This window comes from Toxotes jaculatrix, chromosome 22 (genome assembly GCF_017976425.1).
Source record: "Toxotes jaculatrix isolate fToxJac2 chromosome 22, fToxJac2.pri, whole genome shotgun sequence".
In the NCBI taxonomy this organism is placed as follows: Eukaryota; Metazoa; Chordata; class Actinopteri; family Toxotidae; genus Toxotes; species Toxotes jaculatrix.
This window is the reverse complement of record NC_054415.1, coordinates 15,371,474-15,515,652: the sequence shown is the minus strand read 5'-3', so window position 1 is coordinate 15,515,652 and position 144,179 is coordinate 15,371,474. Positions and strand designations below refer to the sequence as shown.

The 144,179-nt window shown below is 43.8% G+C and overlaps 3 protein-coding genes across 4 annotated transcripts; 1 reads left to right on the top strand and 2 right to left on the bottom strand.

Moving 5' to 3' along the window:
* Positions 1-49,513: 49,513 nt before the first annotated feature.
* Positions 49,514-62,589, bottom strand: braf (B-Raf proto-oncogene, serine/threonine kinase). Of its 2 annotated transcripts, XM_041030539.1 has the most exons (20): positions 62,434-62,589; positions 58,037-58,138; positions 57,628-57,915; positions 56,907-57,010; positions 56,307-56,409; positions 56,037-56,185; positions 55,787-55,906; positions 55,536-55,695; positions 55,090-55,129; positions 54,259-54,378; positions 52,931-53,067; positions 52,739-52,856; positions 52,480-52,564; positions 52,166-52,342; positions 52,012-52,058; positions 51,742-51,860; positions 51,530-51,661; positions 50,860-50,994; positions 50,394-50,547; positions 49,514-50,274 (listed from the first exon to the last, which is right to left on the bottom strand). In XM_041030539.1, exons 1-20 carry the CDS (start codon positions 62,587-62,589, stop codon positions 50,252-50,254), a joined length of 2,469 nt encoding a protein of 822 aa, XP_040886473.1. In that variant the 3' UTR covers positions 49,514-50,251. The 2 variants fall into 2 exon arrangements, with proteins under 2 accessions (XP_040886473.1, XP_040886474.1); XM_041030540.1 differs by lacking the exon at positions 54,259-54,378.
* tmem178b (transmembrane protein 178B) lies at positions 58,153-139,636 on the top strand. The gene is given in 9 exon segments (XM_041030553.1): positions 58,153-58,245; positions 58,332-58,465; positions 67,246-67,398; positions 68,267-68,452; positions 68,730-69,458; positions 105,262-105,375; positions 134,437-134,574; positions 136,731-136,801; positions 136,803-139,636. Coding segments are annotated over 5 exon segments (885 nt in total). The 5' UTR covers positions 58,153-58,245; positions 58,332-58,465; positions 67,246-67,398; positions 68,267-68,452; positions 68,730-69,076; the 3' UTR covers positions 136,983-139,636.
* mrps33 (mitochondrial ribosomal protein S33) lies at positions 63,572-65,793 on the bottom strand. Its single transcript, XM_041030557.1, has 3 exons — positions 65,657-65,793; positions 64,665-64,906; positions 63,572-64,412 (listed from the first exon to the last, which is right to left on the bottom strand). The coding sequence occupies exons 2-3, from the start codon at positions 64,877-64,879 to the stop codon at positions 64,307-64,309; spliced, it is 321 nt and encodes a 106-aa protein (XP_040886491.1). The 5' UTR covers positions 64,880-64,906; positions 65,657-65,793; the 3' UTR covers positions 63,572-64,306.
* Positions 139,637-144,179: the final 4,543 nt, after the last annotated feature.

Below are 144,179 nucleotides of genomic sequence, written 5' to 3'. Positions count from 1 at the left end.
CATGGGGGAGGTGTCTGAATCAGCTTTCGCTTTCATTTACTCGTCTTAATGTGCACTTGTTTATTTCTAGTATTTATCCGCAGGCTGTTCTGAAATATCTTGGTTGGAGGGGAAAATATCTTTGAGGAAAGTCAGACATGTTTGCAGTGCACCGACTGTAACTCAACATGTAAGTTGGGGATATATTTACCATTAATTTGTTTAGGCAGCACTATATTAACTGTCCGCACTATACTGACAAGGGAATGAACTGTGATTGGTCAGTGTCTGAAATTGAGGACGTAGTTGAAAACTGTAAATAAACACTTTCAATGGAAAGTAGCTAAAGCTTGAAAAGTTGCTAAATGTCGCTTGATGATGAAATATACAAATTAGCATATTCATGATGTCATTGCATTGTATTTGCATCCTGCTCAGTCTCAGCTGGTTTCAGCCCTTTATCGGTTTGCTTCTCTCCTCCTCTCTGATCTCACCTACACAATCATTTAATGCAGCTGAATTCCCTATGAAACATCCTTCTGTTTCTGTTGTCAGATACAGAGCAAGTAAGAAACAGTGACTGAAACGTGGCCCATTAAGATGTTGACACCCCCCCCCCCCCCCCCCCCCCCCCCCCACTGCCCCCCACCACCACCACCCCGATGATGTAATAGAGAGTATTTGCACCAATTCATTTTTAAAGAACAACAGCCGACGGGGAAACTTGGCCGGCCCGAACGGTGGTTCAGTCAGTCACCAGCTCAGTGTCGTTGACCTCACAGTGATTAATGTGTTGCCAGAAGTGGAGTCTCAGTGCTGTGTGGTAGACAGTGCGGCAGCAACACTGCTAATAAAAGAGCTCAAGCGCCTTTCTATGGTTTTCCATTTAAATTCTTGTTATTTAGCGCCAGTAACAAACAAAGAAACCAGTTTAGCTGCATTTAGCTTAGCTTAGCCCCACTGACCTATCAGTTGGGGTCCTATCCTGCATTAGTGTTGTCATGAGTGTAATCATGGTTAAACATTAAGAACAATTCCCCTGTGCACCAACGATCCTCTCTCTCTCTCTCTCTCTCTCTCTCTCTCTCTCTCTCTCTCTCTCTCATCCGTTTCTTCGGAGACAGGGATGGACAGTTCACTTTGATCCACAGCAGCCCCGAGGCACCGAAGTTCCTGTTTCAATTAAAAAGTAATTGCTATTTGTTTGTGTATGATGTGCACCATTAATTCCGAGCTGCACCGAGAGCTGTCTAACCAGAGTCATGTGATCTGACAGAATTGAGCAACTTGATGAAATGGTTTTGGACAGTCGGCCAAAGAGAAAAAAAAAGAAAGGAAAGAAAGAGACAGGATCACAGGAATAATAACAACTCCATTGATGTAATCTTTCCTCATCGTTTATTGTAGAGTAACTCATATTAATAGTGTATCCAACTGGGTTTGTAATATTGTTTTTGAAGTCAGAATTGTTTAAATGCCTGTTACAAATTTCTGTTAATTGTGTGATTTCCAGTGCTGGACTGTTCAACCCATCGTACCAACTGTATAAATTTTAGCTTTAGCTCGTGAGCAGCATATGCATCGTTGGGTTCATTTCGGGTGCCTGTGCATGGTGTGTTTGAGTGACAGCTCAGACTTATCTCCAGGGTTTTCTCGTTTGGTTTTTAGCCTCTTTTTTTAAAAAATTTGGGTCTAGTTTTATTGTTGCTCTGAAAGTTCCTGCAGCTGCACCGCCTCTAAAAGAAGAAAATAGTAACATGAAGAGGAAACAGATATGAATAGAACTTTGTGGAACCACATAGTGTGGTCGGGCTAGTGGATGGACCGAAGTGCTTTCTCAGCAAAACGTTCAAAGGTGCCTCATTTGCATGTAAAACTCCAAACGGTCACAGTCTCTTTAAAAACCCTGGGACCTTTTATTTGAGCTAATTATCTCATTAAAGGTTTCAGCACTAGGTTTTAGTCATGAATAGCTTAATCATTTCTGACGGGTAGATGTTGTTGTAACTGAAGTCAGTTAAAACATCTTTTTCTTCACGGTGTCCCATCAGTCCCCCTGAGGGGCACCACAGGGACCCTCTCTCAAACACAGGCAGCTTTAAATTAACAACGTTCCAGTATAGAAAATGGAAAATGTGCCCATTGTGCTTCTGGGATAAACATACTGCATATTCATTATGAGGATGGAAAGTGTAAAAGAGGAGAATGCAGTTACCATGGACACCTCACTTGAATAAAGTCAGCAACTTAAGCATCGAGGAGCAAGTAGACGGAGTGAACTTTTCTGCTGACTCATGCTAAAGGTGCTCCGGAGGCTGTGTTCAAATATCATTACAGAAATCACGGTCGTGCGGAGGCTTAGCATGAGTCCCCCAAGGCCTTGACAGCCAAACAGATGTACTTTAATTTATACTGCGTGTCCCTGAAGTTTCAGCTGCATGACTTACATTTACATTCAGCTGTTTAGCTGACTCCCACCGTGTTCTGGCGCTGGAACTAAATGAGCAACCAAACAGTTTTTCTGCTGGTGTTTCTGCGGATTTGATACTAGTCGAGTTTACGCCGGTACCTGCTGCCTCCAGGAAAAAGTCGTATCCAAATCCGATGCTATGTTACCAAACTAACTGTCATCCAGGTGCTACAAACCCGTAGACTCAGCTTGACTCTGCTGATGCTGATACCAGATCTCGCACGTACCGGCTGCCCTTGTTTCCCATATATGCCAAACTGCAACCAGTATCCTCAGTCAGACAATAGACTTGTTAGCCTGTAGATATTACTCCTGATTCCTGCAGACTTGATGCTGCTGTTTGGTTAAATTACCATAGCTGTGCTCTATCTAACCTTAGGTCCATTGCAAAATGGAGTTATCATTCAAACCACTGAGGGTGAGATTATGGCTAATTGTGCAAGCACTTTTTTTTTTTTTTTTTTTTTTTTTTTTTTTGCTGTCTCTCTACAGAACTGCAGCAGCACACCGTTTTCCTTTAGCACTGACCCAGTCCCCACCCATTAGGGAAATGGCAAAAAGGTTACACACCATTAGCCAGTTCTCTTTAACACTGGGCCACCAAGGTATCATCGTCAGAGAGCAGAATACATTATCATAATCTGAACAAGGTGATAATGGGGGGGCTGTCCTCGCATGAGTTAAAACACAGCATGCGATAGTGCAGTTTACTTTATTCACCTCAGGGAGCTGAAGACAGGGAGAATGATATATTGAACAGTTTAATGGAAAACCTTTTACTTACCCTTTCACAGAATAGGGCTGGAATTTCTCAGTGTTATTTGGTTCCCTTACATTCACACAAGTCCTCTTTATCCTGTTTCCTCAAGTTAACTTTACTTGAATTAACCAATGATGTTAACCAGAGACAGCTTGTGGCAATACTAACCCACTCACATGGGTTCCCTCTGGGTACCTCGGCTTCCTTCTGCAGTCCAGAGACATGTAGATTAGGTTCACTGGTGACTCTAGCTTGTCCATAGGTGTGAATCTGAGTGTGGATGGTTGTCTGTATGTCAGCCCTGTGGTAGACTGGATACCTGGGTGGGATAGGCGGTATAGAAAATGGATGGATTTGTTGTTTTAGAAAGATGAGGGCAGATTAGTTATAGGCAGACAGTGTCACCATCTTTGTTTAACAGAACCATCTGAGCTGCTCCAACCTTTGATTGTCTGCCTGAGGAATAATCCTCAGTCAGCAGTGCAGTTATGGAAGAATAATGGACTATGCAGAGTCTAATTACCCCCGCTAATTAGACACCTAATTGTCTTCCTAATGCAGGTCTGCCAACACCACTGTCCACTGCTGAACTTTTCATGGTCATCAGTCACCAGCAGCCAATTATATGTGCACGCCTCCTTGTTCAGGTACATGATTCAGCAGAGCAGGAGCTTCCTCATACCACACTCAACTGGTCAGAGTAGCTCATGGTAGGTTTGCACTATTAGGTCCGTATGTCTTCATTTATGAGTTGCTTTTTTTTTTTTTTTCCTTTTTGCAAGTTGTACGATTCTCATCAGTGTGTGAAATTGGGATGGATTCAAACATGGATGGGTTATTGAACAGGCCTACCTGGCACAGGACCAAGGCCTCAAGGAATCCCAGAGCCCAAACCTTGGAATGAAGTGTCTATTACTGGCAGTAGGGGGGGGGGGGGGCGCAACGGGCTAAGCAGCGCAAAGGGAGTGATGTGATGACCGTCATGAGAACAGCATGAGGCAATTACAGAGCTGCAATGTCTGTATTTTTTATAGCAATCTATGGAACATGTATAACATGTAGAGCTGAGGTGGAAAGGAGGGAAATCATTTATTAATAGTGGTGTTAAAGGTGTGAAGAAGGAGTGAAGAAGTGGTCATGTGATGCAGCAGAGGTTAGTTGTGTCACATTGCCAGGCACCAGCAGCAGCAGCAGTAGGGTGAACAGAGGTGGTGTACAGGCACCTCATCACACCGATGTCATTGATGTGTAGCGGACTTGAACCGGTGATGTTGGGCTCCTCAGACTTCTGTCCTCTATAAACTTGCTCATTGGTTTTTAATTTGCAGGAAAGTGCTCTGTGCTGCAGAGTTTGAAATATGATTCAGCATCACATCTGAAGTCTTATGTCCCTGTGGGATTTTTCTTTTTTTTTTCCTTTTTTTCTTTTCAAGCTCTGTGTGATGCCAATATTACTGTTGACCAGAATCACAAACAGCTGAATCAGACTTATTACTCTGAGGCCAGGGAGAGGGCTGTGGTATGGAAAATACTGCAAATGGGCTGCCATGATGAGTTTTTATCCTCACAGACATCAACACCGTAATTATACTATACGCTTTATTAACTCATTTTTACTGACAACAGTAATTTAAATATTCTCTACAGAGTATCTCTGTAGAGATGGTGATGTCTTTTAAGGAGACCTGTGTCAAGACTGGACAATCTGTAGACTGAGAACCAACAATAGAAGAAGAAATAAAGGTGGATTCTATGATAGTGTAACAGCATGTGATTTCTCATTCATTCATTATTATTATACTACACTTTAAAGTTGCACTTGTTTGAAAATTGGGGCACCGTCTAATACTGACAGCAAATAGAAATGAATTAGTTTCATAATCAGGAGCAGTAAACTGGATATTTATTATACCTGTATATGCGTATGAGTAACTGAATAAATGAGGCATTAATACTGAACACATAATCAATAAAAGATCGATAAAACCGATGTTTGAATGACAAAATGAACTGATTCCCTTAGTTTGGCGATGATGAAATGAGTGTGCGGTTCAGAGCTTTAGTCGCAGACCAGCAGATCATTACGTGTTTAATTAGCGATGACCTTCCTTTGTAAAAATATATTTCAGTTTGCTGAATAAAACATTAGCCTCTGTTCTCTTTATCTTCTCTGTTCTTTTTCCCTGAGAGTCACAACCGAGATGCCCCCGAAAGGTCGGAAAGAGAGCTCACGTCTCTGCTGTTAATTTCATTATCGTGGCTAAAACCTTGACCTCTCTCTGTGCTGGAGAAAGGCTGTTACAGTAGCCTGATCTATGTTTATCATGCACATGTGGCCTTATTAACAGAAAGACACCAAACAGTCTCAGAAACAGCTCTGAGCTTCTGTCAGCGGGTGCTCGGCGCCTGACAGACACGGAGCTCCATCGACCTGCGTAGACACTCAATCTACATTCGATTATATTCGTCGTTATTCCTAGCACGTAGCACAAGTCACATAATGTGTGATGATTATTAAATCTCCTTTCCAATTACGAACGCATTTGTGCAATTAGCCGCTTGACCCCTGCTCAATTTCCTATCTTAACTCCACATTTGTTTTATCTGGTTGTCGGGGAAATAGTGTGAGAATCCTGCCGACGAACCATGGACGGCTGCTAATGCAGCGAACGACAAAGTTTCCATCTCACCAGTCACTCTTTTTTTTTTTTTTTTTTTTTTACCCATGGTACTCACATTTGGCAGTGCAAATATTACACAAAGTCTTACTTCAGCTAAAGTGTTATCACCACAAATTCATACCATAATACCTAAATACTAATACTGGATAGATCCAGATCCACCCGACCAGGCTACGTTCTTAGCTGACAGGACTGGAACCTGACGTGGTTTTTGCTGTTGTTGTCTAGCAGGAGTCTAAAAGCTTGGACGTCAGTTGTACAGAGTGGTTATCTGAGTTAGCGTGTAGCTGGTAGTCTGACCTCTGACCTCTGTCATCCATCCAATTGTGTTTCCGTCCTCAGAGCTGCTGCTTCACCGGATGGTTTTTTTTGTTTTTGCCTCCATTCTGAGCTGGGGGGGAACTCAGCTGCTGCTCTTCAGTTCAACATGAGAGAGCTGACACTATACTTTTCTTCTGCTGCTGATTTGTTACAGCTGACAGCAGGCAATTTTTCATCTAAATATTGAAACCGTATCCGAGCGTAACCCGGAATGTACACACAACGAGACGCACTGGTATTGTTTTCCAGCAGGAAATAAAATTAAAAAAGGAAAAAAGAAAAAAGATAAGCGCCAGGTGCATTTGGGTAATAGTATGTGTTCATCATGTATACTATTATAAAGAAATATATATATATTACGTATATTTATATACAGCATTTATGACAGTGGGTATAACTATGTGTGTTTGCTCAGTTTTTTCAGATCTTTCTTAGCGAAATACAGTGACACTGATTAATTAAAGGTGGTTCCAGCTATAGGACGGAAAAATGGTTTTAATATTTTATTATCACAGAAGCAATAAGTTTGGTTTAGAAGTTCTGCTAAGTACAAAGTTGTCATTATTTTTATGCAATCATTCATGTTGATTGTATGTCTTCAGTATATTGTGCAAGCATGAACATTTGCATGCACCTCTTTAATACTTGTGTGCACTAATATGCATACTTTAAAACCACATATACATACCCTCCTGAAACAACACAGTATTTATCTATATATATCGTCTGTGCCCGCAGCTCGTTACGACCCATAGTTTTATTTTGACAGGAGGAAACAAGGAAGTGAAGTTATACTGTATGAAGAGAGATAAAATCCCATTAGGAGAAGGAGGAGGAGGAGGTTGGGGATTCTCACACAGGAGACCCTTGCTCCTTCCCCTGTGTGAATCTAATAGTCAGTGTTGTTGCTTTTATCCTTGACCATACTCATCTGTGTCAGGAAGTTCAGGAAGCTCAGCTGGGAAATAGTAAATCTTTGATTGATTCAACTAGTTTGTTGACTTAAAACTACTGAGCCTTGAGGGTTTTGTGGTTAGATTGACTCTTTCTACCAGACCCTGAACTTTCTGTCTGAGCTTTGTGGTCAGTTCTTTGTTTTAGGTTGGGGGTTAACTGGAGATGTGTAATAAATCCAACAGGCACTTTTTTTGAATGCTCTTTATTAGCTTCATGCTCGACACAATGCATAGTAGCCACTACCAGACTTCCTTTTTTTTTTTTTAATGGAGCCTGTGTTTAAGACCATATACACTATACTGAGCTGAGGTGTGTGTCTTTAGCTGTAGCCTCTGAAGCTCTGTGTGACTGCGCGTGGATGGAAAACTCAAAACGATATGTATGAGAAGAGATCAAACATCTGTCTGATGTAGAAGCAGCAGACAAACACGCCCTGTTTTTTTTTTTTTTCCTTCTCAGTTCGTGCATCACTGCGACATCGCTGCTCTGCTACCATCAAAGCCCTGAAGTCTGAGAGTCATGTTTTCAAAAGCTGATGGAAAAATGCTGTGTAAACAGCAGTCTGACAAATGGATAAGATACTACCCAACCCATTCAATAACAGTGTTTTTTTTTTTTTTTTTTTTTTTTTACGTCTAACGCACAGATCTAAAGACAGAGATGTTGCTGAGTATGTTCCTCTGTCCAACGCTCTGATCCAGACCAATATATCCAGGCAACTGCTGGTCATTTTGTTGTAGATAATTCATTTTAATTCATTTTGATGACCAGTAGCACGACTGCAAGGTCAGAACTTCAGAAGCAAGAAACATCTTTCATGATCTTCAGAGGACGACTCCTTATATTTTTTTTTCTTTGACTCCCAGACTCGTTTCTCTTGCACCACCACGCCACATCACCCAGTGGCGCATGTTTTCCCGACACCTCTAGCAGTCACTGAACGCATCATGAAGGCAGAAGTAGCAGTGGAGGCAGAGTAGCCGAAGTGTTGATCGTGGGAGCGAATGCGATAAAAGTTTTGTGGTTTACACATACAGTGGGTTTACAAGTACACCAAAATCCATCTGCTTTAAAAACATAGAGTCCAGCACTTGTATCAGGTGCTGGTGTCTGTCCAAAGATACTTTTTTATTATGTTTGTATTTGAGAATGGCAACGAGTCAGCAGCTGTGACATTGTGATGAGTACATTCACACTCCCCAGAGGATGAACCCTTTTTAAAAAACCCTGTAGAGTCAGAGATGATTTGCAGTGAAGAGTGGTAAATATTCAGAGGAGCATAATAGAAATACATGTGTAATCTCCTCCTTGAACACTGCCCCTGGTTACTGTTTACATCAATGCTGAGCTGTCAATCATCAGCTATCAGCGAAACCTGCGTGAGGGCCAGTCGTCGCCATCAGCCCACACACACACACACACACACACACACACCCTGCCCTTTCCTTTCAGTCGCTGCAGCTCACCACAGTGACGTGGATGACAGAACACAGGGAGCTCGCTGAAGTGACAAACAGCTCCATAATAGATTCACCAGATTGTGCCGAGGACGGCAGCGAGCTCGACGTGATAAATACAGAGGGGCTAACAGAACGCGGCAGTATACACTTCAACTCCACTCAGCCAAAACCGAATACCCAGAAACAACACACACACTGTGTACATCTAATGGAATGGCTACTAAAATCAGGGCACACACCACAGACACTGAGGATATGTGAAAATATGAAATATCAGTGCCTACTTAGTACTAACTAAGCACTTTCAGAATAATAATAATAATAATAATAATAAATATCTTTCAAAGGAAGAAGCTGAGTACAGAGAAACGAATGCAGACGTTTCCACACAGGTGCACCACATGGTACAGTTGAGCAATGAAGAAGTGAAGAACAGGGGAAGGCAGAGTTGAAACTTTTCCGGTAAACGCTGGCGGGGTGATAGCTTCATCGATCTGTATCATTACTGTGCTAATGACATTTAAAGAGATTAGCTCACATAATTCTGTAGTCAGACTATCAGGTAATCTCTTATCTTTAATCCCAAACACTGAAGCGCAGCATGTGTGATTGGCTGACTCTTTTTTTTTTTTTTTTTTTTTTTTAACAGTGGTAGACCTGTGATGATAAACTGCTAAACTAAACTGAGCAGTTTATTCATTCTGCGGTTGGCTCTTCTTTCATTGGTCAATATATATATGTATCACATTGCAGTTTAATCAATAATTTATAGATTAGCAATAAGCAATGTGTAAATGCGACCAGACCAGATGGATTATTAGTACTTAATTATAGTACTAACATTTGTGACTCAGACCGACTCCTATATAAAATACATATTTATCTCCCGTGATTTATTTCATTGATTTTACTTTTTATATGTAACGATCAGAAAATAAATAAATCTAAAAATGTAAAAAGGAAGAAAACTTAAAAAAGACATGATCTATTATGATTTATGTTGTCGATGAGAGGAACTGACCTGTGTGGTTGCTCAAGCCGGAGGACTTTTTTGTACGTTACACACGACGTAGCCGCGGCGCCACACCTCCTACAGTTGTGGCCCTCTTCGCTCCTCTGTTGCAGTTTTGAACTATGCTGAGAGAAGCTTCCGAATTTTCTGAATTTCAGGACGTAATTACCCTTGGATCTTGGAAACAGCAGCTTATAGAACGAGCTCAACTCATGGTCCAATTAATCATTCGCTGAATGAACTTTCAAGGTCAGGTTTAAAATCCTGGTCCTGCTCAGAAACATGGAAAATTTGCACCTTTACAGTTTGATTATGACAAAGCAAACTACATCTGCTGCTCGTGTTGGACCTTGACTCTCTGTTTCCGAGGTCAGACTGAGCTCAGACTGAATGAGCAGAGGTCTTGGTCTTGAGTCATACTTTGTCTTAATCTTCATGGACTTGGATTTGTCTCAGACTTGACTAAAGAGGTGCCCTGAAATGAAGACATTATTATTATTATTATTATTATTAGTTGTAGTGATATTACCCTCACTTCATCCATCATTATTCTCACCTCTTGCTTACTATTAGCCACCAGACACAGAGATTATGTGGGTACCAGTCTCTCTTAAACCTGGTCTATGCACATACTGGACTATTATTAGAACAACATGATAACAAACACAGTGCTACTTTTCTGTGTGAACATGATGGAGTGTGTGTGTGTGTGTGTGTCTCTGTGTGTGTGTGTGTGCGTGGACACTCAGAATGGAGTGATCCTGAGCAGCAGTAGTCTCTGTGACCCAGTCTGTGTCCCATGGTAACGCACAAGAATGAAAAGCTTTCTTCCCCAGCCTCCCCTTGCTTCTGACAACCAGGAAGCATCCAATCCCCACACAGGCCCTCCCATCCCCAGCCTCTCTGCCGGCTGACGGCAAAACCTGGCGTCAGTGTGTGGTTCAGTGAGTGGACCGGGAGACATAAGGGAGGTGGGCTGGGATGTTTCCCGCCCCACAGTGATTCACCAACAGAAGCTCAGTCAGAGGTGAGGTCTGTTGGTGAGGTCCCATTCCTTTCTATGGACACCAAAAGCTGGCCACAGGAAGTATGGAATGTATGTAGGAAGTATGTAATGCGCATGTTATAATCAAGCTCAGCTGGAGAAGGATGCTTTATGGATCCAAGCACATTACATACTTCCTGTGGCCAGGCCAGCTGACTTCCTGTTGGCTCCTTACACGCATGAAGGCATGGCTGAATTTTATTGATCATGTTCTGATACTAAAAAAAAAAACATTTTAGAGGCCAGTGTGCGTCATGTGATCCTGTAGTACAATATGTTTAAACTGCTGTCCAAAACTGTCTGGAGTCAAAACCCACTCACACAGATTCCTCAAAAAAAAATGGATTGTTGTTGGACTTCAGCATTTTCCCCTTCAATCATCAGAAGGGTCCTTGAAGGGAAATTCTTGCCGAGCGAAACACAAGTGGAATTTGTTTTATAGGCTCTGGATGAAATCACAGTGTTATCTGTGAACAGAGGAGTGCAGTCGCTCCTCTGCTGCCGCTGCTGCTCAGGCTCTGACGGAAAGGCAGATAGCCGAGTGCTGAAGCTCCATTCATCAAGCAGATCAGGTCATCCATCTGCACCTGACACTGCTCCGCTTTAGTATGGACGAGGTGCTTCCCTCCTCTTTGAGACCCGTCCCTCGCTGTGATAAACACAACCTGGGTTACGTTTGTTGTTCGAAGTCATTCTGTTAAATGTTGATCTCCCTGAATTTCATTTCGAAATTTCACGAACGTCTTTATGTAGCTCAGCTGCAGAGGCAGTACCAGTTAGCCTTTATGTCTAATGTCCCCTTTCTTTATAAGTATATATTATCATAAGTTAGTGAGATGCTTATCTTTCAGATTGCATCTACTTTGCAGTTTTTTTTTTCTCCTTTGCTGTTAAGCTGCTGTAAAACTCAACACTTCCTGCACACGTACTACACATTAAAAGCTCGCTGGCGGCTCCAAAAGCATAATCCCTATCCTTCCTGAAGCCTCTTGAATATTAAACATCTGCAGGAAAAAATGTTTGAGTTTCATCACCAGTCACTTACAGAAGATTTAAAGTCTACAGCCGAGCTAGCAGCTCCCTGATGCTGTATTTAAGCACAGCGGTGCTTTTCTCCGGTGATGCTCTCTTGAGACTTTTTGACTTTCATTCACTAACTGTTTAACTCCATACTGTACATTAGGTTTCTAAGGTTACAACAACACACTCCCAATTCTTGTTTCATTAGAGCATCATTTGGTTTTTTTTTGCTGACCCAAACTCACTGTAGACGTTGTGGGCCAGCCATCAATTACAGTAAAGGTCAACAGGAACTTTGCCAGACCCATGGGTCCGTGTCCTCGCTTAATATTCAACCCTACCGTTCCTGCTCGATGATAGATGACGACCGTTGCGAGGTACAGTAGCTAGACACACTCAGCACCGACTGTTTGACAAAACCACCCCCTGCCCCTCCCCACTTCTGCTCTCTCTCTCCTGGTCTCCCTCAGGCATTGGCTTTTTGCTGCAGCCAATGGACAGTAATGACCGGAGACCTCCTGACTGGTAATGGAGGTCAGCCACCTCAAGGAATCACTGAAGCAACCCTTCCACTGTTAGCAATCTGGCTAGACACATTTAATTAATGACCCCCCCCCCCCCCCCCCCGCCCCTCCATGAGTTGCATGGACCAGATTTAGTACCAAAAACAGAAAGGAAAGAGGGGAGGAGGTGTTTGTGAATCAGTCCAGACAGCTGGCAATGTTGTTAGGGGAGATGGACACGTCCGTCCACACAGAGAGGAGATAAGAGGAAATGAATGTATAACTTTACAACAGTGCTGGAATAAGAATTCAGATCCTTTACTGAAGGATAACACAAGGACAGTGTGGAGTAAAACTACTCTGTGACAAGTAAAAGTCCTGCATTCACAATGTTACTTATGTGAAATGGTAACGCTGATAAATTACTGTGAGCACTATATTTAGGATGGATGGATGGATGGATGGATGGATAGTACCATATATATATATATATATATAAACACATGGAAATGTGCCTGCCTTGCCTAAAGATTCAGCTCACCTTTGCTGCAAGCTGTGGAATACAGTTAAATATGAAGCTGGTTGTATGATCCCAGGAGTAAACAACACGTAGCATTCAATTTTCTGTTTCAAACAGGAGAGTGAATAAGCTGCTTTGATTTAAACACTGCTTTTCCTTGATTGTTTTTTTTTCTCCCTTCTTTTTTAATTCAGTGAGTTACCAGCTGTAATCTACAGAGTGGGGAGGTGGGGAGGGGTGGGGTGGAGGGACCGGGCCGCGGAGCCCTGAGTGTGTCTCCTTAATGACCATATTTTGCGTTCACTACCAGCTCGCTGCTCATTTGCTCCCCTGTCAATTATCAAGGAGTGCAGCGAAGACAAAGATAATTAAACGGAGGCTGGTGTTCAGTTGCCCTGCTTGTGTTTGGTCAGAGCCTGTGGGGGTGGGGTGGAGGGGGGCAGGCGCGTTATCGGAGGGGGAATGCGAAACAGACAGTGGAGGCTCTGCCGAGTGGATTTCGAGCGGGAAGAATTAAGAACTGGCCAAAAAGCAGCAGAGCAGGCAGGCTGAAAACTCCCAGTGACAGACACAGTCACAGCACAGTCCAGCAGGGGCTCAACTGAGCTGGTTGGCAAAGGCCATGAAAAGGCCTCAGTATGCTTCAGGGGCCATTTTGAGCCTTTACTTTGATTTAGTTTTAGTTTTTTGACACGTGTAAATTAGTTTCAGTCTAATTTCAGTCAACAAAATGAAACTTTAGTCTCATTCTTGTCATGTATTTTTGATTCTTACGTCGTCTAAGAATTCTAAAGCTACAGCTGCTGCCATCTTTGATGTTTACAGTTACCATGGTTTCCAGGTGTTACTTATATCGAATAACTGTTAATGTTAATGAAATGTCATAGAGCTTCCACAGATGCACAGAGGCTGTTTAGTTTTTATTAATAAATAATTTCCTCATGGTTTTTGTTGATGAAAGTGGCTCGAACTAAGCGATCGTCAGATTGTCTGACAACAACTGAGGCCGGTCCACTTCACGGCCGGAGGCAAATGTGTGTCTCATCCCATTTCACGCTGACATGGTGACAGCACCATAATTCTGTCATTCAAGCATGGCTTACTGTTGTGGTGCTGAGGGGTGTGTGTGCGTGTGTGTGATGGTTGTATGCTCTTCTGAGTGTATAACCGCATTCTAATCACGGGCAACAGGAAAGAGAACCCAAAATACAACCAAGCAGGAAGGTGATGATAAACCCAGGCAGGCGCAGGGAGCAGGTGGAACTGGCTGGAATACATTCTGGAGTGGATAATGGGAAAACTGGGAACAGGTGTGCGAGTGGGCAGGAAAGATCAGGGATTACCGTGGGGGCAGGTGGACGTGGAAGTCAGGAAACAGGGGGACCAGTGAGGCAGAGTGAACTGTGTCATCGATACCACATGTTTAAATGTAGGTAGTCCAGTTCTGTCTGGCTAATACCTTTGTGGATCTCACCCTGTGGACAGAACCTACCTGTGGGCAGGTTTCAAACTCCTCCTTTTACCTTCTCACTTTCTTTCATTTGAAGGATTTTTTTTTTTTAAATCTCAAAGAGGTCAAATTATTCAGCGTTTCAGCCCCTCAGGGCTTTGACCCGCTTTTGGAAACACTCATCTAAACCACTTTATTCTGAGGTAAAACTGAGTGCACCTGAAATGTTGCTAATAATTCCTCCTTGCACAACTAGGGCAAGTACAGTAGGTCAAAGCTTACAGCAGGATGTGGGTCTGTAACCTGCGACACATGTCTGGGTAATCATTTTTACTGTTCGCCTTTTCTCTTCCGCATATGTTTAATTAAGCTAAACTGTAAGAAGGAAAGGTCGTCTGTAAGAAGGAAAGGAAGCAGCGATGGTGAGTGGGAGTACGTGGGAGGGAACACTCCTCATGTACAACCTGAGGCCTGCTCCCTACAATTGACCCAGCACTACCTGTCACATCCTATAATGTCTGATCAATTATCTCCTGCCGCAGTCCCTGACGGGAAGGTGGCGGCGGGTGAGAGCGAAACCTAGCGTGTACACTTACGTGTATATTTATAAGCAGCGCGGGGCCACATCTGGCTGCCTGTGTCCCCCCTGGGTGCTGTCCCGTTGTTGCACACGAGGCTAGCGACCAGAATAGATTCCTCTCTCTCCACCCACCCAGCAACCCCCCGCCTCCCCCCCTTTCCAAGTCCTCCACCCCTTGTTTATTCTGCATTGACTGCCAGGGCGGCCGCTCCCCAAACCCAATCATAAAGTGTGTTATTGAAGCAGAGCAGTCCCTGCAGGAGCAATTACATGGCCAGTCCTGTTTAATTTCATACAGTCGGGGCTGCTTCTGCCGCTACATTGTGTGACTGGAACCCAGCAGCCAGTGGGGCTTCCTGCTGGGAGCGCCGCATGCTGCCAGAACCAGGGAAAACAGGAAAAACAGGAAAAGAATCAGAGTCTCATAAACTTTGACTCACTACTCACTGTGTTTATTTTCAGACTCCTGTACGTTCTTCTTTTTTTTATTGCCTTTATAGAGCTTTATACAGCATAGGGGAGGGGGGGGGGACTAGCCGGAGTACCATCAGAACCTGCACTGACTGATAAAGAAAGTTGAAACTGCCGTTGACCTGCCTCTGACAGCGTCACATTAGGATGTGTTCTAATCCTGTCAGAAGAAGCCGTGGTGCAGACTCCAGCGGAGAGGGAGTCACAGCTGTCTCTCGCAAGTACTGACAGGTATTTAAGTCCCCCTGTCCAGCTGGGTGTCATCTCCAAAGATGATGGGGAATCACCGCTCTCTACAGTAAAGTGGGCTTTTTTTTTTTTTTTTTTCTTACCAGAGACAATGGCATGAAAAGTACTAATTAAAAATAATCAAAATCTGAATAATTACTCCTAATTATTCCTTTTCTGGGACAGTGAGGACACAGTGATGGGGCCCAACCTTGTCTCTGAAACCCCTAACAGTAGCTTACTGTCAAGTGTGGCTCATCATTGTAACTCACTTTAATTTTACAAGTCTAACTATGATGGTTTTGATGTTCCAATGGGGTCTAGAGGTTAAAAAAAACGAGCAGTAAATTGGCGCTAACTTCTCGGCTATCCTGGTGCACATACTGAGCATGTGCGAGGAAAGTATGGAAAACAAGCGGTGGACGCTCCTGATTCAGTTTAATGCCTGCAGTGCCTTTTAAAATAGCTTGATTACACAGGTTCCGTTCAGCTCTGAGTGCTGGCGTCCTGAAGCGGAGCGATTACACAACATCTTTTCCTGTTATTCTTTTATTTGATTTACATCGGCAGTGACACACAAATGACCAGCAGACCTGTATCGTAATTCCGCTGCTGGATTTGAAACCCTGCACAGCCCTTGTGTATTGAATTTCCTATCACCTGCGTTACTATTTTCTATTTCACACCTGACTGTCTGCTCGTATGGGAGATTCTCAGCTCGTGAAGATATTTGGGCTTATAAAACAAGACCAAAAATAATCATGGAGATATTAGGCTTACCTGATACCTGCAGACAAAAAAAAACAACAAAAAAAAAAACAAGCATATTCAGGTACATATTCAGGGGGCCTCTGGAGAATTTGCAAGTTGACCCTTTTATCTTCAGTCTTCTGCGCCTCAGACTCCACAGAAATGGAAATGCAAAATGCAAATGGGGTCAAAAGAGGACACGGAGACAGTGCAGGTGAGGTTGACTGAGATAAAAGAGAAGAAGGGGAAATTTTTCCTCCCTTTCAGAGCTCCAGGGGATGTTGGGTCATTTGCTGTAAGATGATGAGATGGAGTTAATAGGGGAAGTGACACAGCATAACAACAGGCTTTCTTCATACCAGACGCTGGTTAGTTTGATCCTCTTCTATGTCGTTTCACCGCAGTGAGAGGGGGCTGCGTTTTAAGTGTTATCCATACAGGCCCGTCATGTTTGAATGTGATAAGGTACAAAAAAATAAGGCCCACATTGTAATAACTCAAAATTACTCTTTAAGGCTGAAAGGCAGCGCTTCACTGAAAACTACACTCGATGAGCTCTTTATTAGGAACACCATTCTGTTACTGTGTAGTTCTCCCCCTTTGCTCTCATTGATTCCACCAGATGTTGTGAACTTCCTCTGAGCTTCTGCTGATTCATCACATCATTCAATCATGGTCTACTGGATCCAGGTCTGGAGACTGAGGGGGGAGGCCATGGCTTTAGCTTTGTGACATGGTGCATTATCCTGCAGGAAGTAGCCATTAGAAGATGGAGAACTGTGGCCATGAAGGGATGAACATGGTCAGCAACAATACTCAGATAAGACTGAGGCATTCAGACCATGATTCAAACTAAGAAAACACCACCAGCCTGGACTGTTGACACAAGGAAGGTCGGGTCCATGGATACATGACCCTACCATCTGCAGCCTCAACAGAAATCCAGATCCAGATCAGAGCAAGGCTACGTTTTTCCAGTGTTCATCTATCCAGTTTTGGTGAGCCTGATCTTACTGAATGGAGTGTTGGTCCTCATACCTCACAGCGGCTCTTTGGCTTTTACCTTATAATGACTCATTTGTGATGGATCATGAGCTGAGGCTCTCTAAACGAACGGTCTGACTTTGAGAGGTGCACAAAGGACAAATCTAATTTCCCCAAATCCACTCTGTTTGTCATGAAAGAACACTTCAGTGCATACCCCCGGTCCCACAGCTCAACATGTGGACCCTGATGCCCTTTTTTTTTTTTTTTGAGCCCGCATATCCAATGACATAGTTATGCTTGCACATTACTCCGCAGCCTAAAGTCAGGGGACGTAGTCCAGCGTGTGCCTCACCTTACCTGTCACATCTCGCCTGAAGTGGTATCCGCTTTCATGCAAAAGAGAGTGTTAAATCTAGTTTCACAGTGGAAAGTGCTTGCAAAGGGGAGCTACAGTTTTAAAGCGGTAACAGTGTCACCTTTGGGTATTTAAATGAGGAACTATCAATAGAGAGCGCATAAGAGCACTTATTGAAGCTGACAGCAGAGGAGATAGCTCAGTCAGTTGTTTAATGGTGTTGGGTGGCAGCTCCGCTGAGATCATATCACAGTGAAATGGGTCAATAACCCAGCATCGCTTTATGAGAACTTTCTAGCTTATGTGCCTGTGCAGGTGGTTTGTTTCCTCATACAGCCGAACACACCGTGCGCAGGTCAAGGTTGATGAAGGTCAAGGGTATATGTCCCACAATACATAGATTTTTATTTTGGGACATTTTATGCTTTTATTGTGGACGGCCAGAGACAGAAATGAGGAGAATGATTATCTTGACAAGCTAGCCCACTTGCTGCAGACTTGGAGTCCATTTTTCACAAGCTTATGCTGAAGTGTCATCATCACGAGTCCTGTTGGGATGTCATGTTGGCACAGAGGGTCTGAGATGCTGACCATGTACTCACAATGGTTCAGTTCTAGTAGGGGACTTCTTGTTGCTTATCACATCCTCCATCGTCTCTTATTTCCTGTCATATTTTTGCTGTTTCCTATGTAATTAAAAAAACCCTAAAATGTATAAAAACATAATAGTCAAGCTGAAAAAATGGCAGCAGTTTGATACACATCGTTTGATGCAGCACAAACAGAAAAGGTCCACGCTGCCTATTTAGCAAATTATATCCAGTAAATGCTGTGAACTAAATGTGGAGCATTGCACTGGATTCGGGAGTCTTTTTTTTTTTCCTCCTGATTCCTCACCTGTAACTCCAGTAGCAACTGGCCAGAAAATGGCTCTTTAATGTTATCTGTAAAATGCAGGGGGCTGTTGTGACTGAAGAGGTGTAATTATACCTGAACTTCTGCTCATCCGGTGTGACAGCTACAAGAAGCAGTGGAGAACAGAGGTGAAGCCAGGATGTGCCAAATGAAGGAATGGGACTGAAGCACAGACATGCTATTTTTTTGGGCTGCTGATGCATTTAAAAAAAAAAAAAAAAAAATAGGACAGCAGCTTCCAGTGCTGTGTGTGAGTGTAACAGGAATGGCTGCTTGGTGCATGACGGTGTGAGCCAAGGATGTTTTTAGAATCAGTGCGAAGTGCATCAAACATGATCTACAGGGGGAAGACATGGGTGATTTTTGGAGTATGTTTCCTTTTCTCTGTCATTCGTTCAAGAAAAAAAACAAGGCATCGGTGAAACATGTGAAACACAGCACAGTTTGATGTGAAAAATAAAAAATATCTGGGATAAGGTGGGCAGCAAGAGGCTGGGGGCGGATGGAGTTTTGGATGGAGAAAAAAAAAGTTTTACGGGTGCCTACATACGGCTTATATTTAGGTTTGTCTGTCGGGAGCGAAGGCGGTAAAGGCGTCATGTTACAGTGCAGTGTAAAACACACAGGGAGGGAGATCAAGTGTGGATGGATGTGTGTGTGGGGGTTTTTTTAGCTGCTTTCAGCACACTGTTTTGGTTTTACAGTCCTCAGACTCTGCTCCCATATATCTACATACACTCACCGGTACACCTCGCTAGCACCAGTGTTGGACCTGCTTTTGCCTTCAGCTGCTGCCTTAATTAAATAAAACGTTCCTCAGAGATTTTGGAGCATATTGACATGACAGCATCATGCAGAGGATGCAGCTTCTTCTGCAGTATATATATATATATAGTATTTCAGTCTGGACCAAAGTGGTGCACTGACTGTCCCTGCCGTTCCTAGAGCCGTGTAGTTAGCACGCCTAAAAATGAGGACTTGTAAGTTGACCCAGAGCTGCTGAATCCCCTGATATAGAAAATAAAGTTAGAGAATAACATCTTATCATAACTGATTGAAACACTGACAATGTATTTTAGTTTATTGCTCTGATGCCATTTCTGTCTTACCATCCTTCAATTTGTTCACTCTCTCATTACCACTCATCAGCATGCACTCATTCAGATGTGACTGCATTACTGTGTCAGAGTACTCCTGTCACATCGCTCACGCAAACAATCACGCAACTCCCACTGTTACACACACACACACACACACATTATCTTCATTAAAATGAATGGAGGGGGACGCAGTGTACCGGGTCCTCTTATAGCGCTTTTGATTAAAATGCTGTTAGAGCTTGAGTTCAGTGCTGCAGGGGGACTGCACTGTAAACTGAATGCATAAGGGTTTTGGGGTGGGGTGGGGTGGGGTGGGGGGATCAGGGTAGTCCTCATCAACACCAATGTCAGCGGCTCTTGAAATGAGATCTGAAGAGCTCCTCGAGTCAGAACCAGGGGGGGGGGATGAAACAATGCCCGTCAAAGCAGGAGTTGAAGGGGTTCAGTGAGAATCATTTATTTATGTCTGACATTTTGGAAATTCTTTTGTTGGGAAATTTCACCCAGTGGTGATGAAATCATCAAACGCTTGGTGTTAATCTCAGGCTAAAATCTTTCTTACTCGTCCTGTGAAGGCTGGAACAAATGAATCCACTTTGTGGCGTTTAAGTGCGGCGGCGGTGGCGCCGCCTCACACGGCTGCTGGCGTAGACCTGGCCCAGACCTTTTCCCGCCTTTCCCTCGTTACATCGACATCACATAGGTGCAGCTGAGTTATAGAATAAATCATGATTCACTACAGTTTCAAAGTTAATCCTGGTTGGTCCAACTCATCCTCAACCCTGAGTAACAGGCTTTGCAACAGGAAAGGGGTTTACATGGCTTTGAAAATCAACACTGGAGTCGCACAATAGCACAGCGTGCATAATTCTGATCACCGATTTAAACCGCCGCAACGCAAGAGGGATCAATAATAGACATGACATGTTAAATTATGATTATAAACCTCCACATCTGCGCCGTCGGTAGTTTGCATCACTCAGATTTGCATTGCACGGTGAGACTGACGGTGACTCGGTTGGGTCCTGCTCTGCTGTGCTGATTCACCGAGGAGTGGGATGTCATTTTTTTTTTTTGTCTAAGGCAGAGCAGCTGGCAAAGCCTCTCCCTCCGCTCGCCAAGAACACAAAGCAGGACACATCACTCTCCTCCAACACGTCTCACTTCAAACCTTCATTACGAATGCGAGTCCAACAGCCAGCCAATGGGAGCCCTGGTGTCAGGTGCCAAAGCAGCAGAGATGAAACCAGGGCTCCTTATATCTGGATGTTTGCCTGCCTGTGTGGGTGTTCCTATTGTTCATGTGCTTGCATAGCGTGCATAGCTTTATGTTCCCCTCCTGCCTGCACATTTGTGTAGTTTCATGAGCGAGCGCGCACCTGCACGAACAGTCCAGAGATTTGAGAACGTCATGATTTTGTTAAAGGGTATTTGACCTGAGCTGAAGAGGGAGAGGATCTTAAAATCAGCTCGGTCTGGTTTATCTCTCCGCACTGAACCTCTTCCCGACTCTCTGAGTCCTCTGAGCTTCCTCACATAAAAGCAGTGATTGTGTGAATTGGTGATGGAGTCAGACAGTGAGTGTGTAAGAGCTCCTCGGGGCCTCCTGAGAATGAATTCATCATGTATTGTTTAAAATGTTTTCAGACAGGGAGGAAAAGTTCTGGTTTACTACAGTAGATGTTGGTGTTGAACTCAGGGTAATAAGGAAGTGGAGTAGGAAGTTAAACCTACGCTACGGTTGTATGAGATGATTTCATGAAGAAGAACCTCTCATGTTTTCATGGTAAATATGAAAAGCCAGCAGCTGGTTAGCTTAGCTTAGTATAGCTATTTCCACAGGTAACAGGTAACGCCTTTAACGCTCATGTTGTATCTCAGTTGTTTTTTTTATTCCTTGAAGTCTAACAGATGTACTGAGTGGGTGATTTTAGTATGTATTTTCTTCTTCTCTGGTTCTTTTTCTTTGTGCTTTACTGCCTCCTTTTGATTGGTGTGTAACCGTAGCCCGATATGTGTTGCATCACCTGCACCTATGTGTGCATGCGTGCCCTCATCTGCGTACACAGGATAAATAAAGTGGGGAAACCAGCTCACAATTAAAAAAAAAAAAAACAGATCCAATGCTTTAGTAGAGGTTAAAAACTCCACAGGGAACCTTTACTTTGTACAGGAACTGCAGAGTAAAACAACACATTGTGGTTACACAGGGATTAATGTGCCAGACTATTTCACACACTAACTGGCTGGAGTCTCCTCTGGCTGCCTGGCAGCCTCACAGCGATGGTGTTTGGGTGCCACATTTTCGAAGAAGATCACGTGTAAAATCTAAATCTGCAAAGCAACTTTTCATATAAATGTGCTGGAAACAAAAAACACAACATTTCCCTCTCCAATGTAGTGCAGGAGAAGAAGAAAATAACAGAAATGGAAATACTGTTACCACAGTACTTGAAAGTAAATTTATTTTTCCACAACTGGCTTTCTCACAGAGCCCAAACCACAGGATGGAGCAGCTTGCTCTGCTTGTTGATTGAGCTTCAGATGGTCTGAGCGGAGCGGATCGATAACCTAACGCTAACGTTACGTCAGAGCAAAGCTCTCCTTCTGCAGATTTATCTTCTGACTGGGATCAGAGCCATTATTGTAACCTCTCTGATTAAGTTTAATAACGTGCTTTCGTGTGTTAAATACATACATTTTATTTTTATTTTTTTTCCCCTTTTGCTTCATTCACCTTGGACTCACTAATCACCTCCATTCATCACCAGCAGCATGTACATGCACACAATACCACACAAACACACATATACATGCACGGCCCATTTATTTTAATTGTCATCACATAGCTTGTATTACACGATATCAACAGCCTCGTTGTACTCCATTAACTGCATGTGACCTGAATGCACATACATTAAAAACCCAACAAAAAAGACTAATACAAATAATCCTAATTCCACCTTTACTACTATTATTACCCCTAATGATTAGTATTATGTTAATAATAGTCAGTGTAAAACCTAAAAAGTGAATTTATCTTTCATGAATTGATTTCAATGACAAACAGCAGGGTAAAATGATATGATAATTCCTCCTCTGCATTTATTACAAACTCTGAATCCCCATCCAATGCTGCTGTCAGTACTGCAGTAATTAATACAAGTGAGCGCTGGCCGTGTGTTCCAATCCTCGTGCATTGACAGCAGCTCCGCCTGATATTTTTGCGTCCGTCTGTGTTCAAGGACTCCTCTAAAGAAAAGAGATGCATTCAGCAATGACCGCCTCCCACGCAGAGCTGGCAGGAATCAAATGATGGCCTGCCAGCTCCGCGTTTGCTTTGGCGGCGAATTAATTGTCCTTTTTGCAGTGAAAAATCACATGCTGAGGAGACGATTGTTCTTTCTAATGCGGGGAATTTGTTTATGGGCGTAGTTTGAAATACAAGTCCTCACCTTTGTCAAGAGGAAAAAAAAAAAAAAAAAAAAGAGCTCTGCTGGAATTAAATTTCAATAAGCCCAGTGCTGAAAATACTATAGGTAACAGTATTTTGTTAGAGCGACTCGTTTCCGTGGAAAGCCTCCCAGCATGCACTTTGGTAACAGACTTATAGACATGAGTGTCATTTTATGGATGCACTGTTACATGTAAGTTAATGTTACTTTGTGCTTTAAGTTTTCCCTGTTCCCCTTGTTTTGTTGAATAAAGGTAGAATAGACTTTTGGCGCTTAGGCCCCTGGCAGGAAGTAGATCCCCGTGGTGAAGCGAGAGGAGACTTTGGAGAGGACAGTTCGATTGGAGATGAGGTGGTGGAGGCGGGTTGTTGAGCATAAGCATTGCTGAATGACAGCAGAGAAGGAGAGCACATTTAAAGTTTGACAGTTAACAAGTGTCGGTTTGTGATTGGATGAAGGCAGGAGAGAGGTGGTGGAGCAGGATGTAGTCTTCCTGACTGAACTTTCTCTAAGCTGCACATTAAAAGTGAACAGGCTTTTGTTGCCTGAACCTAACCAAACTTTACAAACCCAGGTGGCAGGTCACGGAAACACTCACATGAATCACTTTTTTTTTTTTTTATTAAACTGACAGATGCATTTTGGCAGACACTGACAAATGATGTACCTGCCAACAGGGGCACCGGAGCAGAAAATACTCACGTTGCTTGTTTTGGAAGAAATGGCCTTGTAACAAGCAAGAGTGAGGAGAGATCCTGAGCTATTTAAAATTCAAAGCTAACACTTAAAGATTGTAAGAAAATGTTTAGTGTATGGTTGGTATGGGAGCTGATGGACGTTGCATGCATCAGCACCACTTCTTGTCTTTGCACCGGAGCAAACACCTCAGGGAAGCTACTGTATGGTGCTGGTGGTGTTTTAACTTTCATGTCTGCACAGATTGTTGTTTTTGGAAAAGTTTTAGTTCAGCTCCTATTAAAACTAACCGTTCTGTTCTGTGAGAAATCAATACTCATCACCAATCCTAACATCTGACTGCTTTACTGTTACTGCCGTTACTTTCTTCTTCTTTAGCCTGAGTGTTTTTGATATAAAGTTTCACAGTCGTTGTATCGGCTTGAATGTACATCCATGTGTGAAGTAAAAAGCGCAAGGGAGGACGTTAGAATAAGATTAGGAGAGAGGCGAGGCTGGAGGATACTCTCCCTCGGTTTCTATCTTCTCTGCTCCGACATGATTTATTATGCGTTGTTACTGAATCGGGAGCTGTGCAGTCTTAATGGTGGCTTGAACACAACACGGCCACCAGACTGATTCTATTCATGCCCCGGTGCATTGTGGTGTATCATTTATAGACCTGTGGGTGAGCCTGTGCCCTGTTGTCATAACACACACACACACACACAGTCATCATTCTAAAAATAAAAAGAAAAATTGACCATGATTCAATGAGTTATTGATTCTGCAGCCCTGTTTCTGATTGAATGAGAGAGAGTCCTTTGCTCTCTGTGGCAAAACACATTGAGCGGCTTCTAATAGGCAAGTCTCAGAAAGCTTTTTTTTTTTTTTTTTTTTTACAAAGTAAAATGCTGATGGTGAGGGCTGGGGCTGCAGATGAAATGACCTCTCAGGTCTGACAGCTGGAAAGGTATGTTGATAACATGCCATAACAAAACCAAAAGTTAAGTTCTGAACAAGAAAACAACACTACATGTATATATATAAATATAGATGCCTACACCTGAGACAGGGTTGATATAGAAGAAAGGCAGAAATGAAGTCATTAGAACTGATGGATGCACAAGAAATCAGTGGTTGAAAGACGCATGTGATACATCCCATAGAAAAGTTAGGATTTATGAACTATTAGCAACAGAACTGTCATAATAATAACTATGATAGTCCAACCCTGTATTTTACATTATCATTATTATTATTATTATTATTATTATTATTATTATTATTATTATTATTATTATTATCATATCTCTCTCACTCGTCAATTCATCTCTATTCACACTGTGCACACCACACTTTCACTGTTACACAATTGCTCCTATTTATCATGACTCTGACACATCATCCATCCATTCATACCGTCTTTGTATACCTGTATTTTAGAGCATGAGTTAGCATTTGGAGAGATCAGGCTAATTTATTTTTAGTTTTATTTCAGTAAAAACCAGGCTCAAAAAGCAGAACACAGTGATTTAGCACTGTAAATCAGATAATCTCTCCGGGTCGAAGTGAACCTAGAAAAGGGCGTTTGTTTTGCGCACCTACGTGAGGATCACCACTAGAATTATGCAGTGTTAAAAGCAGATGGTGAGCTCATTGTTATTCTCCATCCCCACGGATGTCAAGAGGATATGCTCTCATGATTGGCTTGTGATTTAGAGCCTTGTTCAGCAAGGTCTCAAGTAATAAATCAGCCTCCCCACCTTCAAATGAAGTGTGTCTGTGTGGAATAAGTTCATAAATACTGAAGCTCACAGTTCATCGTCTGACCATTAGTCTGTAAATAAGTCTTTGCTGAGCCTGGAGGAAAAAAAAAAAAAAAAGACAATACTGATAATATGTTCAAAGTCTATACGACGGCGGATGTGCTCCTCTGAATGCAGAATATAGCTGCTATAGCTTACCGTGCTCTGGGTGGACTGCATGCGCACTCATTTCCTGGCTATTATGTAGGATGAGACGGGCAGATGGTGTTTTCACTGCTTTCTGCCTTCAAGGTGCGTTTTGCGGCCCAGAGCTGCAGAAGAAGCAGATGCATTTCCTGTTTCAGTCAATACATCATCCGCTCTCCCCTGACCCATGTCTGCGTTCACCTTATTCACTGAGGCAGCTGCACCCCCCCCCCCCAACCCCAACCCAAGCCAACAAACCCCCCCCCCCCCCACACACACACACAGACACTTATACCTGCTACTTTCACATGCTTCTCATTTGTTTGATGTATTTTCGTGCATTTATAGGTAACAGCCTCCCCCTAATTTGTACTAATCCTTTCCATCAGCCTGCCATCTGGTCTCAGCCTCACTTACACAGGCTGCGTTTCCCTCTTGTGTTGGCCTGTACTCACAACTGGCTGAGTGCTGAAGCTACGCATGAACGTGGCTGAAACTGTCAGCAAACCGTCTCCGACAAAAGTGTCCACTGAGTGGATTCACACTAACAAGGCGGTATTTGTGAAACGTCTCATTGTGGACGTACTTTGTTTTGAAGGACTGTGCCTGCTGTGAGTTTTCATAGGTGCCTTCCACAAAGGAATCACATCCTTGAGTTGAGTTTGTTTTGCAGAGTTCTGTACAAATCATACTCATAGAGACTGTGACTGTGTGCCTGAAAGTATTGTTAGACTTGTGTTTATATTGTTGTCAAAAGCCTGTACGTAAGTTGATTGACACCAAATTTGTTTATTAAATGTCGATAAAGTGTCACGTGGTGCATATTCCGGCATAAAGTTGTGCTTCAATCTCCACAAACAAACTGACACACACCATGTTGGCCAGTTATATTCCAGCATATGGGTGTCAGTGGGTTTGTGCGCGTTGTAGTGAGTTATAGTGACTATAGGTACAACTTTGAATGGTTTTGCTCAGACTGTTACAGGTCTTGGTTGAGGTCAGGGAAAGATCCTGGTCTGGTTTAATAGAGAAGAAGTTCACAGTGACTTCGGTCTTCTGACCGATTCCATTGCCACCACATCATAACTGGGTAAACAGTTTAGTAGTTTAATTAGTAATTAGCTTAATTAGAAGTTACATACAAAGATGACCAAAGTGTCACAGTGCACATGCAAATGTTGACACTTTATAGTTCACTAGCTTTAAAAAAAAAAAAAAAAAAAAACTCCTGAAAAGCATTCAGCCGTCAGTACTGTAAGATTCACAAACACATCACCACAACAAACACAAGGGAGCAAGGGAGCAAAACCAATTTGCCTTCTTATTAAACCCAAAACAGCAAGTATTGGAGGACGACCCTCATCTTGAAGCGGGTAACACTGATCAGAGTGAAACTGAAACTAATTAGGTTATTACGCGGCGATTAAGGGGATTACACAACAGCGGCCAGAGGCCAGTCAGTGACATTTGCACAAAACATGCATTGGCATGCAAAACAGAATAGTAATTCACACTAATGAAATGCATAATATCGTATGCGACTCAGGAAAAAAAAAAAAATGCATCGGGGAGTATAAATATGCATCGAGAAATGGGCGAGAGATAGATCAGAACTTCTGGAGGCGATTATTTGGCAGCACAGCCGCAGACTGTAGCTGTAAACACGGCGTTTGTCTCGCCAGTCATTTATTCAGTCCAGAGCTGTGTGTCAGAGTCTGTCCACTGAATCCATTTCATTTGGCAAAAACAGTCTCCGAGGTGAGTTTCCTTTCTCCTGGCATCCAGTGAGCTTTATGATAATGAGAGAATGATCAAAAGCGGAATTACTCGCGGCGTTCAATTTAGCACAGTCCTGAGGTAATCTGACCAATAGCAGCCACCGTATCAGATAAGCTCGCCGCGCTTTGCCACGTACGATAAAAATCAGAGCTTCTGTCTGCACGATTACAGATGAGTCACGCGGTTCAAACCCCAGCTCACATCCAAATACACACTCCAAAGCCCGTGGCCTTGCTTTGCACGCGTGGCGCTATATACCTGCCAGTTTTCTATTCCGCTAAAAGTGGCCCTGTGAACGGGGTTCTTGGATGAATCTGTTGTGGCACCAGTCCAGCAGTCTGAAGCAGGGGAAGATTTTCAGAACTCTGAGCCAGCCAGTGACCGCGGGGTGGGCTGGGAATCGTTCACCGAGGAGAAATACCTCACAAGAATGTCCTCAGATCAAACAGAGGCTTGGAGTCGTCCGAAAACTCATTCGCACAAAGTACAAGGAAATTCTGTAGTGCTGTCGGTGTCTCAACTCTCATTTTCATTTCACTTTCCAAACTACGTTTCTTAATTGATTGCATTACACAGACAATTTCACTTTTCGTGTGAGGCAATTTAACGGTTGATGAATGAGGCGAAATCGGGGTGTTAATTCTATGAATGCTCGTAAGCAGATTGCTAGTGGAGTGGAAACCAAACAAACGCTTTGTGAGAAGTTGGAATGCTGTGCGCACAATTCAGTGATTCATCATTACGGAGGCTGACCTTTATAATGCAGTAGTAATTGTTTCACGCTTTACAGAACCACTTCTTGTGAAAGTAATATTACTGAGTGCAAACGCTGCAAACAAAGCATGAGGCCGTATTTTGGACGTGGAGATCTCTATTCTCCACACAGCAGCAGATAAGAATGAGGTCTTAACATTCGTGGGGGCAAAGCAGGATGGCAGCCTCGTGCTCTGAATCTCAACACATGTACATTGATAAAGTGCATGTAATGGAAAAATCCAACTGTGACCAGGACAAGATGAAGAGAAATTTACTGTGAGCGGCAGTGATTCTCCTAAGAATTCATTTAGACTTTCAGTTCATTTCACACGCAATTATGGAGGAGTGGGGAGCAGAACGCGCAAGGGGACTCGCTTTCACGCCGCACAAATTACAAGCCGGGGTGACGTGATCAAAAGGATGGTGCTGTGCTGTTTCAACTGTTATCCACAGCAAGGTTGGAGCCTGCAAAGTTACCTCGTCAGTGCTGGCTGTAAAACAAGGAGGAAATCTGTTACTGTCATTTAGATTCAGTTGCTGTTAAGATAAGATATTCATCAAATTCCTTTATGGCTTCAGTACCAGTCACCATTAATAGCTGGGCTTGATGGTGAGTCTTTCTCCTTTTCCTGAAATCAGACCTCAGTTTTTCTTGACGTTGAGCTGAGGTAAACTGGCCCGACAGCCGTCTGCAAACCGATCCACGCCTCTGCGCTGCTTCATTTCATCTTAAAAGACTGCCGTGTCATCGGCGAATTTAACATCGAAAACCAGTCAGACGAGGAACCCCTTACATTCGTTTGTAGAAAGAGTTGGTAACAGTAGGGGAGGACACACTGTGATCTATCAGTGTGCGACAGCCTTTCCATAAAAATCACACATCAATGCATCATATAAAACTGATCACCCTCTGTGCCCCTCCCCTTCCTGTATGCAAACTGCAGCAGTGTTTGTTTCGCATCGCACTAAAAGCACATCATTCTTCTTCTCTTCATCCCAATGGATGTCAAGGCTTTCCTTTTGGCACAGGCACTGTCAGTAAAACCTTTGGAACATATGGGTGCACGAACAAACATTCATGTTTAATACTAGGTGGGGTGCATTATGGGGCGGCTGTTAGAGCAGGTCGGTGCTTCGATCCTCGGCTCCTCTGGTCTGCGTGTCAAAGTGAAAAGCGCTGTGTAAATGCAGTCTGTTTTACCATTTACATCATACTGACATTCTGGTGTTACTTGTCATGATATATTCTTAGGCCATACACAATCTTCAGACAACAAACTGACAAAAACCTTCGCATTAGAGCTGTCAAACTCTAACATTTATGAGCGTATTAAATCAGACTTAACACTAATGAACTGTCAAAGCCACAACACCTTCTCCCCTCTCCTTTGCCTCTTACTCCTTGACAACAAACTCTCCCTTCCTTCTCCCTTCCTTCTCCCTTCACTTTCTCCTTTCACCCTCACCTGTCCTTCACGAGCTCCTTCGAAAGCTACCTTCCATCTAAACATAGGAAGCAAGCCCCACCATATAACCCATCGACACAAACAGAAAAAGGAGAACACCATAAAGTTAACGTGAACATCATGTCAGCCCGAATGAATTAAGTGAAACAAATTGGCAATTTAGTCTAATTATCAGGCTGCCCTCGGGATAAACTTTCCACTGTTAGCACCAGCTGCTGAAGCCTTGGTTTCGATGTTCCTCTTGTGGGATGTCGTCAGTGACTTAGCCTCGGTGAGCTGGAAACTTTGACTGTGCAGGTTTGAAATCATTCCAACACGACAGCTTTAGTCCACTGCCCTTTATTACTCACGTAGGCACCATTCACAACACAGCCCTATTCTTCCCTAGGGGAGGACATGTGATCTACAGTCGCTGCATCATTCATTTAGGTTGTAGCAATCTTCATTAGAAGTTGTTTTAATTAATCATGTCGACGCTCCTGGGGGGGGGGGGGGGGGGGGGGGGGGGGTTTAATCAAAGAGGAGCTGAATGGAGAATAAGTAAACAGAGGCCTTCAATCCAGCGGTGGTTCACTCTGCTGGATGATGTAGAGCCTCTCCATCCTGCTGCTGGAGGTGTGAAAAGCAGCAGCGTGGATGCTCCGTCGCTCTCAGACAAAAGTTTTAGACGAGCGACTGAGATCAGGAAGGAGTGAAATGGAACAGATGCTTTATTAACAGGATTAAGTGCTCTTTTCTGTCTAAGTGGCTTCCGTGGGGATTAGCATGTGACCTTGCATCGTTCTGTGCTTCTTGACATTGTGACGTACACACATCACCTTGTTATGCAGGCGATGTTTGAATAAATCCCTCATGTGACTTTCCCATAAAAAGCCATAATTTTGAATACAAAACCCACATAACTTAGTCGCCAAAGGGGTTCTACTGGAGAGGTCTGGAGACTGGTGGAGGTTCACCAAAGTTCACTGAACTCTCTGTCATGTTCTTGAAACCAGTTTGACACGAGTTTAGCTTTGTGACATGGAGCGGTACCCTGCAGGAAGGAGACATTAGAAGATGGTGAACTGTGGCCATAAAGGGATGAACATGGTCAGCAGATCATGATTGCCCACACCCTATCACCACCACCACCCGCCTGGACTGTTGACACAAGACAGGTTGGGTCCATGGATTCATGCTGTTGACTCCAAATTCTGACTCCTACCAACTGCAGCCTCAGCACAAATCCAGATCCATCAGACCAGGCTACATTTTTTTTCTGGTCTTCGACAGTGAACCTGTGTCCACAGCAGCCTCAGAAAATTCCCAGACCACATTTAGGCTTTTCCATTTTGTAATAGCTTCGTTCCACTTTAAATTTGTTGCCAGTGCCCCTTTAGAAACCGCAAAGTTGACTGGCCTGTCTGTCTTTCTTATCGTGAGGTGCAATGAACGCTGCACAGGGAGAGGGCTTTAGAGCTCACTGGTTTGCTCTTTGACAGCCGTTTTCAAGAAGCTGTCATTTTCAAGTCATTATCTTGTGACCCGCATTTGCATCAGTCAAGATGCACAACCACATCGAATCCCATCAAAATCATCCACGGATGCTTCTCTGCTTTTCTACATGTTTGTCCTCTTAAATGATGTGGACAGCATACCCCCCCCCCCCCCCCCCCCCCCCCCCCCACCCCCGTTTATTTATTTTTAGAATCCCGGACCAGACGTTGTATTGATATTCTGAGTCTTAAGCTTCACAGCAGTGACACGTTTTAAATTGCCTGGAGAGAAGTGACAAAATGACTGAGAATAAGACACAAGACAAGAAAACAGAAGGAAAATGGCATGTTTGACACACCTCAGTGAACTGGGATTTTAAATTGACACAGAGTTAGACTGTACAAAGTCTAACTCCGGGGGGGTGTGGTGAGAAGAAGAGAATGAGAGGACAGAGATTTCTTTGATCCCAGGCTGAGAAAATGTGCTTAATTAAAGGATTGTTCAGGGTTATTGCAATTTCTGTATTATTTTCACACTCTGGGCCATCACTTCCTTTCAGTTATAATAACATTGTGCTTACCAAGTTAACCGAAGGTGGTCACATTTGCGAGAAGTCCAATCGGGGGGCACGAAACATGAGCGGTTGTGATTTAGAAGGGGGACGCAGGGGACGTGTCCTGTTTTTCAGAGGGCAGTACTTCACCTGATGTTCTGCTAATATAACATAATTATAGACTGCATGCCTGACTGATTTCACTATAGTTTCAGTGTCTATATCTGTAGAATGAAAACATAAATAGTCTATATATGATTTTTTATTTTTTTTTTAAACCATTTTAGCAATCACATGTTATCAGGGAAGACAGTGGAGGCAGCATGTGTACCATATACTCACGCAGGCCATAATTATATTATGCTAATACATGTAGACAGACACCACACTGCAGTTTAGTTTCTACAGTTTCTACAGATGCAGCATTTGTCTCTGCAGAATTCAAAAATTGGAAAATGGTTGTGATGAAGTTTATAGATCCCACAAAAAGCAAATCTCATAAGCTCGCAATTACGACACATTGCCAAGATGCAAATCCTATTAACTCTCAGCTTTCTAGTGCGTTGGCAAAAGGCAAAAAGTTTGTACTTGATGAAGATCATGAGTTCTCAGGGTGGAGGAAATCTTTCTCGTGTCCTTGGCTGAGATCAGATGATGAATCCTGTGTTCTTTTCTTTGAGTGGCTTAAATCACATTAGTCACTTGTGTAGGACACTTGTAACCGAACCTCCAGCAACGAGCTGTTGTTTCAGGATAAACACAATTCTGAATGGCTTTATCTTGTCATGATGTAACATGTCAGTGCTGTGGCAGCCATCACGTTATAAAAGCTTGATCTTTTATCTTTAGTCCTCAGTGGATTTACACGTCTTGTGAACCTGCCAGTGATCCTGTATCAGCGCAGGAAATTGAATAAAGTGTTATCCGTTCTGGCTCTGATCCACCCCTCACACCTGCTCCTGCCTGAGATCCGGGGCCCTGGCAGAAGCTGCTTAGTGTTGGCTGTTTGGGGGAATACGGGGAAGCTGAGCCCGGAGTCGGAGCAGAGGCCCAGCAGATGTGAATCTTGATGGGGATTATCACCAGCAGACCTCCAGAGAGCGATGGGGGGGGTGGGGGGGGTGGACCTGTCGATGTGCTTAAACAGGAACTCCCTTGATCAAATCAAAAGTTTAAAGCTGTCATGCCTCACTGGGCCCACTTTGTCTTCACCTTCCTGTTGTTTTCACTACTGTCTGAATCTAATCTCAGCGCTTCGCCGTCATATTTGTTTCTCTTACACAAAGCTTTACTGACAGACGCGACAGTGTGTCGATAGAGGCAGAGGAGATGGAATGACTGTCAAACAGCTGACTAATGTATTACACTCAAGGGGAAATTTTTTTTCCCTCTTTCTTTGTGTGTGTGACTTGAATATTTTTTTTTTTTTTGATAGTCCAGAGTGATATTTATTTCGAGAATTGTAATGATGAGAATATATTCATATGTAATGCCTCTTCCTGAGTCCTACATTTCACATTCAAGTTGAATTTCCTCTTGAGGCAACAAAACAAGCTCTAAACACAGCACTCACATCATCTTTATAATGTGTTTCCATTCAGTTCAAATATGCCTATTTACACATCCAGCAGACCCAAAGCAACATTTGCATTCATTTGGAGTTGTGTTTGTTCCCACCTGATGAATGTAAAGTGGGTATAGCAGAGCTTTTTTTTTTTTTTAAATAGTTTCCTGCTGCTGCTGGAAATGAGGATGATGATGATGATGATGATGATGATGATGATGATGAGATCTTGGGGAGTGAACCAAAACAGACCCAAAAGGCTCTGTAGAGCTGAGGGGAACTGCAGTGCTGGTGACAGTGTTGTTTATCACACCGTGAGTGACAACGTACACTCTGCATACTAAATATATATGTTAAAATACTGATTGGTACAAGTTTGGGGTCAGTCTTATAGATGAGGGGTTATTTAACTTCTTCTATTTGTCTTTGTAGATATCAGTAGTGTCGGGGGTGAGGTATTGCCAACTTCGTGCCTTTTGTTGTGGTAGATTTACCAACATTTTAGGAAGTAGGGAAGGCCCATTGCCTTCATTGGTACTGGTTAAAAGCTTGTTTTCCAACAGATTCTTTTTGAGGACGATCGGGTCGTAGAGCGGGTCGTCTATTAATCAAAAGGCAAGTGGTTCAATCCCCGGCTCCTCTAGTCCACGTATCGAATACTGAACCCCAGATTGCCCTGGAATGTACAACCCCCCCCCCCGCCCCCCAGATGAACTATCAATAATTAGTTATCTGTTTCGCCATGTCTGTATTTAGGTCTTTGCACTGTCGATGCCTAATGCTAAACGTCTGTGGGATGACTCTTTCCTGGCTGTTGTGTGCGGAATGGGTGAACGTGGAGGGAAGAGCAAACCCAGGCGTGGCTCTGTGACTGCTGACCTCGGAGCTCATTACTCACTGGTATCAGCAGACAGAGATCTGCAGAGACAGTCGGCAGCTGATAGAGACTTTTCCCGCCGACTTTCTACATTTAATTAGATTGAGATTCACTCCGCTTCCCCTTTTCACCCCTCTTAAACAGCTGTCTGCAGAAGACAGTGGATAAATGGCCAGCGGCTGAAAAGCGACTGGAACGGTCCGGGCTCCCGAAAAGGAAGCGTAATGTGCTCCGTCTCTCCGCTTGATCTATGGAGCTTTTCTGCCTCAGCTCTGCCCAGAACCAAAATGCTGCTGAATACCAGCCATTCTGAGGATCAATACATCCTTGGACAGTGAACAGGGAAAGTTCATTAAGCATGCAAAGACATGTCATGATGAAGACATCTGAGAACAAATGCCCGTATTGATTTTCTGAGGAGGTGGGGGGGAAGCGGGGGTAGAGAGACAGGACTTTGAGGGGCTGTGTCTTTGGGGAATTTGCTTGTACACAACATTTGGGTTTTGGTTCTCTTTAGCAGGCTAAACTCAAACTGCTGAACAAGAGAGAGTGTCCTTTTAATAAACTCCAGACTAAAGGGAGCAGCAGCCATTGTGACGCAAATTAAAGCAAACTGCTGTACAGGAAGTCAAAGAAACACTCGCGTCCTTTCAGACCTGATCCCCATTTAATAAAATGTCATCACCACGAACTACTCGGTCTCCAATAAAGGCTGTTTTGATGATGTTATTCTGTATGGCAGCGTGGCCTATTACAGCGCTATATGTGGTCAATCAATTTTTTCATTATTAACTCTGGATGGATTTGAATTCTCAGCTGAGGCGTCCATCGTATCAGTCTGCTGCTGGGTATAATTCGGCTGACCTGACCTGACTTGATTGCCGGCCCACTTGTTAGCAGAAGTTTTGTGCGGCCTCATGATACTTTATGAATTAGTAATATTCATATCATAGACTGGAACTATTGCAGATTGAATCTGTGACATGAGCTGAGTGTGTGTATTTTGTATTCTGACATTTACAAACCCACCACCAGAGAAGTTGTGATGCCACTGAGAATGAATGGTAGGCTGTGGTGTGAGTCTTTAAGACCCCAAAAACCCAGCGCACAACTTACCAGCAGGGATGCAGAATAAATGGAAAATGAAGAAAAGGAAATTTAAGCCTTTTGTCCATAGTATCTGCCAAGGGAGTTTACTATTACTTTTGTCATCACTGTTTACATTCCACCATTGTGGGAACATGGAAGCAGCGTGTGATGTGATTCACCCAGTCAGTAGCTGCCGAGGCTCCAAACAAAACACCTGGACGCCTTCATCGCAATCACGGGTCCCCCGCAAGTGTGAGGTCGGGCTTTACCCTCCACAGGCACAATCGACTTCACAGCAGCTGACATAGATGAGAATGAGTTTCTAGCTCTGTCTCTGACTGATCATTTCACAAGTATCTGAAATCACAGCACTTGTCTTTAACTTATGTGTGTGTGTGTGTATAAAATCAGGATTTTAAGCAGCAGCAGAGCAGCAGATTGGAAATAGATTGGAAGTGGTTGGTTAACATATACGGATATGATTATACTACCTGTGTAAAATCCCTGAGGAATACATTGTTGGCAGTAAATATATATACAGTCATTGCGTTACATTTGAGTTGCTAACACGTATCAAGGTCTTAGTCTGCTGCAGTAAACTTCCCAGAATGCCGTCCTACCCTGTCCCTGTTAAAGGCCCGTGGTGTGGATGTGTTTGAGGAATAACTTAGCTGTTCCTCTGATTGACAGGTATCTCCCCTCTATGGCATGGCCCAGTAACTCCCATCAGTCTATTACAAGGCACTTCTGCCAGCTTTTCCACCGCTCTGACTGCCGCCCTGAGTGTTGTGGTGTCGGACGTTCAGCTTCAGAAACACTGGGGGGGGGGGGGGGGGGGGGGGAGCAGGAAGTTGCGCTGGGCTGGAATAAGGTCCTCACTGTGAGACGGCATCGCCTCTGCCCTGAACCGTCTGCGCCTGTTAATCTGTTTGACAGCTCGGAGAAGCAATTAATGATGGACTCCCAGGACGAGGGACCAAGAAAAATTGATTATGTGCATAACGTGATGTAATGTAGCTTAAATGATGACTGTCTGGAGACTGAGGGACGGCGTGGAAGCTGTCATCTGTAAAAGCAAGGGATGCCCAGCAGGAGCTAGCACTAGAGCTATTCACAATGTTCACAGAACCTTTTGATTGGCACTTTAAACCTCTTGATTTCCGTCATCTCACGCTGCCCTCATTAACTGTGATTGTTGGTCCAACATGTGACCAACAATTTCTCATACTGTTCTCTTACTTGGACATAGTTGGACATCTTGCGACCTAAGATCAACAGCTATTGAATGGGACTCTACCTGGATCCAGTTTGACTGAATGAAAGTCGGACTTTGGACTGAACAATGACACGTCTCTCCTCCATGTTTGGGAACCAGCAACCACCCAGAGTCTAAAGTCCAGCTGCAGCAGCCTTCCACAGGCCTGACAGCCTCTATTAGAGTAAAATAATTAGAGCACCACCGCTAAACCCTATACAAAATCAGTCTTGTGTTTTTCCTCTAATCTCCACTCAGTGGTTACCGTGGAAACAGAAACAGAGCTATTTATTCGGCTGTTCATCCAAGTGACATGATTTTTTTTTAAAAAAACATCCAGTTGTGTGCATCTAGTGAAGTTAAGTATCTGTGTTCTTATGAATGCAGCCTAATGATACTAATCACTGTGTTTATATAGTGCTGTGTACCAGCAGCACACTCACTACGAGCAATCACGGCCTGTGATCTTTCAATCTGTATCAGACTCACGGCGGAGTGAAAGCTTCTCTTCCTTTTTCCAATTCTTTCCTCGTCCTCTCTGTGCTCACGGGGGTGGGTGGGGTGGGGGTGGGAGGGGGGTGAGGGGGGGGGGTGAGGACATCTCTGAGGAAATATCAGTTTGTTGAAGAGACTGTTTTTTTTTTTTTTTTCAGTCCTATGATTCACGATGCATCTGCTGTCATCTCGGCTGGCAGCTCAGACACAGACATGTCCGCCAGACAGTCTTATTAACTCAACACAAAGTAGCAGTGAGTCCTCATGGGACAGAAAGAAAGAGTTAACAGGACGGAGACTCGTTAGTTAAACTACAACTAAATACAAAGCAGAAGTGAGGCTGATGGAAATGTCATTCATGGAGGACCATGAGGTATGGTGGATGGATGTCAAATATTTCAAAATATAGGAAAAAAATGTTATAACATATAGTGTTACATACACACACACATATATATGCTGTTATATAGTTTTTGTATTGCAAGAGGCAGTGTCCCTGGTCATGCTTGGGTCAGCAGCAGCAATAAGGATTCACGGGCAGCATCCTAGCAAAGCAAAGGAGGAATAAAGGCTGTAAATCTACAGCAGGAACGATGAGATAGACAGTTTGGCAGGGAATGAATGAGACTGGGCCAGTATAAACGCTGAGTGAGCTACTGAGGGGGACGGGAAATCAAGTGATGAGGGAATGGCGGGAAGAGGGTGAGGTTTCCACGGGGCAGGTAGGAGTGGCAAAGAACCAAAACGGCAGGAGGGAAAGTGTTTTTGTGGGGCATGAATGAATGAATGAATGAATGAGCAGGACTGTGACAGAAAGCAGATACTGGATCCGATTATACGCTTCTACATTTTGATCTATATGCTCTCAAATGATCAGTATGGCATGCTGGATGTGTTCCCATGTGTTCATCATTCAATTGCACTGATGTCGCAGCAGATGTCATCTCGTAATGATCAGTGCTAGATTACACTGACTACATCAATTAAGAGTCTGTTAGTGTTTAAATGATGCCAGAGGGGGGGGGCTGAGGGACATCTTTAAATTGAAAAACCATTTTGGAGGATCAGTATTGATCCAAAACAAGAGGATCGGGTCAGAAAAATATCGACCGCATACATGTGGGAATGTCTCTGAGTCTCTGCTGGCAGCTCCTCTTTTATTTGGCAGTATGGTTTCAAACATTTTTTAACCTCTTTACAATGTGAATCTATAGAATACATCAAGGTAAACAATTTATTTATGAGCCCAATGTTTGTCTGGAGAGATACCATCAAGAAATAATGTTTCTCTGAAGCTGTAATGGATTTTATTCATAACGTTGTGCTTTCTGCCTCATGATGATAACTGAGGCGAGGCCGTGCATTAACCTATCGTTTTTTTTTTTTTATCACAGCGTCGCTGCCCTTAGGCTCGTGGAATTGATGTGAAAATGCTTTGGGTTGCATCGGAAACGTTTAAAATTTGTATGTGATTACCCGCGAGGCAGCCAAGATTTAAAAAAAAAACAAAAAAACGTTTGATACGTCATCTTCGTCCTTAAGAAACATTTAACACCTCACTTCACCTTTTATTTATCAGTGCTTTGACAGATTTTCAGAGGTAGAGAAAGTAAGACAGGAAGAGCCTAATTAATTGAGACTCACATGCAGTAAATGAACACGTCGAGCCAAAATTTCTCTGTTTTTAAATGTCTTTAAATCTGACTCAAGCAGATTTTAGTAATTCTTCCACAGCAGTCCAACACTGATGCTGGTTTGATGAGGTCTGGCTCTCAGTTGGCGTTCTTGTTCATCTGAAAGGAGCTGGATGGTGTTGGGGTTCTAGGTCCTGGGTTCCGTGCAGGACTCTCACATAAGATACAATGATGTAGTTTGTAGATAAAAGGCTGAAATATTATCTTTACTCCTCAAATATAAGAAGTTTCCTTCGCTTGATTCGTTTTTTTTTTTTTTTGTGAGATGACACAATCCGCCCAGCAGCATCACTAACTCATGTATATGGAGAAAGTGAGTGAATTAATACTGAGGAGCATAAATGTTGTATACTGCAGGGAGAACAATGATGGAGCGGGGTGGTGGTGGTGGTGGTGGTGGTGGTGGTGGGGAGGGTTATGCAAACGTGCGTGTAGGCGCTGTGGGAACACTTAATTCCTTCCCTTTAAGAGATCTCCATTCATCCACTCCGGTAGCTTAATTCATGTGTCTCCGCAGAGACGGAGAGAACAAAATTAAACGTCTGTCTCTCTGCTCACTATACCAATGAGGACCAGGTGTCCTCATCAGAATGAATGTTCTTTTCAGTCTTCATCATTTCTGCGCAGGCAGAGTTTAAGGTTCCTGCAACAGTGAGGTGTCCAGTGGCAGGACCCGGTAATGGCAAGTGGACACTTTGAGTCCAGATCAGCTGGTTTTTGGAAACCTAAGTACCCATATGCTTTTACTCTACTTGGACAGGTGCATTGTGGGAAGTTTTGTAATATGTACATTTTGTACATTTTCCTTAAAATGTACTAAAATCAGGTATGCATGGGGACAGTGTTTACCCCCAGTAAACACTGTCTGACATCAGCTCTTTCCTTTAAACCATTTCTGTGCAGTTAGAGGAGCATTAACACACACACACACACACTCACTGACAGAGATTCTGGAATAAACAGCCTCATCAGGTCTCATATGAAGCAGACGCATATTATTTTCCCTAACATGTTGATTTTGAACCTTGTTTGGACAGTGTGATGACAGAGGAACACGTTTATTTAAATTGATTTCAAACATGTCGGTGTGTTTTTCAGGTTATATTTCTGAATGCTGCTTACTTAAAAACGGATTAAGGTATTGCTAAGCGAAATGAACCATGTCCTGACTCCAGATCTGGTCTTAAAGCACAGACACAGAGTCTGATCTTCTCACCTCACCCTCCAAAAAAATAATGATATAAGGGTATTTCCCAAAAATGTTGAACTGTTCCTTTAGCTAACCCTATCTGTTGTGTGTTGCAGTTGACCTATACTCTCCTAAATTTAACTTCCTGCTTTCTTTTCTTTGTTCTTTTTTTTTCTCCTTCAAACTATCAAATGAAATCTAACCGAGTGGAAGACAAAGAAAAGGAAAAGCATTGCTAGTTAGTTGCATCAGGACTTGCTGTGTAACAAAGCACTTACATCCAAGGTGTTCTGACTGTGCTGTGGGATTATGTGTACTAACAAGCAGAGGAGATCAGTTTTCCTCAGCGCTGTGGGAGATCCTGTGGTCACGTGAGTTGAGGTCAGCTCTTTAGGAGAAGTAGGTGCAGCAGTTGTGGAACGAGTGGAACTTGTGGAGCAGTGTCAGTGTCATCAGCGGCAAAATAAAATCACGTGAAATCCTGAAAGCGGAATTGAAATAGCGGAGAGAATCATGGTCTGTGAAATCCTGTAGGGACTGTCCACACACACACACACCTTCAGTCAGGTTGTGTGTTCACCCACATCACATGCTCGCCTCCTGTCTCTACTGTAAACACCGTCTTTCTTTTGTCTTTCTCTCCCCTTCAAACTCCACGTCTCTTCTGGCTATCTCTCTCCCTCTTTTGTTTCTCCACCTTTCTTTTTCTTTTTTTTTTTTTTTCCTTTATAAGCACCAGCATCTCTCCATGCTTCATCAGCTATTCCGTCCACAGATCACGCTCGCTGCTCGGGCCCTCAGGCGTTCCCTCTCCTGAGTGATTTATTGTCTTTCCAGGCTTCTTTGAATGCTCCCAGCTCTTCCATCTGCCTCTCACTCCTCTGACAGCAGAGAGGAGTAAGCGTCCACCGCTGGGACATCACTCTACTGTTCACCCTCCTGATATCCACAGATCACTGTACAGCGTGCTGGGCTGGCTGGTGTTTTAAGGCTTTCCGTCATGTGTTTGTGGCGGGAGGAATCAGGATTTGACAGATACGGGTTTTTGAAGACTGACAAGAGTTTTGTGAAAGAAAAAAAAAAAAAAACTTTGAACAAAACCTGGAAGCTGAAAGAAACACTTAGCCTCTACGTGACCGTGTAGATGGACAGAGGGGTGAAACTTTTATCTGGTCTCTGCTGACAGTGAGAAGCAGCTGTCTAATGCATAAGTCCAGTAGCGGAGGGTAAAATTAAAAGATGGCTTTGATCATTTTGTCTGCAGCAAATTTGCTGGAGCTGTAATGTTATGGCTCGAAATGACAGCTTTTTGTCTTTTTATACTCCTGTGCATCTAAGAAGTATAATAGAATCAAACAGTGATAACTGGGCCTTCTTTCAAGGTCCTCTCTGAATCCAGCTGCCGAGGCCATGTGAGGATAGGTGGGGTGAGTTGTTGCTCTCTAATATAAGAGAGAGAAGAAGAAGCCAGAGATTAGACCAAGAACAGGTCCCTGCGGCGGCTCATTGGCTGCCATTGACCGTATTGACTGGAGCTGTTAAAGCAACAAGTGAGCAACAGTTGTCTGATGGCTGCAAATGTGCTGAGCAAGAAAATGGTAATTACAGATGCCCCCCCCCCCAAAAAAAAATTTGCTGTGCATACATTAAAGTGTAATCAGCACAATGTCCTGTATTTAAGAGCTCTGCTTTAGCACAGGCTGATGGTGGTGTTGATGTATGAAACACCAGCTCTGTGTCATCTGTTTGCTGCTGTATGTGCGATATGAATGCAATGAGGTCAGGGATGTAAATGAGGAGATGTATGAGTGACAGGAGGGTTACGGACATTTAAATCAGCCATCAGGCGCTCAAGCTGCTCTGCCACTGATATTTGATTCTCTGTTGAACTTAATTCATTTCTTCTTCTTTTTTTTTTTTTACTTCATTTTTCCAAAGGAAGTCAGGTGAGCTCTTTGTAGCGTTTGCTCGTGAGCTGCTCCAACTGTTGTACAAGGGCACTTCCACTGTAGACGAGGGGGTGGTGGGTGGGTGGTGAAGGGGTGCAGAGGGTGATTCATTCACCTTCCCTCTTCCGTATTTTCCTGACAGATGTTTCATACTGCCTGCACGGTGTGGGAGGATTAGGATCTCATAGCTATTACATACTGTCATATAAATAAAGGTATCCATATTGTAACCACAGCGGTGATAAATGGGAAATATGATATGAGAGACAGGCAGTCTCTGCCACTTTATGAAGGGTTGTAAATATGTTTAATGGTGCGCATTATCATATTTCAGGGGCGCAGACAGTCGGAATGCGGCTGGAAAATTGAGATAGAGTCAAGGCGGGGGCACGGCGTGATGCTCTGCACCTCCACGCAGGCTAACATGTTACACTCCAGCCTGTACACGAGCACACAGCTCCTGCAGGAAGCCTTTTTGCACACTTTATTGTGCTGTAGGTTTAATTTAAAATGGATAAAGCTGCCATTGCAGCCCATCAGTGTACACGTAACTTATGAGTAACGTGAAAACACTGGAATCTTTTATTTCCTGTTTGCTTTACTTCTCCTTGACATGTGTCTACAACTTGATTGGAGTCCACCTGTGGCCAATTAAATGGATTGGACATAGTGTAGAAAGAAAGAAAGGCTTATAAAGCTCTCAATGGTCTTGGTCCTAGTATTTTTATTTATTTAATGGTCTATTTATCCACACATTTTAGTGTGTTTTATTACTTCTTTCATTTTAACTGGATTTCTGGTTTCACTCCATCAGATTTCCTCTCTTAGCATTCTCCTTATCGTTTTTTCAAACTTCACTTTGATTCCTTTTATGTTATTTACTTTATTCTATTATCATTTTTATTTTCCCTGTTGTTTATAAGTTTATTTATTTATTTATTTTGAGTTTTTATCCTACCTCCGGTGTTTCCTTGTTGCAAATCCATGAGATTTATGATAGCGTTTCCTCGGTTCTTGTTTTTATTGAAACCCTTTTGTTCTACACTGTGAATGCTGATGGATTTTGATGGTGTGTGCATGTGTGTGCGTCTGTGTGTGTGTGTCTGTGTGGGGTGGGAGCCTATTCGGGGCATTCTGTTAAGCACTTTGTACTACAACGTATTTGTATGAAAAGTGCTATACAAATAAAGTTGGATTTATTGATTGATTGACATGAAGTCTGAGGAGCTCTCTGTGGACCTCTGTGGTAAATCTGTGGTGAGGCATATAGATCAAAGCAAGTGTATAATGGACATGTTGTCAGTTGACATATTTAGCAACGGTGCAAACGTGGATACTGAACATGTATCATGACTCTGGTTCTGTAAAATACATGTAGTTGCTTCACTCATTCATTCATTCATTCATTCAAAAAAAAAAAAAAACCCTTGCCTCTGAACATACAGTAATTCAGCCAGATTACATTTCCTACCACACAAATTTGCTGTTGCAGTTTAGTTGTATCTAAACGTAATTTCTAGGAGACAGGGTTGAGTGTGTTTATCTGCTAAGCTGCTTATCTGCTAAGCTGCATGAGTCAAACTGCCTTTTGTGTGTGTGTGTGTGTTTGGTGCATGCATGTGTATGTGTGTGTGATGTGATCGCAGCACAGCCACTGATGAACTCACTTACACTCTTCCCTAAGTAATAACTTCTGTTCGACAAGTCTTTAATACAGATGAATGAATTTGACACGACGTGAAATTAATTTCTCTCGGATCGCATTTTCAGTCGCAAGCCAAGTTTCCAAGTCATCTGATAAGTATTTATGTGAGTGTATCTTTTTGTATGTGTATATGTGTGTGTGTGTGTGTGTTTGTGTTATGTGTGTGAGTTACAGTCAGTCAAAGTTGCACAGCAGCTCCTTGGCGACTCCTGCAGCATCAGTGAAGAACTGCTCTCTGATAATAAGCTTTATAGTGGTGGAGCAGCATCTTTCACCAGCACAGAGCTTTCTAAGGAAAATAACACATAGACCCTGTTTATGTTCTCAGGTCCCCGAATCACTGTGGAGATGCTGTACCCCAAAAAGGGTCAAGCGAACGATCGATCAACCGATCCATCAATCGATCGATTGATCGTCAGCTCCCGTGGGCCTGTTCCTGAGATCTCAGCAGCTCCTGTGGTGAGTCCAGTGTTATCATAGAGAGAACAGATGGGTAGAGCTAAGTTGTTAAAGCAAAGCTATCCTGCTGTGGAACAGATATAGGTTTGCTTTGCTCATTTCTTTTCAGGATCCAAAGGATCCATGACTGAGACGAGCCTATATCCTTCACCGAGCCTGTTGTTGAGTTTCCAGCAGGGAAAGCTTTATTAAAATATCAGGCTTTCATGAGCTCTGGCCATGGCTGGATTATGTTAGCAGGCCTCAGGGAAGCAAACAAACAAACAAATAAATAAATAAATAAATAGGAAATGCTGTAGGTGTGTTTCAACATGTGCTGTGAAGCAGAAGTTAGAGTTTAGCTGTGTGGAACTTTACATGACCTCTGGCTCACATCAGCACTTCATCAATATAGCAACTGAACATTTAAGCTTCTTTCCAGGAAACTTCCAGTTCCAATCAAGGACTTTTTAGGAAACAACATGACCTAACATTATGTATAGTATATTCTATTGTTTTCTTCTGTTTCTATATTATTTTCTGTTCACAATTTTCCTTTTCCTTGTTTGATTCCACATTGTTTTTATTTTCCTACAAACAAATTACACACACACACTTATATTCATTTACTTTCATTTGATTAATTTTTTCCATTACCTTTTTCATTTAAATAAATAAAAAATAAAATAAATGCTAAAGCTCCATGAAGGAACTTTAGCATTTATTTTTATTTATTTATTAATTAAGTTTGCACCAATGAAAATTATCTTATTATTGTCAAGCTTATTTTCATACCTCACTGTTACACAAACTGATTGCATTTAAATTGCCTGATGATGTCTGAAGTCAACTTTGATAAAAGGAGTTTTATTCATTCATTTTTTTAATTAAACTTGGCTTCTTTTGTTTCCAATTTTTCCAATATTGTTTGTACCTGATTAAAAATGCAGCAGGAGTCACAGCAGAGAAAGTCTGCTTGAATGAAGTTAATTACACAACCTTTACGTACAGATCAGGTACACGCTGAACCCCGTGTACAATGTGATGTCGACTCACACAAGTGTGAGACAGCATCATTAGCCTGTGTTGCACCTCCTCACGGCGGCACATGTTGCTGGGAACATTACGGCAGCACATGCTGCCACCGTGTGGACGGAGAACATGACTACACCGCACAAAAAGGACACACAAACCCAGAAATACTACAGTTTTCATGCACTTCTTTAATATATCAGTTTTTCATATTCACAACAAATACATTAAGCTTTTTCTTCTTATGATACAGCCTTAAATATTTTTACACTCAACCGTATTTCTCAGAAGTCTGCCTATCAAAACATCTTTTAATCTTTGTCTCTTTATTTTGAACATTTTATAATTTGTTACATTTGTAGTCTCCATGCCTCCTAGCAAACTGACAGTATTTCCTTTGTACAACTATTTACAGGTGAAACTAAATAAAAACATAACAAAACAAATCTCCATAAAGTTTTTTTTTTTTCTTTTTTTTCCCATGATAGTTCTCAGTTGAAAGGAATCGTTTGGGGTTTAAGGTGCAGGCAAAGGAGGAGAGAGGGGGAATGTTTCAGAAGAAGGAAAAAAAAGGAAATGAAAAGAGAGAGGTTGATGAACAGAGAGTTGTGCGTTAAGAGGAAGAGGAGGAGCAGAGGGTGTGAGGTGAGATGGGAGGAGGGGAGAGGAGGGGAGAGCCTCCTGTTTCCTCCTGTAGATGCTATGAAATGTTAGCGGATTCGTATCTGTGATAATATTCTCATAGAAAACAAAGATCTCTAAGGATAAATAAACACAGCACTAATAAACACACTGCTGTTTACTTCCTCAGGTCCCCGTCATCTCAACCATGAGCGATCTGAAAGTGAGATACAGCTGATCCAGCTGCCGCTAACTCCAAATCCAGCTGTCTGAAGGACCACGCTGATGCCTGTGGAGGAGGACTGAGGCCAGGTGCTACTTCTAGTAAGGCTGACAGATCATTTTAGACCTGGGAGATACTAGTTCACAAAACCAGCTTAAATCAAGGCCCACTTCCTCACTCGTTCTCGACCGTATCACATGGTCTTCATCATCAGATGTCCGTGATCTGAGCCTCTCTAAGATCTCAAATCTGTGCAGGATTTAAAGTCGACCTCGACAACTAATTCTTCACCGATCAAAAGCTCTGGAACAAGCAACTCAGTAAGTAAAGCTTGAGTTGAAACTGTTTAGTCTCCAACTCTTACCAAGATTAAGAATGACGTTAAAAGCCAACATCAACCAGACGTACTTCAGTTCAGAACTGTTCAGAACCATCAAAAGTCTGAACATCTGCAGCTGGCACTGAGTGAGCTCAACATGCCGAAGAAGACCATGTGATACGGTCAAAAGCTCCAGAGCAAGCACGCAAGTGAGACTGTTTTCATGTGTCCAGGTTTGGAGATAATTGTCTTTGTGATGCTGGCCTCCACCACAATACGATAAATGGCTTTCACAGGGACTATTTACCTGTGAGAAAACAGCTCCAGCTGTGACTGTTTACTATGGAGTGAGCAGATTATCCAGAGGAACAGGTTTCAGTGCTGTGAGAACCACAAACTAAATTCTATCTACCTCCATTTTATTGGGTTGAAGGCCGAAATCTGACCAATATCTCAAAATCAAGACACATATCAAATACACTTTACATGACTTCATCCTCCTCTTCCACAGGCACCAGTATGACTTAAACTTATGTCAGGGCGTCTTTGTTAGCTTCAGAACTTTCAAATGAATTTCATGACCAAGAAGTTGTCGGTACTTCTATGACTCAAAATCTCCTTCACAACCCGAACAGGTTCAGATGGCGTCAGCTCGTTTCTCCTCAGATGTGGGCAGAGAGGCACCTCGCTCACATCAGAGGTGTGACACGACTGCAGGATATGTAATGTTTTAATAAAAGGCCGACATCGTCTCTATATACAAGTCAAACTCCTAACCTGCAGACGATGTGTGAGTCAGGTAAAGATAATGGTCAGACTGTAGAAGAGTAGTACAAACCAAACTCTGTGGAGCCACTTCAAGCTCAAAACCTACTGGTTTGTTTGTTGTATCCACATCATTAGACACACGAGAATCCACATGATGCTTAGAGCTACCCGGATAGACCGCCATTTACAAATCTTGCAAACACACAGCAACATTAGCACGCACTTAAAGTTGTGTCTCTGGTCACCAGATGAATGTTACATTAAATATTCACTCGTCCTTTTAGTTCAGTTTTGGTCTCCACCAACTCCTGAGAAAAATATCTGGCTCGTCAGCTGCTAAATGCTCCAACGTCTTCACCATGTTAGCTGCTAACTCCGTCTGGAGGCAGGTTAGTTTAACTGCAGACCGAAGCAGATGTTTGAATTTTACAAATTAACCTTATTTTCTTCTAAATGAATTTGAGTCACCTGGAGGTTTGTTTCCTGATCATCTGACAGACGAGATGTTTACACTGTGTTGCCCAATCCAAAGTGATAATTTGTGCTTGTTATCCTTCAACAGCCTCACCTACAGCTACGTAACATGCGGGACAATGCAAAGCCAAATCAAGCGCACCCTCACTCAACAAAATGAAATCACCACCCAACAGCTGGAGGACATTAAGTACCTTACACTGATAAATATCCGGCTTCGCACAGGTTTGAGTTTGGTTGCTCTTCAAATTTGGGAAATGCTTTCGTCTGCTCTCTTAACCTGCGTGATGAGATCACACCCACCTGACGTGTTTTTTTTTTTTTCCCAACCTTGTAAGCTGCTACAAATATTTCCTACTACTTCCTATTTTCATTATGCTTCCCGTAACACATGTCATGAGCTGCCCAGGGACTAAAATGTCCAAACTACAGGAAGTCGTAAGACCGTCTTTGGGTCAGGGCTAGCAGTTTCCCCCCGCTTCCAGTCTTTGTGCTAAGCTAAGCTAAAATCGTTGCAGCCCTATATCTCTCTATCATAGACTTGAAAAGGTGGGGACTGATGGGTAAGATGACAAGGAAGTGTATTTCCTAACATAATGGACTGCCCCCCCCCCCCCCCCCCCCCCCCCCCAAAAAAAAGTGTAATAACAGTGCTGTGGTGGAAGGGGTGTGGGGTTAGTTCATGATGTTTACAATGGACAGACGTAGATGGATGCCTCGACCGTTCGCTCTACCTCCAAAACATCCACTGATCAGGCCAGCGGTCTCACTTTCTCAGCTCCCATCACACTCACTCCTTCAGGCTTTTATCAAAGACAGTCCGCGGGTGACAACTGAGCCTCCCAAGCCAAAATATTCACACTTCAGCCCCTGCAGATGACTCATGCATTAGATGGATTTTGGGTCATCAGCTCTGCGTTGTCACAATTAAAAAAAAAAAAAAAAAAAAAAAAGAGTCAAGGCAAGTCGCTCATTTGCTTCGATCCGTCTCTACAAAGTGCAAGTACACGAGTCACAAAGACTAAAACAAGCGTCTAAAGAAAGACTGATATAGCGTCAAATAAAGCGGTTCGGAAAATTAGTCCAGAAAACAAAAAGATTCACATAAATAAGTAAATATCTGCAGGCCTGCCTGTACAGAAAAAAAAGGCAAACAATGACAATAACAAAATCAAAAGAACCTGTAACACCTACAACCATCAACACACGCCGGAATGAAAAGAAAAGTACAGGTGCATGTGTGTAGAGAAGGTAAAAGGTGTGATTCGAAGAACGTTTTCAGACCCCCCCCCCCCCCCCAAACAAGACTAACACACCTCTGCAGAAGATCACTGGTCCTTTTTCAGCAGGTTACGCTGCAGCACGTTAGTCAGAAACTGCAACAAGTAAGGTCCCCGTTTTAAGCTGAGTGCAATATTAAAGCCACGTATCAAAAAAAAAGAAAAGACACAACATGCACTTGGAGTCACAACAAAAAAAACTAAAAAAAAAAAAAAAAAATCGGACGTTGGGTTTTGTGGAAAAGCGTCAAAAGCAAATTGAGAAGCTTCGCTGCAGAGATGCTGTGTAACAGCCACAAGTACTGTACACACAGCTTAGCTTAGCTTAGCGTAAACCATGGGCAGCAGCTTAGACCTTTAAAAAAAAAAAAAAAAAAAAAAAAAAAAAAAAGAAACACCCATCATCAAAGCAATCTGCATTTTCTTCCTCCCTCTGAGTCTGAACAGCTCCTGTGGTCGGCCCAACGTGACCGGCTCCAGAGTTTTCAACCAGAAATCCTCTAAAGCTGGCTACTCAACATAATACCTTACTCACTGGCTTAGACCAGTTTCTTTAAAGAGAATCCGAAATATCCCAGTTAGCATTTTTCCTCCGAGCTCTGAACTGTTTTGCTGCAAATCGACGGAAAGTACCGCTTCTCCCGCTTTCACATGCAAACTCTCTTTCCACAGGTGAAGAGCTGCTGCTGTTTCATCACAGGGGTCATCAAATCAGTTGGAGGCAAACAAGAAGGCAAACGACAGTGTTTTGCAGAATTTGGTTCAGCATTCAGCCCCAAAAACCTAAAAAACAAAAAAGAAAAGAAAAAAAAAAAGCAAAGGCCTGTGCTTGCATGACCGGGAGGAAAGTTTTTTTTTTTTAAATAGCTACCATCTCTTCAAAAGAAACAAAGGACCAAAAAAAAAAAAAAAAAAAAGCTCATCATCATTCCCAGCAACTGCTAGCTAACAAATCTGAAACATGAGAAACAAATGAAAAAGTAAAAAATAGATCTATCGTTCAAGTCATCTTCCTTCGGGGGGTTGACCCTCGCTTTCAGTGACCTCCGGCTGTTCTCGGGAACGGGGGCGCCTGACGCCTGACCCTCCGCCTCAGCCGTCCGGATGGGAGGCCGCTCCTCCTTCCCGCGGCAGGGGGAGGCCCCCGTGCACTGCGAAAGGAAAAACGACGAGACGAGCGGCTCCAGAAGCCTCGACTTTCCTGATGTCTCGCCTCTGCCGCTCCCACCGCCCCCCCCTCCTCCCCCACTTCCTTTTGGCCTTCATCTTTTCCCTCCAGCAGGCAAGAAAACTGTTTTGGTATGGATATTTTTTTTTCCTTTTTTTATAATTCAAGTTGCTTTTTTTTTTGTTTTTTTTTTTTTGTTTTTTCCTAATTCAGTTTTGTCTGTCGCTGTGGCCGTTTGCCTGCTGGACAGCTTTTAGTTGCCTCCTGTGAGGCTGCCTTCTTCAGGTTGATAGAGGAAGAAGACAGCCCATTCTCTGAGACTAATTTTTCTTTTTTTTTCTTTTTTTCTTTTCAGTAATGAATGAATCCACCGCAGGGACACGAGACTTTTGAGAAGTGACGAGGGATGGACTGGTGGGAACTCTGCAGCACTTACTTGAATGCCGAAAACTCCCCTGAAAAAAAAAAACAAAGACATGGAGAACATGAACGTGTGAAGCACTGTCGCAGCAGTGATCGTCTGCTCTCAAACACACCTCCACCTGTGTGTATGTGCGTGTGTGTGTGCGCTCACCGTAGCCACCGGCCTGGATGGGGGTTTTGGGTGAGGCGCAAGCGTACAAGCTGAAGTCCTCCGTCTGAAACCCGGCTCGGTTTAACGAAGGCTCCGAGGCGCTGCGGTGGATTTTGGGTAACGAGCGAGCCAGCAGCTCGATGGACGCCAGGATCTGAGGGACACAACACGCAGTACGGCCACACATTCAGCAGCAGGACACAACACCAAGAAAAGTGTCACGCACTCTCTCCTAAAAGTCTCCAGGAAAGGGAAGTATTATACCCTTTGAGTTAATGCATGGCTTTTAATATGAAACAACCGTACAGGAAGTTTCTCAATGACTTTGGGCCAATACAAAAGAGCAGTATGTCTGACATGACTCTGTTACTGTACTGATGAAATTAATACTGTGGACAGATAGATTATGCTAAAGATGGAGGAAATTTGTCTTATTAGCAAATACTCATCCGAATTTGTTTCTGACCTGAGGGAAGAGAGGCCGCTCCTCTCTCTTCTTCTTGAGGCAGTCCGCCATCAGTCTCTTCATGGCCTTCGGACAGTTGCTGCGCACCTTGCTGAGGTCGGGAGACAGGTAACCTCGACCCACCATGAATATGATCTGTGCGCAGAGCAGGTAAGAGTCACTACAGTATTTGTTTGCAAAGATAAACAGGCTGTTGTAGAGGCTGTAGCTTCCTGCCTGGACTGTCCCACTATAGTATGTATACTTTCACACTGTTTCCTGTCTAGTTCAATTAAATCACATTAGAGCATTTTATAATTAAGTGCACAGATTAACATAATGACTTTATCAGAGAGAAAATGATAATGTTTTTATACTTTTATTTTGAAAAGGCTCAATGGTAACAGCTCTAAATGATTATAAAGGAAGTGGAATCATCATTGCCTTTCAGCTTAAATGAGATTAGAACAATACCGTTGAAATCAGAGGCCAATAAACCCGAGTTGTTTGTTTGATGCTGGTAAAACACCAGCAGCCCACAGCTGTGGTTTCCCTTTTCCTGACCTTATTCATTTAGCCCGCGCAGGGACTTTTACTTACACCACTTGCTCATAGTTTATAGTTTGTTTAATAATTTGAGGATCACCAGCCACATTTTGTTTCCCCACATTAGCGCTTTAAAAGGTCTCACCTGGTCTCTGTTGTTGATGTTGGAGTAGGGCAGCGCTCCTGACATGAGCTCGTACAGGACGATGCCAAAGGCGTAGACGTCGGACTGGAAGCTGTAGGGATTCTTGTCCTGCAGCCGGATCACCTCTGGGGCCTGTAAGAGCGTGGAAGTTAAAAGAGGAGAAGAAAGAAAGAGAAGTGGCAAAAAGAGAACTGCAGCGAAGCGTCACTGACCATCCACAGTATCGAGCCCGACAGCTGTTCAAACTGGTGCGAGCCGCTCCAGCGGGACTTGACCGTAGCCAGGCCGAAGTCTCCGATCTTCACCGTCAGGTCCTCGTGGAGGAAAATATCTGGGAGGAGGGTCATGGAAACAAATCTCGACGCTCGCTGCCATGTGGCAAAATAGATCAGCTACGGTTAGAAATTTATTTTGGGGGAAAAAAAACAGGAACACACTGGTTTAAAGATTAAGTGACTTGGTGAAATGTTTCAAAAGGATACTGTTGCTCTTCAGGTCTCTGTGGATGATTGATTTGGCATGCAGGTAACTGAGGAGGAAAGAGAAGTTATTAGTCGTAATATAAACACACAATGTAACCTGACTGCTTTTGCATTTGCGTCTGTGTGTGTGTGTAGGGGCTTCTGGGAAACTCACTCCATGCCCTGAGCGGTCTGCCGGGCGATGTCGATCAGCTTGATCATCTCGAACTTGGTCTCGATGATGTGTAGGTGGTGGTACAGACTGGAGCCTTCGCACCACTGGGTCACTATGGCCAGCTGAGGCTTGGTGGTGTAGCCCATGAACAGCAGGATGTTCACATGACGCGTTTTCCTTAGAGGGAACACACACACACAGGTTGATGAGACTACACAACTGCAACTGCTTCACTAAAGGAGGATACTTCACTAATACGATGTCCTTGTGTATCCATGGGTTCTGCTGTAGAAAGAGACGGTGGATGGAGTTACCTGAGGACTCCCACTTCGTTCTTGAAGGCCTGGAGCTGCTGTGGCGTGGGAGCAGTGACGTTCAACATCTTCACTGCTACATCACCTGAGAGGAGAGAGAGAGCGAAGGATTTTTAGGATCCACGGGAACCAGGTCATTGACATTTAAGTTTTAAATTAAAAAAAAAAAAAAAAACTAAACTAAATACACTTGTTTATTTATCTATTTATTTATTTGATACCCAAAGGATGTCAACAGTTTCCTCTGTGTTTTTCTTACCGTGCCACTTTCCCTTGAAGACAGTTCCAAAGGATCCGGAGCCTATCCTCTGACCCAGAGTGATCTGACCCTCGGGGATCTCCCAGTCATCGCTGGAGTCCCTTCTCCCCAGGGTTTTCTGTTTCACAGGACACACAGTCAGCACACACACAACTGCAGTGTGCGCTCAAACGCAGAAAAATAGTCTCTCACCATCTTATTGCGGTCCTCGGACGAGGATGACGACTTGCGCTCCCTCTGTTGGCACGGCGACTTCTGCGGAACCTTGACGTTGGTCAGAGAGCCGGGCAGAGAGGCGGGCGGCGTGGCCGACAGCCCTGTGGTGGAGCCTGCAGCGGGAGCGTGGGTGACAAGAAGAGAAACAATAAAAGAGGCCATTAGAGAGACGGGGGTCAAAACAGAAGATGAGACAAAGCAGAAAAGAGTGAAGAAAGAGAAGGTCTGGTCGAGGACAGGATCTGAGGCGTCTGTATCAGTCGGGTGTGTGTGTTTTGGTCACATGCACTGAGGTGTGGAGGGGGTGGAAAGGGGGGTGGGGGGTGCTTGGTTGGATGGCAGTTAATGGCTTAATCGTCTTGACTTCACAAATCAGTCACTGTTATTAATTAGTTCTGTCTGAATTACAAAGGAGATTGCAATGTCTAAGAGGAAGTCAGCTGAGTTTAAACCATTTACAGTAAAACTACATACACTATTAAAACTAAAACTACTACATTATTTCAGATTACACTGTCAGGCTCAGCTCGTGCAGCATTTAACCATGAAAGTGGGAAATAGACAATAAAAATAACTGAAGTAAACATTACAAATGAATCTGAATTCGGCCCGAGCTATTATTTCTAAGAGAACTAAAGTGTGAACAAACAAAGAACAAACTGGTCTGAATGTACACACCAACCTGTTCTGCTTCTGCTATTTACACTCAGCCGAAGACAGAGCACATCAGCTGTTTTAACAAACAGACACTGGGCCGTGTCTCCCACAGAGCAGAGAGTAGACTAATAATTGCATCGGTATTTGTTGAGGAGCCGGTGTCTCTCATTTTATTACCGCAATTATGCAGCAGTTCTAAATAAATACAGCACTAATTTCCAATGTTATTATTCTTTTGGAAATATTACATAAGTGATGTTAAGAATGTTATTATGCTAAATGCTAAATGGTTCGTGTTGACTGTTGATTTATTCTCCACAACAGGTAATAACTGAAGAAAGGAGGAATCAAACCACCATCCACAGAACCAGAGGTGTGTCGTCAGAGTGCTGCTGAGAGGTGTGTGTGTGCTGTCAGGTGTGTGGCAGAGAAAACATGTGAGGACACAGAGGAGAAAGGGACAGAGAAGAGGGAAGTGGGGGTAGGGGGTACACACAGTGGATGTTGTGGATGTGACACAGGGCTGGGGTTGGTGTGTGGGGAGGTTGGTGGTGGGAGGGTAGGGGTTGGGTTGGGGTGGGGTGGTGTAGTGAGAGGAGGGGGGGTAAAAGGTGGAAGGACACAGGAACACGCGGAGGCCTAACTACCTCGGAAAACAGGCTCGGGCTCAAAATCAAACACTATGTCATTGGGGTAGGAGTATAGGAGGGGGCTTGAGGTCCGTGTTCGGTGCTTCCTCAAGCAGCGGGCGGGGTGGGTCGGGGGGGCTGCAGGGCAAAGAGAGACAGACAGACCATCACTGCTACTCACCCTGCCCCTCTCACCTCTCACTAAATGTCCACGGATACAGCTGAGCTCCTGAACACGGAGCCCTCCTACCACAGTATGCCGTTAGCACGTTAGCTTAGCTCCGTTTTGCAGGGAGGTGTCACAAATCTCAGCCTTTAACATTTATTCTTTCTATTTCCGAGAGTGAAATACTGGAAGCAGGGGAGGGTGAAGACCACAGCAAACCTCAGATTTAATTTCAATCTTTATGATTTTCTTTCCGCTAAACTTCTGTTATGAAGTTGAAAGATTCGTTAGCTACATGTGCGTCTCCTGAGCTGACACAGCTACTCTAAGTAAGACTGGAAGAAGAGAAAGCGGTCTGCTGAAGTGGAACTACTTCTACTGAAAAACCCTGACCCACAGATCTGGAAAAAAAAAAAAACAACAAAACCTGTCTTCAGCTACTGCTTTCTGTAACTGACTGGCTGCAGGACTAAACAGAACTGACTCAACTCCTCGGGTCTGAATTCCACACACACACACACACACACACACATACACACAACACACACGCGCACACACAGAAGACCGAGAGCACGCAGACGCAGGATGGTGGGATAAAAAAAACAAAAAAAAAAAAACAAAAAAACAAAAAAAAAACAAAGCAGGCACAGAATAAGTCTGAAGTCTGCTACTTTTATCCTTACCTCCGTCTGACCTTGGTAAGCCCTGATCTCGAATCAGGTCCTGTAAAGAAGGAGGAGACAGACATAATAATACGAACACTGTCATCATTTACACACACTCGCTGTCTACTGTGCTCTCTGCTACACAAGGGGACGAGAGATAGCGTGCAAAATAACTACTGTGAGTCTAGAAGGTAACGTAGCTGATAGCTGCTACATTAGCCCTGTTAGCAGGCCACCTCCTGCAGGTTAAATGACTGTCATGACTCCAGGTGTATCCCTGCTCTGCTCTGCTCAAGGTGGCAGATGGAGGCCACCTTGGTCACATCTATGAGAGTGACTGACTGAAAAGAGGTGGCAGGTGAAGCCATGACAGTCAACTGAACGTCTACTTTGCGTTGTCTGTCCCCTGGCTAATGCTAGCAAGCCATCTGTGTGTCATTCCAGCAGAAGGAAAGCAGACTCACATCGATGTTGACAGGCTCGATGGTGTTAATGTGGACGTTGGGGGCTGAGGACGAACGGTCCCGCTGGCCGAACTGGTTGCGGTGGTCCTCCTCGTTGGGCCGGAAACTGGGCGGGATGGGTATGGACTTGGACGGAGACACAGTGGTATGGCATATAGACCTGTAAAGATGGAGATCTATCTGTTAATGAAAGTTGAAGACTTAGGATCTGCACTTTTCCCCACTCAGGAGCGTGAAGGTGGAGGACTCACCCGGTGGAGTCAGATGGGGGGAGTGACGGACAGACGTCGGACACGGGGGTGGTTCCCTCTGAGGAGACCTCCTCCTGGCTGAACGGGTGATGCTCAAAGAACTTGGACACTAACAACAAGCTGCGGGACACATGACATCCAGGTTACTTATTAATCATTCAGTCAATCCAAATTCCTCTATCTGCTATAGTTTACAGTGGGTTCAATCCTGAACTGGTCACACAGCATCACGCTGTGTTTTGCGACTTACTCTAGCTGGTCGTAGTTGACACACATGAGAGGAACCTCGGTGCTGCAGCGCTGGTGGAACTTGTACCCACAGGTCTGACAGCGGAATCCCTGGAACAGCAGCTTTCTGCAGAAGTCACAGAAGGCCAGTGTGAAGAAGGTCTTCCTCACCTGTCAAATAAACACACACACACATAGACATACATAGACCAGACATACAATGAGGGCTATGATCAGCACATACTGTTTACTGTGAGTCGCGATGTGTGGCTTTGTCGTTGACGGCGCTTACAAAGTTGTGCGTGGTGAGCGGCACATTCTCCAACACTTCTACGTGTAACTCCTCTCCTGTCAGCCAGGAGATGTCTGTGTCCCAGCCAATGGGCTTCTTCTCTCTGAAACAGGAAGTCAACGTTCCACTCATTTAAAAAGTATTATTATGAGATATATATACACACACACAGACACACATCAATTCAGTCATGCTGCTTACTGTATCCGTTCACTTGTTGCAACCTACCAGAACGTGCAGGGCTCATTACACAAAACCACAGCGGCGCACACAGGGCCAGTCATTTAAATTTAGAAACAGGCAGAGAGAGACAAGCAGAAGTGTCTGCAGTGTGTGAGGAAGCAGCACAGTTCAGAGATTCACTCTAATTTATGCAAATGAAGCTCGGGACGAAAACTGTAAATTCTATATTATCGCAGGAAACCTTATGTATTTTAACATTATATAATTATTACGCAAGTGCGACTATAGTATGTTATATAACAAAGACTGTTACTTGACACCAGTGTGTGGACAACATACAGCAAGAGAATGCAGAATGCATTAGTGCATGCATTATTAGTTAGTGCCCCTCTTTCGGTATGTGAGTGGCACACTTACCCATCCTGTATCCTGTACACCGCGCAGCACTCCGGGATGAGGCCTCGCATCATCAGAGCTTTCTTCAGTGAGTCTCTCACGGTCATCCCACAGCGGGCCGGGACCTGAACGCAGCACAGTGCTCACTGAGTTTACATCGGTAGAATCTGAACTCTCCCAAGCGCACCACTAACCCCCCCCCCCCCCCCCCCCCCCAAAGATGAGCACACGAGCGGTTACCCTGGCCAGTGTGTTTCACAGAAATGTCACAGAGATGTTTCAGGTCCTTCAGAAACAAATTCAAAATTTGTCCCACCGAGAACAGCGAGACAAAGTCCTCATCTTCAAAATGTTCCAGTACAAATGCTGGTACAATCAAAATATTTATTATTTATTGCGAGATTGACCTGAAAAAAAAAACCCCAGCATCAGTCAGGCTGTAGTTTTCTTCCAATGTCCAGTACAGTCATCTGTTGTTTTTACTCTAAATGAGGTATTTTTGGAAACGGTTAGTAAAACATATTCTTTAGTTTGTTGATGTGCTTATTCAGTGCAAACAGAGGATGATGTCACTGCACCCTAAGGCAGCCATTTCTGCAGCCTGCACCGATTTTTCAAGGAAAACTTTATGGCATCTATTTATCTAAAGGGGCAATGGTTCGCTTACAGCTACAACACATTAAATTCGACTTAAAAATCATCTTCACGACATACGTATCCTCAGAGAGGATGTCTGACATACCACTGTTCTCTGTTTGTTGGGCAGGAAGACCCGAACGATGGGTTTCTGGGGGGAGCGAGGGTTGGCCCGGCTGGCGTCGGCGGGGGTCTGCAGGACAGCCAAGGTGTTGGGGGCCGAGGGAAAGGCCTGAGCCCCACCTCCGACCCCACACCCTCCCATCTTGACCTCCAGAAGGGCTGGCATGGGAGAAGGAGTGCAGGAGAAGTCTGTCCCGTTCCCCATGGCCTCCAGCAGCTGCTGCTCCCTCTGCTGCAGGGCGTCTAGTTTACTGGTGTACTCCTCATAGGCCTGACGGGGACGACACAGCAGACAGAGAGCCCTGACTCGACGGCCTAAGAACCTCAGGTGACATTCATGAGATTATATGTTTTCTACAAAGCTATATTTACTAAAGTCAAAGAACTCTTACCTCTAGATATATGGAGGGAGGATTGTGTTCTCCTCCAAACTTGTCCAGAAGAGCCTCTAAGTGTTCTTGTGTCAACTTTATCATCTGTTTGATATTCCAGATCTGTGGGGACACACACCAAACAGAGTTACAGAGACAAATATCTGGCAGAGAGACACTGCAGACTTCCACATAGGATGCTGTCTTTCATGACCTGTGGACGTACAGAGGTGACTGCAAAGAAGACACCTGGGGCAGGGGACTCCAATCTGCTTTGGATATTTTTAATTCTTTTTTTTTTTCTCCTCGTGTGCAGAGAGCTAACAGGAAGTCAGTCGGCTCTGCTGGGGGAAGGACTCTACCGAGCATGCTCCGTGGGCCCAAAACCATGGGAGCATCAATGAACGGGGTGTCATCTTTAATCGCGGTATCCAGCTCAGTGGTTCCCCTGTATGTATTCAGCAGCAGCACACACTCACTCATGAAAATTTCAACAGTGTCGCACCTACATTCAAATTTGTGGTCATGTGAGGTCCCTCCTAATAAGTGTGTTGTTGTATTGTATTGTGACGCCTGTTTCCAAATTATATTTGAATTTTCAAACACAAATCAAATCAAAAACACTTAAGTTTAAATTACGACCGACTGACTCCTTAAATTTATCAGTCACTGGATGAAAAATAAATTCACATTATCATGAGGAAAGGGTTAGGATTTGTGTCAAAGTTCACGTTCTGTAAAGCTTTTTTATTTATTTTTTTAAAGTAAACCATATGTTTTTGTTATTAGTTAGCCATTATACTTTTTCAGTGTCTTCGGGACATTCAGCTTTTGTACGTTGAAGCATCCTCGAATGTACCGTTAAAAACAACCCCCTGCCCTCAGCTGCGGTGACTGTTAGCCGGTTTCTACTACAGAAACTTTTTCAACAATATTTTTCAGAAACTTTCCCTGAATTTCAACTGCATGTATTAAAGTCAAAATGCAGGTTCTGCACCGCCCCCCCCCCCCCCTCCAAAAAAGTCCCTAATCATGGGGATGTACTTTCCAAAGCCTGAGGAACTATCAGAGCAGACTGGACTGGTAAAATACCCTTGATGTTTTCACTCTATTTTTACTAACCACTATTTATTTTAAAAAAAACCCACAAGATGTAGTGATTATACTAATGATTATCCAATATTCTTTTCTTTGTAAACTGAATCTCTTTGGGTTGGTGAGACAAGGAAAAAAAAAAAGTTATTGACAAAACAATGAATTAGTAAATGCTGGAGTTTAGTCCCTGAAACTTAAACTTTGACATTAAACAGTTCTCGGAAAAAAGACGATAGATATAGATATCTGATGTAATCGATTGTTAATCTGCAGCAAGATTTTCAGAACTGAAGCCGATGGCTGCCCGGAGGAAAGAAAACCAAGTTAAAAGTTTTTTTTGGAAAAGGGCCAGTGTTGAAGCACTGACAACTCGCTTATGGGCAAAAACATGCAAAACCACTGGAAGTGTCCATCAATATTTTATGTCAAAGAACAGAGCGACGGTGTGCAGCGGCTTCGAAACTTATCACTCCCCCTTTTTTTCTTTTTTGCACACATTATTGTGTTGTAGTGGAAACACGTTTTTTGGATTCTTTTGCGAATTTATGAAAAAATCCAAAACTGAAATCTCTGCTTGGGCGAGTCTCTACATTCTTTGCACACCTGGATTTGGGCACTTTGTCCCATTCTTTCCATCAGATCCTCTCAGGCTCCGTCAGACTGGATGGAAAGCACCTGAACTGCCATCTCTCACCTGCCTCTCCACAGATGACTGGAACAACTGCACGTCAACAAAAACTACCACCTCCACTAGATATTAGCGGCCCTTAGGTTTAGAAAGCGTTTCTGCTTCCATCCCGGCAGCAGCTGGTTTGAAATCCCAGGCCTGCAGATAAAAGGTTGAAAACAGCTGGAGCTCTGATTTTAATGTTTAATCAAAGAGGATGAGAGAGGAGACGTGGAACACTGGACCCCTCCGAAAACAACTCAATCATGTATAACAACAGTCGCCTGATATGCAGACGTGACCACAACAGAGTGTCTGAGACTGACACGACGATATTTAGTTGACATATTAGTGACTGAGAATGAAATTAAAGGGGAAACCCACAACATCAACATAAGTTTACTAATCATGAGCTGCCTGCTTGCTCAGATTTGTCAAGTCTCATGAGTCATCAGGGTTAGCTCATGTTGAATCTGGAGACTTTAAATTAATTAGAGAAGTCAGGCTATAAAGTAGTATTTGTTGCATTATGGGAAACGTAGGATCCAGTGGTTTTGTTTTTTGGTTTTTAGAGCTTGGCCTATACTAGGAGCTAAAAGCCGGGGTATCTTAGCCTCTGCAGGACTGATCTGAGTCCCCCCCCCCCCAACTTTATGAAAGTGCAACACTAAAATCAGTGGGGTGCCTTTGAAATGTGTTGGAAGCACATCAGCACTTCTATAATCAGCCCACCGGAGCTCCCCTCGTGCTCCTGAAGATGGACTTGGATGCCATAGGTGTGGTCACTGGGGATCAGATCGACTACGGCCAACTGAAGATACAGAAGATTTTTTTCCCTGTTGATATTAAAGGACGATCATCATTAATCAGCACAAGTTAGTCTTGTTCCTTAATTTAAAGCAACCTCCTTTTCCATCTGCCCATCCTGACAAGCGTGCTGAGCAATCTCACAAAGCCTGTACCTCCATTCAACATATGCCTGCTGCTAAAGTTTGATTCTAGCCAGTGTGTGTGTGTGTGTCTGTGTGTGCGTGTGTGTCCACAAGGGTCCCTAAGCCCCACATGACCCTGGCTCTTTCCCCTCTGCTCCGCTGTCTTTACGTGCAGGGTCTATTTCTGCCTCTGAGGCCTGACTTTTATGTGCATTTCATTTGTTGCTGACTTTGTTTTAACACATGCAGCAAAACTAGTTTTTGTGTGTGTGTGTGTGTGTGTGTGTGTGTGATGAGAGAGACAGAGAGGAGGGAGGGAGGTCTCCATTCAGGGGAAGCAAGCTGTTGCTGGAAACAAATTTATTGTTTTCTGATCACTACATTGTCTGATAAACCGAACCAAAACACAGTTTAAAGACAGCAGCAGCAGCAGTGAGATCGGCTCTATCGACTGTTTTCAATGAGTGATGACAGAGAAAGCCCAGAGACAATCGGATCGTCCCCGGTAATGATGATGGACGATTGTCCAAACCTACCATGCCATAGTCAGACTGACATGTTAATAAGAAAACTCTTAACTACTGAGGTGATGAGATTTTTTTTTTTTTTGTGGGCCTAGAGGCCACTTGTGTCTTTAAAGGGACAGAATGAGACATTTGTCTTCTTCGGTTTGTCTGTTTCAGTTTAAAGGTAGAACATCTGATTTTTAGAAGTAATATTATATATTGTAAAAAAGAAGAAGAAGAAGAAGAAGCTGCTGACTGTTAGTGTGAGTGTGCTGCTACTGTGATGTAGCCTGCTGTCATGGTCCAGCAGTGAGGCCTCTGATCTGCAGACTGGAGACAGATTTCCAGGCTAGGCTACATGGTCACTGTGCATTAAATGATGAGGACACAGCCTGACTGATGGTTCCGCCTCTGTGTGTGTGTGTGTGTGTGTGTGTGTGTGTGTGTGTGTGTGTGTGTGTGTGTGTGTGTGTGTGTGTGTGTGTGTGTGTGGAGGTGGGGGCGGTGATTGTAAAGCCTGTAATATAAATAAAAGTAGCCCGTGTTATCTCAGTTGCACCTCAAAAGAAAAAAAAAAAGACTTGATTTAGCTTCCACCTCCATCATCATCACCATCATCATCATCAGCAGCAGCAGCAGCAGCAGCAGCATCTCCCCTTTGAGGTGAAGGAGCTGTGCGGATTAGTGAAAATGAAACTTGGGCCACATTACAAATGCACAAGAATGCATTAGAAAGCGGCGTAATTGCGTGTCTTTGTTGTGTCAACAGCGGTGTGTGCATGTGCGTGCGTGTGTGCGTGCGTGTGTGCGTGTATGTGTGTGTGTGAGCGTGTGTGTGTGTGTGTGTGTGTGTGTGTGTGTGCTCTGTTGGCGCACCAGGCTGCAGCTGCAGCGAAGCCTGGAAAACGAAGCCAGGAGCGAATGGAATAAAGCAGGCCCGAAATAAACACAGGCTCCGCCGAATAAAACCTTCCCCTCCCGCTCACATCAGTCTGTCGCATTTTTCTGTTCAGTGGAAGTCGAGGGACGTGAGAGCCCGGGACCCAGATGGATCGTTTACATTTAGCCCATCGTTCTTGCCCCCCTGCACTGCAGCCGCCACGATCCATGTTACAGCCGGTGTTTCCTGAAGATTTACATCCAATTACCTCCACTCGAGTCGGAGCCCGTGTCCCCCTGCCTAGCCTAGACTCGCTACCCAGCCGCCGTAGAGCTTACCTCCTCATCCTGCGGACCCCCGGGGATCCCCGACGTGCAGGAGGAGTCCAGCCCGGCGCCCAGCTCCTCCAGGCCCCGCTCCCTGCCCGGCTCCCGCTCCGCGGTGTCTCCGTTAAAGACGGGCGGTGGGGACTCGGCGCTGCTCAACGCCGCCATTTTAAACTGCGAGAAACTGAGTGGAAAATAATAGAGGGAAACGCAGGCTGGTGTTGAGGACAGGAGGGGGAGACAGAGACGCAGGACGACAGGGCTAAACTGGACTGGATGGATGGCACAGAACTATTACTGTTAACTTGGCACAAAAATATGTTATCATTATTATTATTGTTGTTCAAATGACCTGGATAATTTTAGGTTTAGAAGTGGTCTCCTCTCTACGGTTTCCAGTGGGTGATGGCGGAAGCGTCAAACTCATTAGCCAAGGTTAAAAATACTTTGTTGAAATTGGCCACGTGATACTGTAAAAAATCGGGTTCATCATTTTAAACAACCCCTCTTTAAAAAAAAAAAAAAGGAGCTTGAACATGACAGCAATTTTTATCTTTAAATTGCTGCTCTGTATATCTATTCCATTGTGATTACACTGCAATACACAGCTAACACAGTGCAAAGTATTACAAAGAAATCACTAAACACAATAATCTGTCCCCCTATGTTTCAATTTCTAACTCAGACATCAGCTTTAACTACTATCAGTGGTTAATATTGGCCCCTTGACACAGTCCTGTCTCTTGAAACCCCATCTTATGTCCAAATACACTAGAAAATGGAATTCCACCCATATCCAAACATATACTGGAAAAATAAGTTACCACTATCCAAATCCACACTGCGAGTTGTCTGGAAACTTGCAAACCACTGCAACTTTCCTGCCGGTGGAGCTAGAGCTTGATCATTAGCTATAATTTCATCCTCATTTTGAACTTCCAGTAATAAGACTGGGCCTCCAGACAAAGTGACAGTGCAGGACCTTTCTAAGTTAATATAGTACTGACAAAAGTTCACTAAGATAATAAAAAAAAAAAAAGAACGGATATCATTGACATGCAGTTGGCTTGGGGCCTCTGGGGTCCCAAGGCAGTAGAAGCCACATCTGTAACTGTTCATTTGGATCAATAAGAGAGAAAAAGAGGGGGGGTTGCATTCATTTATTTTTCTGTCCTTGTAACTGTCAACAGTGACCCAGTGCAGGTCAGAATATTCCTAGGACCTGGAGCTTGGGAGCCGCAGGGTTCCACAGCTGGGATGTGAGACACCGTACATACAAACTGATGACAAAATGCTTCATCAGTATTCACTACACAACTCATTGCCAACATCTGTGTACTGTGTTGTGGTTTTATTGGAGCATTTTTGAACAGCAGGCTGAAAGAACTTAGTAACACTATACATTCCTCACACTGATTTTTATTTTGAAAACATGATAGATGTCTGTTTGAATCATTTTCCAACCACTGACAGTTAAGGTAGCACCATCTAACAACGCCTGAGTTAGGGTTGTCTTTGTAGCATCCAACCTAAAGACATATGTTAGCATTTGATTGGCTGTTTCTTTCTCCATACTGTTTCACCCCTTGCAACTTAAACACAAGAGATCATACATGTTCAACAATAAAAATTATGGCATTCACTTCAATACAACAGACATAGATGAGAATGTTTCATGTGTAATCCTGACATAAGGTATTATTCATGCCAACGTAGTACAGCTTCAGACAAAACAACTGGACAGTCGTGACTGGACCGATTGAGTTCTTCCAGGATTAGCAGGCTCCCCACATTGATAGTGTACACAGTCCACTGCTGTGTGTCTCCATAAGAAGAGAAAAAAAATAAGTCCTGTGAAAAGATGAAGCAGTAGAAATGTTACAGCTCATTTCTTCTTGACCGCTCTCTTCCCCTCTCCCTTCTTTGGTTTCCCTTTTCCTCTTAGTTTCCTCAGGCGATACATTTCATCTTTGAAGTCTTCGTGCTCATCTCTGAGAAAGAAGAGAAAATAGTTTAGTAAAACTTTCATGCTTACTGAGGGTTACACCCACACCAGTACTCTTAATTTCTCGTTAACTGAAATACCATTTCCAATCACTGATTAATTCAACTTTGCCATTTTGTTGATCGCTGTTAAGCCACCGCCAATGAAACTCAACACTTCCTGTTGAGTTTTGAGTATTTTTGCCCCAAGTCACACCCTGTACCAACAATAGGGAGCAAGTGAGTAGGTTTTACTGTACCTGAACAGTCCCATGAACCTGAGCTTCTGGGTCATAGCATAGTAAATTTTGTGGTGTGGGTACCAGTCGTACACTTCCTTTCTCTTGGCGAGGGGAGGCTCCTCGAACAGCCTGACCACCTTCATAGATTTAGAGTCTGTGGGACGCACCACTTCCCCGAAGATCCGTGCGCTCAGTCTGGCCATGCGTATGGCATAGCTGGACGGACCGGCCATGACTGCTCAACAGGGCAGAGACAAGACCTGATAACACAGAATAGATAGGTAAAACATAAATACCATATCACATCAGTGCATTACATTATTAAAGAATAGTGATACATAGTGAGTGTATCACTATTTTCTTAAAGCAAACTTGTTCAGCTGTTTAACAAATTTCATATATTTGATGACATGTTGGTGCATTTGAATGACATGACACTTATTATTATTATTATATCTCATTATATAGACTCTGATCAGGAACAAATATATATATATATATGAATAGGACACCTCTACAATTACCTGGGCCTGTCCTCAGCAGGCCAATTCAGTAATCTAGCTGTGGTTATTTTGTATGGGGAAAGGTCTCTGCTTTCAAAACATGCAGCTACAAGGAAGTGTATTTCAACAGAGGTGACACATTTCCCAAACTGGGCCTCTATTTCAGAATCAAAACAAAGATGGCAGCCTGCAGGCCTTCTGAATAGGAAGCATAAGTTTCTTTCTTTTTTTTTGGCATGCATACTTTGCAATTCTACACACTAGTTTAAGCTATTCTAGATTTCATTATTATGATTTTAAGAATTTGTCATCATTATAATTGTCATCATTATAATGGTCTGAGACTGAACAACATTTGAAAGCCATATCTTAAAAAAAAAAGAACCTAAAACAGAGCAGTGTCTGCTGCCATGCTACAGGAGGCTATACGAATGTCTGTCTGTCCACTATAAATGAGGGCATTTCATGCTCTCAGTTCTTCTTCAGAGTAATAACATGGTGTCTTACCCGAGTCTGTAGTCACTGAGGAATTAGTTAAGCACTGTGTAACCGCTGGTAAAACGCATTTAACCCTAGTTAGTAGTTCAATTATCTGTATTAACATTCAAGCTAACATTAACCTTCACGCACCATACTGCCATCACAGGCTCTATTGCGCATGTCACATTTTCCGTGGAGCTGATTGGCTGGTTGCTTTCACGTCCTGTTTCCGGTATTTTATTTTTCCAATATACTCGCTTTATAAATTTAACATTAATATACCAATAAGACTTTAAAAAAAGTTCAAATTCGCGCAGACTGGTCGTTATTATTGATGTGCTCTGATGTATGTTTTATGCAATCAGGCGCTGACAGGAAGTCCGTCGCTCTTGAGTGACACGGTCGATTGACTAACTTAGCACAAAGTTCCGTTTCTCAGGCAGGTGTACGTTTGGTTTGGTACGTCCGTGTCCTGCCGTGTTTGTATACAGCGTTAATGTATTAATGTACGTTTTTTCGTTTTAATGTATTATTTGACACAGTTAGTAAAACTATAAGCTATAATGCGTCTAGCAACTTACAAGTAAACTGCGTCTCAACAACTACTTAACAATTAGCTACAAATTTCATACTTCAACAATCAATCAATCAATGCAGATTAAAGGCACCACCAATCCCTATCTGTCCTAACAGGGCACACTCTGTCCCTTATTACACAGGGACAGGCAAAGATTGACATAGGTTAATGTTCAATTAGGATTAGAGAAGAGTAGGGATAGACAGGTTTTTGAAATGGACTCAAAAATGATGAGGGACATTGCAGACTTCCTGAGGCCTAATGTCCAGACTATAGGCTCTACATCCAAGGAGAGGCTTTATTATCGAGGGAAGATGTGAAAATGACGCCATTATGAGTAAGTGGAAGGCTTTGTCATTTCAAAATGTATTTTGTAATCATGTAGATTTACTAATATGTTGGATCCATATGATGGGCAGCTTATACCACAGATGGAAGCAGAGTGAACATCTTGCTAGAGTGGTTTTCAGTATCTGGTCCAAATGCTTAGAGTCTGGATTGTATGGTGGATTTAGGCTCACTGTGTTTCTTCATGTTCACTGCAAATTTGTAGGATTCAAATGTGCATATGTTTGTTTTACCACCACAACATCCTATAACCTATGTCTGCTGGATGTCATAAATCTATGGATATAAGCTTCTTTAATCCATTGAAAACTGAAAGTGCTTTTCTGATACTAGTGCTCTCTGTTTTTTTTATCATTTAAGCTGATAAGTTTACATAATGTGTATTTTTTTTAATGAATTTGTGTTTAATCGACTTGGATGAAACTGGGTGGCGGATCTAGGTCGAGGGGTCATTTTTTCCACCAACCTTGTAAACAGGCCCATTCTGTGTTCAGATTGTATTGTTTTTTTTGTTGCCTATTCCTTGCTTTGTTGCCATTTTTTATGATTATCTTTCCAATCTCTTACATCCCATACATCTTTTTTTTCTTAGCTTAGCTTTTGTTATGGTATTTTACTAAATGTTTATGAATTGCTGAAAACTAAAGCTGTCATTGTTCATTTCTGTTGTGTCTTTGCAATTTATTTACAGAAGAGGGCGCCAGATATGAAGAAACTGCGGCCACAGACTCCTCTGGACATTTTCAAAGCTTCACCTCCCCAGCAGGAGTGACACTGCCTGACAGCACTGGAAATCAACGGGCCCATGAACTCAGACTTACAGCACAGACTCTGGCAGAGACAGGTAAAAGAACAGCTTATTACAGTCCGTGCTGGGAGGAGGTTAGTGTATGGAAAGCCAAAAGGGTCACATTTCATCTCAATTTTAAAGTGTTGTAAACTCCATTCTGACCACCGCTGGGTGATTTATACATATGATTAAATGTTTGAATATGTGAAGTAGAGTGTAGTTATATTTCAGCCATTTAATAGACTCCTGCTTGTTGACTGGGGTAACCCAGCTTGTGTGCTGTTACTGTAACACTCCTCACATTAGGGGCAATTATATGATTATACATTATGTACCATAATTAAAATCATAACATCAAAAATTTGCTGTGGGCCCCTATTGACACCACCATTTCTCACATTTTCTGTACATTAGGTTTATTAGTTGATTAAGAATCTATAATTAGTTTATGGGGATTTGGTTGAACACGGGTTTATTCAGTAATATGTACCATGTTAGCAAAATATGTAAAGAAATAAAAGCCTTTAAACAAAACTTTAACTCAGGGCCTCATGGGTAATGATGCAGGGAGACTGCTTTAAGCCTCTCATCATTTCAGTTCATCACGTGCAGTTTGTAATGTGTGCATTCAGGCTATTAACAAATTAAAAAAAAAAAAAAAAAGAAATTCTAATTAGAGTCCAGTAAAGCTGGAGAATATGCCCCCCCCCCCCTCCCGAGGATCTGGAGCTCCAAGATGGTTGCATGCTTTGCCTTGTTGATAATCCAGCTGGATGCTAGCTATAATATTTGCAGTTTTAAATAAAATTCCAAATGCATTATTGTTTCTTTCCTTTCCTGTAGTAACAGAAGTTGTGGTAGTCTGTGGTTGTTCAGACAAATATCATGTAGCCTGTAAGCTAACACTCCAGCGCTCTTCCAGACAGGTTGCCGTTGATTGGTCCGCGCACGGGCCTTGCTCTGTGGCAGCTGCCGTCATCCGATCAGACGTGGTGGGGATGCTGACTCCGCCGGCCGATCCCCCACTCTCCTCCTCCTCCTCCTCCTGCTGCTACTGCTGCTGCTGATGGGACTGCGGTCTGCACGGTGCTCCGTTTGGATCCTTCAGGTACATTCACACTGAGCGGCTCACGTTATTTGAGTCGCATCTGGTGGCGGTCTGGTATTATATTATTATTATAGTGTGACGTGGTATTTGTTAAATAGGCTCTCTGGTTGTTTCTGCAGTTGTTTTTTTACTGCCCCCTTCTCTTTCCGTGGTTTATTTAAGAGGGTGGGTTATGCAGTGAGGGTTATAGGCTATTTTGTGTAAAATATAACCAGTGCTTGACTGACTTGTCTGTGTGAACGCAGTGCTTGATGTGTTTGCGTGTCGCCCTGCTCAGACAGATGGATGCTGAGGATCCGGGGCTGAGATGAGATAAGCCTCCTCTCCATCTCCATCTCCGCCGAGCTGCTGCAGCGCCGCTCACGCAGGGAAGAAAAAAAAAAAAGAAGAAGAAGACGTGGGCACGTTGTGGTCGAAAACACCCGGAATACAGGGGATTTAACATTTCATTTGTGGCAGTGAGCTGTGTCACCGTGAGCCGTGTGAAAGGTTTGCCTTCTTATTTAGCACTGTCGATAATGGTCCCGACGCTGCTCTCCAGAGGTGATGTGAGCTGAACTAGCGGGGAAGCCGCAGAGGAGCTGTCCGTCTGTCGAGGTGCTGATGCGGCTGTGACAAGCGAGCATGGCTGCCGGGAAGTTACTGCTCTACGCCGGGCTCTCTCTTTCTCTTTGCGCCCTGGGCATGCTGGCCGTGGCGATGTGCTCCGACCACTGGTACGAAACCGACGCCAGGAGGTACAGGGAGCGGTGCCGAAGCTTTTCTAGCCGCCGCAAGGACCCGGGCTTCATCTACATCCCTAACAACAGCCTGCCCCTGCGGGCCAGCCGGAGCAGCCTGCCCCGCTGGGAGGAGAAGCTGCTGCTGGCCCGGAACCGGCGGCAGCTGTTTGCCATGAGCGCCGCGGATGAGTGCAGCAGGCAGTATAACTCGACCAACATGGGGCTGTGGAGGAAATGTCATCGGCTTGGCTTCGATCAAGAAATCGAAGATCTCATCCGGAAAGGTAAGAGCTCAAATAATCAACTCCAGAGAGGCTGAAGTAGTTGCACAAACAGCGGCGTTCTTTCCAGACACCGACACCAAGCTGTGATATTTATCATTAGAAAAATCACTTAGGCTGTTCTGTTTGGGCTATTGTTCATTTGACCAAAGGGCGAGCAAGGGCATCGAGCTATTTCGCCTGCTCCGCCAGGGAAAGCAAATGTTTGTCCAAAGGCATGCAGAGCGCCGCTGCCTCCGTGTGAGCGGGGACGTGAACGGCCTGTGGCTGCAGACTTGGCTTGTTGTCATGCTATTTTGCAGGAGAGGGGGAGAATATCGACGCTGAATAACAGTACGTGCGTGTGGTGTTTGAGTTGTGCTCCAGTGAACCTTCCAGAGCAAATAATGACATAATCGTTTAAGGGGCGGGGGGGGGGGGGGTACTGGGTTTGCCAGCCCCCACCCACCCACCACCCACCACCCTCTAACCCTTAATGCTCAGTTACCCAGTTCCCGTTGCATTGCATAGGTGTTTATCCTGTATAGGTTTAATGTGCATGGCTGGATTCACCTGCAAGTGGTGACCCCCCCCCCCCCCCCCCCTCCCCCATGAAAAACAGGAGAGCTGCTCGGCACCCTGTGGAACCACCCATTCTTCCCACTCTCTGGAAATGTAATATATCCCGGAAGAACACATGGCTCATTGATTCATTTAGGTCTATTCCCCATTTAAGCACAGTAACACAGTCCGTAACTGGATTTTTGACACAGGCCCATTTTCGAGACAGGATCTCGGTGTGGCAGTTAGTAAAGCATGACCCATTTAAAGGGTTGTCACCCTAAGGAGCCGCATGTTGTCAGATCATTTATCTGGTAAAATACTCCACATGTGTGAGTAGCAGGTTTTGGTTTTGGCTTGGTTGATTTATTTTATTTTTTTTTTTAGCAGTTTGAAGAGAGAACAGCTTGTCATTATTTTTTAGAGTTTTTAATGAATGATTTTAATCCAGTTGTTCCCAACATTTTTGGCTTTTGACCCCTTAAAAAAAATGAGACAGTGTCAAAGGTTTTGGCCTTAATCTGGGTGTGGGTTATAAGGATCAGTTTCAGTTTCATCTGCTGGATCGCACAGAGGTGAAAACATCCACAAAAGCAAAAATTAGAACATTTGTAAATAATAAACCTGATTTTATGTCACAGAAATATCTATTTTTTTTCTTTTAGATTCTAGAAATAATTTCTTTTTGCGACCCCTCAGGTTTATATGGCCTCAGTTTGGGAACCAACCGTTTAATCAGTTAATCAAACATAAGCAGCAATGAATAAATCATGAAACATAGAAATCGTTTCAGTAGACATGAGGGGAGAGTCGGGGGAAGTTTTGGTCAGCATGAAACAGGATGTTAAGTCATGAGTTCTGATATGAAGGACGTTATGAAACATGGCAGTTTGATTTGTTGCTGAAGTGGCTGTTAATTTATGCAGTTGAATCCACGTTCAAACCAGCAGCGTGATGCTTGTTTCCTGAATTAAAAATGAAAAATGAAGAGTCAAAATTAGTCGTGAAATCTGCGTCGGACCAAAGTCAAATACAAGCTTTCATGCTCGTGTCGCTGATAATGCTACACAGGCTGGTTGCATGTTAAAAAGAGACAGGGAGGCTGAGGTTTCTGATGGAAGTTACTGATCTGAGTCTAAGCTGGAAGAGGACAGTGTGTGTGTGTGTGTGTTGTGTGTGTGTGTACCCTCTGAATGCATGCGTGTGTGTGTGTGAGTGCGTTGCAGCTGTGCCTTCCTTTGAGGATGCCTCAATGGCCTTGATGGCCTACCATCTGCAGTAATGGGCAGCCCACAGTCAGTGGTGTTCAGTGATCAGATGAATGCCTCCATAGAGTGGTCTGATCTGTTCCAGCTCTCAGCTCCATCAGCATGAAAAAAAAAAAAAAAAGAAAAAGTTTGTCATCATGATGCATCTGACACTAACTCCACACTGATGGGTCAATAAGGACCAAGTTGTACAGATGCTGCGTGTCCTTACATGTGCAGTTGTGTGATCTGCTATCAGCACTTATAGCTCTCACCCTGTGCTGCTATGCTTCATCCATACAGCGACAACCATCTATAGTTATTATTACCATTACTGCTGCTGCTATGACAACGACTACAGCTACTGCTGCTTCTCATACTTGTACCACAGCTGCTATTGCTGCTACCACTGGTCCTGCTACCATTGCTACTGCTGTTTCTTCTACCACCACTACTGCTGCTAATGCTTCTGCTCATGCTTTTACTACTGCTGCTGTTACTATTAGCACCAATACTACTACTACTGCATCTGCTACTACTAATGCTGCTGCTGATACCTCTTTTTCTGTTGCTATTTCTGCTTCTGCTCCTTTTGTTGATGCCACCGCCTCTTCTACTCCTGCTACTACTCGTAGTAGCTATTAAATCTATACCTCTGCTGTTACTGTTACTCTTTCTGCTGCTACTTCTGCTGCCTTTTGCAATTGCTACTACCCCTGCTAGTGCTGCTGCTGTATCTACTGCCATTACTTCTAGTAGGCCGGCTACTGGCTGCGCTATTGCTACTTCAACTGCTAGCAACTCCTTCTTAGCCCTACTACTATTGCCACTACCACATCTGCACCTAATACACCTGTTGCTGCAGGTACACCTGTCCAGCTTCCACTACTACTGCTACTGCTTATTAGCTACATGTCTAAACCCTGATGAGTAATTTCCTGTCCATTCGAATAAGGTAGCACTTAAAAAAAAAAAACATAAATAAATTCATAAAATAAAATACAGAAATTAAATAAATATGGTAATTTTTTGGCTATACAAATGAATCATAATCCACAAGCACTTATCATATCTCTGTACACAGATCAGGCCTGATTCACCTTCGCATTTAACTCCATATTTAACAGTTCTGAAACTCCAATCTCTCCAAGCTCATCCATCTCCCTGGCATGTGCACTAATGATGCTTCAGCTGTTCATGTTTGGCCAGATCAGCAACATCCATTCATCTCCTCATCTCAGAGGCATCTTGCACAACCCCCAGGCTGCATCTTTATGTAGATTTATGGAAGCAGGAGCATCAGGGAGAGAAGCAAGTGTCAACAGGTCAATGCAGAACACTAAGCCCTCCATTTTAATGAGTTTGGCAGTTACAGTATGAGCATAATGTGTGTGTTTGTGTATATGGAGTATGTCGGGGTGGGTTATCAGAGGATGGCCATGATTTCACACAGAGTGTTGTGTCTATGAATGCCTGATGTGTCTTAGTCCTCTGTGCCATTTGAGCTCCATTGTTTTCCAGAAACTATCAAAACACATCAGTGAGACACACGGTTGCCGTGGGTGACATGTTCCTTCGTGACCACGAACACACAACACTGTAGTTTATTTTGACTCAGTCCCACATACACTGTCCTACTGGCCTAAATACTCAATGGGGCGCCAAATGTGGATTAATCCGCCACTGTAAATAGTCCCCAACGCACCATTTCCTCCTGTTTGAGTAAAATTTCTTAGAAACTACTACAATAACCAATTATTTTAGCTAATCACTAAGCCTTAAATTAAAAAAAAGGAAAGAAACTATTTAAAGATTTGCATCTGCATTAGGAACCAATGACTTTGGAGCTGAAGCCACTGGCAAGGCAAAGAAGACAAGAAGTACTGAGTGTCAAACTAATACATTGTTGGTTTGGTCTTTTTATGATGTTGATAGTAAGAAAAATATATAACATTTCCAGCCTCGTCCTTTGCGTTTTCACCAAATGATGAGAATCAACGGCATCATCAGTAACAGCAGACATTAGAGGCCTCTGGGCTCAGACCTGTGATAGGCCTCACCTCCTATGGAGCAGCAGCAGCATCCACAGGACTAATTTTTAAATATAACTCTAAAGTCCTGGTGATGGATAAAAATTGCACCTGAACCCGAGTCTTTCGTTCAGTCTGGAGATCAAAAGAAGCTGTCTGACTCCTTTTAAAAGCCTCTTTCCACACCGACGCTACTTTGCACATGCATTCCTCAAAACACCACAGGGCACTATAGAAAGTATTATAGGAACCGTGTCAAACATGTTTAAAGTGCTTCCCTATTTTATCAAAAGGTTCGCAACATTCAACATTAGGTTTACTGTAGCTGAAGTATGCATGCTGGAGTTCAGACTTGTTATGGACAGATAGTTCAGGACTCAGGGACTGAGACTGGGAAAATTCCAAGAACATCTGAGGAGGAACATGATAATACAGAATCAGGCAGGATCAGGACATATATATACTGTAATTGACTCATAGGTATTTGGGATTTTTGTGAGGCCAAGGCTTCTAAACAGGTGAATGCCACACCGGCATCCAATTGTTTGTGTTCACTGACCACACAACCCAGGTTAACAATCTGAACAGTTGCTATGTGTAAGCTTGGTTTCTGATGCTGTGACTGGCCGCTATAGGCGACCTCCTGCTGCAGGAGCAGCTCGCTCTGTCTTTCTGTCTGTCTGTCACAGAGAAAGAAATCCTCAAAAGATGAAACAGCAGCTGAGAGACACCAGGCTAAAAACAGAGGTTTGAGGCAGAGGATGAGAGGAAAGTGGAAAAAAAGCCAAGGATGGCTAGGAAGAGAGAGGAGATTACAGGGAGGAGAGGGGGAGTGAGAGAGGTGGGCGGGTGTGGGCGAGGGGGGAGGGAGGAGGTTGAGGCCTCCTCATCTTGCACCATCTGTTGTAGCTCTGCGAGGGAAAAGGCCTTTTGGGTCCTGATCAAGACATTCACAGTCCTCGTCCAAGCAGAAAGAACAGGGAGAGGCTCTGGATTGGATTACCTCGCTCCCCAGGGGTCCTGTATCACGGGGAGGGCTAAATTAGACACTACGGGAGGCTAAAGGTGCCTCGTAGGTTCCCTGCCAATGAGCGTGCTGGCAAGGCTGCTCATCTGAAAGGCACATGGAAGAAGGTGGAGGGGCGGCTGCCTTCATTGCTGCTGGATGATTGTTAGTTGGAAGCTGATGTTGATTTGTTTTTGAGGTTTGCTTAGAATGACAAATGAAAATTGACTTTTTTTTTTTCTCTGTCGGTTAAGGAGGCACTTGAGTCAGTGTCGGTTGGGTCTGAAGACCACCGATTGGGCAAATGAAAAGAATCCAAGGTTGTGGAGTTAGGAAGAAGGCTTCGAATCATTGAAGGACACTTGTGGTCACAGTTTGCTGAACCACGGTGGATGGACACACGCTGGTGCTCATGTCAATTTGTTGCTGGGACAAACCACCGGCAATTCACCTGCCCTTTCATAAGACAAAGGTTTTCTGCTTTATGCTACTGGTGCTCGATGAAGGCCTCTGCTCACACGTAGAACAATGAGGTTATTTACGTGCGAGGCAGTTTGTTGTGGCCGCAGCAGCCAGACACAGGGGTTCTCTCGTCTTCCTGGAAACATTTAAATTATTCAGACACATATGGCAGCACTCCTTGCTCATTAGTGCCCCTGCAGTCTGCAGCCCGGCCGAGGAGACTGACTGAGTGCTTGTTAGCTGCTGCTTCCGCTGCCGCCGCCGCTGCTGCTGCTTCTGCTTCTGCTACGGCCATTTACACCCTGAGTGTAACTAATGAAACACAGACGCGATGCAATCCCGTGACTCTGTTTTCAATACAGTCGGGGGTTCAATGATGCCATCCACCTAAATACGACTGACAAACTAATTTCCCCCTTTTTTCTTCAACTTAGCTCAGTTGAAGTTGTAGCCACTTTGTTGTGTTCTACATCCGAGGGGGGGGGGGGGGGTGGGGGGGTAAGTTCAGGCTCTCACTTGACTGTGTGTTCAACCATTCACTCATATCTTTAGTCCACAAAATTTTAATTTAATATAAAACATGACTGACATTAAAGCTGGTCCTGATTAAGCTCAGGAACAGAAAAATAAGGGGAATTAGCTCCTTTCATTTTTAAAAACTTAAAGCATTCATTTAGAAGCATTTGACTTTGTTCTGTCTCTATGAAAATAATGAATTGAAAGTGTCATTACAGCCCAGTATCACTGGTTAAATATCTTTTATATGAATGTATTGATATGTGACTGTACTGTAGCATACAGTAATGATATTTTCATCCTTCCCACAAAAGTATACTGAGCTTATTTAATTCTGAAAAGGAGGCAAAACAATCAGAAAATGTATTTATCAGTAATTTTCTAAGTGTGGTTCAGAAAAGCGTTTCATTGCTCATATATTATCTTTTTATTTCCTGCCAATTTTTTTTTTCTAATTTCATTATTTTTATTTAAATGTGATTTTAATTTTTAATCATCCAGAGTTCTGGGGTTAAAATCAAATTCCATTCATGGTGAGAAATCCCAGGAATTGTGGGAAAAGGATGATATAGTCCTGATATATTCATGTTAAATGACAGGGAAGCCTGAAACCTTGGTGGTGTGGTTCCATTGGCTGTTTAATGATCTCTGTAGGCGTGGCCTCAGGGTAGCTAGGACCATCAATACGGTTTTCAACACTTTTGCATTGTGTGGTTCTTTTGTTGCCTTTCAGCGTTGTTGTTCCACAGCAGAGCAGGCTGCATACAATACATTATGGTCATTTAGTATTACGAGAAAGTCACATCCTGTGCCTTTCAAATGAAAATGAACAAACGCGCATATGATGGCGGCGGCTTCACATGCAGTGGGCACATTTGATTCCTGTTTAGACTCTTAATGTGTGTCTGTTTGAAAGGGCCAGCGTCAGAGAGCAGCTCTGCTTTGCTGGGAGACTTACTCATCATGAAGTCAGTCTGACTCCTGTAACCACAGGCAGAGTAGATGGAGAGAGAGAGAGAGAGAGAGAGAGATGAGGAGGAAGAAGAAGCAGCACGAAGTGGTTTGTTTCCCCACAGCCACGCAGCCAACATCAATGTTTGATGACCTCATGCCGTCTCCCACAGACCAGCCGTGGCAGTACGGAGACACACAGCTCCGCACGGAGCATGTGCAGCCTCGGGGACAGACCCACCATTTATAGCTGATGCATGCGCGCGCTAACCCGCGTACTCAGAAAACACATAATACCTACTTAGATGGGTGTACTGTACACGCCACTCACATCCCACATGTATAAAGAGCATGATTTATCCAGCATAAATAATAAATGATGCACTCAATGCACTTCCTCTGATACGGTCTCTTGACACACAGTGCGCATGCATATGATACACCCATACAAGAGAATGATGCTGCTTTTTCTCCATGGAGCGTGGAGGATGAAGCTTTGAATTAAAAAACTGTTAGCATGGGACAAAATGATAAGATTGTTTTGTGACTAGAATTGATTGAAAGAAGGAAAGAAAAAAAAAAAAAAACTGTGAACACGTTATACGACCCGAGATATCTCTACGATTACTGGCCCAAATTACCACAAAATGCACCAGGGGTATTGATCCTCAGCCTGGTTTCCAGACCTGTGACTCGCTGCCTGCATCTCCAGTTATCTGAGTAGCTGGAATAGCTGTGGTGTGGTTCTGACTGATGCCTGTTTTCCTTCAGCTGCCCCCGAGCTTTACAGGCAGGATGGAGAGCGGCTGCTGGAAGTCAACTTACAGAAATAAGAACTCTTAAATGGACGTCTTCAATCAATGTCAGTTCGTTGTCAGGTCTTTATAAAAAACCATCATGTCCCTTTCTTGCCACCTCTTCGGGTAAGGTTGGATCAGCTTTAGGCAAATGTCCTGTATAATTATATAGATTGCTTATAGATCGTGCAGGAGATCACTTCCCACAATCACTTCTACTTACCTAAGGAGGTTTCGATACTGAACCTCATTAAGTGGTTTTGGGGTATCAGCCAGACTTGATTGATCCACATTAAATACACTTTCTTTCTTTGTCAAGGTCATTTATTTTAGGACTCACTGTTTCTGTTATAAGTTGCATTCATTCATTTGTAAAAACAGGAGCACTGATATCAGCAGAAACCCCCCTCCCCCGCCAATTATCACACACTGATAGTCTGCGTCAGTCACCCAAGACATCCCAGACTTTATTTAGATAATCATTTGCCATACAGACAACAGTAATACGACGTATCAATCTAAATGAGCGCTGCTGTATAATTTGCTGCCCTCTGTGTCTAATTGCTGCATTTGCAGCGATCTCAGTCTATCATTAAAAACTTTTCAGTTGAAACTCTTGTTTCAGGAAAGTGTCCTCTCTGGCATGGAGGAAGTGCTGCTTTGGTTGAATTTGGAGCTGGCTGTTACCAGACAAAGAGAAGAGCAACAAGTACGAAAAAAATGGATAAAAAGTAAAATATGGATGGAGGTATGGATGCGAGTGTTTCCTGACTGCGTTGGGAGGTGAATATTGTAGAGTAATGTGGTTTATGTGAAGGATTTCTATTTAATGACTCTGGTCCATAGAAATGTCACGCAAACTGTGGGTGGTGACACACAGCATGTATTCACACACACACACACACATGCACACATCTCCTTTTTAGCTTTAGTGACTTCGCTCTGAACGTTTAACCCACACTCAGTGGAAGCTTGACATCTCCATGGAGACAAAATTACCCTGGACTTGTGATTGGCAGTCAGAGGCTTTAGGGAGGTGAGTGGGTGAGAAGCAGAAGGTACAAATTTGACACCACGTGGAGGCATGAACCCCCCCCCCCCCAACCTAACCCCACCCCCACTCCTCACTCACTATTTGGAGGATGACTCAGAGCTGCCTGTCATGTACAGACTGCATACACTTACCGACTCTGCACATTTCAGAGTCAGAACGACTTGTATGGGTCAACGTGACGTGGACACATGTCCGGCTAATTGGTTAGCAAATGTCATTCATAATTCTGCCAGTCAAATCCTGGTCTGACCAGCGCAGAGAGACACACAGCTGTCCCCAGCTGCTTTGACACTGTCTGTGAAAAGCTTCTCCTTCAGCTAATTAAATACCTGCAGCCATCTGAAGGCAGCACTCTGACTCTTTCTATTGAAATCATACAAATGGATGTTTCTGAGGTGCTTTAAAGATTATATTAGCTGCAGGAATCTCGGGCAGCGTGGCCCAGATCAGCAGACTGTGAAAGGACACAGCTGCAGAAACAGCTGGAGCTGGAGGGGTCTCATGGTGAGGTCTAATAGTGACAGTGCTACAAATTTAGAATATCGGTCAGTGTATCTTGTTAAATGGTCTCCAGCTTTATGTTGAAATTTGGGTGAAGCTCCCCTTTAGAGCAGTGTTGCAGAGTCTGTTTCGGTTTCTATAAGTCTGCTGGTTTCAGCCTGTTCAACCGGTTTTATTCAATAGATTTTAGAGGTAGAATGTTCAATAATTCACATGAAAAACGTCCACAGAGGAAAGAAAAACAATATTTGTTGCAGCAGGACTTTCTGTTTTGTTACCCTGTTCATCCTCTTGTGACCCCTTACATTTGTCTTGCAGCCCCCGACTCCTCCCGGTTGGGAACCACTGATCTAAAGCATTTCTGCCTTCTGCAAACACACCCTAATAAATTAACATAGCACAGTACAACAGTCCCTCGGGGGTTCAGAGATGACGGTGCAGATGCTGGGGCTCAGACAGTCGGGCCTGTAAACGCCGCTGAGACTTCCTGAAGCGTTTGGACTGAAAACCATTTTTTGATTCCACATCAGCGGAACGTTGCCATTCTTTAAAAAAAAGGCAGCGCTCTCTCTCTCTCCTGTGGCGCCTCTCCAGCCTTGTCTTCCTCCGGCACGTTTAATCAATGGCTTATCAAGTCAAGAGAGCGCTGTGGGCCTGTAGGAAGAGAGTGCATCAATCAGATCCTTATTTTGCCTGCCCAAAGACTGAGTGCCTGTGAGGGAGGGAGAGCAGATGAAGGGAAGCTCTGTGGCCACAGCTGCCTCCCTCACAAGAAAAGGCCTTTTTTACTGCTCAAGACCGCGGGACAATACAAGAATTATGTCCTCTAAAAGGACCATTGTGGTGCAAGTAGAGCATCCAGGCTGGGTGTTAAGTGAAAGGCTGTAGCTGTCTTAGCTTGTGTGCTGGCTTTGCTCATAGCATCGTCTCACGCTCGCTTTGAAAAGATCGCTTATCTGCAGCCTCTGATTAATACTGGAGGGACTGAATGAGAGCATCATCATCACCACCATCATCCTCATGGTCTGCTTCCTGACAATTAAGAAACAACCCCCCATCACACCCCCACGCTTTTTTTTCCCTGTTGTCATGGTAACGCGCGATTTACTGTCTTGACAGATGTTATTCAGGCAAGATTGAGCCCTCAGCTGAGCTGATGCGAGGCGAGAAGGGATCAGGAGCGGCGTTTTTTTTTCCGAATGTCAGTAGGTTAGACAACAAAGCTTCCGGCTCCCGATGGCGACGGGCGTGAAAAAAAAGAGAGGCCGCGTTCCCACGGTGACATCGTCACTGTTTCCAGCCAGCCGCACCTTACGCCGCGGTCTGGGCTGTGTTTGCTGTGTGTTTTCTCACAGAGAGGAGAAGGGAACGGGGCCTCAGTGTCACCTGAGGATGCTGGGGCCCAAAACGTCTTGAGTGATTCTTTTCAGTATTGTTAAATGAACAGTTTATTTAAACATGGATTTATATTTGGAGATTGGTTTTTATATACGTTAAGAAAAAGGAGAATGTAACTTTTTTCTTCAACTTCCTTTGTGTGGACGCCCCTGTTACTGCAGTTTCATGCATATCATATCATAGCACGATGGCAATATGGTTACCATGGTCACCCTTTAAGCTAAAGCTGATGGCATCATCTTTTACTTCTATTATAACTGGAAATAATAGAAATACTGTTGATGTTTCTGTTTCCTTTCGGCTATAGTGGAATTCAGAGTTGGAGGATTCAGGGATAATTTGTGTGTTATTTCATTTTTGTGAGCAGCTGCTGCACCTGCTGCACCATGATCCTTATAAGATTAACATTATTTTTTCATCGTGATTATCCAGCTAAACACACGCAGTGTCTTTGCAGTTTAGCCAATGCGACCCCAGCGTTACAGTCCCACTTTCGTTCCATTTTTTTTTTTATGCCCAAAACAAAAACTTTCATCACGCCTTTGAAACTGACTTGTAAATCACATCTTGACAGCATCGTGACATTACGTCAGCCCGAACAATGTAACAGTATAAAAACGGCATAATTAGGAAAAAATCCAAATAACTGCGCTGACAGCACAGTCATCACTCAACGCATGACAAAAACACTTTTTTTTTTTTTTTAAAGTGCTGCTGTTGGTTGAAAGCTGGATTTGAAATATATTTTGTCCAAGCTGAAGAGCCTGGATCCTGAATCTGATCCAAACCCTCTGACACAACAGATCAATAGGCCTACAGACAAATTCCTACAGGAAGCTGCACAGAACAGAGGAAACCACCTGAAATAATATAAAGGAATAATAATAATAATAAAATAATAATAATAATAATCACCTCAGGACCAGCCGTGTCTTATGTGCATGGCGCATGAACAAACAGCAGTCAGGGAAAACTGTTATTATTCCCAATGGCTTTTCACACGTGGCAGTGGACACACTCATTGTTAATCAGTCTAATGTTTTGTGTGTAAAATTAATTTTGGGAGGTGGAGGCATGGGTAATGGGTGGGGGGGGGGGGGGCATTGCATCCCCTCGGCTATGAGCCCACATCGTCTTGTTTCTCCTCACCGCGGAAAGAAGCGCAGAAATACCTCAGCCCTCTGTGCCCCCCCCCCCCCCCGCTTAAACCCGCACAAGGGCTTCATCTCATTCTGCTTAACAGCTCCGTCTCCTCGCATAATCATCAAGCCCCCTCGGTTTTTCCGTCGTGCCTCTTTCATCTCCTTTTACCTTCTAATTTGCACTGAGTTCATAATTATAACACGCAGGATGACGGGAGAGAGACGAACGGAGGCTGAGATGGTGCGAGTGTAGGTGGAGGATCTCAGTTGACTGCCGTTACTACAGAGGCAGGCTGCGGCGGATGATGACCTCAGGTGCCCACAGTTGTCAGAATTCCGGCAAGAGCGGCGGCAGACGGGATGCGTGGCTGCTCCGTGGAATTGGAAAAAGCAGTTTGTCAGACTGTGGTAATGTGCTACAACGCTGGGTTTGGAAAATATGGATTTAATCACCAGTAACCGAGCAATGACTGTAGTTGAACTCTTTATACTACATCACCTGACTTCCTCCTTTGCCCCCATCATAAGTACTACAGCCGTTAGAGATCCCCTAACATCAGCACCTAACTATGGGTCATAATGAGCTGCTTTTTTACAGGAGGGCAGTCTCTTGGGAGGAGAGTTTAAAACCTTGCCTCTTCCTGAATCTGTTTTGTTGTGTCGGAGGACTCGTTGTGCAGGTCCTAGAGTTAGCTGTGGCTAATTTTGTTCATAACAAAATGCATGTTAAGAGAAAAGCTATGGGCCTCGCCTCTTTTTATTTTGGTCTCCCTTCCCCCCAAGCATCAGCTCTGGTGAGATGATTTACAGTGGATTAGTGGCGTCAGACTAAACTAAACTAAAGAGAAAATTTGGTTAATATTCATTTACATTTGAGTCGAGTCAAAAATTGGACGGCCAAAATATCTATCCGCAGCAGAAGAACACATATTAAATATTCTGTGTATATGCCAAATGTCATTACGGCCTTTGAAGGAAAACATAAACACACTGCTACGTGCTCACATGGCGCGGGCAACATGCAGCAGGTCCCCCGATTCACGCAGGCTCTACGATTGCATTTAATGAACAGCTCCTGCCGCGTTGGCTGAGGCTCTGCAGGCCACTGGAATGGCTTTGACATTTGAATGACATCCATTTCTCTCTGAATAATTGGCCGAGGCCCTGTCTGCCGACAGGCTGAGATAGGTGTTCGAGCTCCAGAAAGCTGCCTCTCCTACACCAGGATCTCCTCGGCAGATACGGAAAATACATGCCGACACAAGCCTGCCGACACCTCACAACATGCTGCTTTGTTTCCTTTATCTCCCTCGTTCCATTATTTGATTCTTCAGTTACTTTTACTCTTTTGTCGCCTTCATTTGCCAAAAGCTCCTGTGTTTATTCAGGTAACGATACATGACTCAACAGAATCGTCTCTTTAAGCCGCTGCATTCTGGCAGTTTCTTAAAGCCTAAATTAAACAGACATAGTTATTAGAAGAATTTATATAGGTGGAGAAGCAGCGAGGGACAGATGTGAACCAGCTGCTGCACCACTTCCTTTGTCTTCCTCACCCTGCTGCCTGCTGGGAAACAGAGAGCGACTATCGTTATCAGTATCTGTTCATGTCACAGCGATATCTGTGTCTGTTTGGACACTGGGAGTTGCTATGCTGCTTTTAATGACTCCATTAATAATGGGAATGGAATAGAAAGTGGACGTTTCTCATGGAATTAGACAAAGTCCAGATGAAACTGAACGCTGAAAATGTCAGAAAATGTCACTTTGCATAAAGGAAATGATAAATAAAAAGGCGGATGTTGTGCAAGAGGTCCAGATGAAAATACAGTTAGATGTCTGTGGGGGAAATTAAAAAAAAAAAAAAAAAAAGAGAAAGCTGTTGAGATATATCTGAAAAGATCTCTTGGCTTGGCTATTTCACTTTCTCCAGTTTCTGTGCACAAGATTTTCAAAGCTCCAGACTTCAGTGAGGTGAAAATAACGGACTTATTTATAAAAGTTAACGAGCATTAACCTTGTCAGTGTTGGGATATTGCTCTTAAAACGATGTACTCCTCTTTTTAAAATGTATTTATAAAAGTTTATCAGCGAGCACGAGCAGCAGGATATTTACATTTTTTTTCCTTCGCTCACTCCACGCAGCAAATCCCCACGGACGTTTAAACTTAGGGTTCGCGTGAGGTTCATGTCCAAGGTGCCGGGGCGACATCAATGATGATTTCATTCTTCAGCATAAAGATAATGTAATTTCCAGGAGCAGTGAGCTTGAAATTCCTGTGAAAATGCGATAATGGAGGGCATTATGTCGGCTCATTGGCTCGCCGTCGCCTCACACCTGGGGGGGGGAGGTCCCGAGCTTAAACATCTTGCTCTTCTCTGTAGTCAAACAGGAAAGGGAACAGGTCCTTTCAAAGCAGGTTTAGTTTGTTTAACCACGAGGTGTTCAGTTATGATTCGAAATCAGCTGACGTGACTATTGGAAGTGATAGAACATGAATAGAATGAGCGACTGTTAGAAAAAGAGCTGATCTGTTTTGTTTTTTGTTTTTTTTGTGCTTTTCAGAGATGAATTTCGATGCCAGGTGTAGATGAAAACCAGCTGCATGAAATCTATTTAAACTCTGTATGTACTGTGCATCTGGCCTACATTTCCCATAATGCAACTCTGCCGAGCATCTGAATGCATCATTTAACTGTACCCACATCTAATTTTAACTCAAGCTTCATTTACAAGCTTTTTTTTTGGGAACTTTTGACCACATCTCATGACAGATGGAGTTCGCTCAGCTTGGTCACATGATTAGCAGTTGGATTTATTATGGGGGAGAGATGATGATGATCAGGTCACGTGATGACACCCGAGCAAACTGTCAGCGAACATGTACACAACCACCAACGTAGTTAAGACATGCAGTGAGTCTGCCAACAGCCTGCGAGTGAGGGAAGTCACAAACTTTATTATTAATGACAGTGTATCAGACAGAAGTTGTCACAAAGCTGCAAGAGAAGACTATTGTCTAATTTATTATTGCCCGGTGTTGCTTTGCTGTGTGTCTTTGAGAGCCCTGGACATCAGGAGGACATAAAGAAGAAAATAGCTTGAGAATTGATCGATTTTGTTTCGCTGCAGCTCTTCCCCGTCCTCCCCTCTCTTTGTCTCTCCGTCTCTGTAAACTCAGCTCCTTATGCAGCATCCTCATTGTCAGAATAGATTAAGAAAGCTATATCATCAGGGTGGTGTGGAAATTCAGCCGTCTCGCCTCGACTGCTCTGCCTTTTATAATCTTTTTATCGCTGCAGATGCCTTTGGCTCGGAGTGACGCAGTCAGGTGTGTAGGGTGAGATAAAGGAAGTGGAGATTGCTAGCCACGTTTTTTTTTTTTCTTTTTCCCTTTTTTCAAGATATCGAACATCAAGGTTATCCAAGAAAAGAGGGCACGGGGAGCGTCAGGGATCAAAGCAATTACACTAAAGATGGCGCTAATTTAAATTAGTTGGCACAGAATCAACTGAATCCTCTTAATCTATGATCTGAATATATTTTAATTATCAACAGAAGCTAATTGGAGGCAGGAGTTAGCAAACCTGGAGTCCACTTAGGGAAACTAGACTGGAGGTGTGAGTTAGAGCTACTTTGATTTATTAAAAACACTCTCAAACATATGTTTGTATTGTTTGTTAAGTTCTGTTAGTAGTTCCTGTTTTGTTAAATCAAGTTACTCTTGACTTATGTCTCTTCAGTTTTGGCTGTGTATTTCCTGTTTTATTTTTGAAGTCTTGTCCCTAGTGTATCTGTTCTTGTTCTACTTGTTTTTTCCCCCGCCTGAAATGGTTTCACCTGTTGCCCATTACCCCTGTGTATTTAAGTTTGCCTCTGGGTTTCCGCATTTGGGTCCTCTCCTTCGTGTCCCTGGTGGCCCAGCCGTGCTGACACTCAGTCACATTTGTAAGTTTAGTATTGTGAGCTGCTAACGTCTGGCTCATAGGAGCAGCCTCAGTGCTCTCACCGCCTGTTTACTGTGTGTGTGTCCATGCTGATGAATGGGTCAGTGTGCCGTGGCGCGTCGCGTGTACACACCTGACACTACAGCACTGATTCTAAGATTACAGTGTAATTGAATCTGTGATAACACAAGTAGGTAGGGACACCAACATTTAGCATATTCAGTATATGTGTACGCTGAGTTGGCTTAGACCGTTTCTCAAAACTCAAACCAGCTGAGACTTGTGTAATATTGTGATATTACACAGTTTACCAGGAATCTAGGAAGCTTAGAGCCAATCCTTAAAGCCAAACACTTTCACAAGATATTTGGATTTTAGACAAAAGACAAAAGGAAAAAAAAAAAAATCTCCCAATTTAGCTGAAATGAAAAACAGAACAAAGCAGAGTTAGAGAATCCTGATGCACTGAACCAGCTCGGGCTTTTCGGACGACCAACCTAATGAGAACGGACGCGTGATACAAACAAGTGGTCAGTTTCTAATGGATCTAATTTAAGACTCTGCCAAGGTAATGTTCTCACGAGGAGAGATGCTCGAGGTGGCCATTATCTGCGGCTCGTTTTAGGCCGCGGTAAAGCTGGCGGTAAATGCTGCCTGGTGTTGTGTTTGCGTTACATGCCGTCGGTTTTACATTTGATAGATTTATATCAGCACAAAATGTGCTAATACCTTGTAATTATTGATAGGTGATTATAGATTTGAAATAAAACTACGCTCAGTCATATGAGTGCAGGCTGAGCAGATTGCTCAGCAGATTGCCGCCCCCCCCCCTCCCTCCTGCTCAGCTTCCCTTTTCCTCTTACTATTGAATTTTTTTCTCTCTCTCTCTCTCTGTGTTGGACTTCATCCCTCCTCTGTCTGCCTCTCTGTCTTTTAAATGAACAGACATATACTGTACTTCTACATGGGGCACATGTATACAGTTAACTGCAAAGGTTAAGGTCAGAATCGCTTGAGCTCCCATCGAGCGATCAAGGAATAATAGTCTCCTCAGAGGAATAAGAAGCTCTCCATTACTCCCTTGGCCTTGATGGAAAATCAACAAGAGGTCAAAAAACGAGCCGCCGGAGGTCCTGACTTGGTGAAGTGCTTTCAAAAGCTATTTGCCTGATGAGATTTCGCTTTAAGAGCACGTTCTGTAGCAGTAGAAGACTGCGCACACACATGAATGTAGCCGACGTTAACGGGGTGACGAGCAAATATTTCCCATAAGCATCCTGCGGAGGCTCATATCGCCATCCACCTGAGATGGGTTAGGGTTACTCCAGGAGATCCGCCATGGTGGTGAAGGAGCGTGGCGGAAGTCCGGGGGAGTCGGTGGGAATTTGACTTGTGTGCCAAGCGGTGTCAGTGTCTCGGCGTCGGGGTCGGCTCACGGCTCTCGTTACAAACACCTAGCTGTCTCCCGCGGCTGCTTCCTCACCGAACTGCTGTGACAACAACATGAGACAGATATGGGGGACACGCCTGTGACCTCCTCGCAACACGGCGTAGTACAGCGAGTGATGTAACCACTATCAGTGGAGGAGCTGGAGCTGGAGCGTAGCTGTAACTGCAGGGGACAGGACACAGGTTTACCCACACGACCAGAGGAATGAAAGTTAAACAGATTTTTTACACAGAAGGTTTTGTTGTTGTTGTTGTTGTTGTTGTTCTTAAACACAGGTGCCACTAATAACATTAATTACATATTGCATTGCTTTGTAATCACTGCTGGAATGGAGCCGTTGTTAATGTTATTAGTTACACCTGAGCTTTTCCTGCTCTCACAGTCAAAATGACTGCTGTAAAAAAAAAAAAACAGTCTGTGTACTGGATTTATTTGGGAACATTAGAGGTTTGGATTCTGGCAGGTTACTAAGATTCAGGTTCGCAAGATGATTGTGTGAAGAAATGCAAAAGCAATTTGACCAAAGTTTAGAGTTTGGGAAAATCCTCTAAGCAGTTACCAGGCAACCAGCAGAGACTTCGAAAAAGTTACTGATCCTGGTAACATAAAAGTCCAGCACATGAAAAAAGAAATATTTAATAAACAGTGATATTAGATTTAGATTTTTAAAAGGTTTCCGCTTTTATCTGAAGGTAGTAAAGGTTGTGTTATTTGTGTTATTATAAATATCAGTAGTGTTTTAATGAGCTTTCATTCCAATTTGGATCTTTAAATTCCCCGTATGTCCAACTTTTCCTTTAACTTGTATTGTCATTTGCACAGCGGAGTCACTCTAAATATATAGCTAATCTTCTTGTGGATGTTTTAAATGAATTTGAACTCACTTCTTTTTGTTCCACTTTTTTCCAGTAAAAAAAAAAAAAAAAAAAAAAGTCTGGGAACCACCGGGGCCTACGTGATAACAGTGTAAATAAGAGCCCGAGCCACAGGCAGCTGCTGTGGCGGCGTATAGGAGAGCTCAGCGGTGTTCAAAGACACAGAACATCTATGAACGCAGCGAAACCCCCTAAACTCACGAAATCTCCAGATTCTCACAAATACCCAAATATCAAGACAGTTACAAAGCAAAAGGACAGGTCACCTTTACTGTTCTCTGCAAAGCCAGACAGGATTCTTTCTCCCTATGTCTGCCTTATCCCAGAGTGAACCAACGATATGTGATCTGACAGTAAGCAGTAGCTGATATTCATGGCTCCATTCACAAAAAAAACATATATATATATATATATATATATATATATATATATATATATATATATATATATATATATATATATATATATATATATATATATATATAAACTGGTAGAGTGTGTGGCTGGGAAGCCTGTGAGGGATCAAGTCCTAATATGAATAGGATCTACTTTTTTAAATTACAAATGATTTGCATTGGATCCTGGTGAGATTGATTAAAAATGGAAAGAAAAAAAAAAGAAAAAATCTCAGCAGTTAAATATCCTGTTGCACTAATATAATCTGCTAAGCGTAGCAGCTTCCATTTGCAGACTTTCTTGCTCTCTTCTTGACTAAATGCCTACGGCCTCGTTCTCTACTTTAATTCTTGTGAACTGGTTTCCAGGACTCCTTTTTTCCAGAACGCCCCCGGCTTCCCCTCATTAATTCCCGCTCACCTGAACTGCTGGTCCAGGTGCCATTTGGTCAGGCCAGCTTGGCCTTCGCTGCTGCGCTAATTGAATTCCACTTCCTGGCACTGGGCACGAGACCGCGTTAATATGGCATGAGGAGCCCAAATGAGGTCCAGGCATTGAGGCAGCCATCAAAAAGAAATCTCTGCATGCAGCACAAGTATAGATAGAGCCCTCACCGACTGAAGGCTCATCCATATTAGTATAATCATTGTTTTCTGGGGAACACCTACGGGGAAAGAAAAGAGGCTTAGATTTAGATTTATACTACTTTCTAATCTGTTACCAACAGCGTGAGCTCAGGAGGGACTGTGTATATTTTTTTATTAGGCCATGAAAATTACAGTAGACGTTTTTATTGAAATAAGATTGTTTCTAACCCCAACCCTTGTTTTCAGTGTATTTTGTGGCAGATACTCATCATCATCATCAATCAGTTAATTAACAACAACAACAAAAAAAACTCTGTTGTACTGTACTGTTGTACATTTAATTTCAAATGGATAAAATGGCTGGGGTTTTTTTTGAGTCTGCTCAATAATTCATAAAGAGAAAGTGAAAACATGTTTTTGAAAATGTTTTATTTTTAAAAAAAAGTGATTAAAAGGCCAAAACTAAAATCTCCATTTACAAAAGTATTCAGACCTTTAATTCAGTATTTGGTAGAAGCCCCTTTGGCTGCAATTACAGCTTCCAGTTCTTTTTGGTTAAGTCTCCACAAGCTTTACTCACATGGATTTGGATGGTTTATCTCGTTGTTCCTCTCAGATCCTCTCAGGCTCTGTCAGATTGGATGGAAAAGGTTTGAGGGTTTGAGTCTGGGCCCTGGTCTGGGCTTCGCCACAGTTTGATCGCAGCGGGTCCAAGCAACACATTAGAGGTTTACAGAAGCGCTCAGGCCCTTTCTGAATCCTTGTATAACACTGAATTTATACCAAACTGCAAGAATTGATTTAATCATGAATTTTTTTTTTGAGCTTCATGTGCTGGAAAATGAAGTTGCTGGGGGTCTGTTTGCAGCTCATTCCCTCGAGGGGTGAGGGCGCGGGCTGAACCAGAAAGAACATTTTCTCTCCTAACTCAGCGAGCCAGCGCTGCAGCAAACTCTTTTGGGCTCAGAGTGGAAATTTAGTGCGAATCTTTCCGTCTTCCTGTTCGCGGTTGCACTCGTCGTATTCCGTAAGATTCTTTCCGAGCCTTCTTTTTTTTTTTTTTTGCTGATAACTAATTTGTTTTTCCAAAGTTGCACAGAGCTTTCGGGGTAATTATAGCCTGGGCGATATATATGCAGGGGTGCTCCGCCTCACCTTGCCTCAGTATGCAGATCTCTTTTGTCAGCTGCTCCACTGGAACAAGGTGTGGACGGGAATATCAAACAGGAGGGAAGAGACAGACACATCAGAGCAGCTGCAGCTCACTGACGTCACGCTGAGCCTCAGCCGCCAGTTGCATAGGCCTCAGCTTCACAAATATATGTATCAATAACACAGTCCAGTCTGGTGTCAAGCCTTCGGGCGAGTCTCAGCAGAATTCTAATATTTATCTACATCGTGGATTCGATGTAGACACAGACTGATATTTGCACCGTCTAAAGAGCAAGGTCAGTCAGCTTTCGGTTAGCTTCTACTGGCTGAGGTAAGGTTGTGAAGGTTAATCATGAGGGTAGTGTTAATCGATTCCTTATGAAATTTTAACATATATATATATATATATATATATAAATATATAATAAACCACATCAGTTTCAGTGTGAGTCCACCATCAGTTCAAGCCAAACCTTCACCAAGTCAAGGCCTCCTCCGAAATACATTTACAGTAAAATGTTTGAATTCCAGTGGCACCAGTACAACTCCACCTGCTCCACCACTCTGCCGTGTGTACTGTACGCTACAGTCGCACTGTGAAATAAGCTCAAAACCAAACCTCAGCTAAAATTCTGCCTTTTTTTTAAAAATCTAAGCTTTGATCAGCCTTATCTCACAGTCTTCACACATATACTTGTATATATATGTGTATCGTATATACATGTATGTATATACATATATTATTATGTCATTTTATGAAAGAAGGTGATAGTAAAGCCTCACTGTGGCTGAGTGGCTGTGCTTTGTACAGTAGTGTTCCCTTAGGCAGTGAAGCAAGTGTGACACTTTTGTTTAGCAAGATAAGTGGCGTTTTAAGACTGCAGAGAATGGTCTATTGTGGCCTTTTTTTTTTGTTTAGTTTTTTTCCCTGTTTGCTCACAACAGTGAGTAATTCTACTATTTCATGCTTTCATTTAGTCCTGGATGTTACCTTGCAGAGCTTTCTTATCACAGTTGTCAGTACATGACTACGTCTGTCAGGGCATTAAAGTTTGATGACGGCATTACCGGAGAAAGAGGTTTCGGGCACATTTAGAAAGGATAACGGTGCTTTGCGGTGTTTTGAACCTTTTTTCCGGGTTCTGAGATCAGTTTGTGGTTTTATAGAAGCAGCCCCTCGCTGCCAGACAGACCTCTGCGGTTTGCTGTGATCTGCCATTTTAGGAGGCCCCTCCCTGTGCCGCTGCAGCTGGCATCACAGTGCCTGGTTGGAGATATATGACTGCTGCTGTGGGCTCAGATCATTGCTCTGATACCAGCAGCCTCATGTCCTTTTTCCTGTTTTTTTTTTTTTGTTGTTGTTTTTTTTTTAAAAGCCCAGGAGCTGATGGAGACAAAGGGACAAATTGAGGCCACGGTGAGTTGAATTATGAAAACTGGATGCTCCAGAAAAGCGAAAGAAAGCATATTATTAAAAAAAATTTACAGACACATTCCTCTTCCATCGCTCCACACCCCAGAGGAGCTGTACAGATGGAAGCGCAGTACGAGGGTTGGTGGTAGTGTTAATTAAATGCATGGAGAGACAGTTTTTAGCTGGAACCTCTGAAAAGTTGGTCAAGAGAAGTAGACAGGCATTGATGATGGATGTCTGTGTGTCTGAGTGTGTGTGTGTGTTGGTGTATATGTGAGCACAGTGTGAGGAAACAAAGTGCTGACATCACTGGCGCCCTGAGCAGAATTGAATTCTCCTCCTGCTCTCCCAGCATTCAAGTACACAAACACACAAACACGACTTCTACACCTGACGTTCTGTTCATTGAGTCCGCGCCAAGAAAATCAAAACTCCATTGTTCCCTTTTAGCTCCGGTGCAGTTCATCTACACACTGACTTATTATAAAGGAACCGAAAAGAGTTTCTTTGGGTCAGATTTTAAAGGCATGAGTCGGGTTTGGGCGTCAGGCCTGTGCAGAAGGTGAGGACCGGAGGGAGGAAACCTCATTGAATAAATACTAAATTCCTAAAAACTAGTTTTAGGAATAGAGTTTAGGGTCAAAGTATTTAAGACTTGGATTTAAATCCATGGACTTAAAATCTAAAAAATAATAACTATAGTATTTTGGTTGAGATAAGGAGTAATCTGATGGAGAATGAACGTAGCCAGTGGAAGGTCCTTGTAGCTGTAATAAGACCAGCTTGGGAGGATGTGTGTGTTTCAGAGGAGGAAGCTCCTCTTACTAGTTGGCTCCTGGGGCCTATGACTAACAGGGTAATGTGACTAATTAAATATGGTCCACCTGTCTGTCACACTCAGCACTTCCTGCACAGAGCTACTGTCTGTCTGTGGGGCGGGGGGCCTCGGGGGAACCACCGGCTGCCTGGAGCTCTCATCAGGATGGCCTGCTGCGACATCGTGGGGCCCGTTATGTTGGGAAGAAATTAAATGAAATATCATCAATGGAGCTAGCGCACATTAGCTACTCAGTGTCCTGACACGAACCCAGAGCTGAATCCTCTTTCCCTTACAGAACCCAAGTTTTGGATGACTTAAACAAGCCCTGTGGAGTTCAGCATAGCGTGAAACCGTTGCCTATGTGCCCATGTGCGTGCATTTGCATCCTCATGTTGCTCTACAGTGCTCCCCACTATTGAAAAACTCCACCAACTTGATCAAACTTTAACACCAGAGTGTCAGATTTGGGTTATAAAGCAGAAACCATGGCTTTCTGCTAGCTCCAGCTAGATATATATAACCCTGAAGGCATAGTAAGGGTTGCATTCACAGGCTGCGTAGGACTAACCGTGACTGGTATGATTATCTGTATTTGTGAAAATGAGTCGGCGCCTGAGATCTTTGTCACGTCACGACAAGTCATGTCACGCTCTCACCACCACCGCTGTGGTTTGAGGTTTAGTCACGTGTAGCTGCTCGTTAGAGGGTCGAACGGCTTTCGCCATCCGCCTCGTATTTCTGCATCGTTCCCGAAAACCCGGCACCCAGCCTCTTAGCCTCTCCTCCGTAAGACATTGTCTGAAAACAAGCCTATCGTGTCTCCCACCGTCTGTAAAACTGTCGAATATACTGACTCAGCTAATCACAGCATTAGAAAAAACCACCTTATAAAAACAGATAATCATCAGGGTTATGTTTACGATCTTGTAGCTATATGCATGCTGTTCAGTTCTCTTTAGATTAGCGTGGTAAAACGTTCATATGTGAGCAATATCCCTGTGATTATAAGCTGATAGCTGCAGGCCACAGAGGACGCACAGACACACACACACACACACACACACACACACACACACACATATGCTGGCAGGAGGAACATGTGCACATATGCTCACTCAAATGTTCAAACCGCTCTCAGCTCTGTGATAGTGACTATGTGTCAAAAATCCTCCAGCAGCCTCCAGGATCCCCCCCCCCCACCATCCGTCCCGCATTGGGAGCAGTGCATGCTGGGATTTACAGGACTAATATTAGTGCCAGTGCTAAGACTCAAGGCTTTTGGTCCAGGCCCCATCACTCATTTTTTTTTTTTTTTTTTTTTTGAAACAAGTCAAACAGGAGGGGTGCAAAGAAGGAGAAGAGGAGGCAGAGAACACAGAGGAGGCAGGAGTTGGAGAAACAGGGGGAAAGGCTTGACAGAAAGAGGAAGGAGCAGAGGGGAGAGAGCAGCCTGCAGCAGTGCGAGGGGAATGCTGTCATCATTATTCAAATGGGATGCAAATTTCATACTTCCGACTGATTCCACATTTTGCTTGAAATGGGACTTTGAATCAAGGCAGGGGACAATATGAGGAAGGGGAATAAGCGGGGGGGAAAAAAAAAAAAAAAAAACATCAGAAGAGGATGAATCCAATCAAAGCGGAGCCAATGACACAGAGAGGACCTTATCTTAGAAACAGGGCCAAAACCTTTCTTGCTGATTAATTCACTTTCACTCCAAATTCCCCATCTTTCCCTTCTTATGCAATGTCACTTCCCCACACCAAAGGGCTCTGTAATTGGACTCGACTCCATTCAGGAGCCCCCCCCCCCCCCCCCCGACAATCGGCTCCATCAGTACGTGAAATAACAGTCTCATCACCTCTCCGTGGTTTAGATTATTCACCATCGCTCCACCGTTTTATAACCGCTGTGCTCTCTGAATGCAGGGAGGCATATTTAGATTTACACCACAACGTGCAGGGACATCAAGGAAAGTAAGGACTGTGGGAGACTGGCTGTCCTCCATGTGATATTTATATCATAACTAAGCCTCGTGACAATATTATGTCTTACTGAGCTTTTAACAGCTACAGTTAATAAATGGTGGTGATGTTGATGAAGTGTTTGGTTTATAACACTGGGCTGGTTGAACAAGACATCTCCATAAATATGAATAAGATTCCACTTCTGTGCTGTTGTTCCTGGTTTCCAGAGGATGATTCTTATCAGGTCCCAAAAATTTTTTTTTTTTCTTTAGATTACTGTATCAAAAAAAATATTCAGTTGGCCAACTCTCCTGAAATATACGAGCTCATTCATGGATTAAAGAAGAACACAATCCGGCATTTGTTGCCAAAACTAGAGCCAGTATTAGCGCCTGTCTTCGCCCAAGCTAATCAGCGTCTCTGCTCTCTCGTGATCCAGAGTCCAGGGAGGCGAATGAACCTCAGGCAGTCTTGCATGTGGGTCAGCTCTGTGATGTAGTCCTGGGTTCAGTGCACTGCTGGGTGCTGTCTTAGCTCAGCTCCAGCTGTCTCACCGTGTGCAGGCATGGCGTGACACACATTCAGGAGACCAGCTGGAGAAACGCGTGGAAATGAACCTAGCATGTACGGATCCGACGTCTGGTAGCCATTGTATGATTCCATTTATAAGTCCATCATATACAGCTATCAGCAAAACTCACTTTTTATTATTAAAATCAATCACATCACAGTTTTTTTTTTTTTTTCCCAGTACAGAGCATTCTGAATATGGGGGACTTTAACTGAATCCTCCTGTAGACGTCTTGTCCATGGGAACAGCCAGTATTACAGCATTTGACATTCAAAGTCAAAAATATGTTCCAAATATATTACTCGTAAAACAGTCTGTTATTCATCTAATGCAGCAAAGGTCTTTCCTTTGTCAATAAACGGCTTTGCACAGTGCAGACATTTGTATTTGTTTCCTGGTTCCCAAAAAGTAAAGGTTAGCTATACCTGAGGGCGACTGTACCTCTGACATTTCATCTTAAAAGCCCTCAAGTCGTGCAAAAGCAGATTCAATGCAAAGAGACTGCGGCTCGTGTAGCACACAGCAACTTGATGAAAGCTTCATCCTTTTTTTTTGGAGCGTGCATCCTCACACAGCTCGTGGAACTGTTATTAATATCTCAGGACGAGGATTATTTTAATGTGGGGGGGGGCCAACGAAAGTCAAACCCTTGTCAGATACTCAAGGAGTGAGGGAAGATTTGCCTTCTGCAAACTCACCAGCATCTCTGCTCCTTCAAGGTTATTGAAACACGCTGTGTTTAATGAGTAATTTGTTTCCATAAAAGCAGCAGGCCCCGCTGTCAGCTCACACTGAGATGAAATAAAACAGCGCTCAAATTGAAATAAGAGCGACGGAGTTTTAACAGCAAGGCTTGAGTCGCCGCAGACTGTGTAAGGAACTTGCTGACAGTAACAGAGGTGCCACTCGCAACAAAGGATTGGACAAAGGGTCCCTTGGGCCTTAGATATTTTACAAAGGGCTTTAAAATAAATAAATAAATCATCCACAGTCTTGTAGCTCCTGAAGGACCCCCAAAAAAATCAAAAACGAACCAAAACAATGGAGAATTTCAAGCGACTCCCGGAGAATTATTAACTGAACTTTAAAGCTGAACGAGGCGAGATTGTTCTGTGAAAATCCTGCTCCAGCTTCCTGCAGCTGCATTCATTTCTATGAATCCCAATTCAGTTCTGCTGCGGTACCGCCACTGGTGCCAAATGTACTCTACACCGAGGAAGAAGCGAAGAAAAGCTTCCTCGTCCTCCACAGCAGGCAGACAGACAAAGACAGCTGCGTTCACCGTCATTCGATTTCCCTCTGGTAATCCCTCGTATAAGCGACGCCATCGAGTAACCCCTTCAGAGGTGATGGGTGGGGCGGTGATCAGAGTGTGAAGGAGCTGACACTGACTGTTGGTAGGACGTGAACAGCTTCCATCCACCCTGACCTCCTCCCTCCTCTGAAGCTCTCTGAGTCTCTGTAACAATCTAACAGGGCTACTCTGGGTTTGGCTCGTCATTCACGCAGCTCGTCATTTGTCAGTTAAACAAATGCATTTAGACGTTGAAACGGACGAGTGGCGCTGTCATTTTTTCCTTGAGTGGACACTCTCAGGATGCAATAAGTATTGATTTTGTTATATTTGTTTTATTTTGTTATATCAGTAGGGATAACAGGTTGTCTGGAAAGGCTGTTGTCTGTCTGACAACGCTGTTGGACAGAGTGACAGATGACTGACTGACTGCCATCGTCATCTGCCATTTTACCCTACTTACACTTCCCCCCCCTGCTGGGCCAAAAAGATGTGGGATACAGGGACATGCTTTAGTCCCACTCACCCTCCCTGTACCTCATCCTTTTGTCCTCTGTCTGTGAGGTGAGGAAGCTGGTGGACTTCTATCATTGTCAGGGTCGCAAGGAGGGTGGGGGGTGTACGGGAAGGGGGGGGGGGGGGGGGGGGGGGGGGACTGCAGTGCTGCAATCAATCCATCATTACCCTCCTTTACCAAAGCCTCTGCAGAGATTTAGGACCCCCCTACCCCCCAACCTCATTACAGATGGCTGGCTTGTCATTTGTCATTTGGGAGGGGCTGCCACCCAAACTGAAAAGCCCCCCCCCCCACCCCCGACCTTCAAACGAAACGACAGCAGGACGTGTGGGTGCGAGGTGTTAAAATCGACCTCGCCGCGTGATCGGCGACGATGGCATCACCAACCACAGTCCTGTCATTTCAGAGCCGCGCTGCGGTGATTCAGCCGATCTTCATACCGGTCTGTGGTGGAGAAGAGCGCGCCTGAGAACCGGATCAGTACTCTCGTGAAACTGAAATAGAAACGTGGCCGTGGAAAGCTCCTTGGTGGAGGACATCAGCTGTGGTCAGCTTTGATTCACAGCGGTTACCGTGGATTCCAGTGGAGATCCAAACTCATAAAAAAACAAGTTCCCATTTCCCAAACTCCACCTGCAGCATAATCCACTTCTCTGCAGCAGATCAGTTGTTCAGTTTGCTCCAAACATGCAGTGCTGCATGTGGTTTCTTTATAACATAGCCTCCTAAACCTGTACCTGGATCTGTACCTACACCTTTTAGACGTGACCGGTCTACTTAATGAGACCTGAACCCAGCCTGAGAGCCAAGGTTCTATTTTTGTCCTTATATCAACATTTATGTATTTGTCAGATGTTTTTATTTTTCATGTTGGGGATCAGGTGGTAGGGTTCCATGTTAGTCAACCCCCCCCCCCCCCCCCCCCCCCCCAACAGAAACGAAGCACCACAAGAACCAACAAACCAACCAATCACACAAAAAAAAAACCCCAAAAAAACAAAAACAAAAGACATGATTTCTCTCAAAATAAGTGGCCAGTGTCTGCTTGGTTGTGTGGTTGTGTGTGTGTGTGTCTGCTGTTTCTTTTCACCACCATCACATTCCTTGTGTATAACCTGTCCATAGAGGCTGCAGGAGTTGTTTGGTTTTCACCAATTACTGTCAGACCGAATCACAGCTTTGGCTGCAGTTAACCTGCAGCCACGTTGTGTTGAGCCTCATTCCTCTGGTCATAATCTTCCTTCCTACTCGTTTTCAAAAAAAAAAAATTGCTGTCACAGTCCTCGGCGGTTGACTGGTTATAGCGAAAGGTGTGTTGAAAGCTTTAAGACTGGAGCTGGAAGAGCGACTGCTCAGACAGACTGGGTCTGATGAAATCCCACTGAGCTTCACAGGAGAAAACACCAGGTTTTCTTCCCTTTAATTGCTTATTACTGAAGAAGTGGATCTGACAGCCCTGTGTGAGGCAGAATTAGGTCCCGGCTAAATGTTGACGGAACCGCGCAGGCAATGGACTCATCCGCCTTCAATTCAGTTTTAGTCATGGACGAGAAGCTTTAGAAACTCCCCGAGATCGTAAGGAAATTGTGATTTTCACACATTAGTCTTTGTAGATAGATGAATGAATGAGACAGGAAGGGAACACACACCCTGATATACACAGTGGTGATCGGTTGCTAACATCAGCGAAACCTAAGTTGCTATTTAAAATTTTTTGGATGCTTTAAGCAGCACAAACTAAATTCCATTCACCTCCATTATACTGGAGTGGATGCACAATGCTCTGACATGAAACCAAAACTATCTGCACGGCCAGAGGGAATTTCTATATAACGTGTGGAATTTTGGGTGAATTGATCCTTTAATATTTTGTCATTGCCGCTTACAATTTATTAACCCTCCGAGGTGTCTGACACCTCAGGAGGTTGGCGAGAGGTGTTAGGTGTATGACGTGCATCGATGTCACATCTTCCAAATTGTGGCAATTAGCCTGTTCACAGCTACGTAAATGCACTGGGAGTGAGGAGTCACACACACACGCACACACAGCTGACATCCCACTCACATTTGCTATGATCCAGCAGTAGATGCAAGAGGTAAAATAACTGACAGCTGGTGTTAGTGAATACAGAGTGGTCAGGCTGTAGTCTGCCCCCCACTTCAACCTGCTAAAGCCTCCATCTGCCCCCCACCCCCCACACCCCGTGCATCCTTCCAGTTGTGGGGGAGTGCAGCATCAGGATGGCTGTGTGCTACTCTCTGTTCTAATCCCATGGCTGTGGGTGTGGGAGCAGGGGGGGGCAGAGGGAGAGAGGAACTGGGTCACTCCAAAAAAATGAGGCCATGTAGGGCTTGAACTGTAGCAGGACCTCCCATCTGGTGGGGGTTGGGGGGGCGGGGGACTGCCCAACCTATCTGCCACGGGCAGGAATGAAACAGGCCGAGGCAGCTGGCTCAGGTTTCCCCTTGGGATGTTCTCCAATCTAAGTAGCTACAGTATTCACCTAATGCACAAATGATGATTTTTCTGCAAATGTTTGTTTTCCTCTGAATTCATCCGGGACGGCTCGAGAGAATTCAAACCGTCTTCGGTAATCTGTCGCGGCAGATATACCCAGCGCTTCCTTATGTTCGTGCGCAGATGACAAGGCTCTGAGATGGGAAAACCGATGAGCTGCCACTGCTCTCCGAACTGGACTGGACTCAGCAAGTCTGCATTTAAGAGGGGCCACTGTAAATACTTTTAATCACCTGCTATCATTTGAATAATCGTGGAAGGGGAGGTGAAGGAGAAACAAGCTGACAGCGCTGTAATTTTGAGGAATTCATAAATGAGTTACTCTATAATTTTTTTTTTTTTTTTTTAAATCTAGATATACTAAGAAAAAATGTTGGAGGAAAGTGTGGGGAAAAAAGAAATATTGCTTAAAACGGCATGATACAGTGAGAAATACAACTGAATGGCTTAAGACATCACTCAGCCAGAGCCACAACAACCACAGAGGTGTATTATTATTATTATTGCTGTTGTTGTTATATTACTGTCATGTTACACCCCTCTCTCCTGGTCCCTGTCACCCATTACAGGCCTGTCCCTTCTTTTTTTTTTTTTTTCTCCTTAAAATAATTGCAATCGACTCAAGTCTTCCAGGTGGTTGGCTCTGTTCTCTGTGCACTGTCCTGTTGTATAGTCATCGATCCGTTGTGTCAGGGGGTTTGGATCAGATTCAGATTCGGCCTCTTCAGCTCGGACGAAAATACATGTTCAAATCCAGCTTTCGACCAACAGCAGCACTTTCAGCGTGAGCGATGAGTCTGTGCTGTCAGGGTGGTTTAAACTGTCATACCGTCTCTCTCTGATAGAACGTCTCCATGCTGTCGAGATGTGATTTACTATGTTGATGGAAAGAAAGTTTTGTGCACCAAAAAAAAAAAAAGAAATCCTCTTGTTTTGCTGTCTTAACTCGTGTCAGATGAACAGATGAGGATCAAGTTCTGCGACTGTACTGAGGGAAGATGCTCCACTGTGTGGGTCTGTAGTTCCCAACAGCTTTCCTCACGTTTCCATGTCATGCTAAGCTAAGCTAAACACATGCTGGAATCCATCTCTGCACCGACCGCATAGAAACGACATCGCGGCCATTTATGAGACATTATTCTAACATTAGCTTCTCCCTTGATGATCCTTGAGTCAAACAGCCACTGGAAGACAAACTCCATCAACATCGCGACCCTTTATCTTCATTTATCGAGACGGCAGGGAGTTAAATACACATTTAGAATTAAGCTTTAACCAAAGGTCAGGCACCGTCGCTCAAGCAGGAGATTAGCCTGAGAGTCCTTCTCCACTTATTCAGAAAAGCCTGTGATCCAAAAATACACCCCTGCAAGAAAATGACCAATATAGATACAATACTCTTTCATGGGAAAGTATGCATACACACACAGACACACACAGACACACACACAGCTCCACTGCTTTGGTACAATTGCTTCCCAGTCACAGCCACTAACAGAAAGGAAATGGTGTCTAGCTCAGAGATGTTTGCAGAAGGCTGAAGAGCAATTTGGCTAAAATGAGTTAGAAATCCATTTGGGAGAGCGGGAGTAATACACCCCGGTCTCAGGGCTGCAGCAAGGAGTGCTTCTTCTCGGTGAAGTGGTGTAATGTCGTCTCTGGCGGAGGCTTCAGATTTAAGCTTCTTCGGGTGTCCTCGTACCACACAGAGTACAAGCAGCGGAGAGAGGTTAAGGAATCAAACGGTGCAGCTTCAGGGAAACAGCGGTGATTGAATGTATGTGGGTACAGTGTTGGAAATGAAGGGCTTGTAAGATTAAGTGAACAGGATTTGTTATGTGTGAAAGGGAATTTTTTTTTATTTTTTTAAATATTCATGATAATTTACACGTTTTGACTGTGTGGAATGAAAAAGGTGTTGCTCATCTGTATGTGCTACGGTTCCAGCACCGAAACAGTAGGGAGTCAAAGTCAGTGACCAGCTGGTGAACACAGCGAAAGAGCAAGAATTCTTCTCAGGAATTTTTTTTCAGTTTCACTTTGACTTCATCGCATAAATCTCTGTCCGGCAAACTCCAGAGGAGACAAGCTCTAATTTGATTTGATTTTTAAAAACATGCTGACATGCTGAAACGTTGTTGCTCTCAGTTATTACCACGCTTGCTCTCCCAGCATCTTAACTTGTGAATAGTAGATCACGGGTGGTAATCATTAGGTGTGCTTTTATTATTCTCGAGACACTACAGCTGAGCATCAATTAAACCTAAGACAGCAAAGCGCAGTGGCCCTGAGCTCCTGATTAAAACTATATTTCAATCTTAAAGTCTTTGCGTGCTTTACTTATTTCGTTTTGAAGTTGATTTAATTCTGTTAATTCTATTTGTCTTGTGGTGTAAATACTGCATTAATACCCGGTTCTCTATCAGTGAAAGTAATCTAATTTTCCAGATTAGTAAATTAAAGGCAGACCAAATGACTTCATAGATCAAGAACTTTTTTAAAGGTTCGAGTCGTCATGGTTACCATACTGGAAAAGAAACGAAGCTAACTATCGCTTCCACACGAAGGAAACGAACACCGATCTCATTCATCCTCCTCATGTGGACTGACTTGCTCTATGTACTACATCACCCAACTTCCTCTTTTGCTCCCATCATTATTATTATTATTATTACTGCTACTATAGGTAACCTAACAATGGGTCATAATAAGCTGCTGGCACAGACAGCCTACGCAGTCATTTCCCACTGTCTCTCTCTCTCTTGCAGTGTTTCCTTCACTCTCAACATGTTCCTGTGTGTTTGCCAGGCTCAGGAACTGAGTCATGGCTGCTGTAGAAACAGCTGTTCACTGCTGCAAAACGCTGTTGACTCACCGTAGTTCATATCTTCAGCAACCTAAGACAAAATGTCTTTGTGGGGTTTTTTTTTTTAAAGCGAATACATAATTGCTCTTCCATATATAAATATTTGGAAATGGTCAAGACCAGGCTGCTGATCTCTGCATTTAACCCGGTTTAGGTTTCTTTTTTTTTTCTTTCTTTCTTTTTAAGGAGCATTTTTTTTTTTTTTTGGGTGCCTTATCCATTTATAAATATTTAAAGAGGAAGGCTCTGGATTATCTGAGGCATGAATACATTTGGGGAGATGCACTCCAAAAGCAGACCCAGTGGTCGTGTTTGTTACTGCTGTAAAGCGAAGAGGATCTTGATCATTTTTCTGGGTAAAACACGTTGCTTGGCAACACCTATCCGGGTTAGGTGCTGCCGTGCGCGTGTCGTGTCATTTTGTGACTTCTTTTCAGACCCAACAAATGCCATGTAGCGGTGCACAGCAGCTTACCTGTGGGCTGACACTCCACCAAGTGTCATTTACGCGAACAAAAACATGTTCATTATGGGGCCATTAGTGTCACTAAACTACTTAGAAATGGGAGTGGAGAGTCGTGTTAGTGTACCTCGCGTGTGCGTGATCAGATTTGTAAATCCGCCTGATTTTACTCATTTCCCACGATTTTCATTCATATTCACACGACTGGATAATTGGCTGATTGCATGAATACACGGCAGGTGTGCAGGGGTTCCTAATAAAAGTGCTGTGTAGTGCACGTACAACGGGGGACGTGGCTCGAGCAGCTATTCTGTCAGAAAAATACAACCCGAGAGCAGCGAGTGGTGTGTGTCTGTCACAGCACATCATCATCTGTGTCTTTGTGCCGTCTGAGTACAGTGAGGAAAGACAGACTCTAACAAAGAAAGATGGAGAAGCACTGAACTAAGTCCAACGGTAGCACGGACGCACTCGGTCTTAGATCTCTCCAGTTTTTTTTTTTTTTTTTTTTTGGATGCAGCTGTTCTGCAGATAATTGATCTGCAAATTGAGCTGATCGATACTGAAATCACTTCTCTGATGTCTCCTCCCGGGCTCCGTCTGAGATTATCTCTTGTCAGACAAGATATTGACAGATCTTGGTGTAACACACAGGGATGTATCCCTGCTATCTGACACCCAGTGTCCCAGTGTTGTGTCAGAGGGCTGGGGTTGTTGGAGGGGGGTGGGGTGGGTGGGGGGGGTGGGGGGGGGGGGGGGGGGGGGGGGGGGTGGAGCTGACTGGAGTTCCATTCAAACGGGTGTGTGTGGTGACTTCAGTCTGTTTTTATTAAAAAAACGGTACAAGAAGTCACCTCAGGCGCATCATCGCTGACTCTCCAGAGGAAATGAAGAGTTGCTCGGTTAATTAGTTCTGCAACAGTGCACTATATGGCACTGTCACTTCTCAAGAGTGTGGAGCTGTTATATGGCGGACGGCATGTGGAAGTTTGACATATGTGAGGGTTTATTATGGACTCCAGTTGAGTTGCGGCGTGTGCTTTGGAGAGGTGGTTCTATAAATTCACAGATTTAAAAAAAAAACAAACCTGGAGAATACCCTTGTGGTAGAGGAGTCTCCGGCCCACTGTCGAGATTTATGCTTACTCATCCACTGCTACAATACAGGAGCAGAAATATGTGAAGGTGACTTCACATCACATTGCAGAAACGCTTCTAACTCAGAATAGCTTCTGCTTCAGACTGCGTGGGTGCTGTGGGTTGGAGTCGTAGTGTGGATGGAAGTAACTTGATGCAGACATCAAGGGCCCGAACGTCAGAGGCACCCGACTACTTTTCAGGCTGAACTTTGACCCTTTAACCAAGCGGGTTCACGATAGTTTAACCGCACGTTAACCATAAAGATGGAAGATCAGAAAACTGACATGAGAAGAGATGAGGTATTAGATATGAGAACTTGTTGGGTCAGTGCATCAAAGCCGTTTTTGTTATTCAAAGAGCGTTCATATCAAAAAAAAAAAAAAAAAAGACGTCAAGGTATGGAAATGAAACTAACGCTGTCACTAGGATGTCTTGTCTATTTTTAGTTCGGAGGATGAAAGGTGCGCTAAACTGCTGCTTTCACCTCTCGTGCTACCGGCAAGAGGAAATGGTTGTTTTTCTGCATTCATCTGCTCAAAATCTCCTGACTTTTAATGGACTCTGACCGCTCGTCAGGGGCTCTCGTTCCCCTGGTTTCCCCACACTTTAAATCCAAGTACATCTTCATCAAAACATCCAGTCGTATGCGTATAATAGGTTGGGTGTTCCGGCATAATGAGAAGCAGCCACTAATTACAGCCCATTCTTGATTGTTAGTGCTGTATTTTCTGTCCACATTGCAGCAAGGAAAGCTTTTTTTCACAGTGGTGAGTTGTGTTTAAGCGAGTTAGCTGGGTGATAGGCGACCGATGCCTCTTGCTGGGGTCATCTGTTTTATTCCTCTGGGGGGCGTTGGTTTCATTATGGCGCCACACACTAGTGACACTAGTGCTCAGAAGAATTAAATGTCTTATTATTTATATGAGTTATATTTTAGGATGCGCACTGCTCCTGCTTTTACACCGTGGTTTCATCGAATGCATCTCTCTCTCTGTGTGTGAGCGATTGGCTGCTGAGCGCGGCGCAGCTAAAGAGATAGTCATGAATGGGTAATCATCATTGTCAGCAGTTGTGTTGTGGTCTCCTGGGTTTTGCATGTTTGTGCTAGCGTGCGTGGTCGCGTCGCTGTTGTTGGATTGTGTGTGTGTGTGTGTATGTGTGTGCATGGCTGCAGGACAGAGGAGAGGCAGCAGAGTGTTATCCTGTTTGTCTCTGTTTGTGCAGTTCAAATCTTCCAGGACTCCAGTAATGCAATTTCCAGTGGGCCACGCAGGCCCTGCCAGGAATAATTAGAGCAGACGTGTAATGTAAGGAAGCAGTGGGCTTTCTCCACCAGCCAGGAAAAAAAAAAATCATGCAGTCATGGTATGAACATATAGTATTTACAGCCACCATTCTCACATCTGGACAAAGAGTAGTGATAAAGCGGAGGGAGGAGATGCTGCAAATCTGAAACAAAACACATGACACAAAAAAGTAAAAAAAAATATTGGTAAAAATGTGGAAATACTGAGGTGGAAATGCAACAAAGAGCAATGGAAATGGAAACAACAAATGCCGACATTCTTAAACAACACATCTTGTTGCCCTTAGAAAAGAAAAAAAAAAAAAAGTTTACATATCTTCCACCGTTGTGGTTTAGTATTTCCACAACTCAGAGCCTGTCTCCATTAATTCAGACACATTTCTGGCTGGCGGTCTGTCTCAGGTATACATATGTTTCATCTAGAAATCCCACACACACACTCACACACACACAGACATCAGCAGGCCAGGGGGGACTCTCAGAGACGTTTATAATTACGCACTGAATGGCTCCCTTGACTGATTAGTTAATAGCTTTTGAAGAACGCATCATTTATCTGACAGCCATTGTACCAGAGTTGTAGATAATAGAAATGTGTGTTGAAAGTGTTCCTTCAGCGTTGACACAATAGACTCTAATACAACAGCAGATTGCCATTGTTTTAGGGAAGATGAGCGATTTGCCGGCGTCAGGCTATTTTAATTAATAACGGCAGACCCAGCCTCTCTCCTCAGCTGAATCACGCCACGGTGGAACAGTGTTATCTTAACGTTCATGCTGTGTGTGTCATCGGCGTGGATCTTATGTAATGACCTGTGAATCAGTGTTGTTTCTGTATTCATTTTTTTTTTATATATATAATCTCTTTCTCTCTGCAGGTTCCATTGCAAGGTGCTCCTACATCAAATATCACTACTCCTCAGCTACGATACCCAAAAACCTCTCATACAACATCACCAAGACGATAAGGCAGGACGAGTGGCACTCCCTCCGTAAGTCTGCTACGCTCTCTTTTTTTTTTTTCCCCTTGTGCTGGGACGACAAACCATTTTATTTTTGTTTGTAAATGCTTCAGGCTGAGTGGGTTTTACCTCTCTCTCTCTCTCTCTCTCTCCCTCTCTCCGAGGAGTGCTTATATTGTAATAAAGAACAGAGGAAGATAAAGAGAAAACACACCACATTAGCCGGAGAGTTACTCAGTGGTCTGCTTTATCCTTATATTTAATTGACTTCCCTTCCTTGAGCTTGCAGTGCCAGCTATGAATGTAAGAGCAAAGGTGATAAGATTTAAAAAAAAAAAAAAAAGACTGGAATATTTCACTGTGATTAAACCTGCAGGCTAAAGCTCTAATGTACTGTAGCCTGCTTGTTTTATTTTCCTCAGGTAGACTGGTATACTGTGAGATCTTCACTCCACTGGGCCTTAACAAAGTGTTCACCTGAGACCTAGGCCATTCTCCTCCAGTTTCATTCACCTTAGCCTTTATCTGTACATGACAATGACTGAAGAAGTCATTTGGAAACTGGATTTCCATCCAATTAGCTGTGGGTATTCGTTGTAGAAGAAATCCATAAGTTGGAAGATTGTTGTGATTCCGTTCATGGGTCAGTTAAAATCTGCTGTGTATTCATAGTCCCCCAGAGGATGAATGCTGTCTATCAGGTTGTCAAAACCGAACAGGTCAATTCACAAGGGCGAATACTGTGATCATGGCCCTCACAGCAAACGTCCTGTTTTCTTTTGAAGAATAAGCAGATCATCAGTATGTTGTTGGTTTTGTCCAACAACCCTTAAGTCTCCGTTTCTCAGTTCATTAACTGTATATTTAAGTTTTATTTGCCCGGTGAGCCCTGAACCTGAGCTGGAGATCTTCCTCTTCCTCTCCACAGAGGCTAGTTAGTTTACATCAGCATGGGTCTGAGCTCTGTCAGAGGAATCCATCTACTTTTAGGATACCTGCCATTCATGAGCCGCTCCTCTGGGCTGCGTTGTAGCTCTCCAGTCGCCTGGACACCGAGCTGAGTGGAAACACACTCTGACCTCAAACTGTCACTGTCTCGGTCTGACTAGTCCTCGGCTGTCAGGTGACGGGCTTGGGAAAAAAAAGCTCCTCTCAGCTCTAAACCGCAGAGGACTGCTCCGCTGTCTGTTTGCTTCTGTCTTCTTCCCACTACACAATCTGTCCTACAAAGCAGAGGAGGAATAAGTTTCAATTTGGAGGCTCTTCTGTAGCAAATCCAGGCCAGAGGATGATACTGTGTTTTTGTATATATATATATATATATATTTTGTGCCCCTACGCGTGTATATATGTTTTATTTATGTTTACCCTCTGCTGAAACAGATGTGCTTGAGATAAAGCCACTGTTGCATGACTACTGATGACAAATACAGTATGCTCTCTGCAGTCAGAGGCAGATCTGTAATATGTTCTGCTGTGGGTTTTTGTTTTTGTTTTTTTTCTAGTCTGACAGTTTAGGGCATTACAATAAGCATATTCAGCTCTAGACAAATGTACAGTTTCCCACCAGGAGATCATCGACCTCAGATAATCTCCCACAGATAGGCTTTTTAGCTCTAGCCAAGGACAAATGACATCACATTTATTGGGCTGAGATCTAGTGCTGTGTATGCAAATACTCTGAAAACGTTTGGCTCAGTCGCTGCCTTCCTCTGCTTCGGGTTTTTTGGCATGAGAACAGGAAGTATGCGTTTCCTCGCTATCTCGGTTAGCTGAGGAAAACACATAGCTCATATTTATGGCCAGTCAGAGGTGTTTAATGTCCTTTACCGGTGGGGCCTATCCACACGCATACCGAGAGATAGCTCTACTCCTCTAACCGATGGCCTGTCACTGTGAGTGTGAAAAAGAAGAAAAATTGAAATAGCAGAAGGATGAATAAACAAAGCACCCGTTCACTAGAGTGGAGCGTCTCTTGCTTCCAAATCAATAGCAAGGCCCAGCTCAGGCTCTGACCGACCCCCACTTAGAGCAAATTACACCTAGGCCTTGAACTGGGGAGTCTTAGGGGACAATCAGCTTCTAATGAGTACGGGGTCTGACTGCAGATGCTGTACATAACATGTACACTAATCTCTGATAACCGCCCCACAATGCAATGCAATGCATCACATTTTATGTTAGTGTAAATTAGAGTCTTGTGCTCCCTGCACCTGTTAGTCACGATGCAAACTGATGTTGATTCAGGGAGTTTCTGAAATCTCTGTTTACTAGAAACTATTGTGTCGTCGATGAATGATGGGGGAATGGATTCAGGGCACAGCCGTAGTGAAATATCAGAGCTCAGCTAAAGCTACAACTGAGGATTTTCATTCCAAATTGTTACTGTGTCACCACATGAGTTGTGTTAGGCAAGAAAATATTTGTACTATGTGGTTGGTTCATCAGAATAATGGCTACTAGAAGGTTTGCTGCGATGTTTTCTCAGACTTGAGAAACTATCTGGTCATTTCCAGTCTGATCACTAAGACTGATGTTTTAATTCCTTTTGGATATGTTGTTAAAATTGGTTTGTCTGAGGGTAAATGAAGGGGTCATGCTTTTATTTCACCGTCACTGCGACGGAAAGCTGACTAAAACCTTGTCAAAGGGTCTTTGAGATGAGATTATTTTGTTGCACAGCAGGTGTACAGTTGTGTTGAAGTGTAGTCACCTGAGGCCAGGTGAGCCGCTGAGGTCAATTTGCCAAATCCAGACTCAAATAATCCGAGTTTGAACTCTGCGCTGGGAAAAGCCTAAAGAATGATGTCTTGAGTAGGAACCAATAGGTCTGGACTAGTTCGTCACATTAGCAGCAGTGTAGCTAGCATTAGCTGGCGAACAACTATCCATAAACACAAACACAAGGCTGAATTGTGTTTATGAACGAGACAGGAAGTTTTTTTTTTTTTTTGTCTTCACAGCCTCTTACTCACTTCGCTTCCCCTCGCCCACTCAGATCAATGCTCTCTCATCCACACAGAACATTTCATGAATGAACTGATCGGGGGGATCAAACGCCACGACAGCTTGCTGTGCCCACAGTGTGAACGCGTTGAAATTAGCGGGAGTTGGGTTTTTCTTTTTTTTTTTCTTTTTCTCGTTTAGCTTTAATGAGACGCAGAGAAGGACGGCTTATTTCAGGCTGACTCCAGCTGTCGCTCTCACGGGCACAGACGCTGAGGCTATTTCCGCACAGTGACGGGTAGCAAAGAGCAAAGACTTGCGTGTGTGCGTCTTTGGAGAGACGGATTCATTTACACCTTCTCAACATCTGGCACTAGATGAGTGTTCAAATAAAGACTGACTTGCCGAAACCCTCTCAGCCGTTCTGACATATCTTTGTCCTGCCAGCCCCTGGAAGTGGGAAGACCGACTACTGCTTTTCACAGATGAGTAACCCCACTTCATCTCAGCCTTTTTTTTTTAGGCCTGTTTGGTCAGCAGGCAGAGTTTAATAGTTTGCTGTTCAACTTCAGAGATGTCCTGGACTAAATCCACCCACACTGCCTCGGGCCTTGTAAGGATTAAGTAAGAATGACAACCTAGTCTTGACTTTCATGAAGCGTGTGAAATTGAGCTTGGGCAGGCCTGACAATTTCTCCCACTCCCATAACACAGATTTGAGGAAACAGTGGGGTGACACTGACACCTCTTCAAAGACTCCGAGATGAACATGATACTCATTTGTTTCTGTCAGTCAAGAAAGCCGCAGCGACTTGCAGCGGTACCCTCGCAGCTGGGAACCAAAACACCCCCCCCCCCTCCCCCCTCCCCGGTTTCCTTTTTTTTTTTTTGCTGAACATCAAAGCAACAGCACGGAGTACACAATATCCCTTCTCCCACCCCCAGTCTCTCTGTCACAGATGCAGATAGCAGCGAGGGTGCATACATTTTTGACGCTGGCTTTTAGAGAGGACAGGATGGAAGGAGGTTTTTTCTCGTACTACAGCTTAGGGATTTTGTAACTTCAAAAGAAAGCATAAATTGTGAGCTGGGGAAAGCTGTCAATGAGTGACAGTGCATAATCCAAGGTAGCAGCGAAAAGGTTGCGGCTGAGGCTAATTGTTCGCCAGGCAGCCACTCCCACTCAATCTCATCCCGCTGATGCGACTGCTCCAGTTGGTAGATTATGCACTCAGCGGGCCTGCACGAAGATGACAGGGATTTATCTCATTGAGAAGCACTGAGTCACTGCTATTTAAAAGCTTTGTGGGGTCGCTGGTTTCATCCTGTTAAGCTGATAAGGTAGAACCTCCACCCCATTACCATCTCTTTCCCTCTCCCACACAAACAAACAAACAGAATGTGAGCCGTCAGTTGGCCTGTCTGTTTCTTACTATCAGGAGGGTTTTTTTTTTTTTTTGTCACATGAAAGAGTGGAGGCCTCAGCAGTTTGTGGAGGAAAACCTGATCACCAGGGGGTCACCAGAAAGCACAAAAAATACTAAGTTATGCAGCCAGAGCTCAGGAGTGTCTGAGTCCTCTGGTTTTAGTTCCTGTTAAAAAAATTCGAGTGAAGACGTCAAATCACGTTTGGTTATTGGGCAGACGCTTTTATTCAAAGCAACTTGCAAGTGAGGGACAACACTAAAGCCTTGAAGTAATCACTAAATACTATTTAATAAATCAAATGGCAGGAAATCAGCTAAAGAAGTGACCAGTAAGTGCTAGTTAGGGATATTATTGTGTTAGAGGTGCTCGCAGAAGAGATGAGTCTTCAGGAGATTCTTGAAGGGATCATGTGGTAGCTCGTTCCACCATCGGGGAACCACAAATGAGAACGGGTCTGGGCTGTGATGGCAGGGATGGCAATGCCACACGACGTCCCCCGGAGGAACGCGGTGGCCGAGAAGGAGCATTAGCCTGTAACAGAGTTCAAATAGATGGGTGCAGACCCACAAGTCGCTCCGCAGGCAAGTGTCAGTGACTTGAATTTGATGGGGGGGGGGCAGCCATGGGTAAGCCAGTGGAGGTCAACGAGCAACGGAGCGACACTTGCCCTTTTAGGCTAATCGAAAAAAAACCAGACGCCACGCCGCCGGATTCTGGGCCATCTGTAAGGGTCTCACTGTGCGTGAAGGGAGACCCACATTGCAGATGGGGGAAATATACTCTGTTTAACTTGAGAAGTTTCAACTCTGACTAGTCTTTTTTTTCTCTCTGTCTCTCTCTCGTGTTTATGGGAGTGTGTAGTGCTAACCCTCTGGTGTTCCCCTATGGTCTAACTTTAATGTCAAAAAAATCACCAAGATTAAGTCCAAAAGGCCCAAAGACTCAAGGGATTCGAGAACAGAAAGCGGAAAAAAATTCATTACAAATAAAAGGTTATTCTAAATGTCTCGGAACTTCATTGTGATTCGGCCTCTGTGTTTTGGGAAAGCAGAAATAATGGAACAGACTTCATTCGTGTTAAAACACCGTGAAGTTCAGCGGAACAGCTCGTCAGCTTTCACCACACCATCAAAAACCGACTCCAAACCTACGTAAACCCTCTTCCCCACCCTGCTGCCAGCTTGTTGGTGAACAGATGTCAAGCTGAGAGAGAAACAGAGACGACACAGAGTTGTTTGCACCACATCATCACGTGCCTCCACTCGAGATTTTCACTTATTTACAGTATGCGTTCCATATTTAACGCAGGGGCCCTCTGTCCATTGTAATTATTTTTGTTTGTGTCTGTGCTCCATCCTCATTCTTATCCAGAGCCTTTGAATTTTGTGTGTGTGTGTGTGTGTGTGTCAGTGTAAAATGGAAATGGGGGGGGCCTATTTTTTCCGCACTTCTGTAAAAATCCTTCAAATGTCTTGCCTGAGGGCAGGACTTTGATGTGGAGGCAGATCGAATGATCATAAGCGTATGTACAGTGCAAACAGCCTCGGAATTGTTGGAAGGCACATTGTTGTACTTTCGACAGAGGCTAGCACTTTCCTCTGCTTCCAGCCGTTGAGCTAAGCTAAGCTAAACACCTCCCAGACCCCTTTTCCCACTCTCTACTCATCATCTCTACTGGAAACAGAGATGATGACAAACCAGATTTCCCAACTTGACTGGCAGTTTTTTGTTTTTTTTTTCAAGTGATTGCAAAAGAGTGACCTGGATTTGGGGTGTGTGTTGTGTTGCACAACCTGTATTGCGTTATAGTCCTTTCTGTCACAGTCACAGGTTATCTAAGGCCTCGGAGATGGAGATAATGAAATACACTATTGTGTTGCATTATGGGAATTTTTTTTTTTAATCTCTCTTACAAGTCCCCACAAAAAATGGTGGACGTACAGAGCTAAATCACTGCAGCATCTCTAAATCTTATGGCCATTAAACCTCAGTTTTTCTACACACTTGTGAGCGTTTTTTTCGTGCATGCGGCGGATCATTTGTATAACGGCCAACTTTATTGCTTTGAGCAAATCTCCACCTCCTCTGGATTATTAAAATGAATTCTGTTGCGTCGGTGAGGTTATTGCTGTGAGTTCTCACTTTAGGTACAGTAAGTGGGCCATTACTTTTCCTTATAGTATGTAAGTAAGTTGGCGTTGCACAGAGAGATTTGTACCCTGGTGTGACTTAGTGATTTTAATCTCATTAATCAGCTAATTAAGAAAATCAACATGCAGCATATTCAACAGGCGTATTTTTAGATGTAGCTCTATGATTTTCTTTAACAGCCATGTTCACATCACACTTTCTATTTGGATTCTATCTGCTCCAAACTCCTATTTGAAGTTCAGTAGGTCCATCAATATTCGAGTTATTGACATAATGCTAATACACTGCTGTATATTCATCTTTTGGGGTGGGGTGGGGGGGGCTAAACCAGAGCTGGCACTGACTGAGCTCATCAGGGTTTGTACGGCTCCAGTCAACCCAGAGGGAAAAATGTGTCCATCACCACCCACACAGTTTAAAAAAGTAAGCGTGAAGTAAGAGTGAGCTTTAACACTGTTTAAGATGCTAATGCTTGAATCTGGATCTCTGACAGTTCGCTCAATACTCTCAAAATGTGTTTAAAACGCTCAGCGATCAGCTTTAAATTGCATTGACCTGCTTATTGTGTATTTAAAATCCATTGGCTCTATTAATACCATTACCTAAAGCTCATTCTCACTTGTTTCATTTATATTTTACTGACACGTTTGCATCACATTAAGTTTCAAACAGATGAAAACACAGACACCTTGAATATTGAGCTAAATATTTGTTTGAGTGTAATATACAAAAGCTGATTTATGTTTGGCGGCCGTAGCGTTAGTCATTGTCGGACTCAGCATGCGTGCCTGGGGCTATTTCCTGGAAGCGGTGCGCCACGGCACAGAACAAAACACAGTGTTTTTTTTTTTTTGCACTGTGTGAACATCAAAATCTTGTGTAGGGTCCCCCACAAAGACTCCAGCTACATATGCAGCAGTATGTGCTACAGTAATCTAACACCGCCTTGGATCTTAGCCCTGTGCTGTCATTTCTTTCTCCTGATCACATGACCTAAAGACTCCATTTCAGCGTGTGAGAACCATATCTGGGACGGCCTTGCCGTCTTGCTCTGTGTCAGGTCCTTCTCGCAGAGAACACTCGCACACAATGTACTGCGTGTTCAGACATGACCGGAGAAAGGTCAAAACATGCAATTATGTATGTGCTACAAGAGTCGCCGAGCTGCTGCCGGGAACATCCTGCGTCACGTGGCGGGAAGGAAACATTCTGCTGTCTTTCCCAACCCGCGTCCTCTTGACCTCACTTACTTACTCCGTGTCCGTCCACCGGTCGCTGTGTGTTATAGAGACAGCGACGGTGTGTTAAAGCTTCAAAAAGTTTCCTGCATGCCCCCCCCCCCCTTCTGATGTCAAGTTAAGGGGAATTATGCTAAGCAGCAGGCAATTATGCTGACGCTAATTAGCGGAGAAATCGTTTGTTTCCATATTTAGACGTGGTGAAAGGGGGGCTGCTCATCGGCGCGGCAGCCATTGCTTACTGTCTCACGCACTGTCTCGCTGTCTCCCAAAGTTGATCCGGAGGTATGTGGATGAAGCAGCAACATTCCTTCTTGTTGTGAGTGACTGATGGAGGAGGGGGGGGGGAGCACAATTAGGTCTAATTACCAGGGTGGAGACACTGCGGAAACACATAGCTGGCAGTCCTGGATGCACCTCATTACACTTATGTGCTTCAGGCGCTCCGTATTAGAGGAAATCAGTTCTGTCCAGCCATGTAACCTCAGCACCCCCAGGCCCGCAGTGATTCATCACTGCTCATCCATATGAAGCCACAGTCCGGAAGGAAAGAGCTGTGAACTGTCTCAATCCAGCTGGACAACCGCTGGAGCTCAATTAGAAAGCTAACCAGTGGGCATGCTCCTGAGGCTGGTATTCGTCACGGCACAAATTATGTGCTTCATACATATGTTTATTTTCTCAGTAATGGACGCTGAACACTTCTGTGAGGAGACGTATAGAAATTCAGATGATGTCGTGACCTGGCAACGTAGCCCAAAAGCCAGGGTCACGCCCTAAGGACATCACGTTGACATCAGGGGTTATTTCCTCAGATTACACAACTGTTTTTATAGACCAGGCAGTGCTCCACATGACAAGTAAATTCTCTCTCATGTGTTTTGAAATTTGGTGGAGTTATCCTTTAGGGTAAAACCATTTTATTTCGTTAGATTTGACTAACATGCTTATAAAAAAGCATTATCACACTCTTATTTTGTTGATTGTCCTTTGTGTGTTAGGATGATGGCTGCCACCTCTGTAATCGCAGGTGATATAAAACCCTTATGCCAGCAGATGGAGATGTGGTAAATCAGCTCTGACAGGTAGTGTGCAAAGTTTGGCTTTCATTCCTGCCTCCGAGGACGGGGAGGCAGGAAGCGGTAACCAAGAGACTGGAATCCTGCGTTGAAAGGCTGGATGCTGGAGTTGTGGCTCATTAATATTCATGGGAAATGTGAGTGAAATAAAATTTAGACAGGCTGAGCCTTTTTATTTTATTTAAACTACAGTTATCCTGAGACCAAGACGGCAGGGCTGTGATCAGTGCAGGAAGAGGAGGAATTTAAGAGGCATGCTTTACTCACAGCAGTGACAGTGTGTCATAAGGAAAACAGCCGACAGCATCCCTCCACCTCTGGCCCGGAGAGCCGTCCCCTCTCCGGACCTGGATGATGCGATGAGGGCAAGAAAGCTGTCGTTTCGACCTATCACAGGAGAGGAAAAACTCCCGTCGCCAGCGGCAATCGCATCCTCTAAGACAAGCTCCATGTTATAAAACTAGCTCTTCTGCAGCCTTAGCTTTCCAATTCATTTAGCGCTCCAGTGGGGGATAATAGCTGTCTGCCTCATAGCTCTGATGGATTAATGTGAAGGAAACAGAAAATGATGAGTTAAGAACTAAAGAAACTTCTCCAGCATTTTCGCACTTTGAGAAAACTGAGAAAAACATCAGCGATTCAGTGTTTTAGATTCAATTTCCTGTTGTTGCTTTTCAGCCAGGAAACTTTTAAACTAAAATGTGTGGAAGCGGCAGCCGACACGCAGCAGGTCGGCCTCTGTAAGCAGCTCAGCCTTCTCCCTTCACTTCTGTTTAGGCAACTCGAAACACTCAGTTAGCGTCAGGGAAAGATGATAGCCTATGATAAATATTGAAAAAAAAAAAAAAAAACAGTGGACTAGTCCCGCCCAGTCTCAGGGGTCAGACCAGGACAATTTGTGTACGCTCGGTCCATCCAGACCACCTCCCAAATACATCTGGCAAACAAATGAATTCAAGGCTTGTGCTTCTCTTAACTGAGTATTACTCACATTATAATATATATATATATATATATATATATATGGCTGTTGAGTAAATTAGCATCAATATCTCTTTCATTTGTGATTTACAATCTCACATTATTCATTTCAGGACTTGTATAGATTTTACCATAATCGATATGTGACCTCTGTGTTACCGTTCATCATCTCATCCATCATACAGACCAATATAGATTATTCTATATGCTAACTGCATTTCTAATACAGTTGATGCCATTGTAAACGTGATGTATTGTGAGCCTGTTTGAATTTTCAGTGGAACTTACTTGATGCTGATCAGTTGAATAAAATCATGAGGAAGAGATTCATTCACAGCTGCGAGTGATAAGATGAAATGAGCTGCTTTAAAGGGATGGGGTTTGAATTTTTTTTTTTTTTTTTTTTTAAATGTGATTTCATAGAATCCATGCTGTATCTTAGGTGCTGCATTTAGAATATAGCGGCTGTGTTAATCCACTCTCTGCTGCTCTATATTTGTCCGTGTGGATAATCCTTTTCTGCATGTGAGCTTCACGCCTTCCTCTTCTCCCCACTTCCATTCAAAAATAGAAGGTGGAGGAATTGTGTCCCATCTCCAGCACATACTCGAGTGCGTGAGTCAGGGTCCACAGGCCCGTGGAAGAGTCTGGCAGAGCTTTGGGCTGGAGGATTTGCCTGTAAACACAAACCTGGTAGTTCCAGCATCACAGCGATTTCGTTATGCAGGATGCAGTTGTTCTTTCCCTCTCCCTCTCCTTCAGCTGACCCTCCGTGATTATTAATGGTTCTGATCACTACAGTAAAATACAGTGGAGATCTCTGTTAGCATCAGCAGTAGAGTATCTCCAGCCTGGGCTCATATTGCTTTTAGATATACAGCGTGTCGACAGCTCTGCCTCTGCCAAGTTACGTGCCGCACCGTTAGAGTCCAGATCCAGGTGCTCTAAACTCTGCATGCCTCTTTCACTCCGACACAGGATGGAGAGTGCAGTGCGTGTTTTTTTTTTTTTTTTTTTTAAACGTGATCACCGTGTAATGTAAGTTACGCACCAAAAGAAACGCAACACATCTTCTTCTCGTGCTGCGTTAAGCTTGGCAGCTCTTGGCACACAAGGATGGACAAATCCCTTCAGCGGCATGGGGGCGTCTCTAAGTCATGGTGCCTAAAAGGCTGTGCAGTCTGCATGTGCGCACTTCAGTTAGAATAAACACTAACTCTCAGCCAGGCTGCTAACTTCAGTAGCAAGTTGAACATGAATCCTAACTCTAACGACTGCATTAGCTGAAAAAAATATAAAACTATATATACTACTGCACATACTATATGTACTGCTATATGTTTACATGTAGCAAAAGGCTAAACGTCTAAACATTAATGCTTTTTTTCCCCTAGATTCCCGTCTGGCGGCTACAGCCCGAGGCTGAGGCCTATAGCTTTGACTAATGGCAGGAACGTGCCTGGATTTTATTCTTGTCATGGTAGAAACGCTCCACTTGAGACAGCATTTAGCTCATGGCTCAAAGCCCAAGGAAACACAACATGCAAAATCTGACATATAGCATATGTTATACAACACGCCATGTAACATGCAAAGAGAATTGGCAGGAGGCTTCTTATTTTTTGCAGCAGGGAGAACTGACATAACTTGCCGAGCGAGTGAATTTAGTTTCCTCATATTTGCGCAGAGCCATGAGTAATTGGAAACTGAAAGCCCCATCTCATGGTTGTCTGCGGCAGCACTTCACAGACTTCAAAGCAGCGCCGGGCTACGGCACCAAATCTCCTCACAGAGACAACCACTTCTCTCGCTGTCTCCGCTCAAGTAGCTCGTCCCTGGGACAGAACCCGTCTCTTCTCGGCCCCCCGGCCCCCCTCTGCTGACTGAGCAAAGCTGCATATTTATGATGGAGTGATAGGCTAAACATCGCGGTCGGTCACATCATCTTGTCCTCGGGTTTTATGCGAGCAGCATTTCTGCGGGTGTGTGGGTGATTCTATAGAACAAGAGTCAAAGTCTGCGAGCGGAAGAAAAAACTGTAAACAGACAGAAAATTGGCATAAAATTAAGTTCAGTGATTTTTTGGAGACAGCTTCATAAAATAAAGGATGCAAACACACTTGGAGACTTGGAGATAATTCAGTTAGAAAGTCAGAATAGAAAATGATACAATGGTAGTTTGTTTTTTCTGTTCTTTTGGACTCGTCAGTTCAGCTCTCTTTGTTTAAAGTGGAACTCGTGCTTCCCAAAATCCTCTGAGCAAAACGCAGATAATAACACGCCGTGTTGTCGAATACATTAAGACATTATGCTTCAAACTAAGTGTCAGATTATCTAAAAGTGTGAAAATATAGCCTGCATGTATAACAGTTGTAGGAAGGTATATGTGGTTTTTCACAGTGTTTGAATGGTTGTAGCCACTAAACATAATTCGCGGCTCAGTGGTAATTTCCATAAAGGATAATACTGTACCCACTTTTTCTTCGTCCTCAGTTTGTCATAGACAGTAAAGTTGTGTGTGTAGTGTGTGTAGTGTGTGCGAGTGCATCTTCCGTGCTTTTAATGCTGTATGTGTTGCCATTGCGGCAAAAAAGGGATGATGAGTCCACACTGCATTTTTCCTCCCGTGAAGTCCCAGCTAACCGTTAATCCGGTTCGTCACATCACAGAGCTTCTGCATCCACCAGCTCAGAAATCCTCAAGTCATTTACCCCTGACTGGAGAGAAAAAGAAAAAAAAAGAAGAAGAAGAAGAAGAAAAAGAAGAGAGAGCTTAGCTTACTTTGACCAACTGCCACATAAGATTTCACAGTGCGCTGCTATCCTCCTAGTTTACTGTAATTAGCTATTAAGTTAGCCACCTAAAAAGCTGCTCTCCTCTCTGGCTCCATCCTCATACAAGCATGTGCAGCACTGAATGATTTTACTCCGTTAAAAGTCACGGTTTTGTGGAGTAGTCTCTTTCCAGGGCAGCGTCTGAGGCTTCAGCTCCTCGTTGACATTGCAGGGTGAAAGAGAAAATCTGGAATAGTAAGAAGAATTCCTGTTATAGCTCTGTCTGTCACTGTTAATCAGAGGCCTTGCGCTCGGTTTTCCGAGATATGGGAGCACGGTAACGTCGAACGCAGCTGTGTGACTTATGACTCTTGTCTGTAAGGATTAAAAATGTAAGTTAAATAAGGAGAGACTACAGGGAACAAAAGGAATGAGAAAGTTTGAAAGAATTTATTGAATAAAGGTAAAACAGGCCTTCATGATTAGAAGCTTCTTACATGTAGCACCAAGAGTAAAATCTTGGTTCCATGACCAGGTCCAACTTTAGGTGAACGATCGCTGAACGCTGCTTAGTTGTTTACCTGCTCGTTCCAACAAAGGGTCATGTCACTTGGATGAACAAAAACAAAGTGTAACAGTGCCCCAGCATCAAAACTGTTACGGCACATTTGCCGTCACTTATTTCATTTAAAGCTTCATTATTCACAGCCGTGCTACTGTAATTAGAGTTGGTAGAAAATGAGTCAGTATATAGGGCAGATAAAAGGATGCTCTGTGTGGGTGTACACATGTTGAATGGAAGCATCACATAAGCCGTTTGCATGGTGTTCCTGTGTATGAATATATATATATATATATATATATATATATATATATATATATATATATATATATATATATATATATATATATATATATATACAGCCTATCTCAAGGCTGTGGAAAGACTGAGTGTCCAGCTTTAGAGCTGTGTGGCGTAGCACTGTCGCTTATCTCCTCGGTGCATGTGGGCAGCAGGGCCACTCCACAGTCTGAGAAACCAAGGTCACCTCCCTCCTCTCCCCCTCTCTCTCTCTCTTTCTCTCTCTTTGGCTCATAAGAATAGAAACACACGCTCACTTCTCAAATAGCGAAGCTTGTGCTGACAAAGGAAAAAGCTTTTGGATGCTGAGAGGAAGAAAAAGAGCCGAAAGTTGTTGTCGGACATGTCAAGACTTCACATCTGACCTCAGTTCACCTCAGCATGAGTTTGATTTACATATAGTAAGAAAAAAAAGACCCCCAAAACAGATTCAATCTTTATCCACCCTGGACAAGTCTACACCTGATCTGTAACCCTCTGACATTACATTTACCTTTGGTCTCACAGCTGCAGCCGTCCTGTTTGTTTTCAGTGTAAAAGCTCTGTTAAACCCACTGCACACTGCCTTCACAGCAACCAACCAGCAGACACACACTGTTAGAAACCAGCTTGTGAACACAGTGGAAGATTTAGCAGCTAAAGAGCCACATATTGTTGTTTTTGGTTTTTTTCCTCAGAGAGTGAATATTGGACTTGCACTGTTCAGGAGGACACAAATACCACGCGTTGCTGCTCTGCTTTCACAGTCATCACATCAGCTTCGTGAGGTGATAATACGTTGTGTTTACAGCTTGTTTCCTCTGACCCCCCCCCCCCCCCCCCCCCCAAGTGACCGAAAAATTAATTAATGCAGCTTGAAGGTCTGAAAATTATTCTTTTTTTTCACTGTATAATGAGGTTGAGTTGATGTAATCTGTGTTAGTATGGAGTTACTAACTGAAACTGCCCCTTTTTTTTTTTTTTTTTTTTTTTTTTCTTCAAATGCTGCCTCTCACAGCTGTCGACTGGCAGCAGGTGTCAAACGGGGCGTGAGTATTGTCGTCCATCCAGTCAGCCCGGAGCTGCGGGCTGCGTCACCTGACCGCTGGGTTAATCGTTGGCGTGGCAGCAGGATATCTGTTTCTCCGCTGCCTGTCACCCTGCTGCTACGGGCCTTCATCTCTCAGTCACCTGCCGACACAGCTCCATCACGGGGTGACAGCAGACACCCCCGAGCTGCTGTTGATTCTTAGAGGATATGCAGGAGATAGTTTTTTGCCTTTTTGCTAACAAACCGAATTGTAAATCATCTTTGTATTGTATGGCATGATAGAAATCCTGTTTAGAAAAAAAAAAGAAAAAAGAGGAGAATACTTTCACAGCACGCCTGTTGGTTTGATTTCAAACAGGAACTGACAAATGGGCGGGAGTCTCTCCATCAAAAGCAGAATCCTTCCCTTGCTCTGTTTGTTGGAACCATCCCACTCCTTTCGGTTCTCTCCATCTGCCTTCTCCTCCCACAGTTTTACTCGGGCTCTCGCCCTCTCTGCTTCTGTCTCTGTCTCTTTTGGAAAGAGACAACTTCCTCTCTGGAGATACTGTGTGAGAAGCAGTTACAGCCGAGAGACGGAGCTTTGAAATCCTGGAGGGAACCTGGCAGGTGTGGTCGCTCCGAGCAGGGTGCGTTCAGTAGCTGTTGTGGAGTTTCTGATCAAATCACATGACAAACAATAAACAATAACTGTACTTCTCTAGTCCGTATCAAGCAGCTTGATGGTAACAGGCGGCTACATCCGTCACCATCATCAGCTCATCTCCCCCCTGGAGCTGAGAGGGAAAGTGCATTTCTTTGCCCTCTGTCTCTTTAATCTAGCTCTCACGATTTAAGAAGTAATTACTTTCACCATCTTCCACCGCCGCTCTCACCCCGCCACTGTCCCTCTTCTCTCCTCGCTCCTGTTAGCTAGCTCCACAGTTGCCCGTTTATTAAGATAAAAATCACGGAAAATATTCCAGGCATCCTTCAGTGGCTGGACGAGTGGCGGAGAAGTGGAGACACCTCAGGCCGTGAGGTTCAGGACAGATTAATGCCAAAAAGAAAAAAAGAAGAAGAGACTCTTAGTGACTGTGTTCTTTAGTTCTTGTGAAAAGTAGTCGGACTTCTAGATTCGTGTCTTTGCCATTTTGGCGGTTTCCAGCTGTTTGAGGCGATGGGGTGAAGATCAGAGATTAGATTAGGTGTGGACTAAGGTTTGGGATTAAGCCGGCTTTATGCTCTGTCAGAACTGCTCGTCAGATTGGTCAGATAGCTTCCTACCCCCCCCCCCCCCCCCACACACACACCTTTCCAGCATCTGACGGGGGCATTTCTGTGGCATTTCAAAGCCGAGGATAAGACATTCACATCTCCCCCTCACAACAGCGACTGGCCAGCTGAGTGGAGCTGAGAAAGGACCTCAAGTGTCTTTGGTTAGGACTCTATGAACAGCCAATAAAAATGGAGCCTCACCTCTGAGCATCTTCTCCTTGGGCTGGAGCCTTTCTCAGTAATGTCGAGGAGCCGGATTTTACTTTTATAATATTTTTAAATGCATGATTTCTACTTGGGAGTATTTCTAAAACTGCAACACTCAGGATCTAAACATTTCCCCCCAGCACTGATCGACACCCTCCTTCTATAGTGCAGCCATCTAACACTGTTACCTAATATTACATCCGTCTCATCGTCTCCTCCTCCTGGGGATGCTTCTCCCTCCAGCTCCTAACGCTCCTTGCTGTAATCATTGTCAGACACATCTTCCTTGTTGGCTTCCTGTTTGTAGCTGTGTGAGCTGTGGAGCTGACGGGTTATGGCACTCGTCAGCTGGCGAGTCATTTGTTCCCTGAGTTTGTCCTTCAGGCTGCGCTGCTCCCCAGGCTTAGTGCTGATTTAACAGGGTACTTCTGCTGCCTGTGGGGAGGCACTGCCCTAAAGGCTAAAAAATAAAATAAATAAAACTCTAACATGATTGCCTCCAGTCTGTGAGGCATTCACTGACACACATCTGGAGCTATTTTTAGGCAGGTGTACAGTAAGTCCTCCTCCTGCCTGTATACCTATAAATACAGCACACTTCTGTTCAGAACATATTAAATGGATTGCCATGAAATTTCACACATATATTCATGGTCCCCAGAGAATACATCCTGATGACTTTTTGGAAACAGAGCTAGCACATGACAGACAGACAGACATTTGTACCTGCAGGGTGAACCACAGGAGGAACATTCAGACTCCGCTCCAACACCAAATCACTGGAGCGCTCTTTTATGTTTTGAGAGAATAGATGCCTGTGAAGATTCTCAGGCATCCAGGTCACGGTTATCCAAGAAGAGCCGAATCGAGAACAGCTAAATTAGGATGGAGGTAGAAGCATTCGTCTATGATGGAGGAACATGTAGCACGTAAGCTACAATACAGTGTTCTACTCAGCTTCACATGAACACACCAGTACAAACTTTCACCATTTTCATAAGAATCGTATTCAGTTTGGGGGGGGAGGCACCCAATCCCCAGGCCCACACACTCAACATGGCAACAACAAGCTTATGTGAACTTATGAGTTGCTGTGTCACATGACTCCCCGTGTAGTCCAATAATAGAATGACTTTCAGCAGCCAGCACTAAGGTGAACCTGTACGTAGAGCGAACCCACAGGAAGGAAGAAAGGAAGGCAGGCAGGAAGGAAGGAAGGAAGGAAGGAGACCTCCTGGAGGGAAGAAAATGACAGCCGTTTACTTGTCTCTTCAGCTTAATCAATGGGCATACTGTTAGCTTACCGTTAGCTTACTGTAGCTAACGGAAAGAACTGAATGAACTGTCAAACCTGTCTGAAGGTTAATCACCTTTCTCTCTCTCTCTCTCTCTCTCTCTCTCTCTCTCTCTCTCTCTCTCTCTCCCTCTCTCTGACACACACAATGGCTGACTGCAACATCAGTGTCAGCGACACATATCAGAGTCTTCAGAGACACAGTGAGCTTTGAAACAGGTGTCTTTTGAGGCAGATTCACACCTTCACACTGCAACGCGCTGCCAACACGCCAGAGACAATGCAGGGTGTGTGAATTCAGACCCCTCGTAGTCGTAATGTGGTGATCGCGGTTGATCCCATCCCTGACCTCTCCTTTAGCCCAGCGTTAGGCTCCAGAGGATAAACCCTGATTTTTTTTTTTTTTTTTTTGTGGCCCGCTGATATTTGCTTGAGCACCACTAGAAGACTTTTTTTTTTTCTTTTCAGCCTTTGGTATTCATTGACTTTTGGTCAAATGACTCTGCAGGGTGTGGTTTATCTCCTGACATTTCACTGAATTGTGACATTTACTTGCAAAACACGGATGTGCTCAACTAGACTCAAATTTCGGAGGCGGTGAAATCGTCTCTGACTTGGTTTCACCTTTTTTTTTTCCAGCAAGATACATTAATGTTTTTTAAGTGAGGAGAGGGAAAGCGTGAGCTAACCCGAACCATCATGTCGTTTCCCTCTCTCTATTCCTATCTCTGCCTAAGCTCTCAGCTCTGCACATCCCTCCCAAATGAGCGACACACTCATTTACATGCTCAGAGTGTCTAGAACTAGAGATATTAATGGCTAAGAGCTTTTAGTATCTCTCTCCTCAAATTCTGCCTCTCACTGTTTTCCCCCCCGCTTTTCTCCCCTCTACTCCTCCTGCCTCCCTGTTCCGCCTTTGAATCATTCAAGTGGCTTTCAGGGTCCGGGCTGGAGCGTCGCTCGCTTAACAACTTGGCATCAGTGCTGGAAAGATTAAGAAAATCTTCTATCCAAAAAAAAAAAAAAAAAAAAATGCTGATTCACTCAAGTCTTGTTTTATCGGCAGTGCCAGCGGAGTGGCCCCCGTCAAAGGGATGCAACAACAGCCATTAAGATGGAGCCAGCGCCTTAATGACGCTGTGCGGTGATTGGCTGCGCCTCTGCTCCATGTGCAACGTGCCGTCCCTTCCTTTTTGGAAAGACAGTCATTTGCATATTAGCAGCAGAATATGTTACACAGCTTGGCAGGAGAGGGAAATGGCTTCCCGAGTTACCAGATTGGACTATTTCCTTTTTGTCTTTGCCAGCTGTTTTCTTTCCCCGTTTTTGGAATCATCAGATGCTTTGAGATATGAATTCATTTAGCAGAAGCTCCTGATTTTCATCTCTTCATCCTGCGTATGTAGTTCCTGACCTTGATTAATAATAATCATTATCTTGCTCATACAGTCTTTTTGTCACCCAGTTAAACCTGGTAAAAGTTAGCTTGCTCACAAGTTGTGGACGACTCTGATAAAGATCCCGTCCTGATTCAAAGAATGTTCATCATATTTAGAGGAGACTAAGGGACATGAGAGGTTACATAGTTCAGCAACAGTAATTCTGATATGTCACAGAACGGCTGCCTCTCTCCCAAGGTGGCATTTCCAGATCCAGATGCACACATAGAGGAAGGTTAACTTAATGGTCAGTAGCCCCTGTACAGCAGCAGGCAGTATTGGACCTTTGTCATCATGGTTACTATGCCAAACATGGAATGGTAATGGTTTGGTTAGGATTAGGGAAAGATTGTGGTTTGGGTTAGAATAAGTACTTCTATAAGGTTGTGGAGCGGTCATGGATAAAACAGCAGTTATGGACATGGGGGACAGATAGTGGACATGCAGGGAATGACAAAGACTGGTTCCATTATTAAAAGAGGGTCTAGAGAAAGTAAGAAAGTCTGCAGCTGGAGCTGGGAAAAGGAGGGCAGGCGTTCACCGGCCACTGCACTCCATCCCAACAGCTTATTGGGTGGTTGGATAGCTTCGGTAACTCATTCCAATGTTGAAATGGTGGGAATCTGTGGCCAACCAATTGTGTAACTTCGCAAAAAAAAAAAAAAACCCCAACCATCCAACATTTGCGCCCACTTCATGCTGTGTTTGGTCAACTGTGCGGCTGAACGAGCCAAGAACTGTACTTCTCTCCGCCTCTCTCTCTCTCTCTGCTAATATTTGTGGCACTTTTCATGTGAACAACCAAGTGCAACAAAAACGAACATCCTTCTGCAGAGACTCACGTAACCCAACCCCCCCCCCTCAAGATTTCCTAAAATCTTTTTCCACCAGCCATGAGCAGAAACATAAAAAAAGAATCCAACCTCGCGAGCTTTCTACTCATCCTCACATCAAAATGTCAACATTACGCCCAACAAATCTCATCATCTAGCTGGCAGAGTCTCACGAAGTTTGCTGAGCAGGACGAGGATAAATTCTCCGGATTTTAATGACCCATTCCTAAAGAGCTACGTTGGCAGTTTTTTTTTTCTACTCTGTTGTAGAACAGAAAAAAATAAAAAAATAAATAAATTTCTTCCTCCCTGTTCAACTCTCAGATATGTCAGATGTAGTGCTGGGCTTTTATTATTGTTATGCTGATGAGGATTTATTGCTTTGTTGTGCTGATTTAATTTTTATGTGTCATATCAAAGTTCTATCAGTTTTCCCATCACTTGTTGTCATGGAGACGCTGATGGACAGCTGATAAAAATGCCATTGTAGTAACATTCCCATATGCTAGCTATCCTGTCACCGTCTGTGTTCAGTACATGCCTCCCTGAGAGAGGTGATTGATAGCTGCTGGCCCCTCCAGGGCCAACCGGAGGCCCGGGGTGTCATCTTGCCCCCCCCCCCCCCCCCCCTGCCCCCACCATCGTTCCAGCATCCGGGACTTTCTCCAGGAGACAGGCTGTCAGTTGTAATTCCCCATCCGTCTTCCATCTACCCCTCCCTTTGCGTGTGCTCTGCGGACTCCCTCGGGCCCCTGAACAAACCTGCAGGGGTACTCACACTGCCGCTGACTGACACACTATGAAATTACCCATATGCCCCCCCCGACTCTGGAGGAAGGCTTCGCCATGGTGCAACCAAAGCCACGGGGGCATTGTGAGGCCTTCCTCAGCAAATAGCACATATGTTTAAAGACATTAACTCTGCTCTCGCTGCTGCCAGCTCATCCCCATCACACCCACTATCTCCCCCCCTTCCTGTTATCTTGCATAATTTGATTTTCCCACTCCATTGTTTTCTCCCCAGTGGCACTTGACATGGGGTAATGAAATTAAGCTCCATATCTTGAGCTGCGACTGCAGGCAACCCTCTGTGACAGGGCCACATGCTTACAGCAGCAAAACTTCAGCAAACTGCAATCTCACTCACTGAAACCTCCTCGACCAGCACCTTTCATCAGAGATGCTAAATCAGTGTCCGATCCCGAAAAAAGAGACGTGCACCAGATGTGAACCTGCGATTAGCTGTACATGGCCAATCAGATTGGAAGCCTTTAACCTGATGTTAGACCTGCAGAGTCCTGAATATTAACAGTTCCTGTTTCTCACGTCATTTTAACACTGTGCTCACTATAACTGCTGAGATCTCAAGTGGTTTTTACAGGATCAGATAATGTGCTGGTTTGTTTCAAGCCTGTCTGATTGTCTGACTGCTCGTGCTTCTTGACCCTTCGGTCCCACCATGTTCCCACATCTGATCGACTCCCTTTGTGAGAACATAACTGATAGAAATGACGGACCAAGGCATAAAAATAAGACCCAAGTTGAGTAAAGAAGTTCATTCCTGACCTTGTCAACAGGACTTTGACACTGAATCTAACAGGGTTAGATTCAGTGTCTCCTCTTACGATCATCATCAGCGAATGGAGTTATTGGCTCCGTTGTTGAGAAGCTGGCTTAGTTTCATACGTACAGTTTGTGATGACAAATGGAGCCAACAGTTCCATTTGTTGAGGAAGACTGAGAGATGCAGTCGCAAGCTGTAAAAAAAAAAAAAAAAAAAAAAAAAAAGCTGGTAAGTGGTCCTAAGACTAATTATCTTTTCAAATAATGAGGGCTTGTTCTGTCTTGGATGGATGGGAGTCTTCCACTGCAAAACCTACAGATACTATCTAAATATTTCAGCCAGGCTTTGGATGGAATTATTTTAAATACAAAGATGAATCTTGCATAACGATCTCTCCTCCTTTCATCCGGCTGCTCCGTTACCCCCGTTACCCCCACCCCCCCCACCCCCCGCCGTCTGCAGTCTTTTGTCCTGCACATGCATGCATAAAAAGCTGATTAGACACCTGTATATATGGCAGAGAAATCTGTGTTCTCCTGGAGAAATCTTCCCGAGGAGGACGAAGGTTTCTCTAATCCCCCCCCCTTACCCCCTGTTACAGAAGCCAGGTTTCTCATTAACACCACATTTAAGAAAATCTGCTTACTGGACAAAAACAGAAGCTCATGTAAATACACTGAATAAATACATGAAAGTAGGAGCAGATGAGGCAGATGTGGGTGCGCCAGAAAGTTAAAAACGCCCCGGGGTCACAGACTGAAGATCCACTACAACGCTTCGCTCTTCGCCGAAAATATGCTCCGGAGTTACAACACTGCATATTCTAACAGTGTGGAGGAGTATCCAAGGCAGCAAACTGCTGATTAACAGGCAACCTTTGAGCTGTTACAGACAAGACATTTCCCACTCCATCTATCTGACTGAGAAAATAACATTTCCACACAAGGCACCAAAAGCCATTTCCCTTTTATGAAATAACGTTTCATCGGGCCATTGGTCCTGGAGCGGAGAACGTAATTAAAAGGGAATTGCAGCACAGAGCTGAACAATGGGAACCTATTAAGCAGCAGAGAAAAGCAGACAGACAGCAGCCTGTCATATGCTGATACAGTAAACAAATGAGCACAGTTTTTATCCGCAGTTATTCACAGGGCGGCATCAACAATCAAGAGGATTCAACTGTTTAAGACAGTGGTTGTTCTGATCATCGGCGCCCCTTATTCTCCAGTCGTTCCTTTCTTTTTTTTTTTACCCCCCCATCATTTGTACACTCGCAACGTTTATTGTTCTCCCGAACATTTCATTATTTCAGTCATTGGCGTCTCGTTCGCAAGGACGGCAGCAGCAGCAACTCCCACAACTTTAAACGCAGGCAGAAGAACAATGGCATCTGGTTTCACTAAAAAAAAAAAAAAGGGAGCATTAACTGGGCTGGAACAAATGGGAGGCAAAATTAAATGGTGGCCAGGAGGCAGCGGTGGGACAGAGATACAGAGGAAAACACGAAGCAAAACACGCCATTCACACGGCAGACTCACGCATGACGCCATTCATATGCTGATGGCGCTAATCGGCTACATTCCCCACCAAGGTGTGCAGGAGCAATTATGCTTTGAAAAGCTTTAGGTTTTTTCCACTGTGAAGGACTGTCTGAAAGGAGCTTTTCACTAAGCCTTGTTTTTCTCTCAGATTACCAGCTAGTTTTGCTAATGTCTGTAGGGAGCTGCCACATTGTGAATTCAGCTCTGGACTGGGTCTCTAATTGAAGACTTTCCAGGACAACAAAACAAACGCTCCCCTGTTTTGTTTTTTTTCTCGCACAGCTTAATGCAGAAGGCACAAAATTTTGGTTTGTTTTTTAAAAAAAAAAAAAGATCCCAGAACCCAGAAGTGATGTCAAGAGATTCAAATGATAGAAAAATAAAAAATTTGTTTACATTGAGTTCACACTTTTTTTTTTTTTTTTTAAATTTCTCTGTAGCCAAAAAATGACTAAAACATTAGACTGATACTGACTGCTCTGTGTTTTTTTTAACCCCCGACTCTCCCCTCAGAGAATGCTAGCACACACAGATGGATGCACACAGTGTAACCTAGGGTGTATCCATCACTCCCGCTTTTCAAACTTCCAGGGGAGGTGAAATGTAGTCAAATGCAGGGGCATGGATGACGTCTGACAGCTCCGGCCAGTTCACAGGCTCTGCTTGTGCGTGTCTATGTGTGTGTGTGTGTGCGCGCGCCCTGTCTGAATTCTGACTGCCCGTGATCTATCACATCCAGAATCCACGGACCAAGACGGTCCGGCTGACAGCTGCAGACGTGCATCAAACTGCGCCTCGGGGGGTTTTAAACAGATCTCTCAGTCAGATATCTGCATTAAACCTGACAGTGCTCGGTCACCCGCGAGCAGGGAGCTAACCTGTATGCAGATGCAGCAGGTCAGCTGTTGTGTCGAAGTCAGTTGTAATAGGACATGCTGCGGACCCGACTTTGAATTCACAGTGTCAGACTTGAACATCTGTCTTTCTAGTCATATACTGTTAGGGAGACAGTTGTCATGGTGGTGCAGGACTGGATGGACTAAAGGCAGCATTAGATGCTAAAGCCAGTGGATACTGGTCTCACGGTGTCTCGATGCATTGAGTCTTTGGGGGACATTTATGTACTCTTTATTTATTTCTGTATTTAGTATGGGTTAGGGACTGTTGCTGCAGAATCAAGGATATGATCCATCTATATTTGATGAAGAGCCCCTGCTAAGCCAGAATCACCGCTGCTGGTTCCTGGACTTCTGCAGCAGTGGGCGAGCTCTACACCTCTGCGTGCGACTCAGTCAGTAGCTGTACTTCTACCTTTGTGCTTTAAACTATCCGAAACCACTGCGTATGGGCCTGTTGTACCTTTCAGTGCGGAAACATGCAGTAGTTCTCCTCCACTTCTAACTTCTGAGCTTGCACAAGCTCTCCCCCTGTGGAACTGGGGGAGTTTTCGCTCTGTCAAGCAGTCAGTATTCTCAGCTGGGTTACTGTTGAGGTACTGATCCCCCCCCCCCCCCCCCCCGCCCCCCACACACAGCTCCTCCTTGCCTCCAAACACTGCCTCCACTGCTGTTTTATTCAAAGACACGTCAGGGATGGATTTCTCGACATCTCACTTTTAGTACATGCAGGGGACCTAGTGCTGGATGTGTAGGTGGCCTGGAGGTGAACTAGTCCTAAAGAATAATGTTTTGCTGATCAGACAGTTGGTGCCACTGTCTGAGATGCACTCGGCTGTTGTTAATTATTTTAACCATGACAAAGGTTCATTAGCGCTATTTCAGGAAATGCTCCTATGGGTTGTATCAGTATCAGACGGGAGAGACAAGTGACCTATATAGCTGTTTATGTTGGAGGACTTGTTCATTTTACATAATCAATATATTCCTTCGATTGACATTCCATGTCAACTGAGACGTGGTGCTGACAGGACACACATGGATACACATGAACATGAAGAACAGTGAAGTGAAAATGAAATGGTAGTGTGATCTGATTGTCAGGCTACAGCTCCAGGTTTCCCACCTGTCTTTCCCACAGTTGTGTGTCTCCCTTTTGCTCAAAGGTCCATCCCATCTCAGATCTGTCTCTCCAGGGGCCTGGACAGTGGCACTAGCAATTAAGGGTTGGCTTTTTTTTTTGTTTTGTTTTGGAATGGATGTCTCGTTCCAGTCATGAAGGTCTGGAAATCTGTTGTAACAGCTCAATCTCTCCCAATTCATCGAGTATTAAACTCCTCCAAACATGACTGGCTATAATAATAGCTAATAACAAACATGCTCTTGCACAAGACATGAGGACAGGTCAGATAGCACATAAAGAAAACTTTAAAACAAAAGTTTGCACCAGCAGAAAGAGAAAGTGCTTGGATTAAATCCCACTCACAGGTCACACACACACAAATACCTCACTTATTCAAGTGGAATAGGCCACTCATGGTCCCAGGTGGCAGGTAGGTGATGCTGATTATGAGCTAAAGCAGTTGACAGGATTGCCTTCTTAATCTCTACAAACTTGGACCGTGCAATTAAAGAGGGAATTAGGAGACTGTGCCTGGTGGACTCGACGGGTAGTACAGAGGGGGGGGGTTTGTCAAATTTCCAACCTTTGCACCAAAGTGAAAACTCTCCTAAACAGCTGCTTTGATGCAGCATCACATTCATTTTTTTTTTCGTCAAAATTTATATCTCTCACCGAGCATATTTATCCACAGACTTTTTCGTGTCGGCACGGAATTTGGCCAGAAAAGTGCATTCAGTTAAAGTCCTCGGCTGGCGTCCCTCCCAATCGCTGACTGACAGCCCAGTTGGCGTGCCTGTCATTCTGTCTTTTCCTCCTTGTGTGTTACCGCGTGTCACAGAAGTGCTGACATCAGTCCTTAGAGACCTTTAGCCCCCAAATCCCTGCTTTTCATTTCCTTGTCTATACTTGCAGTCACTCACTGCACAGTTTGTACAGTACAATTTGAGTAGATTTACATGAGCGTGGAAGGAACTGTGAGTGAGCTGTAGCTGTTTTAATACAGGGTCCAAACGTTAGGTGCTCAAAAGTAATTGGACAGACAAAATATGAAATACAATACATTTAGCATCAGCGTGTCCATTTACTTATCAGAATGACGCCATCGATTTTAGTGGAGTCATTAGAAGAACTGAGACTAGATACACTTATAGAAAATCAACTGAATTTGCTGCAGACAATGTGCCTGGTCAGATGAGAAGAAGAGTATTGGGTTTCATCTCTGTGTGTATAGGACGGTAGCTAACCTTTACTAAAAGAGAAAAACAGATGTGCTAATGTTATTCTATCCATGGTTTACCACCACATCTGTCCACTGGCCTTGGCTGCAGGCAGTGCAGGGTGGCACATGTGGTTCAGCCAGTGCAGGAGAGAGGTGGCAATGCTGCGGAAGCGCAGAACACTGTCACTCCCGGGGGGGGGGGGGGGGGGGCACTTCTTCAAGAGTACACCACAAGGGGGTTTTACTCCACATTTGTCCTCTGTAACGCTTCAAACCCTGTGGAAGTCCTACAGTGTGATCTGACCTGACAGGGAAGACTGTCACAGGGTGCAGAGCCAGGGGATAACATGGCTCAAAGTGGAGCAACAACATCATCTCTGGCCTACATCAGTGTCAGCTAGCCTTTAGCCCCCTTTTGTTGAAGCAAACACAGGTTTATCTCATCCTTCACTGTCACCGGACCCTTTAAAGGGTGAATGAGTGAATGAAAAAACATTTTTTTTGTAGACTTCAGCCTCTGGGGAGCATGAATGTGAAACATGCATTCACCTCCTGCCCCACCTCACAGAGCTGCACACTGTATGTAACTCCAGAGCTACGCTGCCTTCTCTGGGAAAAAAAAAAAAAAAAAAAAAAAGACATTGAACCAGCAGACGATGTGACCATATATATATCATTTACTCAAATAAGCGGATGTAGTGTAAACATACGCATCAAAATTGAAAGCAGTCATCATGCAGAGTGGCTCTTTTCCAAGTTATATATATATATATAATAAATCCAGTTATTTACATTTTTACTGCTGCTGTGCCATATAAACAGCCCCCTAATGCTGTAGCTAGCTGAGGTGGAGCTAATGAAACCGCTCTATAAAAAATGCATCATATTTATAAAGTGGTGTTACATTACCTACTGAACTGTACAAGATTATGGCCCTTGCAAATTTATTGGAAGGGAAATGAGGCAATAAAAATGTATAAAATATTCTGATTTATTATTAAAAAAAAACAAACTCTGGTGCTTTAGGTTAATGCTGATTTTCCATCTGTAGCTCAAACTCAGTGAAAAATCGGGCTGCGCCTTTGAAATAGACCTTTGATTACAGTAAAGGTAAATGCCCCCCCCCCCCGCGTGCCCCCCGTAACCGCTGCCTATACCTCGCACCATTTCTCCACTAATGCTTCGCAGGTGGGAAGATAGATTTCTGTCCTTTCATGCTCACGGCGGGGCCGTCCGTATATATCACGCTCCTTTTACTGCATTTCCTCAGAGAATGCTTATGAAATTATTGTCAGCAGCTGCGATTCTGGCTTTATTGATCATTTGCCTCCTTAGGCACAAACTGCTTCACCCCTTCAGGTGTTTTTTTTTTTTGAGTCATGGCTAAATCCAAAATCAATCCATTTTACATTAAGTTTGGTTTGTAAAGGCCCACAAAGTGTTGCTTTTGACTCATATGACTGAAAAAGTCATAACATCTAATTTACACAGAGCATAAGACTTATATGGATTTAAGCTTTGACTGGCTTCATATGGAGGCGTCTCATTATGTAGTATATGGCTGTAAATGACCTTATGTTTTATTAGATTTGACATTAAAGCAGGTGTAGTTCATATTTTTATATTAACAGATGAAGGAACATGTAGAGCATGTACAGCACGAGAGGTGGTTTGTCTTTTGTTGTTCTTCGTTTATGCTCTCGGGCCAAATGTTTTGACCTTTCTCGCTCCGCCACATGGTGTCCTCCGCCCGAGCCCCGTGCCAGCCCCCCCCCCTCTTCCTCCTCCTCCTCCTCCTCCTGGCAGAGCAGCTCACCCATGACATTCTAATCTGCTTGTGGAAGGAGAGTCGGGGGGGCTTTGGCTTGGAGCTCTTCATCTTTCTCCCCACTCCTCCTCATATTTCTGCCGCTCTCTGCAGCTAATCACTGCCACTGTCATTACCCTCCTGCAGAGCACGCTGCTGTCCTCTGCTGTGGCAGAGCCCCGGCCTAATCCACACTCTGTTTCTTCTTTCCGTTAGGCCCTCACTGTGCCGGCAACCGCACAATGGACCACATTTACAAAGCTGCGCTACTATAATAGATGGCAAAGACGCGTTTAAGCAGTCCTCTGACTTCAACTGTCCTCCATCAGTGAGCAGTTTTTCTCCCGAAGCTGAAGCACAGGCCAGACGATTGCGTTTTTTAAACCAGTGGCTGGTTTCCTGAGGCACAGAAGGATGAAACTTTCCTTTAAAAACGCACTCCAGTTTATCTTAGGAGAGAGTGCCCCCCTCACAAAATCAGCTCGAGGGCTCTTCGTAGAACACATGCTTCAATTTTCAGTCATTATCCATTTGAATGCAGGTGAATATTCTTGTGCAGGGAGCTGAATAGTCAGGATACTATTTAAATAGAGGAATCTGTCTTGACTGTAAAAGCCTTGGGGTGTGATAATTATCTTGCATTCCTCATGCCTCTGTTTACAGGTTCGAGTATATTACCAATTATTAGAGTCTTAATCCAAAGCTGTGGAGAGCTGCAGTCAATCGAACGCCTTACACGTTAGCTTGAAGACACAGTGTGTTTACTGTTAAGAGTCTGTGGCTGCTTGTTAAAAACTGAATCCAGTGCGAAGTTTCGGTCTGAAACACCTCAGTGCTGTACAGCCTGCAGGCAGTGTTCGTACGAAATGCTACACAGAGGAGAGAGAGGGGGAAAAAAAGGTTATCAGGTTGATCATGGCTCAGAAAATGGCTGCACAATAATAATAATCCTAATCTAAAAAAAAAAAAAACCCTCCAACTTTAAATCACAAACACCTTTATTATCACAGTACACGCAGAGATGTTGAGATGTTGTTGTTTTTTTTGCTGCGAGCAGTGCTGCCCTTTTTCAGGACCACGCTTCTCACACTGATGTGAAAATATGCTCAGAAACATGCTGTAAAAATGGCCCCATCTGTGATTGCTCCCTGACAATAGCGATCACCGTGAGAGCCGATCAATGACAATGTTATCTGATGCAGACTACTGCAGGCGTCCACTTTAGCTAATTAGCTGTTTCTGGTTAGACCGGAGTTGGCTCGTCTTTGGTCAGACCTCTGACCTGCATCGCATTCAGCGAGGTGTCTGGGACTGGGAAGCTTATTCCTGCTATATCACAAACATGCGTGTGTCATGTTTTCTAGTATGTTACAGTTTGGTGTTTTAGTGACGTTTAACCTTAATCTCCTTCTGTTTCCTCAGATTTGCGGCGAATGACGGCAGGCTTCATGGGCATGGCGGTGGCCATCATCCTGTTCGGCTGGATCATCGGCGTGCTTGGCTGCTGCTGGGACCGGGGCCTCATGCAGTACGTGGCTGGTCTGCTTTTCCTCATGGGAGGTGAGTCTCACAAACACACACTCACACACAGAAAACGGATTTTTATTATCTCATCATTCATGATAACACTGTAAAGAAAGAATCTAAGAAGTAACTTCGGGTTTCTTTAGTCATGTCCCTGGTGGTAATGGTCTCCCACAAGAAAACAGCCCCGAGCACGCATGCATTGCTGTTACAAGTACTGCAGTGTAATCATCTCATCAAGACATGGAAGCACAAATATACACTTTTAAATTTCACCAATAAAGACAATCTATTTGGTTTTCTTAACCTGTACACAAATGCGAATACTAAAAAAAAACAGGTTTTAGTTTTGGTCTCTGTACAGACTCAATGCAGCAAACCTGACAACCTCAATTTGATGACAAGGCTTTAGGAAACACAGTGCACAATCACTAGTGTTACGTCCCATTTACTGTTCACGCTTGGTGTCTTAGTCTCTGAGTTTGCCGGTGTATCATGCGAAACATGCAAAGAGCTGCTCAGACGCAAAAGAAAAACATATATAATAAATTATGATTTACAAAGGAGAGATCTGCGGAAACAGCTTGAAACAAACAAAAACAATTTGTTGTCTCTTTGTGAGGTTTGAGCCGACACATACTGCGACATTTTCTCTTAGAGTAACAGTAGAGTTTGTTGATTTCTTGCATAATGCATTTTTTTTTTATGTTTCTGTTTGTGCACAGATTAAAACAAACTGAACTTCAGAGGTATATTTACCATCTTTGGACAGAGCCAAGCTGTTTTGCTACAGTCTTTATGCTAAGCTATGGTTAGCCATGTCCTGACTCCAGCTCTGCACCAAATACCAAAAACTAACAACAGAAGCATGATCCCAGTTCTGAATATCATCTGAAATACATCTAACTGCCATGAGCACCATTCATTTCTTATAGTCAAACTATGAGCTAATGCTGCCTCAGACCAGCACACTGTAAACAGCAGTGTTTATATATGTGTGTATTGATGTTCTCATCAGTGTTGATGCTGGTGATTTATACTGATGAAAGTGGAGTGTAACACACAACCCTGTGTGTCCCACTTTTCTGGCAGTGGACAATCAGCACTAACTTCACACAGACACACACACCCATGTGTTTCTGGGCTGCACAGCTATTGCTTGGCAGGAGGCAACTGCACACTCAATTATGATCAGTCTTGGATTAGTGCTGTGCCCTACAGTTGTATAATGAGCAGGCAATTAAAAAGTCAATTATGTGGCTCTGTAATAAAAGGCACAAGAAACAGGCCCGGTCAGTCTGCCGCCGCCCAATCGCAAAGCGAAGCAGCCCACGGGGTCGCAGGGCTCCTTCAACAGGGGGCCGAATTTAGAGCCTGCATGACCAGCTGTTTGTACTAAACACAATCAACAAAGTAAAAGATTCATTCAGATGAGATAAAGTGGACAAAAAAATACAGCAAATTATTTAAAGTAAGGGATGACGGTGGTTTGGTGGAACGTCCTCTTTGTAATCTCCTCAAAATCCCATTTCATACAAAATATCAACGTCTACACTAAAAAAAAAAAAAAGGGACCACAATGCAATGCAGACACACAGTGAGAGCGACAGAAGTGGGTGGGATTATATCAAGCAGCCGGGTCTCTGGAATATAAAAATTCCTTTTTTCCATTTTACGCAGAGACGCTTATATCAGAGGATCGTCTGCTGGAGCATTTCCAGCGAGTTGATGGACTTCAGACTCTAATGGTTGAGCCATCAGTCAAACAAGCTGGAAAAAAAATTCTGCAGAAATGTTTTGTAAGAAACATTATGCCATCAGCCACCATAATGAAGAGGCATGGTTATATATAATGTCTCTGCAAAGTGTGAAAGCCATTTTAAGTGTGGCCATTTGGAACGGCTACAAACATTTTTTCCATTTTGGGAAACACCTTACTAGTGTCACAACGCAGGAAGTACTGTTAGGAGGATTTAGATTAGGTTGTATCAGGTCCACAACATAAACTAAATGACTCGGTTGCTAATCAGTGAGAAAAGGATGCAGGTCTCACCCGAAACCGAGGCGAGCTTGGCGAGTTTTTCCATCACGGATCTTTCTGGCGTCTGCTCTTTGGAAAAAAAAAAAATCCAGGCAACAATGATGATGTTTGATGTATTTCTCTCCCTCAGTGTCTTGTTCTGTTGTTACAGGAACCTTCTGCATCATTTCCCTCTGCACCTGTGTCGCCGGCATCAACTTCGAGCTTTCCCGTTATCCGCGGGTACCTGTACGGCCTGCCTGACGACATCGGCCACGGCTACGGCTGGTCCATGTTCTGCGCCTGGGGAGGCCTCGGCCTCACCCTCATCGCCGGTTTCTTTTGCACCCTGGCTCCCTCCGTCCAGCCCATACCCCGATCTACCTGCCCCAAGTCCCGACAGGAGAACGGCACCGTCTGCTAAAGCCGGCAGCCGAACGAAAAGACCGACCGTAACCCGCAGATCGACAACAAAGAAACAGAAAAACTGTTCCATGTGTTCATCCATCTACTCATCTCCAGTCTCTCCTGGTTCCAGATAATTTTTTTTTTTTTTAAATTTGTGTGTGTGTGTTTTAAAATGGGTGTCTTGATCTGCTATCTTGAAAATAACAGAAAAAAAAAACTGAAGAACTGAAGAAATAATATCAAATATTTTGAAGTTGTGCTTGTTTTGTTTGTTGTGGAGCCGACGATGAAATGGACCCTGACCGAGGTTCTCAAGGAAACACTCGGAGACGATGAAAGACTAAGACTTTGAATATGACTGTAAGAGGGTAAGAGTGGCTTTAAACCTCTAAAGGTTACAGACAATGGTGTTCAACCTGGGAACTGCTTATAGCTTACATTAGCTGGTCTGCTGTGATCGTGGAGAACTGAATGAATCAGCAGTTTTTTTGGAAGGAAACAGTCAGATTGTTAAAATTCACGTAAAGATCCCGTGGAAGCTTCTCGTGGACTTGTCCTCTCGGAGAGCCTCCCGTGGGATAATTCACAAAGAACTCGACCAAACCATGAAACCAAGTCACTTCCTGGGGCTGGGATCATGTTTAGTGGCCATCTGTGAACTTTTAAGTATTCCAGCTTCTGAGGTCCCTCCAGTTACGCAAGGGGACACGTGGGGGGCGGCGACCAAATCCGGGGGACCTCCTGCCGTTGTACATTATTGTACAGAATATTCCAGAGAAGCGACAACCAGGACCTGTCCTGTCTGGCCATTTTCATTCTTGTGTAGGTGCATTCCATTCCGTCATCCGATGATCCCGTAAGCCATTCAGCATTTTATACACGCATTCCACTTTTATTCCGAGTGTGTTTTTCCTTTTTACCGAAACCCTTCACGCTGTCGATCGAACTGTCGGCTGAGCGCCACGCTCAAAGCCGATGTCGATTTCTTTTTCCATTCTAGTCATAGAGGTAAACGTGTGAGCGTGAATGTGTGTGTGCGCGCGTGTGTGTACGCGTGGGAAGGGGTTATTTTGCAGTCTCAAAAGAAAAAAAGTTGTAAAACAAGTTTAAAAAAAGAAAAAAAAGATCATAATGACACAGTGGGGTCCTGCCTTGGGGATGTATAAAGGCAGGAGCTTTGATGAGCAGACAGATGTAAATGGGGGGGAGATGCAGTATCCTGTTTAACGCAACTGACGTCTGCCTTGTCACCTTTTCTGGAGGTGTCCCAGGCTTAAGTCATGGTATCTGACGAGAAAACACACTCTGGCTTTTTTTTTCTCCCCCCCTTCCCGCAAATCCTCTAAGCTCCACTCAGAGCACATGGCTTTTTCCTCCAGCCGAGACCCGGCAGGGCTTTCTGCAGAGGCTCCTCTCTCTCCAAACCTCTCGAATCTTTACAACCTTCTGCTCTTCGTTCCTCTGTCGTAAAAGGTAAAAAAAAAAACTCGATCGAAAAGGAAAAACTGAGAAGCGAAAGTACAAATTTAGCATGGGCTTGAATATTTCTATGCACATCAGGCATGGTGATCATAATGCAATAAATTTGGGCCGATTCATTTCTCACCCAGGACCAAATGCAGCAGCTAGCAGTGCAGAGCTAAGCTTTGAGCTTAGACAAGACAAAATACAGACGCTGAAAGGCAGCGAGGTCACCAGTCAGCGTCAACCATTCAAAGAATTTAGTGAAAACCACAATATAACCAGTCCCAAAAAAAAGAAAAAAGAAAAAAAAAACCTGAGCTGGCATCAAATTTCCATTTAAATACAACTTGGGTCTTATTTTTGTATTCCCTCTGCGCTCCTTGTTAGATGGTCGAACAGCTACTCACCCCCCCCCCTACACCCTTCCAGTGTGGGATTAGCTGAGGCTGCGACCCTTTCTGTAACTTTTAGCGAAAACCGAAAAATCTGATATTCAAACCCCACCCAGGATTTCGGACTTCTTTATTAACTGCTCTTATGTCACTATGACTCACCTTCCAGGACAGGATGTGCAGTGTTGTTTCCCGTATTTGCTTTTTCATCCAACCCTCAAAGCGAGGACATTTAGAAAAAGATGTAAACTTTGGTTTCTGAGCTGGGTTCGGACAACAAACAAGCCAAAAAAAAAAAAAGAACTAGATAACCTTAGTGTTCCTGAAGCCATATCTGTAGATATTCTATATTCTTGTCAGATAACATCATTACAAGCCCGCACAGCTTGGGACCGGGGCCTGGCTCAGATCATCTACATTAACTGTTGGGCTGTTTGCATCCTCTCTGATCATCTGACTGCTCATGGTTCTTGATTTCATTTTTTTTTTTTTTTCTGGACCTTTAATGTCACCATGTTCCCATATCACAGAAATTATAACTCACTGAGCAGAATTTCATTACGACTCACGGCTAAAACTACAAAAATAAGACCTACATTTGCAGGAAACCTGAACTAACCTTCGATAACCCGACCCGGATCTTAGGGCTGCTCCCATTCAGCACATTCTGCTGCCGTTGATTAGAATTGGCTTGTATGCAAATGATGCAGAGATGTTTCAGAGGCAGGGTAAAGGTAGAAATGGTGTGGTTGTAAATTAACTCAGTATTGTTATAGATTAAAAAATTTAAAAAAATAAAATAAAATAAAGTAGTTTTGTCTCCAAACTGAATTTACAGTGACAAAGTCTTGTCTGTGTGGTGGTGGTGGTGGGGGGGAGGGGGCTAAAGAAAACTCGGCTGGTTGAGGGGGTGGGAGGTGGGGATTAGAGCAGAGTGTTTCAGGTGACAGCTATTATGGGATTTAACATCTTTATCAGAGCCTCTTCAGTCAGTGACTGCACCTTCAAAGGGTTCAATGAAAGCCGCTCGCCCCCCCCCCCCCCCCCCCCCACCCCCCCCCCCCCCTTCTGCACCCGGCTGAGTCTGTGTTTTTAATAATAATGATGGACTTAGAATGTCAATCTGGAGACATCAAACACGGTTTTCTGGTGATCAGAACGATAATTCCTCATCACGCTGGGGGTAATTACGTTCTATCCAAGTCGGTTTTATCGTGGAGGCATTCCTCCGAGCCTCCGAGGAGGCTTCTACACACGCCAGAGATTAAATGACAGATCATAAACTGTGTAGGTAGGTCAACACATAATCTTATAATAACTTCCTCTCATACATATAATAACATAATGAAGTCATAATATATTAGCTGTTAAATTGGACTTTCATGAGATAATGAGATATCAAACCATTAACAGTCTTTCAAAGTAAAGATGAACATGATTGGTCGTCTTAGCTGTTCAAGTCCAATAAGGCCAAAGACTTTTTCTTTGCAGTCACACACACACCCACACACAGATCCTAAGTTAGTACATTGACATTATGAGGTCTGACTGCCTGAGGCTGACAACCACAGTCTATCTGTGAAAGTGCATTACCAGATAACTAGTTATTGATTAGAAATAATCAAACTTGGAGTCCATGATTTCTTTCCGTTGTCAAAGGAGGGGGGGGGGGGGGGGGGGGGGGGGGGTTTCAATCAGGAAAAAGAGAGAGTCTGGCTTTCGATGAATTAGTGAACATGATCTCACGGAGCAAATGTTTGTGGATTGTGTTTTTTTGTTTGAACTGAGTTCAACTTCTTTACATTAACAACAACATTATTAACAGCCTTTATTTTAGCTGACACTGATGTCTGCATTACAAGCAATTAAAACTGTAAAAGCCTTTTACATGCGTTACAGTTTTATTGAGCACATTGAAATGAGATGCCACCACGGTGATAGCAGCTTGTTTATGTGTATACATATACATACACAAACACACACACATGCATATGTATATTTATGTGCATATGTACATATATACATACATATGTACATAGTAAATATATATACACAAGTATATCTATGTGTGTGTGTATATATATACGTATACATGCATATGTTGGGTTTGGATAATCCATACGTCCATATATTAATTGCTATCAGTATAGTGAAGAAGATTATTCCTCACGTCATGATTCCTTCAGTCCCACCCTGCAGCCATGCTGTGACCTGCCAGGTAATAAACAAATAATAAATAAATAAAACCCCGTAAAACTCTCTGAGTGAGCGTAAAGCAGTGGGCGCCACGTTCACAGGCAAATTTAAATACTTTGTTTTCACACCTGTAGTCAAATATGATAGTATGTCACAATCCGAGGATCCAGAAATAGCTCAGACTGACAGACTTGAACCGTGACTCAGCCAAACAACAAGACTCTCTTCCAGCTGGATGACAACTCGTGAGGCCGACAGCTTCCGTATCAGCTAAAAAGAAAATCTCACCTCAACATTTCCCAACCGACTGACCGGGAAAGAAAGACAAAGAACCTGAAGAGGCTGAAGAGGTTGGAGGACAGAGATACTGCAGCTTTCACTGTGGGCAGATAATTGAAAATTGATCTATCAACCTTAAACATCAGTAATGTGTCTGTTGAGTAAACATAAAATAGGAGAAAAAAAAAAAAAAGGAAATGTTCAACTGTGGAATGTAAAATCACAACAAAATAAATCTCATCGGTGTGTTTACTAATGCTGTCGGTTGTCGTGCATGGTGGTGAGTGGAACGTGACACAAGCTGATAAAAAAATGCATTTGAGCCTGAAATTACATAGCAGACCCAAGACTAGCACATTGACATTATGAGGTCTGACTGCCTGAGGCTGGCAGCCACAGTCTATATGTGAAAGTGCATCACCAGATCACTAGTTATTGATTAGAAATAATCAAACTTGAAGTCCATGATTTCTTTCAGTTGTCAGTCTTTTATTGAGCACATTAAAATGAGATGCCACCACAGTGATAGCAGCTTGTTTATGTGTATACATATACATACACAAACAAACACACATGCATATGTATATTTATGTGCATATGTATACATATACATACATAGTAAATACACACACACATATATGTTTATTTATGTGTATGTGTGTGTATATATACACACATATATATATATGTATACATGCATATGTTGGGTTTGGATAATCCATACGTCCATATATTAATTGCTGTCAGCTAAGATCATAGTGAAGATTATTGTTGTATTATTGTTTTCACACCTGTAGTCAAATATGATAGTATGTCACAATCCGAGGATCCAGAAATAGCTCAGACTGACAGACTTGAACCGTGACTCAGCCAAACAACAAGACTCTCTTCCAGCTGGATAACAGCTCGTGAGGCCGACAGCTTCCGTCTCAGCTAAAAAGAAAATCTCACCAACATTTCCCCAACCGACTGACCGGGAGAGAGAGACAGACAGACCGGAGCTGAAGAGGTTTGGAGGACAGAGATACTGCACCTTTCACTGTGGGCATGGTGGTGAGTGGCATGTGTGAGCTGAGGAAGAGAGCAGCAGATTAAAGCGACACACAGAGTTTCAGGTGAATGATGTGGACAGGATGGGGTGGAGAGATGTGGATGTTCGCTTTCTACTGCTGATATGAATAAAGATATCCAAACAGCTGAACAGGCATGACTAGTAGAGCCCAACCCGCACGCTGACAGGCTGATTTAATCTGCTGATTTAAGCTAAGCTAATACCATGACCTGTCAGTGGGTGATTATATTATGGATGATTATCGATTATTAAATTTCCAAAGATCGATTTTTTTTATTGTAATACACTGCAGTGACTCTCCAGGTACTGGCTGTCATACAGGATTTAACCACAAGGCGGAGCTGTTGATTAACAGTCATAACAAAACACCCTGTAATAGAGCCAGCGAGCGAGCTTGCTATGGTAGAGAGAGGAGAGGCGCGTGACATTGACGAAGAAGAACCATTACCCGGCAACCAGCCAATCCATCCAGCTCTATCTGGGCTAAAAGAGTCAGTGGTTTTCATGGTAGGAGTTTTAAACACGTCGACAGGACGTAAGTTTTCTGCAAACTTTGCCGCACTAAGCTAAAGTACTGTGGCAATACTAGCAACATGAGGGCTCCGGGTTCGAGCCCTGGTCTGGGCGGCGGTGCTGCTGCTGCGCGGAGTTCGCATGTTCTCTCTGCGTGGGTTTTTCTCCGGGTACTTCGGCTTCCTCCCACAATCCCCAAGAAATGCACATTAGGTTAACTGGAGTTAACCCATCTCCGCCGCAGACCCTGACGGATCAAGCGGTATAGAAAACGGATGGATGTCTGTTTCTTCCTAATAAATAAACGAATTTGGAAGTTGCAGCTATTATACACAATACTGAGGGTGCTTTGAGATGTTTCTCAATAAAAGAGAAGTTGAGTAATTCAGCAGCTGGCTGTTTGTTTTAATGTGCAATACGTTTATGGTGTATTTTGGGTTACTGTTGTCAAAAGGAAACTCAATAATCGATTGGTAATTGTAATCGAATCGAATCAGGAAATTGGATGCTTGTATGATGATGTATCTTATGGTATTAGAATTTTTCTTCAAACGCTAATATTAAAAAAAAGTGATTATTTGATTTTCGTTTTAAAATACAAAAAAAATTGAAATACGATGCATTTTACTTTTTTGTGGGTCTGAGGGGAATTACTTAGATTTTCTTTTTCTCTTTAGCGTAACAAAATACAAAATCACGAAAAGGCAGAAACGGGAAAAGGACCGTTTTGTCGTGTCCAGAGACCGGATGTTATCGTTGTTTTCTTCTTCTTTTATTAAATGGAGACGTGCTGCCTACTACCGGCTGCAGGATTATCGCCGCCTACTGTTCTTTATTCATAATAATACAAGCTAAACGAGGCCTTTCTTCTGCAGAAATCTCTGCGCGAATTTCACAAGAAAGCGGGGCCAGAAGAGGATTTTCTGGAAGGAATATCAGAAAATTTCGTGCTGCAGTTTAATGGGACTTAATGGGACTGCCCGACACGTCTTCTAATGAGCTTTTATTTGTTTAGAGCTCTTTATTATGTGTGTAAAAGTCCAAATAAACTCTGTTGTGTTTCCTCCTTTGATATTTCTTAACTGTTTTGCAGAAACATTTCCCAATGAGGACGTTTGACTGGATTTGACAGTTTTGACAGCAATGGGTTCATATATGACATATATATATATCATATATGAACCCATTGCACTATTGGTATTTGTGGCAAAAAAAAGTAGTTGTTCTGTTGGTTGTGTTGTTGTTCTGTAGTGTCTGAGAGCAAAGGAAATCCAAAGTCAGATTCCTTGTGTGTCTG

Coding starts and splice junctions, on each gene's coding strand:
- braf (XM_041030539.1), bottom strand. CDS start 62,589: ATGGCGGCGTTGAGCAGCGCCGAGTCCCCACCGCCCGTCTTTAACGGA. Junction 57,011..57,627: donor CCAACAAACAGAGAACAGTG/GTATGTCAGACA, acceptor TGCTGCGTTCAG/GTCCCGGCCCGCTGTGGGAT. Junction 52,343..52,479: donor AACGAAGTGGGAGTCCTCAG/GTAACTCCATCC, acceptor GTTCCCTCTAAG/GAAAACGCGTCATGTGAACA.
- mrps33 (XM_041030557.1), bottom strand. CDS start 64,879: ATGGCCGGTCCGTCCAGCTATGCCATACGCATGGCCAGACTGAGCGCA. Junction 64,413..64,664: donor AGGTTCATGGGACTGTTCAG/GTACAGTAAAAC, acceptor CTTCTTTCTCAG/AGATGAGCACGAAGACTTCA.